Source organism: Cheilinus undulatus, linkage group 21, assembly GCF_018320785.1.
Source record: "Cheilinus undulatus linkage group 21, ASM1832078v1, whole genome shotgun sequence".
In the NCBI taxonomy this organism is placed as follows: Eukaryota; Metazoa; Chordata; class Actinopteri; order Labriformes; family Labridae; genus Cheilinus; species Cheilinus undulatus.
In genome coordinates this window covers 14,324,803-14,432,589 of record NC_054885.1, presented here as the reverse complement: position 1 = coordinate 14,432,589, position 107,787 = coordinate 14,324,803, and the positions used below count along the sequence as shown (strand labels likewise).

General features: G+C 39.0%; 4 protein-coding genes across 5 annotated transcripts; all 4 read right to left on the bottom strand.

Moving 5' to 3' along the window:
- Positions 1-21,383: 21,383 nt before the first annotated feature.
- drg2 (developmentally regulated GTP binding protein 2) lies at positions 21,384-28,194 on the bottom strand. The gene is made up of 13 exons (XM_041816844.1): positions 28,013-28,194; positions 27,461-27,621; positions 27,220-27,309; positions 27,069-27,129; positions 26,829-26,919; positions 26,655-26,727; positions 26,461-26,551; positions 24,944-25,041; positions 24,192-24,268; positions 24,007-24,095; positions 23,837-23,895; positions 22,459-22,512; positions 21,384-21,721 (listed from the first exon to the last, which is right to left on the bottom strand). Exons 1-13 carry the CDS (start codon positions 28,074-28,076, stop codon positions 21,635-21,637), a joined length of 1,095 nt encoding a protein of 364 aa, XP_041672778.1. The 5' UTR covers positions 28,077-28,194; the 3' UTR covers positions 21,384-21,634.
- A 4,957-nt stretch (positions 28,195-33,151) lies between these two features.
- LOC121529642 (calpain-15-like) lies at positions 33,152-52,645 on the bottom strand. Its single transcript, XM_041817599.1, has 12 exons — positions 52,488-52,645; positions 42,825-43,851; positions 39,924-40,132; positions 39,641-39,824; positions 38,055-38,278; positions 37,836-37,961; positions 36,637-36,789; positions 36,252-36,413; positions 35,377-35,597; positions 33,831-33,976; positions 33,572-33,750; positions 33,152-33,329 (listed from the first exon to the last, which is right to left on the bottom strand). Exons 1-12 carry the CDS (start codon positions 52,643-52,645, stop codon positions 33,152-33,154), a joined length of 2,967 nt encoding a protein of 988 aa, XP_041673533.1.
- A 4,623-nt stretch (positions 52,646-57,268) lies between these two features.
- Positions 57,269-68,552, bottom strand: amdhd2 (amidohydrolase domain containing 2). 2 transcript variants are annotated; one of them, XM_041816790.1, is made up of 12 exons: positions 68,204-68,552; positions 66,273-66,431; positions 66,062-66,198; positions 65,823-65,962; positions 64,845-64,899; positions 63,566-63,778; positions 63,383-63,471; positions 61,597-61,741; positions 58,402-58,509; positions 58,155-58,223; positions 57,923-58,024; positions 57,269-57,840 (listed from the first exon to the last, which is right to left on the bottom strand). In XM_041816790.1, the coding sequence occupies exons 2-12, from the start codon at positions 66,353-66,355 to the stop codon at positions 57,761-57,763; spliced, it is 1,221 nt and encodes a 406-aa protein (XP_041672724.1). In that variant the 5' UTR covers positions 66,356-66,431; positions 68,204-68,552; the 3' UTR covers positions 57,269-57,760. The 2 variants fall into 2 exon arrangements, with proteins under 2 accessions (XP_041672724.1, XP_041672725.1); XM_041816791.1 differs by lacking the exon at positions 68,204-68,552 and adding an exon at positions 68,039-68,096.
- A 23,114-nt stretch (positions 68,553-91,666) lies between these two features.
- foxj1a (forkhead box J1a) lies at positions 91,667-97,480 on the bottom strand. Its single transcript, XM_041778392.1, has 3 exons — positions 97,372-97,480; positions 96,031-96,675; positions 91,667-93,039 (listed from the first exon to the last, which is right to left on the bottom strand). The coding sequence occupies exons 2-3, from the start codon at positions 96,592-96,594 to the stop codon at positions 92,176-92,178; spliced, it is 1,428 nt and encodes a 475-aa protein (XP_041634326.1). The 5' UTR covers positions 96,595-96,675; positions 97,372-97,480; the 3' UTR covers positions 91,667-92,175.
- Positions 97,481-107,787: the final 10,307 nt, after the last annotated feature.

Sequence of the window (107,787 nt, the reverse complement as noted above, 5' to 3'; positions counted from 1 at the left end):
CTCCCACATCCACGTCAGCTTGCCTTTGTGACCTCCTGCCACCTTGGGTATCTCTCTCTGGTTACCTCCATCTTCCGTTTGCTTCAGTTTACGTCTACATATCCCCCAGGTCATATGCGCGCACATATGAGTGTCTGTATAGTATGTCTGTGTATCATAGTGACAGTTTTCCTAGTTTTAGATGCAAAGGGCACCTTAATGCACTGGCTGTAGTGGCTCGGGGTAACCCTATCTGCAGGCTCGCTCCTGTATGAATAATGCAGGCTGGCTGAGCTGTTGCTAAACTGTGTCTGAGAGGCAAAGCCATGCAGAGCCAAAATGCGCAGCATTGACTGTGACTGAGAGTGATGCATGCAAAAATTTCCACAACAGCATCAACAGTATAAGCCTGACTACTAACTAGTCCGAGGTGTACTCCACCTTTACCCACAAGACCCAGAATGGAATAGGTGATATACGCAGTGAATGCCAAAATCAACAACAAATATGTGCTCAAATTAAGTGAGTCTACAACATGACTGCACACTGTCATTTTAGACTGATTAACAAAAAAAGAGCTGAAATCAATTGTTCTTTGCTCTACGTAGTATCACCGTAATAATCCATACTGCTAATACTGAAAATATTGATATACACCTACTTTATTCTGAACTGAAACCAAAAACCACCATGAGAATCGACTGATTTTGAGTTAAAATGAGAAAAGAACTGGTAAGTCTTGTAATTCCTTTAACCTGGCACTGCCAGAGAAGATCATCAATCTGTTTCCTGATCTTTTAGCCGCCTTAAAGCATCGGTTTGAGTACCATTATACTTCATTTTCAATCACATGCCTCCTGATTAAAGTTGCTAACAAGCACACAACTGTAAATATCTGCCTTGTCATTAGACATAATTAATGCAACATCTGCTTACAAGGAAAAGTTTGAGGGCATTAAATTAAAGGCTTATATCAATTCATTGATGATGCACTCATGTCAGCCCGTTGATGATGATGATCTGATGTTAATTCATTGATGACGGGCTGATATTCCAGGAGGTCATCTCAGTGGCAATTATGAATGTTTAATGACTGCCCTGTGTTCTGCCTACGCAGCATGGATAAAACATTAATCGCAGGCTGCTCTAAATATATCACAAAGGGTCAACCTCGCCCTGGCCAGCTCAGCAACCAATTTATTATACATACGGGTTAGTGTCAGGGGTTAACAGTCAGACACCATAGATATGACAGAGCAGGAATAGATAGTTGAGCTTGTTTTTATACATGAGAAACAATTATTTTATGATGACATCATATCAAATAACTTCATTTACCTACATGAAAGTGTTTGTGTAAGTGTAAAAATCTTGATTGCTTTTGTTATTTTCAGTTAGCAAGTCCACCTCCAAGTTTTCCTCATGTTGTCTGCAGCTGAAAAGACTAATAGTCTTGACCTAAGATAAGATCTGGGCAGAAATCTGTATCACGTATCCCCAGGGGCAGTGACCATGACAAAACTCTAAAATGTCTGCACGCTGCACAGCAATAACAACAACAGTCGCTGGGATCAGCTAACTAAACTGAGATAAAGGAATAACAGCAGAAAAGTTCCCCATCATCACCTCAAAAACACACATGAACACATAGTGGGAATTTGCCGTTCACCGAACAGGTAAAGAGATACGCAAAGAGATCTATTCGATATGTGTGATATGTATGCTGTCTGGCTGATGTGGTCTGCTGACTAAGTGAGCTGGTAATGAATAGAGTGCAGATGACAGAGATGGAGGAGGTGGAGAGAGAGGAGAGGGAGCTCTGCAAAGTAAAGGAGACAGAGGTACATCAACAAACTGCTGACTAATGCACAGCAGATTACATAAATGCTGAAAAGACCAAGAGCATCAAAAAAGTAGTTCATCAGAGCATCGCTGAGAGGGATTAATCAAATAGAGTATAACAAGGAGATACAGAAGTAAAGTAATGGGCAGAGAGGAAGATGTGGAGAGATGGAGACATGACAGTGAGAGTGATAAATGAAGAGACTCTTCACCTGCGTGCCAATCAATGACAACATGCTTTCATCGAATGCACTCAGCGACACAAGGCTAATAAAGGAGATCACCTGAGCATAGCAGAGCCAACAGGCTCATTTAATGCCTCTGGGCTGGCACGAAAACATACACACCCACACACAGGCAGGCAGGTCTTACAATGAAATTGCATGCAAGCACTAAATATAGGCTTGTCTCTGTTTCCGTATCTCTTTATCAACTCTATGTAGAGTAGATATAGAGAGGGATTAAAGCAGACCACATGGATTCAACATGGCTGCACTCTGCATGATGCCACCTATTGGTTTCTGAAGAGGTATTTGTAAGGCATTTATGGCATTAGCTGTACTGGAAATGCTCTCTTGAGATCTCTTGATCTTTTAATAAGCTGGAGTTACGTGGGGCCTTAAAGGGATACTTCAACATTTTGGCAACTTTGTCCATTGCCATAATCCCTATAGTCTTAGTAATAGGTTAGTTACCTTTAGTTGTCTGTGCAAGCTGTTTTTTGATTGGCTGCTGCCGAGTTCGGACTTGCTGTGCCAATTCAATGTAAGCAGATGGTATTCTGGTTTTCCCTCATCAAACTCATCAAATACACAATCCAACAACTCCAAAACACTCCCGTGGACAAGTTGTGACCTGCCCATTCACCACACTATGAAATAATAACATGTAATTATGTAACATTACAATGCATGAAGCAAATACTCTGAACTATTTCTTGAGTAAACCACTGGGCGGAGTGACACAGTGCAGCAGCCATGCCTGGAGTGTAGTTGCGGCTTTGCATTTAGCTTTAAAACATCTCCGTCTTGTAATGTTCCATGATTATTTCATAGCCCCAAGTCATGTGAATAAGATTTAGGCAGGGATTCATCACGTGGCCTGATGTGTCTTGACCTGGGGGGCAGGGTAAAGCTCGAAACAATCTGACACACGCAGCAAAGATCAAGCTGGGCAGCATTTCTTTTGTCAGGGTCTTTTCACCCCTGTCAACACATCCAACATCCTTAGGACATCCCAGGACACCCAATGGCTCGTGGAAAATGTTGGAATTGTGTAATATTTTTTCATCTGATTATTTTCCAATGCCCCTTTTGATATGCAAGGACATCCAGAGCACAGCCAAGGTTGTGTAAATCCTCCCTCTTGCCTAATGGTGCCCTCAGGTGGCATACTTGCCACATTTATGCCCAAAGCCTGATTTATGCTTCTGCATTGTGTTGACCATTCGAAGTTCTGCATCGAGGGAACGCGTCGCTCTGTAATTCACCGCCATGCCGCTAGGAGGGTGTGGCTGTGTGTGTGTGTGGTTTCAGAGGGGTCACATCCGAATCCTTGTTTATCTTCCAGTCACAGTAAACAATGGCGCTCGAGGTGGAGCGGGTGTGTTTGGAGTCGGAGCTCATCGATATTGACGAATACATTTTTTGTTGCAAATGTTGAAGCGCAGGGAAGACGTTTGCGGAAGTGGTCTGTACGACCACTAAACGAGTCGAGGCAAGTGCCGGAAATTACGTTTTGAGAGGACCAATCACAGCCCTTGCAGTCCGCGTTGCTGCGACGCGTAGTTAGGATTTTTTGGAGGTGTGCGTCAGGATACGGCGTAGGGGTCCGCATCAGAGCAGAGGGCTACATGTCGCTATGCCATCGACACGACACAGAAGTATAAATCAGGCTTTACTTCAGCCTCAATTTTTGGCCCAAACATGCCTAAAAGTTCTGCACAGTAATCTATGTCCCCATCAGTATAATGTTTGCATTGCTTTGATGACCCTGATGAAGACCACAAGCATGTATCGGTCTTTCCACATTGGAAGAAGATTAGAAGATTAACACATTAGAATTACACTTCTGGTTAGCAAAAGCAGCAAAAATGCACCTAGTCTGGCGCGCCGGTAGTCGAGTGGTTAAGGCGCATGCCATATACGCAGGCGACCCGGGTTCGAATCCGGCCCGTGGCACTATTTCCTGCATGTCTCTCCCCGCTCTCTCCCCTGTTTCCGACTCTATCCACTGTCCTATCAAAAAAAGGCCAAAAATAAATCTTTAAAAAAAAAAAAAAAAAAATGCACCTAGTCTGATTGGGCACAACTTCCCTATAGTCTATCTCGACAGTACTCTGCATGATTTGGCTCCAGCAAGTGGCATGCACCGTGGTCCACTGCCTCTGAAACACAGCACAGCTGCTGGAGAACTAGAAAAACCACAGAAAGGAAAGGATGTGTGGTTTTTTAAAAAATCCTGTGGTTTTCTACCCATCAGCTGTTCAAATGGAGAGAGAAGTGTAGCAAATTTTCAAACTGCTGCTCAACTTGAGCTGCAAAGACAGTGTAGCCTTTGCATGTTGAGTTTTTGTTTTTGTTCCAAGAGGCTTTGCATTATGTAAAATGCATAATTCCACCAGGTCAAGACGTGCTGCTGCTGTCTTTTGGTTTCATTCCCCGCTGAACCTGCACAACTTGCTGGTAGACAACAGGTGAATGGTTAAAGTGTCCCACTATTTTTCAACTAGTTTCAACCACATCCAAGAATGCCTTGCACTACTAACTCTGATCAAACTCTGAAAACTTATCTGGAAAGCCAGCGGGAGGATGTGCACAACAGTAACTTGTGAGGCAGCTGCCGTTTTCCCTCACAACAGCACGCACTTTAGATCCGTCTGTGTTATATGTTTGACACACATCTGCAGCTGTCATCTGCCCATGCCATATTTTTGCAGATGAGTGTTCACAGGGCAACCATCAGCTGATGCCAATGTTCCACCGATGCACTGGTGCATCACTAGTCCGAACCAAAGTAAAAAGACCAACCAGCATTGCAACTAGAACTGCTAAAAGTCATGGTTGCAATAATCATACAATCTGCTTCAAGTAACATCACCTTGCCTGTGAAAACCCTTAGATTATGAATAACTCATGGAAAATATGACATTTGAAATGAAAGACTGAGTGACAGAGTTGAGAGAGAGCGTCTTTTCAGACAGAGAAGGTGAGACGGAGGATGAGGAGTCTCGACTCAGGTTTCCTGTAAGCCTTTAAGCCCCATTCAGGTCTTAACCTTCGCTGCAAGATAACTCCGCGTCTTGACAATAGAGAGATGCTCGCAGCTTCAGACTGAAAACCTGCCACCAAGAATCAAACACCAACATTTGGTTTAGCAGACACGCTTTAAATAGATGTGAATATTAGATGCTTTCCCTGACCTTACCTGTGCTTCTAACAAGTGACATACGAAAGTAAGACAGTTTCAAACAAGCAGTGATGGGGGGTCAAGCTGGGAAGAAATACAACAATTTTACCACAAAGTGGCATATATACCTATTATTGAAAAGCAGGTTGGGTTGCATTTTGATTTTAAGTCTTTTAAAAGTAGCAGAAAGAAAATGTTTTCTTCTTCACATCTTTGTAGATGATATCTAGTTTTATTTCTCAATAAAATACTACAGCCTTGAGTCTTAACAACCACTGTTTGACCACTTCTTTCATATCAAGGATTGGTTGTTCCTGAGCTTCCTAATATTTAATGCAAAAAATATAAGTGGGTTGGTTTTGTGCATCAAAATGAACAACCTTTGTGATAAATTTGGTCCACTGACTTTCTCTAAAGATTTCATTTAAAACCTTCTAAGGTTTATATACGAGAAATGTTGTCCGTCTCTTTTTATAGACTTCTCCGGGGCCTATTGATCATCTTGAAGCTACAGGGTTTTCAGAGTATGCTGTTTGATGGTTTGCTAACTATCTTATTGGCAGAACCCAGGCTGTTCAGTGAGAGTGTTCACAAGTGAGAACTACAAGGTTCCACACTTGACCTTCTGTTTTTCACAATCTATATAGATTGCCTTAGACAGAATATTTCCAATTCTTCTTGTCATTTTTATGCTGGCGATCTACTAGTAGTTATTTACTGCTGTGCACCCATGCCTGTACAAGCTTTTGTGTATCTTCAGCATGCATTTTCCATGGCACAAGATCAGCTATTTCTGCTTCAACTTGTTCTAAATGCAGATCAAACTAAACTCATGTTTTAAAGAAAAGCTAAAATGGCATAGTATGTGAAAATTGTTACTACAGATGGGGTCTGATCGAAAAGTCCAAAAAATTGCCTTTTAAGTCCCTTCCTATCCACTTTTCCTTAATCCTTGTGAAAAACGTCACAGGGTCAAGGAAAGGTGGCAGTAAGAGGATAGGAAACGAGAACAGCAATGATTAAGAAATCCGACTGTACTTTCCCTAGGAGGATGTTACGGACCGTTACGGACGTGTGTTATATGGGTAAAAACTACAATTTAATGTTGATGGACAACAGTTGTATCTATCACTCGGCTCGTTCTCCGTGTTTAAAACGTGAAGGTTTTAGTGATAGATATGAGCTCATTAAGATTTTTATAGTCTAATATCTCTTCAGGACGAGGTCATGTGACTGTAAACGTCTAGAACGGACAAAACGTTTCTCTTAATCTGAATTATCTTCAGTAAGACTAGATGAATAAAATTCAAGTCCTTTTATTTTGCAACGGTTTTAAATAAACATAAAACTAAAAGTAAGGGAATTTGTGTTTGGTACATTATTTCTTTGTTGTAACAAATCAGCTGTTTGGCATTGGCAGAGAAGATCTGGCACATTTTTCATGGGCGCAACCCACATACTCAGCTCTGCTGCTCATCCCACAAATGCATGATTCTTACAAATGTGGCATCATTTAAAAGGGTAATAAACAGGCTTTCCAACGGTATAATATTTATTACCAAGAAGCATTGTTACAACAAAGAAATAATGTACCAAACACAAATTTCCTTATTTTTTGTTTTGTTAGTTTCATTTTATCCTCTACCTATCCATTCTTTCTTTAATTCTCTCATTTCTGTTAATTATATGTCAGCTCTAGTCTTTCTTTCAGCTCGGTATGTGAGAAGCTCTATAAATGGCAAATTTTAAAACTTTCATATTTATAATGACAAATATAATAACCACAATTTGGAAAAATGCAAACTTTATCACTTGAAATGGTTGAATTTATAAACTTTTATCATACTAACTTTAACATTTCAAAATAGCAAAACAAATGCCATTTGAAAGACTGATTGATTTAGTGTTGATTGAGGCTTTAGTGTTCATATAAAAAATGGAAAAGAAAAGAAATAGGCTAGTAATATGTGGGGCGATACATTCATGTCTGTAATATTCCTCTTTTCCTCCTTATTTCCTCCCGTTTATCTCATGAATCATCAGTTTGACTGAAAATTATTGTTTGGATCAGTTCTAGTAACGTTACAGCCATATGATCGTTTGTTTTGATGAGCAGTTTACAGGTGTGCCACTGTAATTAAAGCTGACACTGAGAATTGTGGGTCGTCTTTTCATGGCTCCTTTGGTAAAGGATGGTCCAGTGTTTCCAAGGCTAAAGGCGATGATAAAGGAAACAATGAAGCTCCATTACTTATTACTAAGAGAATTCGTACAGCCTTTCAACCTTGCAAAGCAGATGGCACTCGTTTCCGTGTTTCTCACTGGCGAATCCATCTTGCAAAGCTCCTGTCTGAATGGTCTGGTCCCGGTTAGAAAGTGACAGGACCAATCAGCGACTAGGGGCAGTGCTTTTGAGTCATGACATAAGCAAGCAGCAACAAAAGGCCAGTGCAGATATGGCAGAAGACATTAGTTCGGATGCTGCTAAACCACCAGTTTTATCAGAACTTGATGACATTTGTTAGTTAAAAGAAGAACAAAGAACAGCAGTGAGTTGTTTTCTTTTCAAAAATGACAAAAGTCATGTACTGTCATGTCTACAGTCACCATGATTCGCATTATGCAGTTCACTATGAATTTACTCCTCGGTAGCGGCTACGTCACGTGTTTTGTTGTTCTGATTGACCCGTAAAGATGTGACAGACAGAACATTCATCAAATCACCCTCCGAGTTTTTTTTTCAAAGCCTCTGCCCTTTCTCAAAACACAGTATGAGAGGTTTTCTAGCGTGTCAGGTTAACAGCACTAAACACTAAAATACTTCCGGGTCGTTTCACTCAGTAAAGAACCTTCTAAGCAAAATAGACCGTTCGAACAGACTTGTGGTCATGAAATTGAGGGGTATCCCATTTGAAATACTTCGGGTTCTTACTTGACAAAAACTTGTTTTTTAAAGAGCACATTTAGTGTGTTTAAGATGTTGAAGGTTTAACTGTTTTTTGTTGTTTTTTTTTTTCAACAGAAACAAGTCCTGTCTCTTCTTTTACATCAAAAAGAGTTGAGCTGACTCTGTCTTTTAACCCTTTCTTGACTATGGTGATGTTTAGTACATAAATGCCTCAGATCAATCTTCATGTGTTAGACAGTGTCTCTCATGGAGCCCTGAGTTTGATCACGAATTGTGGATTTCTTGGACAGTGGTACGTCTTCCTTTATAAAGCTGAGTTTTGAACTATCTTTGCTCTCTTTTAATCTTGAAGGATGGAGATGACAATCTGCTTTTATTTGACTTTGTGCACTTTGTTGTTCCCAGAGTCCAAACTGAGTTTGGAAAGAAAGCTTTAAGGTTTTCAACAACTTGCAAACTGCATTTAAACTGCAAAACTCTTAAATCCAGATGTTCTAGCAAATGTTATATTATTACTGTATTTACAGAACTGTGAATAGTTCAAGTTTGAGTGCAACTGATTGTTGAAACTGTATGCTGCTACCACTCTTAGTCAGGTCTCCCTTAACCCTTAGAGGTCCACTGACTATTTTGCCATTTTGTTAATTTTCTTTTTACAAAATAAACCACTCAGAAAATGTTTGCCATGCTAATGTTTCATAGGATCTTTTTCGGCACTACCTCAACTTTGATAAATGAAAACTATATTTCTTTAAGTTTAATTTAGATTGAGATATAGGGCCTCCAAAAAAACACAACATCCTACAAAAAATGATATTTAAAAAATGTTATTTAAAACAATATATTGCCATTTTTTAAAAATAAATTACAACATGCTGAAATTATGAAAAAATACTAGTGCCAGTCCTGTACAGCATGGTCCACTGTCCCCCATGTGTAACATTAATTTTTATATCAAATTAAAATGATCATATTTCCTGTTAAAGATCACGCTTTCCACACAAAGTGATTGCAGTGCAAAATGTGGCTTTGTTTTCATGCTGTCATGTGACAAAAGTTGCACATGACGAAATCACACCAGCAGGATCATGCACCCCTAAGAGCAAGAAAAAGAAATCTCAGATCCCAGTGGGACTAACCTGGTTAAGCAAAGGTTAAATACATTTACTGCTGCTGTACTGGTTGTAGATATTGGTAATAATTTACAAATCTTTTAAAATCCATGAACCTTGAAGCTAACATCTGCAGATACCAGTACCATGCAGATAACACTGTGTATCCCTAAATATAACATTAAAATGGTATTTATTTTATTTATGTAGATATTTTAGTTCAAACATTTTACATATTATACATTTAATACTTAATCTTTACGTATGTTTTATTATCTACATTAATTTAAACAAATATTGGAAGTAATATCATGCCTCTTTCATGCTTTTTCCTTGATGCCAAGATGACTACCTTAGCATCTCTGATAGTTTATAACAGCTTCATTTTGTCTTTTGTTTTATCAACACTTAGACGACACATTTAAGACTACAGCCAGGAGATTTAACACATGAGAAGGCCAGCATCATGAAGTCAAATTATTTAAAAAGAAATCTTTACAAATAAAGTCAGAGTGTTGTTCTGGTGCAGCTTACCTCGTATCTGTGCTTCTGATTGACAGATGTTGACTCCTAGATGACCCACAAATTTGACCAGCTCACTTCCCTGTCTGCCTCCTATCCCTCCTCTGGACCCTCCTTAACATTTTATATCCCTGTCAGCCCACTCACACACACAAACACGCACACACACGCAATCCTTTCCTTGAATTACACAGCCCATCTGGAAACACAATGGGCCTTTAGTGGTAAACATACCCTGTGTTGCCTCAGTGAGGCTTCAGTGATTACCTTCAGCGATCACCTGTACATCTACAGTTCAAATGTACAATGGTGAGAGGGGAGAGAGAAAGCACGATCAGGTACAAGACTTCTCTTTACATCAGTCCATGCATGAGTAGAGCAGCGATTAGGTTTCTTGGTCAACAAGCTACACTTGTACGCATGTTAAATGTGTGTGTAGCTCCATCTTGTCTCCAACTGTGGCTGAGTAAACAGTTGTGGAGGTCCATTGTGCCTTAATGGCAGGATTACACAAATAACACACACGTTACGCTATCGTCCTCTCACACTGGCGCCCAACGTCAGAGCTTTTAGAGTGATTTGTTTAAAAAAGCCTGGAGTCTTATCTCACACACGCACACACGACAAATCTCTCACACACATGCACATTTTCCTGGGAATGCTACCCTAAATATTGCCAACAAATGCCCTACATTTTCTTTTTTAAGTTTTTGCCAGTCTTTCCCATACAAGGACTAAACTTGAACAGGTGATTTAGGTATACAGGTAAAGCAGAAGTTTAATTTTTGACCTTTTTATACAGTGCTCTGGAAAGTTTTTGCTCCTATATTTTAGCATATTTGTCACTAATGTTTCAGATAATCAAATAAATATTAACTTTAGACAAAGATAACCCAAATAAGTATGATTGAGTTTTAAACAGTAAGTTCATTAATTAGGGGAAGGGGCCATTAAAACCTACCTGGCCTTATGTGAAGCAAGCAAGCATTTGCAATAACTGGCAATGAGTCTTTCGCATTGCTGTGGAGGAATTTTGTCCCACTTATCTTTGCAGAATTGTTCTAATCAAGCCACACTTGAGGGTTTTCAAGCATGATCGACCTGTTTAAGGTCATGCCAAGGCATCTCAATCACATTTAAGTCTGGACACTGACTAGGCCACTGGAAAAACCTTCATTTTGTTTTTCCAAGCCATTCAGAGGTTGACTTGCTTGTGTGTAACCGATCATTATCCTGCTGTATAACCCAAGTGTGCTTGAGCTTGAGGTCACAAATGAATGGCCGGACATTCTCCTTCAGGATTTTCTAGAGTAGAGAGCAAAAGTCACAGTTCCATCAATTACAGCAAGTCGTCCAGGTCCTGAAGCAGCCCACACTACCACCACCATATTTGACTGTCAGTATCATAGTCATTTATGTAGTGTTACCCCAGATGTAAGGGTACGCACACCTTCCAAAAAGTTAAACTTTTGTCTTGTTAGTCCACAGAATATTTCCCCAAAAGTCTTGGGGATCATCAAGATGTTTTCTGGGGAAAATGCAAGTGGAGCCTTTGTGTTCTTTTTGGTGAGCAGTGGTTTTGGCCTTGGAACTCTCCCATGAATTCCATTTTTGCCCCGTCTCTTTCTTATTGTTGAATCATGAACACTGACCTTAACTGAGTCAAGTGAGGCCTGCAGGTCTTTAGATGTTGATCTGGGTTCTTTTGTAACCTCCTGGATGAGTTGTTGATGCGCTCTTGGAGTCATTTTGGTAGGTTGGCCACTCCTGGAAGGTTCACCATTGTTCCAAGTTTTCTCCATTTGTGGATAATGGCTTTCATCGGGGTTTGCTGGAGTTCCAAAGCCTTAGAAATGGCTTGGAACTCTTTCCAGATTGATAGATACCAAGGACTTTGTTTCTCATCTGTTCTAATTTTTTTTTTTTTTTAGATCATAGCATGATGTGTTCCTTTTTGGCATCTATAAACCTTCTTCACTTTGTCAGACAGCTTCTATTTAAGTGATTTCTTGATCTAGCAGATCTGGCAGTAATCAAGCCTGGTTGTGGCTGGTGAAACTGAACTAGGTCTTCCAAAAAAATTGGGTTAATCACCAATAATTCAGGACTTAAGCAGGGGGTGTTCCTTTTTCACAAAGGGCCAGAGAGGTTTGGATGTCTTTTTCCCTTTCTAAATGAAATCAGCATTAAATTGTGACAAAGGGCAACAAAAGAAATGGGGAAAAAACTTTCTCACAGCACTGTATGAGGTTTCTGATGATATCAGTTGAGCACTTCCAGATCGATCAGCAGCCTAACAGGAACCCACGTGATCACAATGAATTGTAATTTGTTGAGAATTCAGATTCAGAGGATTGTTAACTATTGAGAAAATCAACACAAAATCTTAAATAAATTCATTTTGATCATTTTGCTTTTTCAAGAAAATGAAATCTCTATGTTGTATTTAGCCAGGTTTGTGGGCACTTTACATCAAAGAAACATCTTACTTATTTCATGGTACCATACAATCTCCCTTAGTGATTATTCAGGTCTCCTACTCCTTTTAAATGTTCATCAGGGAGCAGTTTATCCAATAGACAAACATTGCTGCATAAGAGGAACACACATTTGTTGAAGGCCTTAAGAGAGATTAGCTAGACACAAAGGCAGTTAGTCTGTTAGCTTTTAACTTCAACATGAAATGTTTGTTTGCTTATTGAATATTCAGCTCCATAGAGGTCTTTTGTGAAAGACCACAAAACAGCCACTTATTCAGGATCAAATTTGCTGTTTGTCTTATGTAAATGGGGTGTGCAAATAAGTGAAAGTGTTCTTAAAGTCTAAAAAGCAAAACCAATTTGGAAATTTCTTGAACTTGAAATCTTCCTAATGTTGAGCTGGAGAGGGAGCAGACATTAGTATCAAAATCATGTGCACATCCATATCTTATATCTTAGTAAATATTTTCTTGAGGTTTTCAATTTAATCATTATTTTTAAGTGCCATATGATACAGCATGTTCCTTTTAAAAAATTAGTTAAACAAGTGATAAAGTAGTGTGTGCTTAAGGGTGGAGCTTGAGCACAAGACAACCTGTGAGTCAGGATTCAAATTTTTATCTCTCATTCTATCAATATCTCTATCTATCACATGTTTTTTGGACAAAGCTGTGAACAGACCATCTAGAGAGTTGTGATCCACTCTGGTTCATAGATGTACTCAAACTGAGTCTATTATTAGTTTAAGTGAAGTCAGACATGTTCCTCATGTCCATTTAATGAGAGGATTCTTAGCTCAGTTGATACAAGCTGCAATGACCTGGCTGAAGCAGGAGAGGGCAGAAGAAACTAAGTAATTAGAGTCTGGATCCTGGGGTTGGATATGTCTTTAATAAAATCTTTAATTTTAATAGAAGATTATTTTATGTAATATTTTTTCACAACAAACTTGATTTACAATTTGTTTATTTTACTTCCTAAAAATCCAGAAATGACAAGAAAAGACTCAATCCAAGTTTCTGTCTTGAGTTATTTCTGGATATTTATGCCTTTGTTTGATAGGACAGTGAATAAATACCTTTACCAGTCATTTATCAGAAGATCTTGGAAGAAACAGGTGCTTTTTATATTTATGGATTATGTGTTTATATTAGTGCTGTCAAACTATTAAAATGTTTAATCAGATTAATCACAGGGTTGCTGTGGATTAATTTCGATTAATCATGATTAAATATCATTCATTTTTAATCTATATTAATAGCATTTCATTTTGCATAAGCAAACAGACTCAAGAAAGAAGGGACTATATATGCCAGGGCTATTCAATTTCAAATTCAACTGGGCCAAATTTTTAAATCAAGAAATGTAGCCAGGCCAGATATGCTTGGCACCAAGTAAGCAGCTGGTAATTTCAAATTTTGAAACAATACAGATCAATTTGATGAAAAATATTCACTTTTATTCATAGCCTCCCTTTTAAATTTGGCAAAATGACAAAAACACATCAAAAAGTGCATTAAAACACAACAACAGAGCTGTATTTGAACATAACCTGAGGCAGTGGAATTTTTTCACCTGAATAAAAATAAAAAGAATTGAATAAAAAAATAAAACGAAGTTCTGTAAATAATAGTTTTGGTCACATTTCACTCAGGCATATCTTAAAGTGCATAGAAGCTAAATTTACACAGCTGTAGCTACAGTCAAAATGGACATGTTTAATACTTGCTACTTCTGTCAGCATCACAAGCCATGCCTCAAAATTAAACAGTGCATTATAGATTGTTGCTAGGCTACAGGGAGTGTTACATTCACAGTCTGAAATATGGCGGGAATTTATGAAAACTTGCACAACTTTTTTTGTACTCAAATTTCGCACTGAGACAGCCAGTGTGCTGTTTAGCGTCTTTCATATATTGAGTTGGTGGGTCACTACCGGATCAACGGCCCATTTGCGCATGCTCGACGGTAATCCTACTCGGACAGCCTGAAATGCATTGCCAGAGACGTTTCAGGGATTTTGAGTCATTATGCTCTGTAGATTGGTTAATTGCGTTAAAATTAATCAGATTAATCATTATGATGGATTAATCTGCATTAACACATTAATTTTAACAGCCCTTGTTTAAATAATATATATTTATGGCAAGCAGCATTATGTTTATGTGTTATCCATCTGTACATCTGTCCTTACATACACTCACCATCCACTTTATTAGGTACACCTTGCTACTACTGGGCTGGACAACCTGTTGCCTTAAGAATTGCCTTTATTCTACGTGGCATAATTTCAAACATTGTTGGAAATATTGCTCAGAGATTTCATTTGCTGCACATCCATGATGCAAATCTCCCGTTCCACCTCATCCCAAAGGTGATCTATGAGATTGGTGACTGTGGAGGCCATTGGAGTACAGTGAACTCATTGTCATGTTCAAGAAACCAGTTTGACATAATTTGGGCTTTGTGACATGGTGCATTATCTTGCTGCAAGTAGCCATCAGAAGATGGGTACCCTGTGATTATAAAAGGATGGAACTGGTCAGCAACAGTACTAGTAGGCTGTGATGGTTAAAAGATTCTCATTCGGCCCAAAATGTGCCAGAAAATATCCCCCACACCATTTCTCCACCACCACCAGCCTGAACCCTTGATACAAGCCAGGATGGATCCATGCTTTTTTTTTTTGGTAAGCCCATGAAAATGTTGCCTCAGTTTCCTGTTCTTAACTGACAGTAGTGGCACCTGTTGTGGTCTTCTGCTGCCGTCGCCCATCTGCTCCAAGGTTCAACTGTGCAATAAGAGATGGTATTCTGCATACTTTGGTTGTAACGAGTTGTTATTTGAGTTATGGTTGCATTTCTACCATCTTGAACAGTCTGCCCATTCTCCTGTGACCTCTGACATCAACAAGGAATTTCATCCACACAACTGCCATGTGAGTTGATGTCATGTGATTGGCTGACTAGCTATTTAACTGAACAGGTGTACCTAATAAAGTGGTCTGTGAGTGTAGATCCTCCATCCATCCATGCCATTCTTCTGAGCCTGATACCTCAAGAACACGTTGAGTGCTTCTTCAAAGTATGCACGAATGACCGCTCTGACTCAAGGATAAACTAAACACATTTTGGAGATAATAGGCTAAGCTCATTGTGACTTCAAATCTTGTGAGCTCAATATTTCAATAAGCCAGGACTTTAGGGTGAACTGAATACATTTTGGAGGTAAAAAGTCATTGTTTTATGCATTTCTTTGTGGTCTAAAAATGTTTACAAAGCATGAACTGCACTATTAAAGAAATAAGACTCATACCAGTCACACTTAAAGTTTTTCTCCCTGACCCACTATTGTAATTTCACTGCCTTTCACTGTCTCCTGGAGGCATAATGGCCTGGCAGTGGGTCTTGTTTCAAGCGGTTAAGAGCCATAGCTATGGCATGAAGAGCACACAATAGGACACACAGGTTGTTAACTTAAGAGGTTCAGTCTTCCTGTTAAAACTTGTTTTTAGGGCACTGATTTAGCCTGTTTGGTTGAGCAGATGCAAGAGGAAAAGTGCTTTTCACACTAGTCAAGTTCAATTCCCAGCCTGCCATTATTTGTTGTGTGACACCGTCTCTCTGTCTTTAAGGTCTCTATAGAAAAAAGGCAAAAAGCTCTCCAATAAAATAATCATTTTCTCTTTTTTAAACTTTAAAACAAGAGCTTCCTACAAAGGACTTTACTAAATCTGTCGCAGGTTTCAAGAGAAGAAACTGCAAGTTTTCCAGGAAGATGGGTGCCAATTTGTACAGTTTGCACCACATAATGAAACCTAACTTGTAATGATCAAACCAGTGAACAGCAGCTCTTGGGTATCAGTTAATTAAACACAGGATAGTGGCAGCCCTAGCAGTCTAAGTCTTGTGACCTCATTTCATTAACCATTAAGTTCTTATCAAAGACTTTTTTTAAACCACCCAACAGACAATACGATGAACCAGGAGAGAAAAAAAAGTCCTTTATTTGAAAGTTTTGGTACTTCACCTTGATCATGCAAATAATTTGTTAAAGAGGGCAGGATATCTCCAGATGCCTCTAGATGCCCTGCCCATTTAAACAAACGATTTGCCTGATAAAAGTCTAGTACTGAAAGGTTGCAAATAAACTGCTTTTTTAAATTTTATTTTGCAAGTTGGATACTCTAAAGGAGTTTTCTTTCATTTTATTCTCCTACCACTGTTGTCACAGTCTTGCTCATTGGTAGATAAATGTTGGGTGCCTTTATAGAGTTCTGCTTTAAGCGGTCTAAAATGTCAAACTTAAGTGATCTGTAAAGAGTCCTATAGGAGATCTTTTATTGTACTATGGCAAACATTTATCCATTCAAAAGACCAGGATAATGCAATCAAAAATTTCTCTGATAAGACCTGCAGTCCAAAACCACAAATATATTCATTTTACCATGATAACAACAAAAAAGTATATACATATACTTGCATATACATATACTTGCATATACAGGAGACTAAAAAAGCCTTGTCAGGTAGGGTTTCTGCTTAAACGTTATTTGGAAAAGAAGTATTTCCCTGCATTCTTTAAAAAAATGTCTACAACTATGCTCTGCCCACTGATTATTTAAATAATCGGCAGTAACTGCCAGGATAAAACTAATCAATAAAGATATTATTGAGTCTAATGACACATCAACAAAGGATCAGTCTCATAAGCTTAACAATAAGGGTTAAACTTAAACTGATCAAGAGTAAACACAAATGTAAAGTTTTTCACCACATACCTAAAGCAAAAGCTAAATAAGAACACTTCTTATTAAAGGGGCTCAACTGAACACCCAGTGCCTGGTCATTAGCAGTAGTATAACACAAACAGGCACACACTCACACTTAGCTATGCCATATGGAGCCAAGCAGCATCAAGTGTCATGCCTGCTCCACACAATGCACACACACCCCGGTTGACCGTACCTTTGTTGCTTCCTTCTCTCCACAGTGTTATCCTTCCTTCATTCCTCTCCTCTTCAGGTAATCCCAAAGCAAAACCTCTTCATCCTGGTGTCCCTCAGAGCTGACATCTTTAAGGCATCTTTAGGTCCAGCGGTGTCACAGCCCCTCTCTCTCTCTTTCTTTCTTTCCTGGTGTAAAGCCTCCCACTCCGTCCCCCTCTCCTACACAGAAGAGATGCTTGTGAATATTTAATGGTGCTATTGTGCTTGTGTGTGTGCAAGTGAATGGGGAGCATTGGCTGGGAGTCCATACTTTCTGTCCAGCCTGCTTTGGGGCATTGGAGACAGCGACACAAACAGCTGGGTGGCTGGGATGGGGCAGGTGGGGAGGAGTCAGAGGTGAGTGACCCTTAACTGATGTGAAGGACTTCTGTAACTCAAACAATTTAATAATGAGGACAAACAGTGTGCTTATTTATACCTGCTGGTCATTGTTACTTCTAATTATTAAAGAAAACGTCCAAACAGGTTTTCATATTAGCTTGTTAAAGGTTATGTTTGCGGTTCAGACTTTTAAGCAGTGGAGAAAAGGGAGTCAGACCTCTTACTAAAGCTATGCCTAATTAACCTTGCAAAACAGATGGATCCCCCCATTTCCATGACAGGACCAATCAGCGACGAGTGGCAGTAATTTCGGGCGCGGTGGAGTCATGGCGTAAGCAAGCAGCAACAAGAAGCCGGTGCAGTTATGGTGGACGACGTTAGCGTGGATGCTGCTAAAGCGCCAGTTTTATTAGAACTTGACGACATTTCTTTGCTAAAAGAAGAACAAAGAACAGCAGTGAGTTGTTTTCTATTCAAAAATGACGAAAGTCGTGTACTGACATGTCTACAGTTGCCATGGTTCACGTTTTGCTGTTCTATATGGAGTTTATTCCTCGGTAGTGGCTTCGTCACGTGTTTTGTTGCTCTGATTGGCTCGTAAAGATGTGACAGACTGAACGTTCATCCAATCACCCTCCGAGTTTTTTTTTTTTTCAAAGGCACTGCCCTTTCCCAAACGCTGTCTAACAGTGGTTTTCTAGATGGATGTGTGAAACAAATCCCTCTGGCGTGTCAGGTTAATGCCTTATACTGTGGTAATGCTGATGAAATCAAGTTTAAAAAAAAGGTTAAAGGCGTGCCAGTAGTCGAGTGATTAAGGTGCATGCCATATACGCAGGCGACCCGGGCTCGAATCCGGCCCATGGCACTATTTCCTGCATGTCTCTCCCTGTTTCCGACTCTATCCACTGTCATATTCAATAAAGGCCAAAAATAAATCTTTAAAAAAAAAAAAAAAAAAAAAAGGTTAAAAAACAATTTCAAGTAAAAACATGACATGGCAAAAGAATAACTAATTTCAAAACTAGGTCCTGATTATTACATTCATAACTAAAATATAATGGTAGTGTTGTAATTAGAGACGCCATAGTTTTTACATCACTTTAGTGTAACAGCTTGCACAGGTGAAGCTAATCATTGTAACCTTTAATCAAGCAGGATAAATCCATTATTCTTGCTAATTACTATAATTAATTGATTATAACCAATCTCTTCATCGGTTATAATTTGTAGGAACTACAATTTATGGCAAGATAGTTATTAATCCAGATTAACAACACTTGTAATAAGGGGAGTATAAACTCAAATTTCATCTCAAAAGTAGACAAGTAGCGCAACATGAAGAGGCATATTTGGTTTCTTGGCACCACTTTGAGACAAAACCACTCGACGGTTTAGGTCTAAAATGACTAACAAGTTTAAAAAGAAGAACTTAACCCCACCTGCGCACAAACCAAACACTTTCCAATAATAAAAGCATCAAACTAACAAGATAGAATCATTGCTCCTTCTGATAAGCTCACTAAAAACAAAAACAAGCCTTGTGTGAATGCTGCTTAACGCACTTCGACCCCAGAAGTCTTTGGTATCTGAGGCATTTTTATCTATTTTTAGCCCTGTCTTTTGCAGATCTTCCACCTGGATGCCTTCATTTAAAATTTTCTTGGTCTTGTTCTTTGGGAAAAATAGCATATGTCAATAGAAAGAACATTTGTATAATCATTCTCAAATTGCGTTTCTCAATTGAGCCATTATGATAAAATAACTCATCCCAAAGAGCTTATCATTGACAATCAAGATCCAAACACCTGGTGATGACTCTCAGACACCGGTGTATACCACACCTAATCAGGTAACCTGGCTCTTCTTCAACTTTTGAGTCTAGTGATTTCTCAGGGTGTTTTTTGCCTTGTCTGACTGCATTTTGTCCTTTTTTGCAGGCTCTGTCTCTCTACAAGTGCTTCTGCAAAAACCACCAGCCAGTGCACATCATAATCCCACATCAGATAGTCTTACTACTGTACCAGTTGCATTGTGGAGCAGTCAACTACTAATCTAAGGTGGAATGAGTCTGTGGTAACAGGGAGTATTTTGATTATTTCAAATTAAAATATGCCAGATGTACAGTGATTATGATGGTTTTCAGATGGCTTTTATTTTGAAATTGCATATCAGATTGTCTTAATACTGCACCAGTTGTATTGTGGGGTTTCAGTTATCATTCTAAAGTGGAATGTGTTTGTGGTAATAGGGAGTTTTTTCATCATTTCAAATTAAAATAAGTCAGATGCACAGTGATTATGGCATGTTTGAAATGGCTTTTATTTTGAAATCCCACATCAGATTGTCTTTATACTGCACCAATTGTATTGTGGTGTAGTCAACTGCCAATCTAAAGTGGAACGAGCCCCTGGTAACATGAGTTTTTTAATTATTTCAAATAAAATATCAGATCTACAGTGATTATGACAAATTTGAGATGGCTTTTATTTTGAAATTCCACATCAGATTGTCCAGATACGATGCCATTTGCATTGTAGGGTTGTCTTATATCAATCAAAACATGTTTTTTTTTTTTTAATTATTATTATTTTAAATGAAAATATGTCAGATGTATGGTGCGTATATGCTCAGATGGCTGATGCAGTCTGTCGGTCCAGCCCACAAGTTCACAAGCAGTTTGTACATACAGCCAAAACACAACAATTTGTACGGCTGATATACTGGTTGTTAATAGTAGCAGAAATTTTCATATCTGTCAATACCGTTCATTAACATTTGAGCTAATATCTGCAGATACTGATATTATGCCTATAATATTGTGTATCCCTAAACACCATAGTCCTATTTCATATATACAGTGAAAAAATCATTATGAATAAACTGTAATAAATATTTCCTTTATTAGATATGCACAGATGATTGCTGGGTAGTGTCTGTATGTTGTCCAATCTTATGGCTAATTTGATCCTGTGACAAGAAAGCAAGATTCCAGCCAGGTAAACCACAAAATCTGCCAAGACTGACAAACTGAGCACAACTACAAGGCAAGGAAATGAGCAGCCATGCTGTTCAAAGGGAGCTGATACTGCGGCCCTTAGAGGTGTATCCACAAACATGCAGCAGGTAACCTTAGGAGCAAGTTAGATAATGTAGGTCTGAATAATCGTAATGCTATACGCCTAATTGTGTGCATGTATATCATGTATGTGTGTGCATGTGTGCCTTCTAACTAAGGAGCCTAAGGGCCTGTTAAAATAGCCTGCACAGTGGCCCATTATTACTACCTTGTGCCACATATGCTGGTTAAACTGCCATGGGGACATTTCATATTGAAGAGTTCATTTGTTCTTGATTAAAAGCTTGATCCCCCCCCCCCCCAACTCTTTTTGCAATTTTTGATCACACCATCTTCTTCTCCCTAACTTAATTTCTCCCAGTTTCTGAAACTTTTCCTCTCTGCTGATTTTTCTGTAGGTTTCAAGCAGAGCAGCTGCAGTGAGTGATGCACATGGATGGGGTGGTTGGCGCTTGCTTTCTGCTGACTCCAGCTGCCAGGGCTTAATGGCTCGTATCACACACAGAAGCCGAAAAACATCCATTTAATTTTCATTTATGTAAATATAGGATAATAATCAGGAGAAATTATCAATCAGGAGCAAAGGTGGGAGACAGAGCTAAAAATAAGGAGACTCCTGCTCAAATGGGAAGTGTTAGCAGGTCTTAATCCCTTTCACATAAAAAAAGGCCAGTTAAGATCAAATCCAACATTTTTGGGGGAATAAAAACAAAAGGATTCATGATATTTTTATGAACTTTATTCTTTTTTTCCCATTTCTGTCAGAATCAGTTCAACTTTTTTTTTTATCTTGATCCAAAGATAAAATACGGGTTTCAAGCTCACAACCAACTCAAATCTGATCTTAAATGTGTTTTGATGATTTTCATATACAAAATAAGAATGGCTGCTATTTTTCATTGCTGTGTTTCTATTGTACAGAGGGTTCATTTCCATAGTAATTAATTTCTGTCTTTGTCCTGTCAGAAGTTTGCTTTACTTCTTTACAATCTGGATGACGTCCTCGTGCTCCATGATGTGCGTCAGGCCGACCCTCTGAGGACTGTACTTGGTACTGGTACCCTGAAAGACCAACAAACAACACAGATAACACCATTCCCTTTGTTTGTTTCAGTCTAATGAAGTTTGATTAAAAATAAACAAGGTAAAAAAGACATGTGCTATTAGAAAAACTGATAAATAAGGTAGCTTTGTAGTTTAAGAAAAAGACCCCTTATTTTTAATATCTCTTATCCCGCAGAAAAAGCAGTTTGGATGAGTTATTTTAAAAAAATTGTCCTTCATGTGTGCCAATCAAGAAACAAGCTTCACATACAAAATTCCTTTTGACATTTTCTTAGCTGTAAAAATTGCCTTTTTTGATTGGGTATGTGACTTCCAGGGCTTTTGCAGCCAGTCAAACTGCACTACAGGAGCTGCAGTTTTTCAATACCAGAGGTTGCTGATCAACTTTTTAGTGCTGGGTTTTTAAAATAAACCTCTCTTAAAAGGCCACTAGTTAAAGTCAGCAGCCTCTGTATGTCTAAAGTATCCCAGACATGACATCAGAGCCGGTTAACTCAACCTGAGCGCTGGGTTTGATTCCCAGCTTTCCAATTTCCAAAGCAGCTTTCTAAATCAGTGCGTGAACATGGTGTGAATGTAAAAATGACTATGAAAAACACTACAGAAGCTCAAGTCCAGTTACCATTTACAGTGACTTATTTAAAAGACATTTGTTTAACACAGAAACTCAACATGAGAGAAGAGGATTATAAGTTTCAGAAAGATGTTGCCTCTGAAAACTTTAACTTACTCACCCAAACCAGGGCGTATTTAAACTGGCTGGCTAAGGTTCTGTGGATTCGATGGCACTGCAGGTAGAAAACAAAATGATTTGAAAACTTTAACACACACAACTTATTTGGAGCATTGCTCCATTCACTTGTTTCATTAGCAGGCTACTCTTCTCTGCTCTGGTGTAATCACAGGCGAACTGTTTCCTCATTTCCACCAGGTGGTCCGGTTTGATTGATTACAGTTTGGTATGGTTCGGTACGTTAAACACCAAAATAGTTTGACACCAGTACCCTCACTCGGTGGGCGGGCTGTAAAGTCATGCATGTGAGGTCACATGCAGCACAAGTCTACTGGTCTAGTTGCTGAGTTGTAGAAAGGATGAGTGATAGAAATCAGGGAATAAGCAGTAAACAGCTTTATTTCAGCTGAAAGTGCTTTAAAAAAAAATACATCTCTATTATGTGAACAGCTGTCAGTACAGATTCTCAGCTGATGGAATACATGTACAGAAATTAACAGTACAGTAATATGCAAATATATCTAGTCTATAACAGTTCATACCACAAAATATAAACGTTTGGAGCTACACCATGAGAATTCACCACATTGAAAATAAATTAAAGGTTTAACTGGTGTTAAAATCAAACAAGACTAAGTCCTTCAGGCTCTGCTTTGTGTACTTAAAATCAGATCCAGATAAACGTCAGGAAATTTGATTTGTGGTTAGATATCAATATCCACAGACCAGGAAACAGTCTGGATCTCTGTAGGGTCCAAACATTCCAGATTTAATCCCATTTTTGACCGCTCCTCACAGAGCGGAGTTCTGTGATTTGCAGCCTGGAGTGGAGCGGTCGTGTCTCACGCTTACGTGACGTCAGTGCAATCCCCCATTGTTGTGTGTATAGTTCCACGTTTTTGGGCCAGATAGGTAAGATTGGTACCACTACGGAAGGTTGCCAAAAAGTGGGATGAAACGAGTCAGTTTTTTGGGACCCTTTCCAACTTTTGCTCTATGGAAACGCAAAAAAATGTGCACCCTGCCGTACCAAAATGAACCAGACTGCTCGGGGTGGAAACGACCTATTATATGCCCTTAGAGTAATGTGACCTATGAAAGGTACTGTAGCTGATGTAAAGCAGTGGTTGTTGCTGTAATCTGGCTTTCTCTGAAAAATAAAGCCAAAGCTTTGGCTGAAGTAGGTAAAGCTCTGTGTAACGTCTAAAATAGGGCAAACACATAAAGTCTTGTAACACATGTAAAGCATGTAAATTATAGCCTAAAACCACATGTACACACAGTATGATGCACTACACGAATTATGATATCCAATGAGTACTGGAGTGCTGGTACTAATACCTACTCATGACGTATGATTAAGTGTGCATTTAACTTACCACATGTTCTACACTTGCTCCTCTTCTCATAATGATGGGGTCACCAAAGTCTGGCCGCTCTGGAAAACAAAACAACAACAAAACAACAAAAAAAAAACAAGCATGATTTCTCATCTCTATATTCATGTAGCAGTCTAATATGAGAATAATAAAAAGTCTGTGTTGTGTACCTCCTCTTTTCTTAGTATAAATGCAAATCAGTGCCAGGTATTCCCACAGTGTTTCCAGGAGGTAATCCAGGTTCAGCTTCATGCCACAACTGATGCAAAATGAGAACAGAATGAGCACAAAACTGTGACATAAGCATACAACCAAGGCGTGAGAGAAAATTTTCACATGCATTCATATAACAAACCTGATAACGACACTGTTAGGTCTGTGAGCCAGGCGGTCCACTTCCTCGATGGAGATTTGATCCACCTTGTTGTACACCTGTAAAAGACAAAATATGTGAATAGATTAAAAAGAAAAAAACACATAACAGAAAAATGCTAAATCATGTTCCCATAACCCATCACCAGAAAAAAATATTATCCTGCTTTAATTTAGAATAAAGCATTACCATAAAGCAACCATATTGCCATATGTTTTAAATGCTGTTAGATAACATTCAAAAACCTCTGTAGCTATATTAAAAATAAATGCATGTTTATTGCAAGTAAATTTATTATGGACTGACGGTCACTCTAACTTGTTGCAAGCCAAGCAATAAGGTGTGGACCCTACATACATAAACTAGAAAAGCACTCGGAGAGCGCAGACCTCCGCCATTAGCCCAATCTCCCAACAGTACAGGATCCTTTAAAAAATTCCTGGATCCAGACGGTGATCCGGATCACTCCCAAAATGTAATCAGTTCTTCCTTATGCCATTTCTGACATTTCCTGAAAATTTCATCAAAATCCGTCCATAACTTTTTGAGTTATGTTGCTAACAAACAAACAAACCCTGCCGATCACATAACCTCCTTGGAGGAGGTAATGATAAAGTCACATAATAAGATGACAGGCTCTTTATTATGGTGGAATGGCATTCTAACCATAGCTGAGTATTCAGTATGCATGTATAAGTGTTTAGTCGTACGTGAGATACAGAGTACAGACTTACATATAGACAAGGCATGTAGACTCTGTTCCCAACGATGACGTCAATGAACTCGTCTGGCGTGCTGTCCTCCCTGAAGAGAACTTCTGCATTAAAGATTTCTGAGGGGAGTGAGTTAAAGAAGTCAGCACAATGCTACAAGTGAAAGGATGTAACAGGAAGACCAAAAGCCAGAAATGCCTTTTCCATGCAGAGACATACAAAATTGGAATACTCAATTTAATGATAAGCATTTTTCTCGTAGTACAATGGTGACATTGTTATCCCCATGCAATAGTCTACCTGCAATTATGTAATCTATCAATAAAAGGCTTACTGTGCCACTTTCAGAGCAAAATTGCAAACCAAAACAAATCCTCTCTTTGGACACATCTCATGTATCCCTTAGCTTCCTTTCTGCTTCCACACTTCCCCCACCTCTATCATCCTGTTTCATGAGCAAGTGCCAGTGAGATGGAGAGTGGTGCTGATAAACAACTGAAAACAATTTATTGGAATTTTTTGGGGGCCTGAGCACCAAGGGAGAAAGAGCCCTATTGAAACTGGTCAGGTTTGTTTTAATTTCAATCCATCCCCGGTCTTTTTGGGCCCCTTAGCGTGCTCAAAAACAAACATACAAAAACATTGGCACACATATGTGGGGTCTGAAAAATGTGAGGTTAATATACGTTTAAAAAATTTCTCCCAGGAATTGCGTCAATAGTGCCACCTTTCCTGCTTTAAAGGAACACTGTCAAAAAGCAGATTTACTGAAATTAATGAAACTTGGTGTGTAGATGCATCTTGGAGAGATCTACAAAAACCCAGTGGATCCATGTTTCTATCCCAGCCAGCCATTTTGAATAAATTAGCCAAATTGTAGCATTTTGGGCCTGTTCCAGGGGTCACACTTGATAGACCTAGCTTCTTTATTTAGACCAGAAGAAAACATTTTCTTTGTTTTGGAAAGTCTGCTGGTTGTCCTTTAGTCTTAATGACACAACACTCAGTTATTATGCCCCCTAGACAAAAGCGAACATCCCCAAGTAAGTGCGGCCATGTCTCTCTCTTCCCACGATGGTACGCAAAGAGGAAGGGATTAGCGTGAAAATTAGGCGTGAATTGTGTTCAAGCTTCTGAGGTACACAAACAAGCCGATGGAATCACCGCCCAATGTCAACACAGAGCTGAGAACAACAAACCCAGAGCATTAGAGTCATTAAGCATCTGCTATTCCACAACAAGTTTAAATGATAAATGGCATAATTTATGAAATCTTTCAAACTATTTTTGTCTGAAAAATCAATACTGTACTTAATAAATAAAAATGTTGCTGAAGTTGTATCAGTGCTGAATTTTTTGTTAATTTTCTGTGAGTCTGCACTGCATTGTGGGATATTTAATCTGGTTAAGTTTCAATTGCTTGCATAATTTATTCTTGAAATAAAAAGAATCTATTACTTTTGGTTACATACTGTGTCTTTTCTGAATAACTTAAGTTTTACAACTGTATTTTTCTGTTTGCTTGAAGTGAAGGATACTGTATTCATGAAGGATGAGCTGGACGAGTTTCTCTGAGCACTGGGTGAGAGGAACTGTAGAGTTGTAGGAAAGGCCGCCACCTTTCTTTGGCTGCAGAGAGGGATGATAAACATTGGTGCAATTACCTCTTCTGTCACCATTTGATCAAATTAAGAGCTGCATCTCTTCAAAATTGAGACAGAAAACAGTATACCTTGAAATAAATGTTTGGTTTTGTCCTGTTGAGCCTAATGCCTACTGACTCCAACTCTTTTTCTAGAAGTTCTCTGGAAAGACAAAACATGACATGACAGGCAATAATAACATGATAATACTTTATTCTCACGTATAAACTTCAAAGTAAAACATGAACAGTGGGGTTACAAACCTCTGAACGTCTCCTTTGGTGGCGTCCAACATCATGATGACAACATCTGCCGTCCTGGCAACTGCTATGACTTGCCGACCTCTACCCTTACCTTTAAAAAAAACAAAGATACTGTATCACTGCAAAGTCAGATGTTTGCATTAGAAAGAATCCACTTCATTGAGGTCTAAAGATAGATTTTAAGTTTCATCCGTTTGTTAATGTTTAATAACAGTTTTGCTCTATCAACAAAAGGCTTACCTTGGGCAGCACCCTCAATGATTCCCGGCAGATCTAACAATTGGATATTGGCCCCTTTGTACTGAGAAGCAACAGATAATGTTAGTGCACATTGTCCCACAGATTTTTAAGCTGCATGTCATAATGTATGTGCCACTGAAGGTGTGTTTACCTCTATGACACCAGGTATGCAGGTGAGTGTGGTGAACTCGTACGACGCTGCTTCACTGGCTGTTGATGTCATCAAACTGAGGAAGGTGGACTGCAGGACACAACAGATGATTAATACCAGATACAGAATCTTTTGATCCGTTAAACTTCTCTTTGTTTGTTCATTAGTATCTGAGATGTAGTCCAGGAACGAGGAAATATGGTTAAGAAGAAACCAAATACCTATCATGTTGTTTACTTACCTTACCCACGGAAGGGAAACCGATAAGAGCAACACGGGCATCTCCTGATTTCATGACATCGAAGCCCTCACCTTTGGCCCCTGCTGACTTTGAGGGCTCCAGGAGCTGAGCTCTGTATTTGGCTAGCTTTGCCTTCAGCAAACCCAAATGGTACTCAGTGGCTGAAAGAATGAATGGGACACAATTATGACTGGTCTTGTGTCATATTCTGCATCGTTTAATTTATCTAAAGTTTGTTTAAAGTAGGTGTCAAACTCTTAAATGTAGGTAAGAACTACAAAGCCTGCTATAAAACTGTAATATCCACGAAAGCAACTCACTGGAGAGAAGTTATCTCATAATAAAATTTAAAAACAATTTATATATAAATATCTTATGAAGATCACACCTTTAATTGTATCCGTAACTTGAATCAAGCTGTTAATTAGCATGTTTCTTCTCGAATTGCAGTGACATTACAGAGTAACACAACACGGGTGTCACACGTACTCACAGCTGGCTCTAAGTTTAAGATGTAGCTAACAGCTAGCCCTGCAACTATCCCTCCCTTACCTTTGTTTTTCTGTGTCCGGGCAATTTCTTTCTCTATTTCCGCAATTTTCTCCAGGATCCCCATTGTGACAGAACAAGTGGGTCACAGCTACACAGTCAAAAAGAGTAAATAAAACCACACACGTGTCACACCACAGTTGTTAGCACTGATAGCCACCCGGCTAGGCAGCTAACCAGCAGCTTCTTCCTCTTTCTTCTTCGGAGTTTACAGCAGCCGGCATCCAAGTTAGTGCCACACTGCCACCTAACGTATTAAAATGTCCTTATTTTATTTTTATATCAAAATGAAATTCGTTAAGGTTTCTAATAACCTAAATATAGAGCCCGTTTCCCCCACATATGGAAGAAAAAAATTAAAGTTGAATAATTATTCAAACAAACAAACAAACAAACTTAAAACGAAATCATGAGATAAACTTAATCGTTTTTTAATAAATGATAAGATATTTTTTAAAAGTCTTAATCATTTGATAAAAAGAAGAAATAATGGCTTTTCACTTTCATGATTTTGATAATTATCTCATAATTATGATAATCTTATAACTCCGACTTCTTACATCATAATTATGGCTTTTAATATCATAATAATGTTTTTTTTTTTTTGATGACTTTTTTCATACACTTGTTACCTCCTCATATGGACTTTTTATCTTCTAGCTATTAATTTTTATCTCATAATCATGACTATCTCATAATTCTGACCTACTTCCTCAAAATGATGACTTTTCACAGTCTCTGGCTTACTCCCATTATTTCTACGATTTTATCTCATAGTTCTGATTTACTTCTTCATAATTTCGACTTTTAATCTCAGATTTTTGACTTACGTGTATTTATTTCTTTTAAGTGGCACAAACTGGCTTCCATAAGATAGTGAATGATCGAATATATCGAAAATCATGGAGGTTTTCTTTTTCATGGTCAACAGATAAGTAAACGTTTTCTCGTCATTTTCTTCAATATCGTTTTTTTTTTTTTTTTTAAATTTTTCTTTTTTTAGGGCAAATAGATGTTAGTGCATCTTTTTATTTCCTTAAGAAGACGTGTTAGAAGAACATACAGCGAGCATGATATATATTGCATAATTTTTCTGTGATAACCCCATGAAAAATTATTTCACTTAATTTATATCTCAAGCAAAGCACGTAGATTTAAAGTCTTCGTGGCTTTTCTGTTTACAGCAGCGACTTTGTAAAATGTTCGCTTAGATTAATAAAAAAATGAAATAACTATCTGATGTAAAACTTAGATTTAGCACAAATGAGTAGTCTGCATTTTGTGAGCAATTACATTTAAAGTTTATGGCTAGTTTCACTATACTGTAGCCTGTAGCAAGGGCTTTTACTTTGAAAAGTAACACCACAGGTGCTCCTGCCACACTGATGACAGCTTCCTGTTGCAGAAAGAGAGTAATTTATTTTCATTTTTACCTTCAAAGTGATTTTCTATTTGTAATATAAATTGGTGTCTTTTATTGCATGTTCTTTTTTCATGCCCACACAGGCCACATCACAACTGGAAAAGTTTTCTTCTCCTTCTTATCGACTCTCATGTCTTTTGCTATTATGTAACTTAACCATTGATGGGAGATCATGAATAAAAAAATAGATAATTTATTAAGGAAAAATAAAACCACAAATAAATACTCTAATGTACAAATATAGTTACTTTAACATTAAAGTATGAACTTAAGATAAACAAATGTGAAAATACGAATACAGGAGAAGTTTGAAACTATATAATAAACTATAACAAGCTAAACATTTAAATTAACCAATCAAACCACATAAAACTGTACCAGACACACAACATAGCATGAAATAAATAAGCCAAACATAAAGAGCAGTACATGATTTAATTGACAAAAGCATCGTTACAGCTTTCAAACATTTGCATAGTTTATATGTTGTCACTAACAATATACTGATGGGTTTAGGATTACTAAGCTAAAAATGTGTTCAAAAACATTTCCTTTAGAGTAAAACACCAGAATCCAGCATATAGTTTCAAGTTTATAAAGTGCTAAATGCGATCACACAGCGACTCTCCGCTCTAAAACTAAGACTTTAAACATAGTACTTTTTAAATTTTTAATACTGCAGATCGACTGGATAATAAATACTGAGCTCAACGAACACCATGATTATGTGTTAGCCAGTTTGCACAAATAACTAAGCTAACAAATTCATCTAATTTTCTATCACCAGTGCATAAAGATAGTTTGGACCTGAAGACCAGCCTGTGATCTGAAATGTTTTAAAAAAATAAAGTGCATCATGTGTTGTCTGGTAAGATCCGTTCTACATGAGCTTCTGAGGAATGTGCATCTTCCATTTATGGTTTGGTGTTGGCAGGACAGAAAGAAATCAGCTTACATACACGTAGTAAACCCACAAAACAGAACTCTCATTTTCTTCCTCAACAGCAGTGGTATAAAACCAATTTTCATGAATAAATAATCACAATGAATCAGTATAAAAACAGACCCTGTGGCACATTGTTATATCTCCTTTATTGTAAGATAACTACTTGGTTGAGTTTGTATTGCCCAGTAAAGTTTTCTTATTTTTGTGTCTGAGGAGTCTCAATTTTTAAATTGAAAAAGCGCTATAGGCTACTTGTGGCATAGATCTTCCTACTTACTGAATTTGATGTCTCTTTGTAAAACAGTCCAACAGTTATGGGAATTATCTGTTGCCAGTAAAATGAGATTCCCCAGTGGTTTACAACTTTTTGTGATATGTGATATATACCTACAGCCCTAAGGTACCCCTTCAAGGACACACACGTTATATAAAAAATGCTAAACTAGATTTAAAACAAAGTTTTATTTCGTTGTAAACAGAGAAAAAAAATCTATTCATACTATTTAACTATCAGTGTTTAGGTAGGTATAGTCAAGTGTATATCAAGTGCAAGCTACATAAGAACCATTTTCCATTATAGTTTACCGTTAACGTTCTGAAAATATCAATCTACTTATCTGTAAATTTTCAGAAGTTTTTTAATTCTTAACAATTTCAACTCTTTATCCTTAGCTAACCATTTTAGCTATTTTCTCAAAACTGTAAGCTAATTGTTTCAGATTTTGACCCATAAGTCTAAGCTAACTGTTCCAGCAATTAAGCCAAAGCTTTTAGCTAAAAGTTTCAGTTTATTAAGTTTGCAGCCAGTTATCATGTTTATATTCAGCTGTCTATCAACCATTAACTGTTCATCCAAAACTATTTGCTAAAAGTTTCAGAAATTAAACCAAAACTCTAAGCCTTTAAACATTTTTTTAGCTAACTTTATAGCCATTTATCACTCACTGTTCATTAACCATTACCTTTTTACTGTCTGTGCAGAACTCAACTGTTTCAGCCATTTGTCCATAACTTGTCAGGTGTCTATTCTGAACTTTTCGCTAATTTCGGCAAAACCATTTCAGCCAGTTTTAGCAGTTTCTTACGTTTAAGTTTTATTATGTTTATTTTCAGTTGGATACATTGTATCCAAAACTTTTACTTAACTGTTTCATCTGTTTATCTAAGTTTATTGAACATGATTTTTAGTTAACTGTTCAGCTATTTATCAATAACTGTTACTTGTCTGTTAACTGTTTATCCAAAACTTTCAGCCATTTAACATTTAGCTTACTGTCATCCAAAACATTTAGCTTTATGCCATTTATCAAAAATGTAATCAACCGTTACCTCTTACTCTTTATCAAAAACTTTGACCTAACAGTTATCCAACACTCTTAGCTAATCTTTCCAGCCATTTATCATTTCATTTATTTACTGTTACCTGTTTACCATTTAACAAAAACTTTGAGCTAACGGTTATACGGCACTTTAGGTAACCATTTCAGCCAGTTGTCAGTAACTGCTAATTTACTGTAATCCATTGACTGTTTATCCAAAAGCTTGAGCCAACTATTATCCAAAACTTTAAGCTAAAAGTTTTAGCCATTTAATATTCATCTTTCTGTTATCAAAAACTTTTAACCAACTATTTCATCTATTTATCCAAAACTTTTAGCTAACCGTTTCTTCTGTTAATCCAAAACTTTAAGCTAACACTGTGGCCATTTTCTAATTAATTAAATAACTGTTAATTAACTGTTAATCCAAAACTTTCCGCTTACTATTATCTAAAACTTTTCCCTCACTGTTTCAGTCTTTTATCAACTCTTTCCGGGTTTTATCCAAAACTTATAGCTAACTTCTGCAGTTTATCAATAACTGTTAATTAACTGTTTCCGCTGTTTAACAACTTCAAGCTAACTGTGTCAGTCATTTATAATTTGTAACTCATGATCTTAACTTTTCAGCCATAATTTTACACTAACCTATCAGCTGTTTATCCATAATCCTTTGCCTATAAATTGATAGGTCTTCTGTAACTTTTGGCTAACCTGTTAGCTATTTATTCACAACACTTGTCAGCCATATTCCCATAACTTTTTGCTAACCTATCAGCTTTTTATCTAAGACTTTCAGCTATTTATTTTAATTGTTGATTTATAACTTTTAGCTGACCTATCTATCTGAGTTTAAGCTGATAGTTTTAGTTGTTCTTCATCACTTTAGCAAACCATTTTAGCTGTTTATGCATTATTTCTCTTACTGTATCTTTGGCAAATCAATTTCTTCAGTGTTCCTTTCTTCTTCTTTAACTTTTCCACCATGTCAGGTGCTAACTCAGCACTTTACTAACAATTTCAACAACTGATTTATATCTTTTTAGAAAAATTTTATCTTTCATTCTTTTTTGCCATTAGCAAACAATCTAGTAAGTAAATTTGTGCTTGCTTTTTCAACACATTAGTGCAGCTTACAGTTAGCCTTTTCATGTATGACAAAGATTTTTCCATCACATACAGCTAATTTGGTTGGTTGTTTAATATTACTTTTTAAAAATTAATTTCTTCTTTTGCTCTAGCTTTAATCTTCTCATATAAGCCTACCCTTTGGAAATGACAAAGGTGACCCCAGGGTTACAAGTACCTCTTGGTCAGGTATCACAAAGGTAAAAAATAGAGCATTCACTTGAGTCCGTGACTGCTCCTGAAAAAGAAACAGCCGCCATGCTGAGCTCTTATCTCTAGTCATGAAACAGCTCTGCTATCTCCCAGTTTCTCTGATTTATCAGCCATCATAGAGGTCGAGGTTGGTGCAGACCTGCTGTTTCTGGGCTCAGAGCAGGACAGTGTGTTGCCTTTGAGGGACTCCAGTTCCCAAGAGAAGCTTGGACGGCCTTACGATGAGCAAGTCTATGAGTGATAGAGAATCCAGCGTTTCCTTCCAGCTGAGACAAAACCACAAGCACCTGCCTGAGAAAGACAGATAAAGCCTGTTTTACATATAAATCAGACTTGCTTTTTGTATGTTCTTTTTTAGTTTACATCTTCCAGGGACCACATATTTTTGATTTAAAAAAAATTCAAAACAGCGTGGCCAGAGAAAGAGTTTTCTGTTTTGCAGATTTCTTTGAATAACAATTAGTCATCATTAGATGTTTTAGACTAAAGTGTGACTGAGATGTTGTGTGCAGTGGGGTGTTCGTGCAGTAAACCTGTGCAGAGGAGGGATGCTGTCAATGGCTTTGAGGCTGCTACGTGTGGACACCACATTGAAGCTATCACTGCAGTCACAGGACACGTGGAGGTGATGTCTGGGATGTCTGTTTTCTATCATAACGATGAGCCCCGCCCACCCATGGGTCAGGTAGTAGCACGTCATGCCCTCTCGACCCTGAAACCAGACATGGAAAAATCTTATTTCAGGTAAAGAATCTCTGATTTTAAAAAAATGATGTTTAAATACAGTGGTACCTCATGTCTTTCTCCTTTGGTTTCTGTCAATTGGATGATGGCGTCAGCGATGGTGGTGCTGGGGGCCGTTATCTGCTCCACCATCACCAGTCTGGAGCTGTAGACAGCCAGCATGTAGCCAGGATCCTCTGATCTGCTGCAGCTTGCTGGAGACACGAAAACAGTTTGTGGCTTAATAACAGATGTAGATAAGGTTCTGCAAATTCATTTAAGCTCAGTGGTCTGCTAATCGCCCTGCTGCAAAAGACATTTGGGACATTTGATTAGACATAAAAGTAAAAAGTCTTGTTTTCCCCAAATCACAATCATGGTTCAGCGGTTGAATCAGGTGTTAAATATGACAAAATACCTCAAATGAAGAAAAAAACTTTTGGTAGCAACTTGTTTTAATGATTACCTAGAATAAGATGGTAATGATCTAGTAATAAGTTGCATTTTACCAAGTTATAACTCTGAAATATGTTAATATTTAGGAAGTAATTACCAAGAATTAATGTATTCATGATCAATTATCATTCCTTGTTATAATGTGGCAGTTCTTTGGTAATTAGGTGGTATTTCATCCTAATCCCCTAACCCTTAACCCTAACCCTGTACAACTACAGTGTCGTTGGGCATCATTTGGAGGTCAACGTGAGTCAAGATTTCCTCACCCTATAACCCTAACCCTAACCCTTATCCTAACCCTAACCCTTGTAACACTGTGGCTATTCTCTGGTAATGAGGAGGTATTTTACCAAGTCATTTCTTAGAAATAAAATAACTTTTTCTTTATTTTAGCCTACTAAATTAAAGTGAGTCCTTCCTGAATAACTTTCATGTAATTTTTAGGGCTAGGGTTTGGGTAGGGTTAGGTTTAGGGGTTAGGAATAAGAAGGTTTGTGCAAGGGTAAAATACCACCTAATTACCATAGAAATGCCACAGTATCAAAAGGAATTAATTGATAATCAAAACATTATCACTAGGTAAATGCTTCCTTAATATTTACATAATTTGGAGATATTACTTAGTAGGGTTATGAGGTAATTATCGCCTTATTCTTCAGAAAATACTAGATAATTACCACTAATTACAATAAAATTACTAAGTAATTAGGGCCCACTAAAATAAAGTGCTACCACTACTTGCATAGCAAATTGGGGTTGAAATGTCCAGATAAAACCAGAAGTAAAAATTAATTTATTCAACACAATTAAAATAAAGACATTTGATAGACTCAAATAATATTTAACAAACCTAATCAAGTAGTTTTTGTGCCTTAACTGTTTCTCAGCTTTAACCACTTTCATAACTGCTAAAAACAAACTTCTGCACGTGCAAAGACCATTCAGTGAAACAGTATTAATGATTTACTAGTTTTGTTAAAAGCATTTTAATGTTGCGCTGTAATTCAGATGGATTTTCATTTATAGAAGATAACAGTAAGGTCTGGCCTATCATTTTCTGTCAAAATGTGACTTTTTGGGGTATAAACGGCTTGCTGCATTATCTTTATGAAGATTCCTAAAACGTGTTTTATGATAGCCCAGTGTTGGGAGTTCTTACTTGTCTCTTCTGTGTCCGTATTGTTCCAGTGGTTAAAAGCGCAGCATAGCACAGCATATTCGCCTGGCTCCAGCATAACATCACAGCCCACGAACCTCCTCACCGAACGCCGACTGTGAGCTAAAAGACGACCTAGTGACAGGACATCAGAGCTGTCGTAGGAGACCCGAAACACCAGAACACACAAGTCCAAGAGATGGCTCTCTGCTGTGTCCCACCGCCTGAGAAACAGGAATAATTTTAAATAAATTAGTCTAAAAAGATTGCTAATTCATATGTTTTGCAAATGGAATGACAGCACTAAGGGGATAAAAATGTCAACACATAGGACAATATACAATTTGCTGCCATTTTTAAGGATGTAAATTCATAAAGTATAACTGCTTTGGACTGAATGGTTTCACTTTAGATTTATTACATGAATAGCACAAAATAAGTAATATTGCAGTAAAAGGTTACTTTGGTTACATCATTGCCTGTGGGTATAAGAGTTTATTAAGTGGTGTAAACTTGTGTGTCATCGGCATAACGATGAAATAAATTAGGATCAGTAAGTGAAGGAATGTGGGTGGGCCAAGTAAAGAGCCTTGGGGAACACCACAGCAGACTGGGGCTAAACTTTGAGCTGTAGAGTCCCCCAGAAATCAAAGATGAGTTTAAGAGAATGTTTTTCAATTTATCCCTTTAAGGTTGGAGCATTTATTTGAAGAATTCAGACACTCAACAGTATATTTTAAGCAATTTTTTGACAAGGAGGTAAATAAACTTAGTAAATAACTTCCGCCATGCCATAAATTTGTAAGAGAAAACCTATTTTTCCATACCAGACCAATTACAGTTTTGTTTAAAGCTTAGATCACAGGGTGTCTTCCTACCTGCTTCCTTGCTGGAATAAAGCCAGCTCTACCGCTGTTCTCTCCAGTACTGTGATGGACACAACTGTCACTGGGACGTCAGCTCCACGGGGAAAAACGCCAGATACTCGGACCTCCTGCCAGTCTGAATGAATCTTACAGATATCAACTGAGTCAAAGTACCTGCCAGGGTCAAAGACACATACACAGACATGTGAAGGCAGAAAAAAAAACTCCAATAGCAACTGGGACTCTACTTTGCCTGCAGTAGTATTCATCTTTTGAAGGTCAGTGCAGTTTTTCATGCATTTGATTGATTTTTATTATTTGTTTAATGCATTTTAATTACAATGTTAGCCTAGCATTTGAACCAGAATGTAAAATACATTTTCAAAAGCCTTTGTACCTAATAAAATCCCAGAAGTCCATCCAAAACAGGCCATCTTCAGCCCGCTGAGTGCAGAGCTCCCTCTTCAGGTGTGGAGGCCAGTTTGGCCAGCTGTCTGCCCAGGGCCCAGTCCAAGAGAAGCGACCCCATGGGTTTCTCAGCTGCAGTAATCTGAAAGAGGAAGCAGAACTAAGATGCTTGGGAACACTAGCTGAATTTCAAAATATCTTAAAACTGTATTTTAACTTCCACCTATAAATGACAACCATAATATTACCAAGGAGTTGCTGGTCTACCTCTTTCACAATTGATAAGTCTGTATCTAAAGATCTTTTTTTGTAATGTAGGAAACTTGGATTAATAATTTGAACCTTTTGGGAGCAAAATACATTTCTTGGGAAGATACTGCACTTTGACTGGGCACATTTGCCCCAGATATTGCAGCCACTGCAGTCTGTTTTATGACAGAAGGCCAAATTGATCTACAGCAGAGAGTCCAGAATTTTAGAAAATATTAATTATTCAGACCCTGAATATTTCAAGTATTACAAAGCAATTTTCAGAGCAGATAAGGCCATAACAAATGCTCTCTTTGGCCATTCTTTCTTTCTCTTTTCAGATCCCCCTCACCCTCATGCTTCCAACTTTTCCCACCCTTTTTCCTGTTCAGTCCAGCACCTCTCAGTATTCGTGAGATGGAAAGCATCAGACAAGTGCTGATAAATATCCAAAAACAAGATTATGCAATCAATTCCATGCATTTTGTATTTACTCTGGTTATCTTCATCTAATATTAAAATTTGTGTGATGATCTGAAACATTAAAGTGTGAAAAATATGCAAAAAAAAGCACACATAAAACAATTTTGAGCCTCTGACTAGCATAGGTACAGCCTCAAAGAAGTTCATTGTCATTAGTTTGAACACAGAGCTGAGAAAAACAAACCTATAGAAAGTTCAACATCACTCTCTTGTAAGTCATTACTTTTATACAGGCTATATTGCATTTTTGCCAAATCAATAACAAGAATGTCACATATAAAAGCCTTTCAAATCTGGACCATTTGACATTCATGGTCCAAAAATAATACAAAAAATGTTTTAAATTTGGAGGGAAATTTTGGACTAGTACGAAGGAGCAAAGGGCTAAGATTGGGAATCTGTTTCAACAGTCAGGTTAGAACATCCTTACTTGATGGATTCATATCATTTCCTCACCTGTGACCGTCTACATCTCTCACATCAAGGACAGAGTATGCATGGCGTGGTCGTAAACCCAGTGACTCGTACTCTGAGTCGTCCACCTTCATGTTACCACCACCACAAGATGCCCCCATCAAGAATCTAGCGACACACATGAGAAAAAAAAAAACATTAATCACTCATTCTTATGATTATCTAACAGACTGAAATTAAAGACTACCTCCCTACACTCACCCTGCTTCCTTTGAGCTAAGCATTTTTGCCCAGATGAGGTCCGTATCGATTGGCTCTTCTTTGGGGTTGGTGGCACTAACCTGAAGGGCCAACGACTCACAGGGGGCCCCCGTCAGCGTGGACAGGCCCTCAATGGCACGACCTGCCTGCAAAGCAAAGTAGGAACCATGCAGCTTTGCCAGAGCTTTCTCAATCAGGGCCACCCAGAGCTGCTTCCGCTGGGCCTGAGGAATTAAATGAGAAAAGATAAGAGGAATTTATAGGGAAGTGATTATCTCCGGTAGCGCAGCTTTAAAATCCTGTCAGGTGACAGCAGGGAAACACTAGTCTGCATATTTCATATTCATACTTCTACCAATGGCTCTGCTGAAAATATGAAGCCTATTTTTCTATGACGACTTTGGCTAAGAGTCACAAAAACCTTCAGCAGACTTTGCGGAGAGCAGGATAACAATTCCTTTCAAAGGGATGTAGAGCTCAAAGAACTGGCATTCCAGTATAATAATACTGTAGTGATTAGAGTGCAATACAAAAATGCCTTTTCAACAGTACAGATTCATCCAGTTGTGTCCGAATGTTAAATTATTCAAGTTCATAAACAAAAGCAGCAACTTCCACCAATTGTTCTATAAAAACACTAACCATATGTCCATGAAAAAACACATTGATTTATCTTGTAAATTTTAAATGTATTCACTTTGAGATTTGTGATGTAACTTGAAAACTAAAATCATGATTAACTGTAATAAATGTCTTACTGCTGGAAACTGGGAGACAGCAAATGCCACAGAATACAAAATCAAACACTGTTTAACATTACTACACCTATAGACCGTTTGCAAGTGACGTTATAATGTTCATCCCGCCCCAGCTTGGACAGCCAGGAGAGCTAGTTACTGGATGCCAGTGCTAAATATTTGTCTACAAACTCCCTCTGGTAATCTTTGTAGTGCACATCTTGTACTAGGAAAGTTTAGAAAGCTTGAAATGTCAGAACTTGAATTTGAAGCACTAAGTGGGCCAGTGCTAACGCTAGCAATGTTCAAAACGTGACCCTGCTGATGGGAGATCTCAACCAAATGAGATGTTGAAAAAACAGAAAGAATACTCATAAAAGCCTTGTTGTGTGCATCATTTGACAGAGCCACTGAGTCACTAAAATACAAAGTAATGTTGAAAGCTCCAGCATCCACTGTAGTGAGTAACATCATGGTAGCCGCATGTCTGAAAAAGGTCAAAAGTTTGTGTAATATCCCTGTATGCTTAAGTGCTAAACAGAAAGACACACCCTGCAAACAAATGTATACACAAACAGTGAGTCCAGACAGATAAATATAGTGTTCAGTGCAAAGGCTAGAAATAAGAAGTTGTCAGGCGCTTGACTATAGAAAATCTTTCAAAAACACGGTCTGATAGCAAGAAATTTCTAAATTGATTAATTACCTTGATAAACGTTTTCCCAGTGAGATATGGTCTCAGTCACTAAAGTTAAGTCTGTTTTGATACAGAGTGATGCTGAATTTTATAAATCATGGTGTCATTCTTTCAGAACAGTGGTACAGTGATGCAGGCATGCAACAACACACCTGAGAGAAGAGGAGATGTCCGTTTTCGTCACAGGGCAGCATGTCGTCCACCAGCACCGTTGTCCACGAGCCGTCTTTACAAAGACGCACCTGATAGGCTCCTTCAGTACACAGCCAGCGGGTCACCATCACCTTCTCTACCAGCTCAGGACGTTCAGCAAGAACAGCCAAGGCACTCAGAAACCTGCTCTCCAAGACAGCCAGCCAGGAAGAGGTTTCAGTTTTACTGTTTTTTTCCATAGACAGACTGATCTGCTCTGTGTAGATACTTGTGTTGGCTCACCAGCAGTTACCCAGAAGCCCCTGCTGGATGTCTGATGGGCGAAGCGTTCGGAACACAGACCACTTCACTCCACGGTCTCTGAGGTTGCTGCAGTTGATTTCTTGAGGTCGAAGCCACTTTTTGACCCGATGTTGGACGCTGTCGTCGACTGGAAAACCAATAGACTTTGAACCAGGAGGGAAGCTGTCATCCACAAATGTCACAGAATTCTGGGAAAATCACAGAAACAGCCGAACCAGAGGGCATGAAGAAGGTTGAGGGCAAAACAGAAACATCTGTAATCAGGTTTCAAACTTTAGTACAGTACAGACATTTAAAGGGAGGTGGGAAAATACGCAAATTAACTTCATAAAATCTAGAAGTACGTTCTTTATTGGCGGGCCAACTTGCAATCCTTCAGCAACAATCCCAAAACAAAGTCTTATCCTATTTTTCCACATCATTTGTTGTAAAAAACAAAGGCTGATTCACTTGTATGGTTTCCTGTCCTGGAATCTACTAACTTTGGAATAAAACTATTTTTGATCATTTTCTTTGTTTTCATGTTAAATTGTCTCTCTTAGCAATCCCAATGTTAAATCATCTAATTTCTAACGAATCCTAACTCCAGACTAGTGTTGTCAAACTATTTATTTTATAATTGTGGTTAATCCCTGGAATTCTGTTGTTAATTACCACTCACAGTCCACAATGACAATGTAAAGGAATTCTTACCATTTTCTTGTTTTACGAGCTGAACAAATAAAACTACTTTATGTCCATGATGTTTTGTTTTATCATTTAAAGTGAGTGCTTCACCACTACACCAGAGTGGTCTGAAACCATGACACTGAGGTAGGAGATGGCTTAAAGGTGCTTATTTCGGGGTGCAGATGGCCTAGCGGTTCTGTCACACCCCATGCAGAGAAGTTTGCCTTCCAAGCAGATGGCCCAGGTTCGAGTCCAGTCTGTGGCTCCTTTCCCTCACTCTATACCCTGTCCTGTTCTCTCCAAATGTAGGCAAAAGATAAATAAATTACATAAATCTTTAAAAAAGGCTTATTATTTGAACAGGTTTTGATTCTTTAATATGTTAAGAAATAACTAGGAGTGCATGTAAAAAAATGACTTACTATAGTCTAGAGATCCCAGTTGATGTTATAGCATTGATGGGGTCATCAACTACATTTGCACAAGGGCCAGCTTTTTCCTAAACCAGCACTTTAGGGGCCAGACTTTTAAATAAACCAAAAAAAAATTTAATGGTGTTATTATTATTTTAATATTAAACTGACAATGTAGTGAAGACAAGCTTTTATCAATTACTGTACGCCTTCTTGCCAAATGCAAACCTTTTTTGAGCCGTCACGATCTTGAGATTGCTATCCGTGCCTTAATGAGTTCCCGGCTGGACTACCGCACTGCACTTTATGTTGGAATCTCCCAATCCACAGTCAGACACCTTCAACTTATGCAAAATACAGCTGCACGTCTTTTAACAAACACAACCAGACGAGAGCACATTACTCCCATTCTCTTTTCCCTTCCTTGGCTTCTAGGCCATTTTAGAATTGATTTTAAACTTTTAATGTTTGTTTTTAAAGCTCTGAATGGCCTTGCTCTGTCCTATTTATCTGAGATTTTAACAGTTAGGGAACATGCCAGGGCTTTGAGGTCATTCAACCAACTTTTGTTGGAAGTGCCCAAGTCAAAATATAAACACTGGGCTGACCGAGCCTTTTCAGTTGCTGCACCCAGGCTCTGGAATATCTCCCTTCTGATATGCGTGTTATCTCTGATTTGGGCCTCTTCAAATCGAAACTTAAGACTCATTTATTCAGGATGACTTTCAATACCTAGTAGTGTAGTGAGTGTCTTATCCTTTTAGTCTGTATTTATAAATGCTGTTATTTTTCATCTTTATGGATTTGTTTGGTGTTGTGTTTTAATGCTATTTGATTTTTTGTAAAGCACTTTGGTCACCTGTGGGGTGTTGTAAAGGGCTATATAAATAAAGTACATTTACATTCGCATTTTTATTATTTTTTAACAGATTTTTATTTTCTTTTGAATGGATGCAATTCTTAAGCTCTAACGGGGAGATCAGTTGCTATATCGCAACCAACCACGGGGCAGCGATTGAGACATTTTAGCTGTATTTGATAAGTTTAATGCTAACATGTAGTGTAGTGATATATGAAAAACCAAGGCAGGAAAATTGCCCTTCCAAAACGCCTGAAGCAAAAGTTTCCATTGGCCACAGTTTTTTTTTAAATCACGAATGCCCTTGTAAATTTTTGTTCAACATGCATTATATTTATGAAAAATGCCTGGCAGTTGGATTTCTGAAAAATAAAGGCATTCCTAATAGAATTGTTTCGATTCAATTATTTAGGGAGTCATTTCAATAACTGCAGGGATTTGAGAAAATTAAAAAAAAACAAAACTGTTTTCTGTAAGCTTTTAAATGTATAACTTGTGGAAGTTTAAGACACTGGCATAACCAGGGAAAAGAACTTAATACTGATAGAAAGTAAATTGAAACAGCATAAAGAAATGATAGGAAAGTTAAATGTTGGACATCAGAAGGCGGGGATTACTTTTGACTGGTCCATTGAGCCATCTGGGAGCTTTTTAAATTTTAATGAGACATTTAAAAGCACAATGACAACATTTTGGTTCCAAAATATTGTCAACGTATTTGCACAAAGTAGGCTTTGTGAGGGTGTCTTCATGCAATTTTTGGATATGACTGTAGGACATCTGGTATCTGTTCTTTTGACTTTTACTAGTGTGTTATTGAAGGTCAAAGTTCTGCTATAGTGGCAATCCTAGTCAGCAGTCAAGAATGAATGTAAAGAATCAGAAACACAATATAATTTCAAGTAGAGTCTATGACTGACTGAGCTGCATTGTTCAAACCTCTCTGCAGAAGCTGATGATGTTCTCCCACAGCTCCTTGGCTTCTCCTTCATCACTCTGCCGCCGCTCCTCCACCAGCATGCTCTCCTTCCTCTTAGTGGACGGGGCAGGTCTGAGCTGCTGGGGGGTGTGGCAGGCCAGGCAGTGTTTGGCTTTCATCATGTTAATGAGAGTGCATGCTGGGCATGCCCATTCCTCTGTCCTGTTAATATCAGGGGTTGCACATGGAGGGAATGTTGCAGATACATCTGATGCAGGAGACATCTCTTCTGTCAGGACGCTGAGCCGCCTGCTGGACTGCAGCTCTGATGGGGCAGAGAGATGTGAAACAGCAAGTGATGAGGGAGAAGGACTTATGTTGTTGGTGCTGATCTCTGAGGGTGGCACCTCTCTACGGCTGCAGGGGACAGGGTTATTATGACCTGACGTCCCAGCACTGACCCCAGAGGAACCTGAAGCCTCTGGAGGTAAACAGTCTCCTTGAGCGGAGACAGAGAGGGGTAGTGCCCCTGCTGCAGGCTCTGGCTGCTTTAGTCCTTTTTTATCGCTGACTTCAGGCATGAGCAAGGCGTCTGCCGGGATCTGTGGGAGAGACAGTTTGCGTGGTCCACCACAAGCAGAGCAGGACATTGAGGTGGGGGTGTTCTGTAGCGTGCACCTCCGACACTCCCACACAAGGCTGTTTTTGTCTGCATCATCAGTCTGTGAGGGCCTCAGGGGGCCGGAGCAGCTACTGGAGCGCTGTGGCCGTGGAGGCAGGTCTTCAGACGAGCCCCGCGGTCGGTTCAGGGGTCCGGTGTAGCCACAAAGAGAGCAGGCCAGAGTGCCAGGGGGGTTTGTGAGCGTGCAGCTGGGACAGGACCAACGTCTGTCATCTTTGCCAGTTATCTGCCACATCCAGCGGGTGTCCTGTTTCCGCCGGGGGGCTTCACAGATGGAGCAGCGGGGGGCACCTGCTGCGTTGAGGAAAGTACAGCAGCCACAGGCCCATTGGGTCCTCTGCAGGGGCATTGAACCCGAGGAAAAACTGGAGAGAGAAGCAGGATAGCTCACAGTTACAGTTCGAATAGATTTGATTTCATATTTTGTAATATTTGATGAACCTGCATGATCATTTTAAAAACAACAATGGGCTACAGCCTCTTTACCTAGGGCGCATGGACATAACCACCACTGATGGGGAGAATGTGACATTTCAGGGTGTTTTGGAAGTGTGCTTTAAATCACAGTGTCTGACACCTACCCCACAGCAGCAGTTTAAATCATTAGAAATATTAAACACATTAATTTTATTCTGTTTCATAACCAGTTAAAACTCCTCACTATATCTTATGCAGCAGTCTAACATCAGTTTCTGATAAAATAAAATAATAATAAGCATCTCACTCTTTAAACAAAATGTTGGACTCTGTATGGACTTTTGGATTTTTATGGAGCTTTAATTGGGCACCTCCCAAGAATTAATTCGTAGTCATAGTCAATACTACTTTGACCCCAAAATATGTAAAAACAAATGCTGAAATACACTGGTAGAGACCCTTTAGAAAGATGTAATAAGTTCATTTTGAATTTTGTTTTTTCTTTAGTCTGGTCCCTAAAGTCAAGTGTAAAACATCCTATGATACAAACATTTAATGTTTTGATGTTTTTCATTAAAAGTCTTGTGCTTTTTTAGGTGTACTTTTAATTTAATTAATAAAATATTTGCTTTTAGGGTTTCACAAAGTGTTTTGTGTTTCACTGAAAGCTTTTTTGTTAATTCTTTTAAATTTTTTCTTAGATAGTATTTTTTGAATCGTGACGTGCTAGTTTGATGCTCTTACAGTTTCACAAAATGTTTTTGTTTCATTAAATGCCTTTATTGTTTCATGAAATGTTTTGAAGATTCACTAAATGCTTTTTGGGTTTCATGAAGTGTTTAGTATTTCATTAAAACTTTTTTGTAACCTTTTTTTATCTTTATTATCATATTTTATTTTTTCTTATTTTTATTTGATATTCTTATTTTTTATTTTGTTTTTGTTTCATTGCATACTTGTCTATTTCATGAAATGTTTGTTTCATTAAATCCTTTATATCATAAGAAGTTTTTGTTTTTATTTGATTCTCCTTTTTTGTTTAATAAAATGTTTCATTAACTGCTTTTATGCTTCATAGGTGATTTTGTGTTTCATTAAAAGGCTTGTTTTTTCCATGTTTACCTCTTTTATTAAAGGAGACATATGCAAAAATCACTTTTTCAGGCTTTTCTAACACAAATATGTGTCCCTGGTCTGTCCACAATCCCCTCAAATACCAGAAAAATCCATTCCCTCTCCCCCTCTCTTTCTCCACCTTTCAGAAAATGTGTGCTGAAACAAGCTGTTCTCAGATTTAGCTCCTGGTGACCTCACCAGGAGCGTAAGCACCCGTCCCCAGGTTTGGTTGGCCCTCCCCCACTTGGAGGAAAGTTCTGCCCTCCTCTGCTGATCCTCTCAGCTACCAGCTGAGATGCTGGATAGCTCAGTGGGTTACCCTGCTGACTACAGTCTGGGGGGTTGATGGTCCGAATCCCAGTCAAGTTCTAACCTTTGGATAAAAGTGTCTGTAGTACCAGGAGTACTGCATCCATTTCCTGAGAGGGGAGTGGTCAGGGGCGGAGTCAAACAGCTAATTTCCATTTAAAGCCACAAACACAGAAATGGCTCGTTCTGAGAAGGGCTGAAATAGAGCCTGTTTTAAAAGGGTATAATGTGTCTCCTTTAAGTGCGATTTCTTTTTTTAATAAATGTTTTTATTGACATTTAATGCTTGTGTTGTATCACACAAACTTTATCTTTTTGCTGAAAGCCTTTTAGTGTTTTGTTAAATGCTTGAAGTACAATATCTATTTACGAAGTGCTTTTTGTGTTTTATTAAATGCCTTTATTATTTCTTAAAATGTTTAAGTGATTCATTCAAATGAAAAATGTTTTGTGTTTTTACTGAAAGCTTTTTCGTTTCATTTTATTTATTGTGATTTTTGTGTTTCATTACATGCTTTTTTGTTTCATTAAATGATTTTGTGTTTCATAAAATCCTTCCTTGTTTCATCAGATTTTTTTTTGTTTTACTTAATTCTTCATGATATATAAGGCTTTTTGATTCACTGATTGTTTCTGTATTGTTTTGTTACATACTTTACGGTTTCATTTTGTTTTTGTTTTTTTTGCATAAGATCCTTCTCAGTTTCATACAATGTTGCATTTTTTTTTGCTTAATAAAATGTTTCTGTTTCTTTTAATGTGTTTCTGCTTATCATAAAATCTTTCTGTTTCAATAAAAGTTTTTTTTTTGATTCACTGAATGTTTCTGTTTTATCAAAGGCCTTTTTTGTTTAATTCAGTGTTTTTTCTTTTAATGAAATGGTTTTCCATAAAATGTACATTTCTTAAAAATGCTTTGATGGTTAATGAAATCTTTTTGTGTTTTGTGAAATGTTCTTACAGACCTTCAGGGCGACCTTATTTAATTCTGTAACATGATTTAATTCACAGACAAAATATCTCCCGAAGACATTTCACATGAAAGCAGTGATGTAAAAATACCAGAACTTTCTTCGGCTGTTCTAGTGGAGCTCTGAAATCCCAGTGGAGGGAGAGAGGGGAGGAAAAATGCTGAGAAGATGAGGGGAAAAACCCAAATATAAATGGTGCATTTGCAGTTCTTGCATTGTTTTATACCCTGCGGTGGCTGTGAGGAGGAAATTAAAATGCATGAATATGGAAATGAAAGAAGAAGCTGCACCAACATAAAGTGTTCCTTGGCTGCTCCCTCAGAAACTGATTGATTATACAATATTGATGATTCTGACCTTTCCTGTGTAATATTATTCAGTCAGATCAGTTAATGTGTGCAGGGTTCTGTTTTTCTGACACTCTGAATATGGATGATAAACACTGCTATAGCTGTAACACTGGTGTTTGAGCATTACACTCTCAGGGCTGGACTGTAAAACAGACCTAGATTATCTATGTGTTGGCATCTAGGGAGAAATTTAAAGTCCGGGAGCCAGTGGGACATCTGTGTTGAGGCTGTCCCACATTCTCTAAGTAGCTTTGGCATCAAGCCTAAAACTTCCAGCAGAGCACAACCTGGACGGGTTACTGTAGAGCAAACTGTCTTTACAAGAGCTTAGCAACAACCTCTATCAGGAGGGGAAATTAATGAAGCAGTTATTTATTTCTGTTTGTTGTACTCTTCCTGTTTCCTGGACTCATTTTCATGTCCTATGACCTTTTCATTACAGGGCCAAATCCATCCACCACAGAGCCTTGAACTTCTCCTTTGCTTTACTTCACCTGCTGTGTATTGGCTGCTTTTATGTTGTGTTTTATGTTGAATAGTGGCCAAGTCATAAAAAAGCAAAACTTTACAGTATAAATAAATATGTTTGCACCAGGTTTGGTGCCTATCACTCGTTTTTCTGTTCATGACTACTGGAGTGTGTGGTCTGTATTTGGGTCTTAGCCAAGAGCAAGCTTTCATTTTAAAGAATTAAGCCAAACAGGCTGGTTTAGCTCCGCTGCTAGATAAGGTGTCCATACAGAGGCTGCAGTCCTTGATGCACTAGTCTCTATGTGATCTCTGTATCCGCATCTCTATCTTGGTGCATGACCCCCACACCACCCCCACCCCACTATTTCTGTATATCCTCCTAAGACCTTATAGTACATACTCTATGAGGACATTACATGTTGGCTTTCCTAAACAAAGTAATATTTTCTGCTATTAGAATTTCTTAGATAATCATCCAGAATGTCCATTGGAGTTTAAGTAATTTGCTTTAAATGTTGGAAAAAACTGCTATGAAATTTTCATGAGTTTTAGGAAATCTGTTTGGATATTTTTCATGTACTTTCAAGGGAATTTTGAGGGTTTGATTGGGGGTATTGGGGAAAATTGGCTTTGAAATTTATTGCAATTTTCATGGGAAACCTGAAATTGTTTGGATGTTGGGTGGGATCTACTTTGACATTTTCTGGCATTTTCATAGAAATTTGAGAAATTTATTTCAAATTCTTTAAAAAATATTTGTAAATGCTTGGGGAGTGTCCTTTGAATTTTTTTTATAAGTTTCATGGAAATTTCAGGGTATTTTTTGGGAATGACTGGAGGAATTTGTTTTGACATTAAAAGACATTTTCAAAGAATTTGGGAAAATTTATATGTAAATGTTTGGAAATTGTAATGGGAATGGGGGGGGGGGGGGTCCTTTGAAATCTTAAAGAATCTGATGTAAATTTCAGTAAATTTGATTGGAATGTTTGTAGGAAATTGCTTTGAAATGTCAAGGCATTTTAATGGAAATTTAAAAAATCTATTTGCAAACGTTTGGGAATTTGGGTTGGGAAAGGGGAGGGATCCTTTGAAATTTTTTAAGAATTTCATGTAGATTTCAGGGGATTTGCTTGGAGATGTTTAGGCTTTATGATGAACTTTTACAGCTCAGGTCTCAGGAGGCTATATTTCCTCTCTAGTAAATGCAAAAAGACAGAATCTGAAAGACAAACAATCTTTATTAGGCTCTGAATTAATAAAGAAAAAAATAGTATGTTACTGCCTGGTACAAAAATGTTTTTGATCTCCATATTCCTTTTCAATTTTTAACTGTATATAATGTTTTGTCTCCATTAGCTTTAGTTGCTCCAAGTAAAAAAAGCCTAACATTAAAGCCGAAATTGACACATTAACAGCCGGATCCCAAAAAGGGGGTGCTTGTGCAATGCTAATGTTTCTATTTATGGAAACTGTAGGGTGGGTGCATTTTCAGATGACTCATCTCTTTCAAGTATATGAATCAGAAAATCAGGCATTTTTAGGAACATGATGGGGTTGAGATAAAGGGTTCCACTGTTGCCTTTTTGCAAGACATGAACACAGCATTCAAAAGAGAGTTCGACAATTGATACCTTTGTAGTAAAAATCAACCAATGGTGATACAGTTTTCTATACCACAGCAACAACAAAACAGAACTTGGCCCCTGAAATCAGATTGCTCCTTGTTTATTTCTTGTACAGTGCACTTTTTTTGCATATTTGTGGGACATAAATGTTTTCTTATCATCAAAAGTGATCCACTAGCCACACTCAGACATGGTCAATGCCAGACCTGTTGAATCAAGAAATTCCTTTAATAAAACCTGCCTGACAGGGAAGTAGGCTAAAGATCCAAAAAAGCAACACATCGTGCTGCCATCTAAAAAAATTCAAGAAAAGATGAGAAACAAATTCATTGATATCTATCAGTCTAGAAAGGGTTACAAAGAAATTGCTAAGCCTTTGGAACTCCAGCAAAACTTGGTGAGAGGCATTATCCACAAATGGGGAAAACTTGGAAAAGTGGTCAACCTTCCCAGGAGTGGCCAGCCTACCAAAATTACTCCAAGGGTGCATCGACTCATTCAGAAGGTCCTAAAGGACCCAGAACAACATCTAAAGACCTGTAGGCCTCACTTGACTGAAATGGCATCCATGGAAGAGTTCCAAGGCCAAAACCACTGCAGACAAAAAAGAACCCAAAGGCTCGTCACACATTTGCAAAAGTTGAACTTTTAGGAAGGCGTGCATCACATTACAACTGTCATAAAACTAACACAGCTTTTCTTAAAAGAAAATCATACCAATAGTCAAACATGGCGGTGGTAGTGTGGCCGTCTAGGGCTGCTTTGCGACCATTTGCAACTTTTTAACTGCTACGACCAGCTGACCGTTTCTTTGTATTCCAAGGCACTGACTGGCTGTTGAAACACAGGACTTACCTTATGTCTAAAACCAGCCAAATCGAACAAGCTGCAACACTGTCAACCGGCCTAATCCAACCTTCAATGTTCGAAAAAGGTCCCACTGCATTGCGACTTGGTGGTCTGAATTGGGCTTAGTTCTCTCTTGTTTTCTATGTCCACATGTTGTTTTCACCTGGATCATTCAGTGTAGTATACAACTGAGTATAAATCAAAAAAATTCTGAAATATTAAACATCCAAGACAAAGTTACTGATCGGCGAGACTGAGAGATGAAGAGCAACGGCAAATCTAACTGCTGCTAACTTCAGCACCACGGACAGCACCTTAATAAGACCTTGTCAAAGGACAGATTGCACTTCTTCTGAGTTAATGGCATTTTACTATTCTGCTCTAGCTTTAAAAAACAAGCAGGCTCATTTAAGGTACAGAGTTTTCTTTTGTGGCTTGTCCTCCACCTGGATAATACTTAGATAGTTATTCAAAGTGCTGTAGATTCACTGGAACAACTCCAAAAACCACACGACTTTTGAAGTTTCTTGCACAAAGGTTCAAAGCTGGTGACTCTTTCTCACAGGATTGTGACATACTTTACTCATTCTCCATTTTTTAGGTGCCACTGCAGCCCTGTTTCATCCTTAGTCATCAAACAGACAGAGATCCTTGGATTTAAATTCACTCTAGTGAGATCCCAGACTGCCGTCTACGTTTCAGTCATCAGGGCTTTCCCTGGTTGTGTTACACTTCCTGTCAAGGAGTAACTTGATTCTGAGGGAGTTTGGGACAGTGTGGCAGCAGAGGCGTCTCACACCGGGCAGAACGAAGGCAGCACATTAGACAGTAATAATTCATAAGTGGAGATTTGAACTAAACTGGGGAGGCTGTGGTTTACATTATATCGACCGATTCATGAAAAATTCATGGTCACATAGTCCAGCCTGGAAAGTGTAGAATATCAATTTAACAGCTGCTCCATGCAGTCGTCACTTTTAGGGAGAAATGTGTGGTGTAAAGACATTAATCATTAACAAATCAGAGTAATCACAGTTTTAACACAAAGGCTCAGTCTCATCGCTAAATTTTAACCCTACTCCTGGTCTTTGAGTGCACCTTTGACCCTCGAAACAGAGTTGTAGGCAGTAGTGGTGAAGTCTTCCTATGAAATGGGATGACCTTTGAAGACCCTTATCAGAAGCCATCGGGGGCATTTGCGTAAACATATGTGACCACATTACCATATGTTTCCAATATTCTGTCTTCTTCCATTTTTTGTTCAATATAGGATAGCCATGATTCACCGGAAGAACATTAAACTGAGATAATATAATGGTTGTGGTAGCATTAAAGCTTCTTCATGTAGAGACTATATAAGCAGGATACACACTGAAGATAACTGAGAAACCTTTTGGCCTGATCCCCTCCTAACCAAAGTTCACAAAGGCCTAATAATCAGAGGGATATAAAGAACATCTTGCCAGACAGTCCTGTGGTGTGTCAAGAGTAAACATTCCTTTTCTGATCTGCTGGGAAGACAATCGAAGCCACTCCAATGAAAACTGCAAAATTAAACATGTGATAAGTGGAACAGGCCATAGACAATCAGGAAGATGGCTGAAGGAGGAAGCACAGCAAACAGCCATGGCAACATATAGCAGTAAGATAGACGGATGCCAGAAATGAAGGAGCAACACATGTTTACACAACATGTACTAAAAAACTTACCACAAACTGATAAATATAGGAGTAAGGTTTAAATTGCTACCAAATTGATATAGCAAACAGTTAGCTACATTTAGCATGTCTTCTCTATAATTGCATTTGACTGTGAGACATTTTGAATTCTGAGAGTCAAGGCTATAGTTGTTGGTGACAAGCCTTTGTTAATTTGTGGTGTGCTGAATCGGTCATCTACGTTTTTATTAGTTATCATGTGCAGGGTGTCTCAGATTTTCAATATCAATTAAAATCTTTAAAATCTCTAAGTGTGTGCCAGGCTTTACATTTGTACACTTCTTTTATCGCTGGAGCAAACCATCTTCTGCTAATTTGCATGGCAATCGCACGTGCAGATGACCTAGCGGTCTAAGGCGGGACCCATGCACATGGGCTGCCCAGGTTCGAATCCGGCCTGTGGCCCTTTGCCGCATGTCTCTCCCCACTCTCGTCCCATTTCCAAATCTATCCACTGTCCTCCTCTGTCAAAAATAAAGGCATGAAAAGCCCAAAAATAAATCTTAAAAAAAAAGCATTGCATGGAAATCTGGGAGATTTTCCATAACACTCAGTCGAGTGTGGTCTGGCTGCGGATATCAGCTCTAGGACGCCCCTCTTGCAGACCACTTCTGGGAGACCACCACCGTCAGGATAGAGGTGATGCAATTTTCCGGTACAACATAACTACTAAGAAGTAATTATCTAAACAGGGGCTCTGTTAGCTTCGGCTAAATAGCAAAAGCTATCGAAGCTACACTAGCTGCGCAGTTAACATTACTATGTTAGCTAATGTTACAATATTGGCTTTAGCTTTACAAGGTAAGCTGCAGAAATGTTGCTTAAGCTTATAATAACTACGTAGCTTATATAGCTACGATAGTCTTAGCAATGCTAAGCATACATACAATAAACATTAAAGTGAGACAACACATATAGAAAACAATATCTCAGCGATGAAAGGCATTCAACACAGAGTCATGAAAGTGTCTCTACAATGAAAAATTAGAGCAACATTTCACAACAATTAAAAAATACCCTATCAAATTTGCTCACATATGAAAGCTTATAAATCTGACTCCATACTCCTACACATTTCTCTCCAGGCTATCATGGTAATGAAAACTGAGACTTATGTGCATGAACTCAACAGTACTGATTGTTCTACCTTCAGCCCTTCCTCGTCCCTTACCTTCGCTCTCTGTGTCTGCCTGGTCGGGGAAGCTGCCGAGGTAGAGAGATGCTCTGGCTGCTCCTCAGACATCCCATGATGGGGGACGGAGGTAGAGCTGCACCTCTGGGCGTGTCACTTTCAGCCTCATCGACGAGGGAGGAAGTGGAACCTCCCATGATGCTGCTGGCTCAGGGGGCAGAGCCCTAAAAGAGGACGTTTGGAATCAAATTTTGACTTAATGCTACACATTTTTCTTGAAATTTTAGATTTATACTCTTGTCATTTCTAGCATATTCTGCACTGCATTCTCCATACGTTGATTTTACTATGGACACTTTACCTTTATTCTTAACATTTCAACTTTACACTCAACTGCTGTCGGTTATTGTCAGTAAAGGTGGCATATATGGACCAAAAATCATATCTCAATATTTCTTAGCCAATTTGGAATACAAAATATATTGGTATTTCTAGAGGAAACCTTTTTGAAACCACAAAAACAAAAATGTGAGTCCTAAACACCCAATACTGGTTATTTTTTTGTTTTTAATCATCGAAATTTAAAGACAAACTCCTACATACTGTCTACATCATTGCAGAGGCAAGAGGTCAGTTTATTAAGATAACCAGAATTTCCTACACTCTTAAATACCATCTGTTCCAAAATGTTAAAATTTACATTCTTATAATTATCAATGGTATCAAAAATCGATCTTCACAAATATTTTGAACCGAGAAAGAGAGAGAGAGAGCGAGAGGGAGAGAGAGGTCTAAATTGCACAAACGAATGGCAACCTTACTCCTTGCCAGTTCTACAAACTTTTCCTAATAATGTCAACATATTTTACGCAACAGTGTGCAGGAGTCTGCCGAACATTTTTGCTGTGTAAAAACAATAAATTATCTAATATTGGGTGTTTAGGACATTGATATTTTCATTGTTGGTTTCAAACAGGAATCAGTATAATTTGACCTTACTAATAACATAAATGCTCTAAATAAGGCTGTCAGCATGAATGCACTCATTTAAATGTGATTTGGGTGCCTAACTAAAGCAACAGTTCATTGAAATTGCATTATTTGCAACTAGGGCTGTCAAAAGATTTCAATTTTGAATTGCAATTAATCTTAGGATTTCATAGTCAATCGTGATTAATTGCATCCTTTCTATCCACATTTAAAATTCCTCTTTAATTCCTCATTTAAATCTGTTTTTGATTATTTTTCTTGTCTTAAATTGGGGTAACTGACTTTCAATTTGGTCCTGACCTGCTTATATAGGTGGATTGAATATTATAACATGAACTTAACCACAGAAAAAGGAACTTGTTATGTACTGAAAAGGAAATACTTGAACAGTAAAAGTGAATGCCAGATAACACATGGTTTAGGTGACTTCTGACTTGTCCACTCAGCTGTCTCTAAATTTTTTACACTGAAGCAGTGGACTTACGTGGCATCACTGAGGCTGCATGGAGACTTTGCACTGGCTTAACCAAAGTTTGCTGAAGGAAAAAAATAAATTTGAAAATATTAGTGCACTAATGTGCATCGTAGTTAATCTAGATTAATGCAGTTAATCTTACCAACCCAAAGTCCACCACTGTCTTACTTTAAAAACTCACAAACAGCTCAATGTATGAGTCAAAAGTCATCTGCATATTGTGTTATCAAACATTTACCTTTTGAATGTCCCTTATTTCCTTTTCAATCCATAACAAGTTCCTTTTGTCGTGGTTAAATTCATGTCTTAATCTACCCAAAGTTCTGATTCTTTTTTCAAAATAAAAAGCAGGTGTGTATTCAAACAGGTAGCTAGTTTTCCCCTTGTTTAATACAGTATGAAAATCCCCAAACTGTTTTAAATAGTGGAATTCTAAAAAGAGACTGATAGTGATTAGCACTAGAAAATATGAGATTAATCCCAATTTCAGAAAATGAAACCGCTCCTAAATGAAATACCAAAAAAATTAATGACAGCTCCCCGTTTAGACTGACATTTAAAACAGATTATCTTGTGGTCATTCAGCAGATTACTGAAAGTGGTTCTTGTAGTAAACAATCTATTTACTGAGCATTAAGGCCTGACGTCCATGTTTTCCAACATAAAGTCATAAATCCTTCCCTATACCTCTTTTGAAAATGTATAAATCTTATATAAATCTTACATGCTAGATAATATAAATATATATTGCCCAGCCCTAGCCCAGGGTATTTTTTCTTTTTCTTTTCCACACTTTGAGTTCTGACTTTATGCTCTGCATTTAAAACTTTTACTTTGGCCTTGATATTTTCTGTTTTTTATCATTTGTTCTCAACCTTTTAACTCTAAAATCCTCTGATTTATTTCCCGTTTGCTTGTGCTTAAATTGCAACAAATGTCAAAATTTCCTCCTCAATCCTCATATTTTGACTTCAATATACACTTCAGCTTTTCTTTTTACACTTCACCTTCATGTTTCATGACTGATGACATCTCCTTGGTTTTCTCTAAATTTAAAAAAATTAACCCTTTTTTAGATATTTGTCTGATACCTGATTTTTATATCATACCTTTCATTAAGACTCCTCTGAAGTAAGAGACCCTGCTCAGACTGTTAAACTGACTCACAGAGGGTTCAACCAGATGTCATCTCCTGCTTAGTTTGGTGTCTGCTGCTTCAGCTCCCTGCCTGCTCTCTCCATAGTTTGTCCTTGAACAAGGACTGCAGATCTGTGAGCTCCATCCTCACATACAGAGACAGAGATCAATGTGATTAGATGTCCTTGAGTAAAATGTAAAGCACTACCTGTGTCCATAAAATCAATCATATCTCTAAGAGTGTGCCCCCTTCTTTGTCTGGGTATCTTACCTCTGCACGGAAACTGATAAAACAATCAATAAATAACAAATACAAACTTGAAGCACTAAAACTGAATCACTGTTCTGTGTTCGGTTTGCATTCAGAGTGAACACTTGCCTCCTCCGTCCCTCACTGCAGATGCCTCCCTGCTGATACTGAAGTTGACATAGACTTAAGGTAACCTGGTGCACCTGCAGTACAGCTGGTAGCTGACTCACAAACTGCAGAGCAGCGCGAGGACACCGACGCAGACAGCGCGAGCGAGCAGCCGGACTCACCTGACGGCGGAGCGGACACGGAGAGCGAGGAGCCCGGGCTGAGTGTTCCTGACCGCCGGCTGGGAGCTCCATGCAGCCTCTTTCATTGAAGCCCCGATGTGCACCGTCACAAGCGGCAGCTCTCCTCTCACTAAACCGCCAAGCTAGTAAGACTTAAAGTGCACTTCCGGCGAAGACGTTCAAAATAAAAGGGATTTGAAACAACGTGGTCCGAAGCAGACATGAGGATCTCTGGCTAGAGAGCCATAATCATTTTATTCCATGTCAAAGGAACCCATATAGAAAATATTGGACACTCTTAGTTGTTAAATCACATGTATTAAAAAAACAGATAAAGAAACATGTATTTAATCGAATTTATTACAGCAATAGTTTATTTTTAACTGAAATGCAAACAGTAATGCTTACTTAAATGAACAGAAATGATCAAAGCCAGATTTAAAGTAGTTTGCAATGCATTAACAAAACAAAGTCACGTTTTTAAACTATATTTAACTCAAATTTCTATTTTGTCTAATGCATTTATTAATTCCTCATGAAACAATTTAAGAGAAACAATTACAGCCAATTATAATTCGGATTTCTTTTTTGGAAAACAACATATAATCAAAGGTTATTATAAAAAACTTCTATTCATTACAAATTTTGTCATGTTTACAATTGTGTAACATTTTTTGATATTTGTAACTGACACACTGTGTTAGGAGTGAAGCCACATGTGGCCCCCTGGCCATAATTTTCCTGATCTAAGGCAAAATAAAGGTTCCAGAGACCGGGGATCCCAGCTGTACCTGAAGGTGGTTGGAGCATAGTTGAACACAGGATTTTTTAAAAATGTAACATGATTTCAGCATAAAGCTCAAAAAGTGACCATGTTTTTATTTTACATTTAATTGATTTCATGCAGATATTTTTATACAAATTGTTAAAATATACAATTTGAAATCATTTAAAAATATTTGTTTTTTGGAAGGCACCTCTTTGTGTCTCACAGCCCCTAAGAGGGTCCCAACCCCCACGTTGAGAACCCTTGGTCTAAGGGAAAGTAACAATGAATGCTAACAATCACAAAATAAATGGCAAGTATGTTTCCAAATTGCGGCCTCTTAAATAGATGTTAGAAAGGATTTTATTCTTAAAATCTATGTATAGTAATTTGAAAGTGCTTTGTAGATACATTTATAATGTATCAAATTAAATATGGGGATGTGCAGTTGCAGAAGACAGTAACGTAATATCTACTTTTATGACTTCTTTTGATGGTAAGTTGAAAAGAAATAGGAAAGCATGAAAAACAATTACAAAAACAGTTCCTATTCATTTAATAGTCTTGAAAAGTTCTTCCCAAAATATTCATAAAGAATCATGGACACTTCATTCTCAAGATTTTGTTCCCACAGGATGGATTTATTTAATTCTAAACTTCCTTCACTGCTTTGTAGGACTACACTTTCAAGGACCCCTTTGTCCCCCAGACCCACTTTGAAAAGTACTAGACAAAGGATTTTACATCAACCCACATACTTAAGACCTCATAGAGGTCTGGGCTGTGCCCTAATTGGCCCAATAATTGGCTCCTAACCCTATCCCTTATTTTTGCACATTTTAGAAAGTTGAAATTGTAAAATAACAGAATAAACAGGCTAAATTGTAGAGTAAAGAAGAGGAAAATTCATGATTACATTCAGATTTTTATTGAGTTGTATTTCAAAAGGTTTCTTTAAAATGTAATTATAAACCTAAATGAAAAGCATTTAGATACCAGCTTATAAAAACAGCCTCTTACTGAGCAAACTCGTTCATAAAATCACTTTTAATTCAGTATAAAAACTCTTCAGTGTACAAACAGATAGATGTTGAGTCAAAGTTTGAATTAGCCACTGACTTTTGATTTAAAATTATCATAAAAAGATATTATTTCTAAAGAAAACAGAAAAACTGGCTCTGTCCAACAGTTTTTGGTGAAGTGTTGGACAGACTGACTGACATACAGACCGATCCCATACTTTGGTCTTAATTTATGTGTTTTGTGTGGCATAAAGGGGGACTTGAGTTTGCTGAATGAAAATGTTCAACAGATTGGGTGTTCTAAAGTGAACACTGTCCCCCAAAGGCATCAAGAGTCCCAGCTGGAAGAAACATTTCCTTCTGCGGGTTTCCTCTTCCTCCTCTAAGGCCCATTTCTCCAAACCTCCTCTCCAGAAATATAGGTGGCTTTGACATTGAGGGCATCATCGAGCAGCACGAGATCTGCACATGCATAACACAAATTACTATAAATGTGACGGCAGAGACTGAAGGGAAAATAATTGTTTTGGCTGTGAATCCGGACCTGCATCTGAACCGTAGTCCAGGTTTCCCTTTTTGTTGCTGATTCCCAAAAGCTGAGCTGGATGGAGAGAGGCAGCTTCCAGAGCTTCCTCTACACTGCAGCCTGTGAAAACACAGTCACACATTCACATGCACAGTAGCAGACGAAAAATATCATTTTCTGCAGGTTTTTCCAACAACCAGGATCTAGCCACCTTCTGTGTGAGGTATGAACTTAAAACTCAAAAGTTCACCTGAAGCCTGTTTAAAGTGGCGTATGCACATATCCATGGTGGCTATGCTGCCACTGAGCGTTTTTGTTCCTAAAAGACAAAAAGAGAAAAATTTACAGTTAAGTGCAAAACAAGGCTGAGTGGTCTTAAACCATACTACATCCAGATTAAGGACAAATCAGTCAGTCTATAATTGAAACCTTTTGAATAAATCATACTTAGTTCTGCTGCTAGTAGAATATTTTTTAATGTAACTGAAAACACAGACCTGCGACATAAGCATGCAGACCCTGGATCTCTATGACCTGCTGGCCAAGAGTGTGTCGACCGGGAGGAAGACCCATCGCTGTGATTGCATCTGTCACCAACACCAAACCTGTAAGTGCAGACAAACATGACTAAGTTTTACGTCTTGTTCCTGCATTTCATGTTTGACTCTAACACCCATCTCTTTATATGTTTTCATAATTTAGCACACCAGTTCAGAGGATGCAGACTAGGACAGGCAGTAACAGACAATCAGTGAACAGCAAGTTAAGTGGTCTTTTAAAAAGACAAATTCTTTTTGAAGCACATCCTCTTCCAGGTCAGGGGCCTGTAACTATGGCCTGATGGTAACAGAGAGAAGAGTGGATTAAGAGGATGAGTGGGGTCCTGGGCTGTGGTGAGAACTCCTTGTTGGGATCTGAGAGGTTCTGAGTGGGAAGTTAACAGAGTTTTATGTCAATATGTGTGATGTGGATGAGTTGATTCCTGTTTTGCAACTGTTAGGATGGTGAAGAAACATTGAGATCAGTGGAGGCGAAAGAGTGGGATGATGTTTATACGGCAGTACGCGAGGATGAGGTCAGATAGACAGAGCTCTGAGTCTGTGAATGGCTGAAAGTCTTTGCTGGCAGCAGTATTAAATGTCTGTGGTATGTTGGTCAAAACTGAGTGCATTCAGGGTGAGTTCAAGCTGATTGTAAATGCATGTGGGGTTATGAACTGTATGTATTAAACTAGGGTAAACCATTTCTTTTGTCACCATACCGTACAATTAGAGACAAACCATACCATACTATACCAGAACATACCATCCCATTAGACACTAACCAAACTATTCAATGCCAAATGACACCATGCCATACCATAAATTAACACCATAACATACCAGACAACACCAATCATACCATACACCATACCATTAGACACTATACCAAACCATACCTTAATATGCCTAATGCAAACTTAGTGAGCTGAGTAAAAGACGAATGTGAAAAAGGTAGGTCCAATAAGGGCTTTTGTTATTTCTTTTTATCTTTGGGGTTAATGCTGAAATATCATTGAAAATTAAATCTATTTGTTTTACCGTGACCAGTGTGAAAGAGTTTGTACCAGGGCTGAACTATTTGCAAAAATAATCTAATCTTTCTATAGTATAACCTACACTCAGCAGGAACACTATCATCGTACATTTAACAATAATATATATGCAGTTTTACTTGGCAGAGAAGGCTCTACATAAAAGATGCTCCTTAACTTAGGCATGCTTTGACCTTTAAGGGAGTGCATGGCTAGAAACCCCCATATGGATAAATACATTTATGACAATGTGTGTTGAAAACAATTAAATTATTTCAGAATCAATTAATCCATAGTGGCATGAATCTGAATATGAGGGTGCAACAAGCTCTGCGCTATAAAGGAGGGCGCTAGGGTGGGGAAGGTTAAGCTTTGTGGCTCTTAGGGGTCCATGATCATCACGCGCAACTTTTGTGACATGACAACATGAAAAAAAGCAACATTTTGCATTGCAATCACTTCATGTGGAAATTATGATCTTTAGGTTTTCTTTCAGTTTTTGTTTGATGTCAACAGGTCAAGTAAAACAGGAAATATGATCATTTTAGTTTGATATAAAAATCAGTGTTACACATAGGCAACAGTGGACTGTGTTGTACAGGACTGGCACTGGTATTTTGTTTTAAAATAATTTTATCATATTTTAATTTCTTTTTAAAAATGACAATATGTTGTTTTAAGTAACAATTTTTAAAATCCATTTTTGTGGGGTGTTTTGTTTTTTGGAAGCCCTATATCTTATACAGTAAATTAAACTTAAAAAATAAATACTTTTCATTTTATTAAGTCGAGTTAGTGCCAAAAAAGATTATACTGAACATGAGCATGGTATACATTTTCTGAGTGGTTGATTTGGCAAAAGAAAATTCACAAAATGACAAAACAGCCAGTGGGCCTCTAAGGGTGAATGCAAGAAGGGATTAGTGAGAAATACATCATATTTAAATGGACTGCTGTGTTGAGAGAAAGAGCTGTGATTGGCTGTGGGAGTGAGAGGTAATAACTGGTATAAGCTGATCTCAGCTGAGCAAATGACCTCTGTGAACTAACACAAAGCTTCAATATTTGATATAATGAACTACGATTTAAAAAATATCTAACTGCAATTATCTTTGCTCATACTGCAAATTTGACATCAGTTGCTTTATTAAAGGGGATTTTCATTCATTATGTCATTGTCGTTGTAATTAAACACATAAAAGTAGAAAAGGTGGATTTCTGTATACTATTCTAAAAAAAACTGACTGTTGAAAATTTGCTCAATGTGCATATAATTTCTGCTGCAAAAAAGAATATATTAAACTTGTATTTTGACATTTTAAGTTAAAGAAATATTGCAAATTCTGCGATTTTATAAATTGCAGCAGGCCTTATTGCATGGGATCATTGGGATTTCATAATGTCGCTTGGTTTTTGGTAAATAAAAGTATTTGACACACTGAAATGTTAACCTGGTGAGAGCACACGTCTCCCAATGACCACTCATAGGTTCAAAATTGAATCAGTCTTTCAAATCTCATAAAGATGGTTTTGGTGTCAGTTTCATCCTCACTCAGTTCTTTTTTCATGTTTCTCTCAGCTGTTTAAGTAGGAAAGTGTCTGTAGTCAGCTCAAATCCTGCTTCATCATGTTTTATCCAGCAGGGAGAGACACTGAAGGAAGCTGTGAGCTGTGGAGAGAGCGAGAGAAACAGGCTGTTCTATTTTCATGGCCTCCCTTAACACCCACAGAAAATACCAGCTGTTACTCTTAATGATGAGGGCTAACTGGGTGTACTGGACTGTGAAAAAAAGAGCTGGTATTAAGCAGGAAACATCAGCTTTAAACACAACAAAACAAAATAAAATGAAGCATTAAGACTGTATTAACAATCCATCATGATCTAGTGACAAAATAATGAATGTGTTGGAAACCATCAAGGAAAATACAGATCAATATATTTTAGAAAAACGGAATACCCTTACACCAAAGATAGCCTGATGTTGCTTTGATAGAGAGGCTTTTTAACACAAAATTTTTACAGTTAAATCTTAAAACTCTCACAGAAACTAAAGTGTGTTTTGATGCATAAACTTTTGCACTTAAATACTGATACTGAATGTACGTAACCTTCACTGACCTGCAGGGTGAGCTCTGTGAGCGATGCGTAGTGCAGCAGGATTAGTGTGGATCCCATCAGCTATCATTCCATAGTAGACCGTCCTGCCTGCAGGAACCCGATCACTGGTCAGCAGACCAACAATGCCGGGGTCACGATGGTGGAACTGGATCACATTGCAGAGAAGAAAAAAAAAGACAAAAACAAAGTGATGCTACTGAGTGCTCTCTGTAAGACAGTCTAGGAGCCAAAAACAAACAGTGTATTTAATAGACCTTAATAGGCCATAAAGGGGGGTACATCTGGTGTAAAGGCACAGTGGGGGTGGGGTGGGGGGGGCCTAAACAAAACATTAACAAGAGATGAGTAGAGACTCACTGCTAAGCTCTGTCCATTTTCTCCATTTACCAGCTAAAAGCTGATAAATGTGGCTGTTCTTGAGCCACTCACAAACCACTCTAGGATTACAGGCCACTTTTAACAGCTTTTCTCCCCCTTATTATAACATTTACCCATGAAACGAAAATTGTGGCTGACTGTTTTGTAAATACACCTTACAATTTGCAGTTTTTGTCATTAAGACTCCTCAATTCAACGTAATGAGTAAGCTGCGGTGGTTGGCGGGGCTGAGCAGCATGTCTCTAGACAAATTGGAAATGTCTAGTAGGACCACAGTGTTAAGTGGGTAAGGAATGGAGTCACGAGTTATGCAGAGAACTTGGGCAAGAAAATGCCTCATTCATGGGTAAGTGGCACAAAGCATGAAAGAGGCACAGCTGCAGAAAGGCAGCTTCCTCCAGCAGTTCACACTTCCTTATAGCCGTCCTTGTTATGACATCCTACGCGTCTATGGAAATGATAAACATTAAGTGTGCCTCACGGTTCCTCTATCACGGCGGTTGCTATGGCAAGAGAAGTGCTGTTACAGCTATAACACTTAAGAATTTTTTGTTGGGGAAAAAACAGAAAACTGTTGGAAATAAGTGAGGTAATGTGGGTACTCAAGTAAAACCTTACTTCCAAAAACATTGGGACATTGTGTCTGATGTAGGATTCTAGTTGCTTTTATGATCCTTCAAATGTTTTCCATTGGTGAAAGGTCTCCTGCAGCCAGGCCAGTTCACCTGGACTCGTCGACTGCGAAGTCATGCAGTTGTGATGGATGTGGTATGTGGTTTAGTGTTGTCTTGCTGAAATATAGGCCTTCCCTGAAAGAAAAGTTGTCTGAAAGGGAGTATATGTTTCTTTAAAACCTCTATTTACTTTTCAGCATTGATAGTGGCTTTCCAGATGTGTAAGCTGCCAATGCCGTAGACACTAATGCAACCCCATACCATCAGAGATGCAGGCTTTTGAACTGTGCACTGATAAAAGCTGAATGACATCTTTCCTCTTTAATCTGCAGGAAACAGCATATGTGGTTTTCAGAAAGAATTGCAAAGTTGCATAAATCCAACCACAGAACAGTTTTCCATTTTGCCTCAGTCCATTTCAAAGATGATGGCATGAAACATTAAAATGTCCCAGTCTCCGCATCTGATATGTTGTTTATGTTCTATTGTAAATCAAATGTAGGTTTATGAGATTTGCAAACTATTGCATTCTGTTTCACCGCATTCCAACTTTTTTGGAACTGGGGTTATATAGCACCTTCATCCATAAAAGCAAGCAGCCTAGAAACAACAAATGAGGACTAAAATCAGAAACTGACCTATCAATATGGTTTGGGTTTTTATGTTGCAGATCAGCTTGTGTACTAACAAGATCATTGGTTACAAGGTGTAAAAAAGAATCAAGTGGGACTCACAGGCAGCATGGCGTTAAAGAGGTGAGTGATGAAGGATGCCCCGTGCTGAACAGCCTCCTCAGCCTGGGACAGGTTGGCCACAGAGTGACCTACATGGAGAAAACAGGTTTACTCTGTTAGCAGAGTCAGATCAATGACCTTTCTCCAAGTCATCAGGGTCTTTTTGGAGTAAACAATGCTCACCTAATGACACAGTGATCCCCCTCTGGGAGAGCTCCCTCACCACTGATTGGCTATTGGCTAGCTCGGGAGCTAGTGTAACCATGGCAACATTGTCCAGGCTGCCGTAGGCCTCGATCAGGTCCTGGGGTCCATCTGAGTGGAAGGTGCGGAGAAACTGCTCTGGGTGGGCACCTTTTTTCTCGACACTGATGAATGGGCCCTCGAGGTGGAAACCTGCACACAGCAGATCATTTTCATTAGCGCAAAAGCTGGTAGGAATGGGTCAAACCATAATGGTAAACTACATGTTTTTGACCAGTTTGACTAGCAGAACAACAAAAGAAAACTTAGTGAAAACTCACAAAACAGTCATAAAACTTTCCGAAATGTGAGTGTCAAGAAAAGCAAAAATGCACCACCCACATGCATACACAGAAAATTCCTGAAGGCTTTAAAACTACAGTCAATTGACCTATATGATGTTGTGTTGACACATCCTACAGAGTTCAGCTAAATCCATCATTAAGAAATGGAAGGACTATGGCATGTGTAAATCTGCCTAGATCAGGTCGTCCTCACAAACTGAGGGACCGTGCAAGAAGGAGACTAGTGAGAGAGACCATCAAGACACCTATGACTACTCTGAAGGAGTTACAAGCTTCAGCAGCTGAGATGGGAGAGACTCTACAACTGTTGCCCGGGTTTTTCACCAGTCAAAGCTTTATGGGAGAGTGGCAAAGAGAAAGCCACTTTTGAAGGAAACTCATTAAAGTTTGACTTAAGTTTGCCAAAAGGCATGTGGTCAAGTGGAAGACAGTTCTTTGGTCTGATGAGACCAAAATGGTGGTATTTGGCTTTCAGACAAGACGCTATGCTTGATGGATCCCAAACACTGCACATCACCACAAACACACCATCCCCGCTGTGAAGCATGGTGGTGGCAGCATCATGCTGAGGGGATGATTCTCGGCAGCACACCCTGGAAGGCTTGTAGAGGTACAGGGCAAAATGAATGCAATAAAATATTGGAGGACATTCATATTTAGTCTGCAAGAGAATTACTGTGGCTAGTACTGTAAGAGGTAAGTAGTCTCAGGCGGTTGCGTAAGAGTAAATCAGAGCATCTCACTGCAGTTATAGGCCTGAAATGATTACAAATATTAAGATTTATATTATAGGACTAGTGATTCTGGTGCCAAATACCAAGGGACTTGTGTTGACCGCGTTTTCTTTGCAAACAAACTGACACCTTTAGTGCAGACATGCTTTTAGGTGCTTATGGCAGAGTTTTTAATCTTACCAAGAACTCCTGCTCCATGTTTTCCTCCATTGTGAACTTTGACTTGAGGCAGAACCTGAAATATAAAATATGATGACAATGAACAGATCAATTTTTAAAAAACACTTAAACGAGCAAGACAGATGCAAGGAAATACATTCAAACAGTCTAAAATTATCAAAAGAAGCTGGGCTGAAACAGTCAGTAGCTGTTGCATAAAAAAACATTAACATTTTTCTTCATCATTACATTGGTTATAGCTGTTGGTTTAAATCGTGTTGGTCCAAAAACAATGCTTTGTGGAAGGTTTTATAGTTGATATTAAAAACACAGGCTGCCTTCAGCAATTTAGTGAATATTCAACTTAATGTGTGCTTGGTTAATCGTCCAAGTAGTCAATTTTAGCGGCCCATTTTCATTGACAATATTCCTGCATGTGTGCACAATCCATGTTGCCAGATACAGCTGATAGTTTTCACACCAAAGCTGTCCAAAAGCCATCAAAATGCACAAAAACACCCAAAATGTATAAAGTGTTTATGTTTACCTCTGTATCTCTAATTCAACTGCCACCCAATACACAATTAAAGCTGACTGACAACTGATACACACCTAAAATAACCCTCATAAAGAAAAGTCACAGCTGCCAACCATCACAGCATGCAGACTTCAGGTGTTTTATCACCACCTACTGGATTGGATGTTACTCAACAGTCTTCTTCAAGTAAAATCTCCTTCTGCTTTCTTTAACTGGTTATGTGTCACCGTAAATCTGCCACAGAGAAGGTACATAAAGGCTCTGTTGGTCTATGTGTTTGTTGCTTATCAGACAATGTACAGTATATTTTGTAAATACATTTTTTTGTGTGTCCTACATTAGCCCTAATCCTGCTCAGAATCATCTTTGCACAGTTTTTTAATCCCTCTTTTGTTTCTGATTTAAACCAAAGAGGGGGAAAAACTTATAACTTAGAGTCTGATCATAAAGCTTAAGGTCACCTTGTGGTACACAGCAGGGGGAGAGGTAACCAGAGTGGGACAGAAAGACGTCACACCATGCTCCAGGATCTTCTTGGCCACCAAAGAAACTCCACTGCTGACGTCCTCTGAGGCCTGGGAGAAGTCGATGCCGTATCCTCCTGGAAAGGTTGAGAACATGTTCTGAGAAACATCACTGCTAACTGCTAACAAACTACACTATAAAATGCAGTGATAGGCCAAAAGTGAATGTGAGCTACCATTTATTTGGACATCTATAAACCCTGGGGCGATGATGCTGCCTTCACAGTCCACACGTTCATCGGCGTATCCCTGCTCGTCAAAGAACAACTTCTCCGGGTCTAAAATCCTCCCGTCACGCACCCATAGGTCCTCTCTGCACACACAAACACCTCAGCTTAAACTCCGCAACCTCTGATAGTGTCTGTATCTCCCTGTGTCTGTGTTTACCTCTGCAGTTGGTGCTGTCTGAGTATTCTGCAGTTGACAAACTGAGTGATGGGAGCGTCAGACACCGACTTGTTGGACGGCATGTTCCCTCAGAGACAAACTCTGCCTGCTCTGCTTCAGATCATTGGAGGACGTCACAGCTGCATAAATCAAACGCTCCTGTTTGACACAGAAAAACATATAAATCACACACTAAAGTTAGTGTTCAGCATGAGAAAATAGTAAAATATATTTCCTAAAACCTAGAGTTATTGTCTGATATCCAGACACCTATCAATTCAACTGGCTCTAGGTCAGGAAAAAAACAACTCCTTGCGGTCCAAGGGAAGGAATAAGCTGATGTCTGACCTGTTTGTTTAAATTGGCAGCTGAATGCTTACGTAGGGGGCTGGGGATTGGACTGGAATGCACAAATAACCAGGAAGATTGCCATTTGTAAACAACTAAGCTTCAAATTTGACAGCAAGTCAACGGTGCAAAACAAACACGCATATAAAAGCCAAGCAGCAGCAGTGGTCCAAGGAGGGACAAGTAGTTTTGACTTCGAGGAAGGTTTGAGAAGCCAGGAGAAACACTTGGAAAGCTACATGATCCATCGTCTCTGCTGTTGTGCCTGAATTTGGTTCTTGTGGTGCTGGAAAAATTGAGACACGTGCTAATGTTTAAAGTGACGTAATAATGCGGCTGTCTAGCCAGCTCTTATTCTGATCAAACTGCAAATTTGCTCCAGAAACGTCATCAAAACAGCCTCTGATCAGCACCACAGAAAGGGGCCAGAGCAGCACATTTATCCACACAGATCTGACAGGCTGTCTCACATCAGCACATCAGCCTGGTTTCATTACACTTATATCCCAAATTGATCTAATAGTCACTTACAATACATATTGATAAGAATAAGGTTTGAAAGATTTCTTAAATATCTGTGATTAGTTTGAATCTTATTGCAAATTTAATATGAATTGTTATATTAAAGGTAAACATCACTTTTGTCATTAGCTTTTCTTTTACTTAAAGATATATTTTTCAGTCTTTTTAAGCCTCTATTGATAGAAGAGGTCAGTGGATAGAGTCAGAAACAGGAATGAGACAGCCACTAGGCCATATGCGCCCCTTTTATTCTTATATTGATTAAGAAAACATACAAAAAAGGAAAGTGGGATCTTTTGCAAACTATTTAAAAAAAATGACATGCCTGCCTTATGTGTAAAACATACCATCTTTGCCGCTAAAATTGTATAAAACAGGTATTTTGACATACATTTCAGCTTAAAGAAATACTGCACCTTCTGTGATATGAAATTTGCAGAAGGCTAGATTGCAATTTAATCAAAATTTCTATAAATTCCACAGCTTTAATGAGAAGATGTCAACATATGCAACAATCTATAAATTATAATTCAATCCAACTTCATGACAAAGACAAATCCACAGGGGCCTACTTTCTATTTTATGAGGCCTATGATAAAACACAGGACAAATGCTTGCCCTTTTACCTTGACTTTTTAAGATGCTATTGTTCTGAATGTAATATAGGCTTACACATAGTCACAACCCTTTTAAAGAATACATTAAAGGGTGTGAGAAGAACACAAGGAGAGACAATGCCTACTTTCTGTTCTATTTACTACAGGCACTACTAGATATCTGATCCAAAAGGCAGATAATCTGATATCTTATCAGTGAAGGTGCAGCAGCTGACTTTGACCCCTACCCCTCTACCTATCGTTGCGTTTAAAGAATATTTTAAGTAAAATAATGCTTACATTTATCTCTATTCGTCTTGTCTATCAAACAACGTGCACGTGCATTATCACTAGTATATCGTACTTGTAGCGCATGTTTACTCTCGCGTGAAAATGTACAGCGCCAAACTCCACTCGGAAAACAGGCCCTTTACGTTGTTATCCTGTTTTGTTGACTTTACCTACCTTGTAGAAGAAAAAGAACGAAGTCTGTGATGTGTTTAAGTCCCGTCCTCACTTCGGCTTACAGAAAATAAAAAATATGTATCATATCCGAGTTAAATTTGAACGTTTCCCACAGCTATCATGTCGCCTCTCTCCTACATAAACAGCGTTTAACTACGGTATAATTCAAGCGAGTTCGACAGCCGCACATTCCCCTTCTCCCTGGCGTGTCTTTTCACATGCAGTCGTAAAATATGACTTGAAGAGTCTTTAACTAAAAGTATATACTTCTGTAGGGTTGGAAAACAGACCCAGAGAAATTGAGCTGAATCTGTCCAGGAGAAACACGGGAAGCGGATGTCATGTGAGAGAAGCGGAGCTGCAGGTCAGCTGACCAGAGCAGGAAAAACAGCACACCTTACGTTTCATGGTGATGAGTAATAAATAGAAGAATTACAATTTTTATGCTATTGTCTTTATGGTAAAATAGCCTAAATGTTGCTAATGTCGATGAAAAATACTCAAAATAAAAGCCTACCTTGCACATTTGTGTCGCAATAAAATGAATTAATATCCTTACTGCGTTATAAAGTTATTATTGTTAAACAAAGCAGCAATCTCAGTTTTACAGTATGTAGTGAAAAAAAAGCACAGAAAAATCAAATCAGCATACCCTTGTGTGTTTTCTGTAGAAAATTGGAAAATAACCAGTAGAGGGAGCTAAAGGGCAACATTTATCAACAACCTGTTCTGAGCAACTTGGAATTTTGGATCATTACTCCCAAAATGCACAATATGTCTGACCTCAATCCTGACTTTTTAACATTTATATAGTAGAGAAGTACTCTATTTTATTGACGTGTTGATTCAGTGTAGCTTTTTAATTACCTGAACCCGAATTAGACCTGGATTTTATTGCCAAGTACACTTCCACAGACAAAAAATTTGACTTGGTGTTTGGTGCAAAACAGATAACATAGGGGAAGAATGAAAACATTAGAAGGCTAATAAAATATATAGGGGTTAAAATCTTGAATAGATTGTTGTACTAAAACCGAAAATACAGAGTAGATGAAGAGTATAGACATCACAAAAATATTTACAAAGGTGCAAAAGCAGAAAGGGATCAGTGAGAATCTGAGGGGAGGGCCGGAGTACTGTTCATGATGCTGAAAGCAGAGGAGAAGAAACTGTTTTTGTGCCAGGAGGTTTTGGCCCTCATGGACCCTAGCCTCCTGCCAGAAGGGAGGGCCTCCATGTCCAGGGTGAGAGGGGTCGGCTGCAGTTTTACCTGCACGCCTCAGAGTCCTAGAGGCTTACAGGTTGGGGAGAGATGGTAGATTGCAGCCAATAACTCTCTCTGCAGAGTGAATGATATGCTGCAGCCTGTTTCTGTCCCTCGCCGTGGCTTCAGTGCACCAGACGTTAGTCCTCTGTCGGGCTCTCCTTGATGTGGGAGCTGATGTTGAGCACCCACTTGATATCCTGAGTGATGAGGGTCCCCAGGAGGCAGAAGGAGTTCTCAGAGGAAACTGGGGCGTCACAGAAGGCGTTGGCGGCAGTGTCCACCTGGATATCTACAACCATCTCTACTGTCTTTGGAGCATTGATTTCCAGGTTGTTTTGACCTCATAATTCATGCACACCATTGCTTTTGGAGCATGAGGCCCCTGGCAACAACCACTACACTGCTTTAATATTTCTGTTTTTAAACCTTGTACGGTTATTTGTCAAGACTTAAAATGCAGTTATGACACTGGTTCCCAACCTGGGGTCTGGGGCCCCTAGAGAATTTCTGCACCATTCAGGCTGGGACTTATGTTTTTGCACTTGCATGTTTGTTTGATTTTTGATCCCCAGATGTGGCCTGTTAGAATTTAAAAAAAAAAATCGTATCCAGCATAGTATTATATATGTTTGGCACGTGCATGGCTAGATTTCATCATACTTGACTTTTTGTGAACACTAAAAGATGAAGTGAAATCCCTGCTAATGAGATGTTCCCACTACCAGGAAGTCCTGCACCTTCCACCCCCTCCCTCCTCCCCCTTTTTACTCACTTCAGGCCGGACAGCAGCCCCCTCCCCATTCCTGAAAGTCAACAATAAACTACGTTTCCAGTAAGCCGGATACCTCCCCAAGTCCTGCTCATCCCCATGGAGACCACTACGAGACTCTGCAGGCCAGAGTCCTCTGGCCAATCCAGGCCACCCAAGGGGAGCGAGAGCATATATTTTACCCAATATGGATCAAAATGTACATCTCCATGAGACACAGTGCAAATGCTCCTCTCTGTTTCCTCTGTTTGACACAAAGAGAAGACTTGGCAGCCTCTCCGCTGCATGTTTGAGAGCAGAACCAGCCCTCAAACAGAGAAAGATGGTGGAGTACTATATTTCACACCCTCGGTGTCCTCTCTTTTGTGGACCATGACGTCAGCATTCCCCTCAGTGCAGCCTGAGTGACACACTAGCTTTGTTTTGGAGTCGCCACATCTCATTCACGGCCGCTTAACTCCAGAGTCCAAGGCTGGGACGTGGCCTTTCAGGATCCCTGATTCCTTAATCCGCTGGTTTATAAGGCACTGAATAAGCAGCCGTTTGTATGCTCAGTCCTGGGGCGATGGGGTGCTTCTGCTTTATGGGAACTGTTGACTTGCAAAACCCACCCTGAGGATACGAGTGACTGATAGAGGGAGGACTGCCAGCAAGGTCATGGCAAAAGGTCAGTCCTAAGGCTCATAGACGCAAGAAAACCCAGAAAAAAGGAACTTCCAAATTTGTTTTAAGTCAACAAAATTTATTTTTTAAATAACATGATAAAAATACCAGACTGAGCATCACCAAGGTTCACTTTCAGCACTGCTGTTCTAAACTTGCTGGTGTAGATTCCTGCCATGTTTTTGATTGTGTCGGGTTTCTTCTTGGTGCCCCAGTTTCCCACGCCATCTAAAACATGCATGATTGGTTGATACTAATTCCTTTTAGGAATCAGTTCAAGTACTTTTCCTGCATAGCCTTCCTTTCCTTAAGCTCTTTTAGACAAACAATAAGAAACAGGACCATGAGGAAAAAAGAAAAATATATCAACTGGAAGTTTGGGCAACCTTGATGACATATTAACATGCTAAGTAGAAATATTTGGTTATTTTGCACCTTTCAACAAAAATGGCCAAACATTCCTCATTGTGGAGCATGGCACGTCATGTTCTGGATTATTGCTGTGTTTTAAAGTTTGAGAAAACATTTAGAATTGACTTGTTATCACAGGGAAAAAATAAGAAAAAATGCATGAGTGCAATGCCCATGAAGGGCTATCATACACGATGTGGACAAAAGTATCTGGTCACACCTGTTAATTGTTGAATTCAGGCGTTTCAATCAGACCTGTTGCCACAGGTGTATAAGATCAAAAGCCTAGACATGCAGTCTCTGTTTGCAAACATTTGTGATACAAAATAGGTCGATCTGAAGAGCTCAGCAAATTCAAGCGTGGCACTGTGATGGATGCTCCCTTTGCAATAAGACAGTTTGTGAAATTTCTGCCATGCTGGATATTCATCACCCACCTTTGAGTGATAATATTAGGAAGTGGAAGCATTTAGGAACAACAGCAACTCAGCTGCAAAGTGGAAGACCACGTAAAATTACAGAGCGGGGTCAACGACTGCTAAGGTGCATAGCGTGTAAAAGTCGCCGACGCTCTGCTGATTCTGTAGCTTAAGAGATCTGAACTTCCACTGGCGTTAATCATAAAACTGTGTTGTAGGAGTTCATAGAACGAGTTTCCATGGCAAAGCAGCTGCATGCAAGCCTCACATCATAAAATCCAATGCCAAGCGTCAGATGGAGTGGTGTAAAGCACATCAACACTGGGAACATGTTCTCTGGCATGATGAATCCTGCTTCTCTGATGGCAGTCAAATAGGTGAGTCTGGGTTTGGTGGAAGTTTGATGGAGGAGGGATAAGGGTATGGGGCTTTCTCCAGTGAAGGCCAATTTTAATGCGTCTGCATACCAAGACATTTTGGACCATGCTATGCTTCAAACTTTGTGGCAACAGTTTGGGGAAGCTTCTATTCCAACATGACTGTGCCCCAGTGCACAAAGCAAGGGTGATAAAGACATGGTTTGATGAGTTTAGTTTGGAAGAACTTGACTGGCCCACACAGAGACCTCACCTTAAGCACGTCAAGCACCTTTAGGATGGACTGGAATAGGGATTGCGAGCCAGGTCTTCTGGTCCAACACCAGCGCCTGACCTCATAAATTCTCTACAGAATGAATGGGGACAAATTCCCACAAAAACACTCCCAAATCTTGTGGAAGGGATGCAAAAGTGCAGGTATACAGCTGGTTCAGTCACTCACACTTCTTGTATTAAATGAAATATTTCATAAAACATGCTAGGTTTGTGGCAGGCAAACACGTGTAATATTGTTTTTATGTCCCCATTTCCCCAAACACATTTTCTAAAATACCAAATGGCAAAAGAATGGACAAAATTAGCCTTTAGCCATGAGGTTATTCATAAAGAAATGCACATTTCATGAAGGTATCATCTGCATATTTTCAAACTTTAGTCACATATGTGAGTGGGAACAAGTCATAAAACAGGAAAGTCATTTATTACTTACAAATCTAATATTCTGATTCTCACACCAGTGCAGGATTTGCACTTGTAAAAGATGACTTCACCAATGCTTTATTTGTACTTTTCCTTAAGAAAAAGATCAGATTAATTCCTTCCTTCCACTGTCTTGAGGAAAATCTCCTTCACCCTGGTGTGACACGCTCACATACTCGGACATCTGAGAGCTCTGCATCCTTTGTAAACAGATCTCAAGCGTTGGGAAAAGGCAAATCCATTAGCAAACAAAGCCACACTGAGAGCACAAACACCTGACATCCTCTGCCCTCTCATTCCTGCAGTCACTGCTTCAGCTTCACACTCACTAATCTGTTAAATCTGTTGTCATTTGTCCTCATTCACAAAGGCCCACCCTCCTCTTCAGCCCCCTATTGCTCCTCTGGAGTAATCCATGTCTTCCACTTGTTTACATAGAGACTAATTGGATACAGGGCGATAACAGCTAGCCAAATCAAATCAGTTTGCAGTGGTTTTAAAAATACAATTTCTTAATTCCTTGAGAAATAGTTAGTGTTGTAGTCAAGACCACGCTATCCAAGACCAAGACGTGCCCATATGACCACAAGCTGTGGTCAAACTTGCTCATATGATCAATTTGCATGATTATTTTTTGCTGTACAAAATAGATATGACTAAAAATAAACCTGTTGCATCATGGTTGGGAGGTCTTCAACTGTCTGCAGCCCATAAGGTCACTACAAGCCTGCTCCTCCTCTGCCCCAGGATCTGCATTGTTCTGGAAAGCTCTGGAACAATCTCCTGGGTGGGGAGTTTACAAGACGTAAAGGGGAGGAGGGGATGTCTTCGCCTTTTTCTCCTTTCCCTTTCTTCACCCGCACATCCTTACCCCCTCCTCCCACCCTGCACTGTCCTGCGTCTCAGCAGCCTGTTTGCATTCCTCTCAGTTAATAAATGTTTGTCTGATCCTCTGCAGGGGGTGTAAAGGTCCCCTCCCACACAAACACTGCAGCCCGTCCCACTGGCTCACCCAGCTGTAAACATGACAGGAGTGACGCTGTGAGGAACGGACGAGGACGGGGTTAGGGGTGTCGTAAATTTCATAGACACACTGCTCGTCCATTAAGTTTGATCAATAAGGAGCTGGCTGTAGCACATGTTGGAGGTCACTGCAGAAAAAATATACCACGTACAGATTCTTTATGGAAAGGAAGTATAATTGAATAACTTCTATTCTATACCCAATGTTTGAAGTCTTTAACCCTTGTATGAATGTTGGGAGATGAGGCTTTCCAAACAGTCAGTAAGCTGCTGTTTCTCTCCCCGGTGAAGTGAATCATTTGCAGTCTACAGAGGTTATTAGATCACATATTAAGCCCAAACATGAACTGCAGCATTGTTTTTCAGCAGTATTTTTGGACGATCAGGTAAAAGAGGTTGGGCTAATGATGTATTCACTTTTTTTGTCACTTTTTGTGCATGCATTTGTTGAACAATAACATGTCTTATCAAAGCAACAATAATGTATTTTATTTATTTATGCTGTAGTTCAATAGCTTTTTCAAAAATGCAAAGCCATTGTCTTAAACCTCCTTCAAACCATTACCATTATTGGTAATGTTGACAATGTTGATGGGTTCACTGAACTAAACGACTTAGCTAAGTCAGGATGTGCACGTATGTCAGCATACTAGAATATAAATTAGAAGAAAGGGAGACAAATTTTATTGGAAAAGAATTGAATAATTGTGAAAAGAGACCAAAATGGGTTTAAAGTGGCAAAGATTGGAAAAACACAGCAAAAATGGCAAAAGTGGCAAAATAAATAGGAGAATGTTCAAAAAGAAGAGGCAAAATTGGTGACAAGTGGCAAAAACGTGGCAAAATGAGCAAAGAAGGGCAAAAAAATGAGTGAAAAATGGCAAAAATGGGTTAGAAGTGGGAAAAAAAAGTAACACAATTGGAAAAGCCAGAAAACTGGGTTAAAAGTAGAAAGAAAAGAACCTGCAAAAATGGTTGACGAGTGGCAAAAATGGTTAAAAATCTGCAAAAACGGGTTAAAAGTTGCAAAAAGGATGAAATCTGCAAAAATGGGTTAAAAGTAAGGAACAAAAGAACTGGCAAAATAAATAACAAGTAGCATAAAGAATTTGCAAAAATTAGAAAAAGCAGCAAAAAGAAGTGGGAATAATGGTTGACAAGTGGCAAAAATGGCCCAAAAGCAGCAAAAATTGGTAAAGAGTGGCTAAAAGTGGAAAAATTGGTTAATAGTGGCAAAAAGAAGAAGCTAAAATGTGAGACAAGTAACCAAAAAAGGGAAAATTGGGGGAAAAAGGTTCAAAAAGTACCATTGTCACTAAAGGAAAACCTTTAATTTCCAAATTCCCTGAATTTTTGTTACATCATCTTGTCACATTGTTCCATATTGTGTACTTTGTTACCATGGAGGTTGTGTTACAAAGCATCAAAGATGCTTTAAGGCCTTCAACAGCTGTCTCATAGGATAGAACATGTGTGCAAAATTAAGTAGTAAAAGGAATCCTTTTTTTTTAATAATCCAGATCATTCTCACTAAGCTGTTGATGGTGTTCTGTGAAATGTGCTAATTTTTTTCAATAAATAAAAATCAACATATCCAAGTATCCTGTCTCCCCAGAAAGACATGTGGGGAGGATGACACCTGCTCACAAATTAAGTTACCTGTGCAATATGTCAGCTCCAGTAGTGAAGGGGGTTCTGGCTTTGATTCTGTACGTCAGAAAGCATGGTAAAAGTGCCGTCCAGTTAAATATACAGTCAGTGAAACTGACGTGTCAAAACAAAGCAGTGCAAGTCGGTCAAAGTGACGAAGTACTGTGAAACTATGAATCCTGAAAACCTACAAGTAACCCTCAGACTCCACATACTGTCTGAGCAGTTTGAGCATACTGTTAGAGCTCACCCACTTACTCTGCAGCTCTGGTTCTGGAAGTTAACTTTATGCATGTGCCAGGCTAACCATCTACCTGAACGCTCAAGACTATAAAATAATTAATCAGGTGCAAAAGTAGCCTTCGAAAAACATAGAAAGGCAAAGATACAAGACTGTAACACATTTGTCTATGAGACTGAAGGAACTACGTATCCTACAATCTCTTGCGAATCATTTTGTCCGCTGTCTAGGATAGTTTTTTAAGCTTTAAAACCATATTGGCCACTTTAATCTTTATTGTAGTGTTTTCATTTGTAATGAGAGACATCTCCATGGTTACCGGAGACCCAATCAACGTTGTTGTCACACTCTAGGAGTTTAGGTATTGTAGTATTTTGGCTGGGATCGCGAATAAACTATGTTTTTCTTAAAAAGAGGTTGATATCTTACAAACTTTTATCTTGCACAAGAGCATACACCATCGTTTCACACTCAGGTGTGTGTGAAAAAAAACTGAATCCTAAAATAACCTACAACAGATAAAGTTCTCTGCTTTAGCTTTGGGAGTCATGTGGTAATTATTAATATAGCACGGGCAGCAGATGCCCTTAATAATGTTAATATTTGAGTTTTCTGTAGCAACAGCCTAATAAAGTCTTTGTAAGTTAGCTGCTGATTGGTTTCATTATGGTGACGTTCAGCCAAATCCAGACTAAATGCTGGTAGACAGACTTGAAAAACAGATCCCCTTTGGCACCAAATTTCAGCGCTGCTTCAAAGAGAGATAAAAGAAGAGTAACAGCCGTCATCCTGACTCTGAGTCTGTTGTGATGATAAAACCAGGATGCTATTTGAAATCACAAATCCACCAGCTGCCATTAAAAGCTCTCACTGCAGCCGGCTGATAACACAAGGAGAAAGAGCGACAGAGCAGTGCCAGAAACATCCCGACTGTTTGGGAACCATCCTGCAGGGCCGCTCTCTCGCTCTGTCCCACGTCCACTCTGATTAAAGTCACTTTGTGGATGCAGTAAACACAAACACAACAGAGAAGCTGCACCAGTGAATGGGGCGCCTTTAGAGCCATGGAGGGCTGCTGGGGGTAGAAATATCTGGCTGTGCTGAGCAGCAAGGGGGTCCTGGGCTTGGACAGAGCTTTAGCGGGTGTATGCAGAGGAGGCCTTTGTCACCGTTGTCGCCACGGCAGCACTCCAAATGAATTTAGAGTCTAAGATATGTAAAGCAGCAGTGTTTCAAAGCTTTCTCTCTACTATGGAACAAAGAAATAAAGAAATCAAATTAAATTTTGGAAAGGAATGAGTAAAAGTATCCTCTGTGATAAATGCTTCTGCAGCGGGCCAAGCTGTGTGTGTTGGAATCTGATGAGTGATGAGAAATAGAAAAAGAAAGAAGCCATTAGAAAGACGGAGCAAAGTGGAGGGAGCCTACTATGCCCTTGTTTGCTTGCAGTGGTATTTTACTTTCTCATTGATCGGGTCCAAGTCCTGCAGGCGGTTCGGTGAGTCCCCCGCCCTGCATTCAGAGGCAAGTCTGGGCATGCCCGGCCAAGGTCAAACTGTGGCCGCCAAGAACGCACCCACACGACTCAGCCTGCCCCCAGCTGCCACGGCTCTGTTTATGTTTGTTTTTTTCAGCCCTCGGCCTCCTCTGGGATCGCCTCAGCAGCTCGGACTCTCGGGAGACTTAAGCGGCACACGCAGGTAGGATCAGGTGACTCTTTATTCAATGTGACCTGCTGCTGCTGCATGCCTTACCTGGGTCAGTATCACACTATATAGGGCACCAGTGGATGCTATCAAAGTATACAGAGAATCAACACCCATCTCTGCAGACAGCTTAAGTGATCGTAGTTTCTGCTATGTCATTGCTTAAAAGCTGTTTGGGAAGGAAACAATGAACATAGCTAGTGTGAAACATCACAGACAGGAGTGTAAGCTGAGTATATGTTTGGTAATTGACTCAAGTATTTAGAGACCATTGTCCTGTCACTGCGGTGAGTCATGCACCTTCACGTTACCTGGACAGCATAACACTGCAAAGCCGTCAAGGACAACAAGGAGAGAAAAACTCACCTAAGTTTAATGTCAAAGGTGTTTCCTTCATTTACAGCAAGTCACTTCAGCCTGGTCTCTTGATTTGCAGAGTACCAGTCCAGAGCCTCATTTATATGGGCACTGCTGAAAACTTTGAGTGTTTTTCCTGACAGCATCCTTGTGAATTTTCTGTGTGAATTTTCAGGATAATTTACTGCGAGCAAGTGGGAGGGAGTGATGTTTCTATCCTACAACCGGTGTACACCAGTTGACTGTCTAATGAGGCCTTGTCCCAAACTCGAGTCTGCTGCAGCCCAATTTGAGAGCTGAAAATCTTCTGGGGCCCAACAAAGAACCCTTGAACAATCATAACATGAGACTCGAATACTTAATTTTATTTTTTTTCATAAACAGGGGTCTGCTTGGCGCTTCAAATACATTAATAATATCAAAAAATTAATGACCACCACGGTTTGTTTTTGTTTTGGCCAGGCATCAGCAAAATCGTTTGAATAAAAGTAACCAGCAAACTTTGCAGTGATGTGAACGAGCCGGTTCAAAAAGCTGGCTCTTTTACGTGAATGCATTCCACTTGGGAGCTGTTTTATATCATTATAACTATTGATGTTTATATTTATATATGCGTTTGTGTGTTATGTGATTGATAAGAAGGGGTGATCTTTCTCCATACTGCTCTACCACAGCCACACCATCCATTAGGGACTCATGCTTGATGGTGTAACATTGATGTTTTACATCAGGTGTGTCATACAGTCAAGCCAGTAAGCTAGTGATGGGTCATTCATGTATGAGCTGGTTCAAAGAGCCAGCTCTTCTACCTGAACGATAAGAGCCGGATCCCGTTTTAGAGCCGCTTCATACCATTGTTACGATTACCACTTTTACTTTTATATTGATTGTGTATGTCTGTGTGTTATTTGATTAGTAGGAATGATATTTTATCCTCTACCACAGGCCTACCATGCATTAAGGAGTCGTGTTTGTTGGTTTAACATAGATGTTTTATTTCAGGTGTGTCATACAGCCCAGCGAATTGAGCAGATTTCATCTAACCCACAGGGTGTTTCTGGGAGACAGTACATTTTGAAAAATATTTAAATGATATTTTCAGCAATTTAAAAAATTGAGTGTAGTTGGAGTGAAATATCAGCCCGAATATCAATCATATGTTATGATATTGCTAGAATTTGCAGGTCAAATAAAACCATACTGGTACTCGAAAGAAGAGCCTTTTGGGAGCCGAAAGAGCCGGTTCTTTTTGCTGAACCAAGCCAAATGATCCAGATCACTGAAAAGAGCTGTAATTTCCATTACAACAGTGAGCAGACTTCCATTTGATCCACAAGGTGTTTTGGAGAGACAGTATATTTTGAAAAATAATTACATGATGTTTCATCAAATAAAAAAATTGAGCATATGTTATGACATTTGCATACTTGGCAGGTTTCATGAAGCTAAACTGGTACCAAAATGAAAAGCCGTTTGGGAGCAGGCTCTTCTTGCCGAACTAAGCCAAATGATCCAGATCATGGAAAAGAGCCTAAAATCTCATCACTAAAACTCTGTCCTAATAATGTTTATGTTCCTGAATACACTGGTAAATTGTTATATCAGGAAAATGAGTAGCATAGTAGAATAAAATGTTACTTTACAGTTAATTTAACACCAGTCATACTGTGACACTGGTTGCATACATTAGACAAAATAAATGATAAAAAGATGAAATGAGTTAAAACTTTTTACTAATGATGCTTTAAAAAATTACATGTAATCAAGAAGGTTATTATCATTGACAATGCAGTTTTTATCTTTTAAATATAATCTCTATGGGTTTAGTTATTTTAACCCTCTGAGCCTTATATTTTTCAACCATTTTGTCTCACCTGGACTTTTTGCCTTAAAAAACTTGTAAAACATCAACCCTGTATTGCACAGTCAGAATTGCACAGAATATGTGTGCTGCAGTCATGTCACTGGAATTTTAAAAAATGGGACTGTAAAGACAAAAGACAAAACTTTTTATATATTGCACACAGTAAACTATAATGACTAAGAATTTTTTTTGCACACACTTGCTCTCCTGTCACTTGGGGACCAAACCATGAAAAAAACAATGATTCTTTGAAAAAATGTCTTTAAAACACATATTAACAAAAAAATCCTCAGTATCCTCAGTGACACAGAGGGGAACGTCACAGCCTCTCTGTGTCTTTTTCTCCCTATTATGAGTCATTCAGGCTCTCTCCTTCAGTTTCAAAGTGTTTACACATGGCGCTATTTGGCAAAACATGACGTGATGACAATCTGGTGGACAGCATTAGCCCCTAGCTGCAGAAACTGTCAAAAAATTTATTATTAAGTGGATTAAAAAATGTTTAATATCGGATTTACTGGTGAAGATTTAGTCTTTAAACATCCCTGAAAGTCACCCAGGTTCCATGCTCAATAGAAAACCTTCTGAAAGAGCTACAAAGGCATGGACAGCGTTATTAGAACAGCACAGGGAGATAAGTAAGTGGCTATGATTTATGGTTACAAAAGTTATTGGTGTACATGACAATGCCGGACCACCTGTATTATTCAGGTGTGTTTGTCCAAATTCAAGATATTCAAATTTAGTGAGATTTCAGATGGACTAGCATGTTTAAAAGTTCAGTTTTAGCCTAATACAATATTTTGACTGATTTTTACTGCATCTAATCATGCTGTTTACATGCATTGTTTGCAATGTGCAATGTTTACTTGCATTCTGGCAGCAACAATCCTGCCTAAACTGGGGCGAAGTGATTCCTCTGTTTGCATTCACACATGCGCCCTATCTAGACAATGTCTGGATACTTTTAGGGGTGCAGGGCTTAAACTTGCCATTCCCAGTGTTTTTCCTACACTGGTTTCCCGGAATGCTTTGGAAGTTTACTGGTCACTCCAGAATTGGCTTTGTCATGCTGCTCTTCTGATGCCTCATTCAGTCCCCCAAAACACCTACAAAGGAGCGTCCCCCGGCCCCGCGTAATGAATAAAGAGGCCCTCCCACTGTTTCCCTGGGTATTGTTTCCATGTTGTTACACAGAGTGTGTATTGCTCACTAAGCCTGTGATGGATGTCGGATTACCCCTCTGCTGGTGTCTTCCCCGACAAAGAAGACTTCAGCCAGCACTGCAGCAGAGGACACACACAAAAGCAAACGCACACATACACTCATGCATTCCCCAAACACACTGAGGGTCTTGCATACAATGATCTACAGAGCTTTTGTCGTGACCCCGACACCAGGAACACATCGGCATCCATACGGCTCAGACAGGACAGTCATGTTTGTTTTTAATCGTGAAGAGTCCTGATTTACTGCATTTAAAGTGTTGACATTTCTTTAAATAAAGAATATTTGAAGGAATATGAAAGGCACTTTGTATATCCTCTAAAGCAACTTATGCTAAACACTAGTCAGATAACCTTAAATATGTGACTCTGCTAGATAACAACATTCACACACAGCTGCAATGCCAGAGGGATAAAACAGCAACCAAAGGTTAATGTTTAAATCAACAGCGTGATATGATCTTTTAAGTGTCTTGAAAGCTGCTGAACTCACAACCAGACCCTTTTTAACGTGTCTCCTGTTTTCAGAGGTCATTCCAGATCAGAGATAAGTAAACACAGAAACCCTGAAAGCTTGGCTAATGTGTCCTATGGTGTTGATAGTAAAAAAAATGTACTTTTACTTCTAAAGCAAAGGCCACTGATTTTTTTACTATTGTGATATCAATATATTTGTGAATGTACTTGTAATGTGGCTAATACTTTTCACTGGCATTGTTCATTTGCTTGAGCATACCATATGACTGAGAAACTAAATTTCTTCAGATATAGCAGATGTTTCATAGTTAAACTAAACATCTCTGGAGTTCCCCAAGGCCCTTTACTTGGTCCCTACATTTTCTTTCCTTTTAATTATAAAATTCCAACTTTTCAAACTCACAAAATCTTTTTGTGTGTGTGTAAATTAACAACTTTTTCACGTGACTATCTTTTTCTTAATTTCAAACTTTTAAGACCAAAAATGTAAAATGTAAAGTTTTTTTCTTATCTTGTAAATGTATGTCTTTTTAAACAGGAAAATTTAAAGGGGTTTCATGTCAATAAATGATTTTTTAACACCTCAAGTGTTTTCTGATAAATATTGACTTTTAGAAATTGAAAATTTTAAGATTTTTTTCCAGTGAACTTAAGACTTCAAAAACTCAAAAATGTCATTTTTTATTATAAATGACCAACTTCAGAACTTGAAAATGTTGAGTTTTTTTTTTTTTGTAAATTTATGACTTCTTAAAATCAAAAGTTTTGATTTTTTCAGTAAATATAAAGCTTTTTAAACTGGAAAATTCAAATTAATTCATGTCAATTCATGACTTTTTGACTTTAACATTTCAAGATTTTTTCTTGTAAAATGACAACTTCTCATTTTTTCCTTCTTAAAATGTTTGACTTTTTATACTAGAAAATTTCAAGTTTTTCTCATAAATTTATGACTTCTTAAATAAAAAAATGTCAGTTTGTGTGTTTGTGGGGGGTAGGTTAACTGCTTTTAAAACTTGGGGGTGTTTTTGTAAATTTATGATTTTAAACTGGAGAATGTCACGATATTTCATCTCAATTTATTACCTTTTGTAACTTGAAATTTTCAAGGTTTTTTTCCTCCTAAACTTAAAAGTTCTTAAATTTAAAAAAACTAAGGTTTTATGAATAAATAAATAAAATTACAACTCTTAAACGTGAAAATGTTTGGGGTGTTTCTTTTAAATAAATTAACACTTTTTTTCTCAAAAATGTTTGCCAATTTATTCTTGAAAATTTCAAGTTTTTCTTGTAAATCTATTTATCACTATGGCTTATTATTATTTCTAATTTCTCAGATTGACCCTATTATAACAGTTTTTGTTGAAAACAGTACTTATTTTTAAATCCCTAGTAAATTACATAAGTGGGCAGAGCTGAGCAGCACATCTTTGCTCAATCTGAAAATATCTAGTGGAGCCACAATATTACAGGTAGTGAGACAACACACAACCAATGACTGACAATTAAGGATGGTCCATTACAAGTAAGCAGTAAAAAACATGACTGAGATACAGCAACAGAAGAGCAGTTTCCAACATCTAGTTTTTCCAAGGCAGTGATGAACATTTTTTTATATGGCACATGGTTCAGGCTATAAAAGTTGTTTAAGTTTAGTCATTTTATTAAATCAATGTATGCATTTCTACTAAATGATGACATAAAAACACTACATATTGTACAATTAATGATTTGTTTTTCCTCTGTGTATTTAGATAAATTAATGGGGATGAAAAAAAATTGAGGCATTCTGATTTACCTGATTTTGCATACCTACCTTTGCTGGGATAAAAAGACTTTCACAGACCTTTCAGACATTTACCTTCTACATTTACAGAGGAAAAGGCTCATCCTCTGGCGCTGGTTTCAAGTGTTCTAAAGTGGAGAGAACAAATTGTACAATAGTTGAAGTAAAGAGTCTGTTTATGTAACAGGAGGCCGTCAGCGGAGCCTCATTTTGGTAAGGTAAGCTGAACTTTCACAATCACCAACACTGTAATAAATCTGAGGCTCCATCCTGCCTCTCTTTCTGTCTGCTACACCATCCCTCCACAGCCCTAATCAGCCTCGCTACAACCAGTCACAGACCCTCACCCATTCCTGCCCCTCCCAATCCCCCTTCCTGCCCTACATGACAATGGTACCAGCAGTCACCCAGGAAACAGGCCTTTCATTAGCTGTGTGATAAAAAAGATGTATTCCCCGTCTCTTTTCTGTCTACTTTTTTCACATCTTTGTTGTTCTGCGGGAACCTGAAGGTAAGCTTCAGTTGGACTACTGAGGGCTGCAGCAGCTCTTAGTGGAATCCCTCACCATCATTAATGTTCATGCTGTAACACTCTCCAGTTAAACACCAGTGTAAACTTTGGGTGACTGCAGAGAACTGTCCTTTCTACCTGGGCCTCATGACAAATAATACTTTCATTACTTTAAGACCTCCCAGAGTCTATATCTCTGAATTATCCGCCTGAACTTTAACTCAGTATACTGGTCTTCAAAAGTAGGAAGATGCACTCAATACATTTACATGACGTTAAACGCCTAGTTTTATTGTGTAAGTCTGACTAAAAATGGACTGCTAAAATATGTGTAAACACATTAAGTGTGCTTGTCAAAGTTGGACAAACACACCTAGATAAGTAAATGAGGATCCATTTATCCTTGCATTTCCAGTATACAGCTCAATCGACTCCCATTCTATGCATATTCCGTAATTCCTAGTTTGACCTGGAAGTAGTGCAGCATAAAGGAAGCCAGGAAGAAAGATAAAGGTACAAGTTAAAGCTGTACTATGGAAATAAGAAGACATATGTGAACATGATCCAGAAAGGCCGCTGTCTTCTCTGGGCCAGAGCTTGTTCAAAATGGACTGAGGCAAAATGGAAAACTGTTCTGTGGTCAGATGAATAAAAAATTTTCCACAGATAACATTCTTCTTCTGAAACTCCAGCGACTGGTCTCCTCACTTCCCAGATGTTGACTGTTGTTAAATGAAGACTGGATGCTACACGATGGTAAACATGGCAGTGTCCCAACTTTTTTGAGAAGTGTTGCTGTCGTCAAATTCAAAATAAGCCAGTATTTTTCATGAAAATGGAAAATGTCTGTATTTCAACATCTGATATGCTTTTTATGTTCTATTGTGAATAAAACGGACTGAGGCAAAATGGAAAACTGTTCTGTGGTCAGACGGATCAAAATTTGAAATTTTCTGTGAACCAAACTAAGAAGGACCATCCAGCTTGTTATCAGCGCACAGTTCAAAAGCCTGCATCTCTGGTGGTGTGGGGTTACTTTCGGGCCTATGGCGCGATTAGCCTTCACGTCTGGAAAGGAACTATCAATGCCGTATAGTATGTGGAGGTTTTGGAGCGACATATGCTCCCATCCAGACATCACTTTCAGGGAAGACCTTACATATTTCAGGAAGACAATGCTAAACCACATCCATCACAACAGCATGGCTTTCCTATGGAAGAGTCCGGATGCTGAACCAGCTGGCCTACAGTTCAGACCAGGAGTGTCAAATTGAATCACAACAGGGGCTCACTATCTTGAGAGCATAACAGGGTCAACATTCAGCCATAAACTGTCTGTCACCAGTAATGAAACGAAGGAAAAAGTATTGATGATACATGATATTGAGATTAAAAATGTCAAAATTATACATTTAAAGGCTCAAAAACTGAGATAAAAAGTCCAGCTTATTGGTCAAAAAGGTCAAAACATGACATTAATAGTCAAAATAAAGTTTTTAAAGGCAAATATCTGACTTAGAAACTCAAAATCACAAGTTTTTCTCTAGGTTAGAATATAAAAAATAAATAAATTCATGAGTTTAAAAGGCAAAAATAAGAGATAAAATCCGAAATAATGAGTTAAAAAGGCAACAACAAAAAAGAGATTAAAGCCAAAATGATACATTTAAAAGGTCAAAATGTGAGATAACATTCCAAATCATGAGTTTCAAAGGTCAAAATATGACTTAAAATCTAAAAGTGTCAATCTCGAAGGTTAAAATATGAGATACAAAGTTTAAAACTATAAGTTTAAGTCATAATTGTGAGATGCAAAATTAAAAATATGAAGTGAAAACACAAATTAATTTTTTCCCCACATTCTTAACTTTTAATTGAATTATTTTACTCTTTCTTTTTTTCAAATTTTGATGATTTAACAAGGAAATTTAAACAACAAGGTTAAATTTACATTTTTATCTTCGAGGAAATCTACAGACGTCATACCAGCGGGTCATTTATAATAATAATATGACATGATCTTGCGGGCCGGGTATAACTGTACCATGGGCCACATTTGGCCCCCGGGCCTTGAGTTTGACACCCCTAGTCCAGACCTTTCACCAATAGAAAACATTTAAAATGTCTGGCAAAGAAGACCAATAACTGTTGCAAAAAAGGCTAAGAAGAGATCAAACCCAAAATCAATAGATCAATGTTATTTATCACGCTGAAGATGTCTGTCTCTGTTATCAGTCATCCTGAATGTGGTTACCCAAAGACTTTTCCAAAAGGACTTTGTTAAGGTTCTTGAAGACGTTTCACCTCTCCTCTTAAAGACTTTTGGAGGAGAGGGGATCGTCTTCAAGAACCTCAACAAAGTCCAGTTGGCCTATTTGGATCAAGCTTTGAATACATTCAGAAGAGTTCAGATTCCCTGCAGCATATCATTAGCTCGATGGTTTATGTGACAGCAAACGTCAGCCCAGAGGTTTCAGTATCCTCCTTCCAAAACTCACACCCGTTGAAACCTGTGGCTGCATCATCATCCTGGTCACATCAGGCGTTTGTGATTAGCACTTTCAGTTTGCAGCGTTTCTGGGTTGGAACAAGCACTGAGGGTTAGCGTTTCACCGGGAGGCTCCTCTTACCTGCGGCCGTCAGCAGGCCTAGGGAATAATACCTGCTTCAGGTTACCACGGGCCTCTCGTCTAACCTAGCCTGCCACATTATCATCATAAGCCCTGCCATCCAGCTGGAGATCCAAGTCCAGCAGGTAATAGCTGTCCAGGGGGGCTTGTGCTAGGGGGGAGGGGATACGTCAGCTCCTCTTTCCAGGAAAAAAAAACTCTCTGGTTGGGCATGAAGACGCAGCATCCTGCCCTTCCAGCAGAGTGTTGGGTGTCCATTTTGAACAGGTGTACTGTTACAGGCCTTCATTTCCCAGTCATCATTACCTCATAAGTGACCACAGACAGACACGCTCACTGACAGAAAGCCTGTCTATTCACGCACCAGGGGGGACGCAGGCTTCTTAAATTCTATGTATTTGCATTTGATTACTGCGCCTATTCATATGACTCCCTGAACGCGAGCCACAGAGCTAATCTGCAGCAGGGTCAGAGAGAGAGACGGTGTGGTCTGAAGCGGGGCAGACAGGCGGTGATATATGGGGCCGTGGGACACTTGTCCCTGTTAGACCCCACACCGACCCAATGAAGTACCACAGATCCAAGCGCCATGGGGGAACAAGAGTCTGACTGAGCACAGACAAAGCCCTGAAAGAGAAACCCAGCCACCCCCTGCTACTATTACCCATCCACTGCCTGATCACAGCAAGACACCCGAAAGAGATGAGCAGGAAAAGACCAACGTAAATCTCATGTACAGGGACACTAAAGGGGAGGGGGTGGGGACAAAGAAGAAAACAAGACTAGAAGGGCTACTGCAGCTCAATCAGGCTGGAAGCAAAGGCTCTTTGAGTCGAATAAGAACATTAGGAACCACCAGTGTCACTACAATTTAAACCAACACAATTAATGACTTGATGGATGCACAACAGGAAGAGTCAAAGGGTAACCAAAATAATAGGATTTGCACTAAAGGCACCATGAAAATCTGTACTGAATGTCTTTGTAGCTTCTCCAATGGCTGTCAAAATATTTTTCATTCTGAACCACAAATTAGACGGAACCTCTGTCCAATCAACCTCCAAGATTTTTTTTTGTAAGGTTCTGCCCTTCTTAAACCCGATGAATAGGGTGGTGCCCAAATGATACGAAATCCACTGTAAGGGAAATGTATTCAGTCGCCTGACTGTCACACCAACAGGGACTGTAATGGTATTGTATTCAAATACATGCACATGGCCTTCCTTTTGCAGCTACAACAGCCTCTACTCTTCTTGAAATGCTTTCCTCTAGATTTTGAAGTGTTGCCGTGGGAACTTGTACCCATTTATTCTGACAAGAAGGCCTAGTTCACAATTAGTTCATAACAGAGGTGCTCGATGAAGTTGAGGTCAAGGTTCTGTGCAGACAAGTCAAGTTCTTCCACACCAAACTCATCAAACCATATCTTTAAGTCCTTGCTTTGTGCACTGGGACACAGTCATGTTGGAACAGATGAGGGCCTTCCCCAAACTGTTGCCACAAAGTTGAAAGCATAGTATTCTCCAGAATGTGTTGGTACGCCTAAGCATTAAGATTGTCTTTCACTGGTGATAAGGGGCCTGGCCCAAACCCCGAAAATCATCCCCATACCATTACCCCTCCTCCACCAAACTTTACAGTTAGTACAACGCAGTCAGGCAACATTCTTCCAACATCCGTCAAACCCAGACTCCACAGAACACGTTTCCAGTGCTCCACAGTCCAGTGTTGCCATCTGCAATGGCATTGGACTTGGTGATGTGAGGCTTGCATGCAGAAACCCATTCCATGAAGCTGCTGCCTCACAGTTTCTACGTTTACATTACTGCCAGTGGAAGTTCAGCACTCTTCAGCTATGGAATCAGCAGAACATTGGCGATTTTCAAGCTCCTTAGCAGTTGTTGACCCTGCTCTGTGATCTTACGTGGTCTTCGGCTTTATGGCTGGGTTGCTGTTGCTCCTACACGCTTCCACTTTCTAATAATATCACTTAGAGTTGACTGTGGAGGGATGACATTTCATGAACTGTCTTTTTGCAAAGGTGGCAACAGGTTTGATTAAAACTCCTGATTAAATAATTTACAGGTGTGGCCAAATACTTTTTGTCCATATAGTGTAAATCCCATGCCATGGATGTGAGCAACAGTATCTGGTAAAACCTTGAGCACCAATAATGTCATAATTAGGATAGGAATATTCATCCAGTATTTCTGAAATACTCTGAGTCACCAAAACAAACACGATGGTGGTGGGAAAGTCAGAGGATAACTAAAGCCAGCAGTATTAACCCTCAGAGGAAAGTGAATTCCATGGTCTGTTGGTCCATCTATCTTAACCCCTTATTGGACATGAGGCAGGGTACACCCTGGATCACCATATTCACACCTACAGGAAATTTAGTCACCCATTAACCCACTGAGCATGACTTTAGAGTGTGGGAGAAAGCCGGAGTACCTGGAGGGAACCTACAAAGACACCACACAGGAAGGCACCTGTCTGGTCAAACAGTCGAACATGACTATAAATAATTAATCAACATGCAATAATCCTTATTTTTCTTTATTTGTCAAAGAAAATTGAAAACAAAAGCAAAAAAGTAAAAGAATCTGTTCTCTGACATCACAGAAACAATCATGAGGTAAAATGAAAACATTTTAAAGTGTTTATTAGTAAGAGAAGAGCTAATACACAATCATTTCATGGGTTCTTTGTCTTTAAGAAGAGTCCTTTGTCCTAAAAGAGCACGTTAACACCTCGTAATACACAACAGAGTGAAACTGGTCCCTCTAAAGTAAACTGCATGGACAGCCTTCTACAACTGAATGTAATGTACAGGAAGTATCAATGTACACTGATTGCACTATAACACACTTTAGAGAGAGAGAAAAAAAAAAAGGAGCAAAAAATGGGCCTTAATGTGAGCTTGTGTTCATATGAAGTGATTTGGTGAAGTTAGTCAGCTTCCAGTGTAACATATCACAGCTTCATCATCAGTATTTGTACCAATAACATCTCCAAAGGGAAAAATCCAGACATTTCCTCAAAACACAGCCACCCCGTCCAGCCCCAAGTGTTGTTCTTGGCACGTAAAAGGTCAGGTATTCATTTACAAGCTTCCTTAACCAACCATTTTAAGGTGTTACAAGGTCTTACCTGGAGAATTTTGCCTTTAGCTCTTTCATTTCCATACCAACACTAGTTCTCATCTGTGAGCTCTGACCCTAACCCTAACCTTTACCTGATCCCTAACACTGCTGGATCGTGGTATCTCTGTCGAAGTCCAATGTTAACCATCTAAGATGATCTCTGTTTTCTTGGGAACAGGGAGGCTGCATAGTCCTAATAATTCTACTTAAACTGCTCCTACTGGAATATGCATACAGAGAAAAGTTAGTACCAAAACCCAATGGAAAAAAATTCAATCACATGTACACCAAACATCATTTGGCACATATCTTATTTATCATCATAGTGCTGCTGTCACAATATATACAGACATATTTACTCAATTTCAGCAACAAATATCCTGTAAAAGGAAATGCATCTCTGTCAGAGATAGTCCTATCATTAATGCTGTAGATCTTATGCCTTCTTTGATGTAAAAAATCAGCTTGATGGAGCATATCACAAAATATTTTTCATATAGTAAACAGAGGCCATGATATACCATCAACACACCAGTTTATACTGGTATACAAAAACAGATATGCGGTTGTTTAATCAGAGCAAACAAATTACGAGAGAGGTGGCTTAGTCTGAACAGGAGGCCAATTGAGCATATCCCCACTTTCTGTCAGTGTTTAAAGGTATAATATGTGATCGTTCAAACATTTAGGCAAACATATCCCAACTAAATATATCACTGAGTAATGCCTTCATACAGTTTATTAAACTCTCTCTACGTTTGTTTTTCTCAGCTCTGTGTTCACACTGATGGAACGGCACTTCCTTCTGCTTGTTTATGTTTTAGGTTTCACCCAAGGCTCCAACACTTTTCATACTTTCTTTTACCAAACCCTCCCTCCCATTTGCACTATTAGCCCTGCCATCCCCAGTCATGCACTTTATAAAGGGACCATGTATAATGTTAAAGTGAAATGTTGCCGTTTGCTGCATCGTCCCAGAGTTCGCTTAAAGCTAATTCACATCTACAGTCCCTTGCCAGGGCACAGTTAAAACACCACATTTGCTCTGTATGAGCACAGGCCAAAGTGTGAAAGCATATGGTGAAACTCAATCCAGATCCTGTCATAACTGTGGAGTGTAAAAGAATTATAATAATTTATGATCTTGAATGTTCTACCTTGGGATGTGCACGGTTAGCCAGCTATACAGTTACATTCATATCAAATTAGCTGGAGCAGGATTTACGAGTCGGTTAAACTTATTACCCATCATTTTTATCAACACGGGCCTAAATTACCAGTCAAATGCTCTCTAAAACTGTAAAGAAGCCACCACTAGTAGCCGCTGTGGCTTCCGTTAATGGCCACTGCCTTCCTGTCGGAGCTTTCCCCAGCACTTAGCCGGACGTAAACATGAGAAGCCTAGCAGTTAGCATGTCATAAGAACAGTGCTGTATGACTGTTTTTAACTAGAAAATGGAAATAAAGTGGTATGCAGGTTGTCAAGGGTCATTCTCACGTATAACTACTTAACTCAATTAAAAAGAAGCTGCATATCAAAGCATGATATATTCTGAAAAGGGGAACAAAGGCTGGTGGAGCTAGCCGCTAACGTTAGCCACGCTCTATACAGCATACAAGGCTGATAACATACCTGCTGACATAGCAACCCTGTGATGAATATGGCTGTTTGCAAAGTATTTTCTCCTCTTTAGACTACTCGGTTATATGCAATCTAAAAGGACGTTTAGCTGGGAATAGGGAAATAGACACCTGAAAGTTTTAATACCAAATGAACAGCCTCTAGGGTGTAGTAAAAACACAGATCCATAGGGTCTGCTAAGCTGCATCTCCATGCTGTCTCCATCTTTTTAATCTTTGGTGTTTCTGGTGTTATGAAGCTGAAGTTGGAACCCATATACAGCGCCTTCAGTCCTGCACTGGGTGCAGGTTCAAATTCTGATTCCAGTTCTGTTAGTTGCGCATCTTCCTCTACATCCCCATCTTTCCTGTCTCTCTTTAGCTGTCCGATCAAAATAAAGGCAAAATCCTGAATATGGTAAAGAAAAATGTTTGATTTAAAAAAATCCAAAAGACCAAATCAACTTTGGGCTGTATATCTGAGTGGAGATCTGTCCTACAAATTGCTGCACTTGGTTGTTACACTGAGGGAGTGGTGCTAAAGCTCCTGGACATTTACTCTGAAAGTGGCATATTATACCTTTAAACTGCTCCATAACTCAAAGGATTTAAAATAATGGCATCATGCAAATGAAAACTCACAATTTCACTGTTTTTCCTAATGCTAATGCAGTTAAAATACTTGTATTATTTGGACTGGAACCCCAAATCCAAGATGGCGGCCATTAAAGTGAATGATCAGAATGAATGCCTAGTACATAAGCCATTCCAAATTGTCCCGGTTGGGCACTGGGATAGACCAGTAGCTACATGGGAAAGCAGCACAACCCCCAGCTAATTTAATACACCCAAGCTACAAACATGTCACTAGAAAAGCTATTTTGTGATTCCCAAAAATGTCTTCAATGCATTATTGTTTTTAATTTGCTGATGTGCCCTGTTGTTGTACATCATGGCATTTTTGTTCTGCAGGCATTGTAAAAGTACATCCAGCATGAATCAACATAAAATGTCATTTAAAACACTTTCAACATTTTAAAAAGGACAATAAAAGTTGCTTGAGTGTAAAAAGAGTCTGTTAATCCCTTAAAGGGTAGCCAAGAGTTTGCCGTGTGAAAGAAGACACAACCTCAAAGTAGGGTGTCAATCCGAGTGCTTGGGTCTCCACCCAGTGAGGCTCCGAGGTCAAACAGCTGGTCCAGGTTGACGTTGGAGCTACAGAGGAAGTCATTACGGCCTTGCTCTTCTTCCTCTGGCCAGGGGCTTTCGAGGAACGCCGTGGCGAGGAAGGTCTCCTCATCAAAGTCTGACACGTCATTACTCCTTTGCGTTTCAACCAACACGTGGATGTCTGATGTCCCTGGTGGGGCTTCAACAGGGGAGATGTGAGTGCCCCGAACTGTCAGGTCCTCCTCTTTCATGATGGGGCTCAGGGGTTCTCCGCCGTCCAAACTGAGCTCACCACTGAGGGCCGAGTCTAAAAGGGCATCCCAGTCGAAGTCTCCCTTCAGAGGTTCTATCTCTTTTGGGTCGTCTGCGGAGAGCAGAGGGGAGCTGGAACGTCGTGGGGCTTTGGCACCATTTCTGGAGCCCTGTGGCTGTTTCCTCTTCTGCCCACTTCTTCCCCTGACCACAGGCCAGGACCCCAGCATTGTCCCTTCAGCAAGATGAGGATCCCAGTTCTGGTCAGCACCAGTTGCCTCTTCGAACTCCTGGAGTAGCCTGTGGGACTCTGGATTGATTGACAGGCCATTAACACCTTCTGTGGGCCTGCAGAGGCCTCGGACCTGGGGCTGAAGGTTGACTCTGAGCCTGTTCTGAAAGGCTGGGTTGATTTGGACTGGAGGCATTCGCCTCTTCTTGTAGGCACCACTCAGGAGACGCTCGGAATACTGAGGGTCGATCTTCCAGAAACCACCTTTCCCTGGCTCGTCCTTCTGTCGTGGCACCTTGATGAAGCACTTGTTGAGCGACAGGTTGTGTCGGATGGAGTTCTAGAAACATAAAAAGCATGACTTGACACAGGCTTAATCAAACTTACTTTGGAAACAACCCTACAGGAACTGGTCACACTTTGGGAGAGATGCCCATTGGTTCTCTTACTGGAAGTATGGCAAGAACACTGACGTCATTCCAATCTCTATTTGTGAAATTAGATGCTACAGCTGGATGGCATAGCTAATATGCCAATACTGGAAATTGGAGGAACCAGCAAGCCCCTGAACTATCAAAAAGAAAAAACTGATTTTCCTATTGTTGCAAGGCAGTTTGAGGATTTATTTTGTGTCTAAGCAATCAGTTTGGGAACCGACCTGCTTTCTGACACACTGCCTAAAAGAATAAAATGGAGGAATGATGATGAATAAAGAAAATGACTTCAGCTTACGTATGTCTGTTTATCAAGCCTAAAACTTCATTGGCTTATTTGTTCGTACAGCCAATATTTACAGCTGATACAGGCAGAAATTTTCATATCTGTCAATATGATATTTCTCTTTTCAGGCTAATATCTGCCGATACCAATATCATACTAATAATTTCATGCATCCCTATCAAAAACCAGTGGGTTATATCTTTGAGAAAATATCCATGTTTATACAGTTAATACTTTTTGATGCCTCTAGCTGAACACGCTAGAGCATCACAAACATTTAAAATCTGATAACCAATGGTTAATCTCCTGCTTCCCTATCTTATGTACAAACTATTACATATGGATCCAAATAAAAAGATTGGGAAAAATGCAGATCCAGAGAATTCAAAACTGTAGTCCACAAACCAATCGGTGAGGCCATAATGGCTGGTCCATTTCTATAGAAAGTCCAAGGACACAAGACTTGAATAATCTTAATCAAAGTCTCTTAGTATCTTTGCAACATTTGGATTTTCATCCAATCTAGCCCCAAAGAAGAGTAGATCTGCCAGTGACTATGTGACTATGATAAGGTGGCTGCTGCATTATCCCGTACGATGCCAAAGCATGGCAGTCATTTTAACTTAATTTTAATTTTTTTTGCTTAAGTTCAGAAATAAAAGTAGTTCCTAAGCATCGCAAAGGGTGGACAGCCAACCACATCTTTCTTGAAACAATTACATCATACAGAGCATAGCCACTTATGCCGCATGTGCGAAATAAACCAAAACAACAATGGCGGATTACGGGGTTGTGTTCGTGCTGCAGAGGTTATTGGGCTTACTAAGGCTTTTACAGCAAAATGTGATGTTCTGTTGCCACCACGGAGAACAGCAGACACCAGACGTTCTTAAATCCACTGCAGAGAACAACCAGAAGGGCAACCAGGAGAAAGTTTGGGGTGTGTAATCTTTAATCTTGTTCTCTCTTTTGGTGCATTTCCGTGGCAGCATTTCAGTGCCACTTACAGGCTTGATATATATACTACAACGTTTTCAGTGTTTTCAATGGTTTCCAGTGGTTCCATGCTTAGGTGGACAGTTTCTGAAATGATCCTGTGTTTACGGAAAACTTTTTCATGTATCGTTTTTGTCTCCGTGTGGACAAGGCCTAAGTTAGCTTAAGGGCACGAGTGACAGTCGTGCATCCGCAGTCAAGGCCGCCTATAAGGGGGGATAAAGGCGAGAGCTTTCTGGGCCCCAGTCAAACTGGGGGCCCATGGAGGTCAGGAAAATCACGATCTATTGTAAAATTAAGCTGTGACAACCATATTTTATACATAATATTGATGATAATCACTCTTACGAAAACAACAAAAAGAGGTTACAGAGTGGCAAAATGGATTAGAAGTGGCAAAAAATGGGAAAACAGTGGCAAAATAGGTGGGGAAAATGGTGAAAAGTGGTTAAAAAGTGGCAAAATAGGCAAAAAGTGACAAAAATCAGTGAAAAGAGGCAACAGGTTACAGAGTAAAAAAGGCAAAGTGAGGCTGACATGGATTAAAAGCAGCAAAAAAGTGGCAAAATGGATGTCTATATTATGAAAATGGGTTCAAAAGAAGCAAAAGTGTTTTAAAAGTTGTTAAAACTGGTTATAATTAGAAATAAAGTGGAAAAACTGTGGCAAAAATGGGCAGAAAGAGTGCAGGGCCTCCATAAATTCACATTAATGCATTCATTCATTTAACTTCACAGCCTCCCTTCACTGGAGTCTAAATGGAGCTGTAACCCAATGACCTTTGTTAAATATTATCTGCCCCATGCACGGCCTTACAATAACAAAACGCTCTGAAACGTCTGGGCCAGGCGCTGGAACACGGGAGTACAGCTAACAGCTTCATCAATCATTTATCTGGCAAAATTAAACTTTTCTTGAAAATTCCTGCCCCTTCTGAGCGGGAATTCGTCACCCAGCCATCTCTTGTTTTGCTGAAGCAGAAAAACCAGTGAGGTATGTCGTCCAGGGACTGCCACTGAGAGAGTCAATCTGTAGAGACTAGTGCTCGTTTAAACCTGCTTTTTAGGGATTTTTGCCTACAAGGTTTAGTGTTAAGCCTGATTTTACATACATTTTCCCATTTGATATCCTTGTTCTTCCCTATTTTTAGTATTACTCTGATTGAGGGGGCTCAGCTGTGAATCAAACATCTCATTCCTACTTGTTTATTCCTCTTGGCAAGCCCAAATCACTTTCTTGCTCCTTTAATAGCCTTTCACAGGTTCACATGGCTTTCTGCCTCAACAAAAGATTAAAATTGTGGGCTAGTTTAGGTTTTCATTGTGTTTTCTATGAATGTTTGCACTCCTTATGGTCATTACAGTTATTAATCCTTCACAGCTAGCTCAATAATCCTTCTTTTGGCTGTGGCAGCAGGCCCTGGACTCTCTGTATGCTGGATTTTTCTTCTCTGGTAGTAAAAGAAAATCTTGCCTCCAGCTGTGATTTGACCTCAGTGCAGAAAGAGAGCCTGACAAAAACTCATTTTCTAACAATGGAAAGCGTGTTGGCATCCTTTGTGTACATTGTGTGAGCTAATTTGTCTACTTGTGCGTGTGTGTGTGTGGTCTTTTACCTGCCAGGTGGGGTCAGCGTGCCTGTAGTAGCAGAAGTTGTCAGTGATCCACTTGTAGATGCAGGACAGAGTGATTTTGCTCTTCTTGCTTGCCTGCATGGCCATGCAGATGAGCGTGGCGTACGAGTATGGCGGCTTAATGTGCGCGTTGGTCTTGTAGTCCACCTCATCCGGACAGTGACCGTGCGCCACGATACCAGGGAGGGGCTGCAGCCTGCTGTAGGCCGCAGCTGTGGGCTTCCCAGGGGTCAGGGGCATTCCCATGGAGGCGGGGTCCCCAGCCAGCGGGGAGGCCGGGGCGTCGGAGCCGAGCGGATGGTGTCCGAACAGGTGCGGCTGGTGGTGGGACTGATGCGGCACGTTGGCACCGAGGATGGAGAACTCCTGCAGCCACTGCAGGCTGGTGAGGCTGTCGTCCAGGTTGACGGAGCTGCAGCAGCTGCTCGTGCTGGTGTTGTGCTTGGCGTTGTCTCGCTCCTCAGCCTGCGCAGCGGCGGTCACCACCTCCTCCTCCAGCCCCACCGAGCCTTCGGGCCACGGGTCTGCGCAGCTCAGAGACAGCATGGCTCAGTCTATCCAACACTTCTCTCCTCTTTGTCAGCCAGCTCCTTCTCCTCCTCCACCTCCTCCTCCCGCTGCCACCTCCTGACAGGGCCGAAAATATACACCCAGCTTCAACAAAGTGCGAGACTGCAGGACAATGACCTGTGCCCTATTTGAAAACAGAGCCTCTGTGTGCGTAAAGATTCCAGTTTCTCATTGAAATTCTACAGCCAGTCACACTTTGATCTAACGAAACAACGTAGAAAAACAACAGAGTATTCTAAACATTTAAACCCCGACTTTAATGCGCAGAAACCTTTTCTTTCTGCCTTGGAACTTTCCGGAAACTCTCTATTACGCACTTGACGCACAGTGCAGAAAAGAGCGCACGGTTAAACTAGAGGCGTTGAAAATCCATCACGTGTATTTTTTTCAAGAATTGATGAATTGGCACTTTTTTAAATCACTAAAATATATCATTTTTATTGTTTCGACTTCCTGTTTATCTTAAATTCGATGAAATTTGCACATCTTCCATGCGTAAAACTCGCTTATGAGGCAGCTGGAACGTGCTCCTGTTTACTTAAGACCATAAAAGTGAAAAATATCTTACATATAAATTAACCTTTATCCAGAAATAGTAAAAGTTATTAACATAATAGTTGTTTGCTAAATAATGAATAAAGCTCAGGTCTTCTTACGCAAACGCGTTTAAGGCCTTCTCCTGCCGTGACGATCATGCGTAAAACACCCAGAGGATAAATTTTGAATCCTTTGAAAAGAAAAGTTAAAACTTACCTTCTATCTGCTGTAATTTTGAGCAGAAGAACCCTTTAAATCCACAATCTAGCAGCACGTATCGCCCGTTTCTCCTGCGTCTTGACGCGCACCTGTCGTCAGATCGTTGGTGAAATAAAGATGAAAAGAAATTCCTGTGCACTGAGTGTTTGGCGCTGTGCTGGCCGCTTCTTCTCCTCCGTGGAGGTCTTAGTAACGGGTGTCAGCGGGCTGCAGGATCCGTCGGGGAGGCAGTTTAATACCTGGTTGCAGGAGGTTTGTCCAGCAACCATAGAAACGGTACACCCCCCTTGTAAACAGATTCCTGCTCCTCCATTGGCCTCCTGGTTTCTATAGAGCTACATTTTTAATCACCCTCACGTCAACTGTGGCTGCTGCAGTCTGGGTTCTCAAGCTGAGGCCCGGGGACACACCAGGGGACTCTTGGGCTTATTTGACCTATTTCTAAACAGACTGGAAGAATCTTAAATGTGAGGACATGAGACTCAATGATGGTTAAAAATAGGATGTAATAACTTTTTCTTGATGGCCTAACTTTTCCTTCCCCCCAGCACACTAAAACTTTAATTTTATGCAGCTTGCAAGAAATGTATGCTTTTTTTCAGGGTAGGTCTTCAGAGAACATGCAACCAAACTAGGGCTGAACGATTTGAGAAAATAATCTAATTGCTTTTTTTTTTTACCCAATATTGATATTGTGATTTAATATGTGATTACATCTTAAGTTCCTTATTGCATGTATTTTCCAACAAAAGCAAGCTTTAATTCATTCTATACTATAACTAACACAACATTAGATTAAACTAGGGCTGGACAATTTTGAAAAAAATATGTAATTGTGTTGATTTTGATTTATTTGCAAATTGGATATGAACTGTTGTAAGGGAATGAGAAAAACCTAGAAAAATGAAGAAAATAGGATTTTTTTTGTATACTATCTAAAAACATGGCACTAGAGTGATTGCATGATATGTAATGCAAAACATCTCTGCTGCAATAAAAGTTTTAAACTGGTATTTTGACCCAAATTTCAAGTTAAAGAAATATTGCACCCTCTGCAATTTGAAAATTGCACTAGGCCATATTGCAATTTAATCTAATTTGCGACTGATTGCCCAGTCCTAAACCAAACATTTTATTTAACCTGTTTTCCTGTGGCAGTGAGCATGTTTAGCTATTTCTCAAATCATTAACATATTTAACTGATTATTTAAGGATAACATTTATTATCCTTTGTTAACTTTGTTTTGCTCTTTTTTATGAAATCTTGCAAAATTAACTTGTTCTTTGAGGAAACTCCAGCTTAGAAGATGTTCTCTTTTTTCCTCTGCCCCATGCAGCGTACGTTACTGTGGCTGAGGGGATTCTTGAGTCTCACAAAGACAACTGTAAAGCAATAAAGGACTTCCTCATCTCTGCAGTCCTAAGCCTTTTTAAAGACAGACATGGTGCTTTTACAGTTACACAAAACTCCTGAAAACTGGCTAAAATTTCATGGGGTGCTAGATGTGGGACGGCAAATGTTTGAATAGTTAGAATCCTTACTCGTTCACATTCCTGTATATTTTCCAAGTTTGGGTGAGTGGATGCAAAGCATCAGGAAATTAAAGGAAAAATCACTGCATTTGAGCTGGAGAGGGTGGGACATGCAGTGCTGTGAAAAAGTATTACCCCCCTTCCTGATTTGTTATTTTTTGCATATTTGTCACACAATAGTTTCAGTACTTGATATCCAATCCAATCTTGATATTACCTGGCCCTATGTGAAGAAGAAATCGCCCCTAGACCTAAAAACTGGTTGTGCCACTCTTGGTGGCAACAACTGAAAGCAAGCATTTGTGATAACTGGTAATGAGTCTTTCACATCACTGTGAAGGAGTTTTGGCCCACTCCTCTTTGCAGAATCACTTTAACTTGGCCACTAGGGAGGGTTTTCCAGCATGACAACCTGTTAAAGGCCACTCCAAAACCTTCATTTTGTTTTTTTTATCCATTCAGAGGTGAACGTGCTGGTATGTGTCTGATCGTTGTCCTGCTGTATAACTCAAGTGCGCTTAAGCTTGAGGTCACAGACTAGTGGATTATCTGGTAGAGCAGAATTCATGGCAGGTTGTTCAAAGCAGCTGCAGACTATCACACTACCGCCACCATGTTTGACTGTTGGTATGATGCTCTTATGAAATGCTGTGTTAGTTTTATACCACCTTCCAAAAAGTTCAACTTTTTTCTTGTCAGTCCATGGAATATTTTTCCAAAAGTCTTTGGGATCATCAAGATATTTTTGTCAAATTTGAGATTTGTGATCTTCCCAGTCAGCAGTGGTTTTGGCCTTGGAACTCTCCCATGGATGATATTTTTGCTCCGTCTCTTTCTTATTGTTGAATCATGACTTAAACTGAGTCAAGTGAGGCCTGCAGGTCTTTAGATGTTGTTCTGGGTGCTTCTGTGATCTTTTGGATGAGTCCTCGTTGCACCCTTGGAGTAATTTTGACAGGTCAGCAACTCCTGGAGAGGTTCCCCTACCGTTCCAAGTTTTCTCCATTTGTGGATAATGGCTCTCACCGTGGTTGGCTGGAGTCCCATAGCCTTAGAAACGACTCTGTCTGTCATCTGTAGATTTCTGCATGATGCGATGCTTTTTGAGATCTACTTCTCTTTGTCCCACAGGTTCTGCTGAAGGGACTTCTTGATCCAGGTCTGGCAGTAATCAGGGCTGGGGGAAGCTAGTGAAATTGAACTCAGCTTTCCAAAAATGTGGTTTGTCACAAGACAGGAAAAAAGAAAAGAAAAAAGGAATCTCAAATGCTTTTTCACAGCACTGTATGTGCTGTAACTGACCCATGACTAGTGCAGTTTCTGCGCTGTGGTTTCATAACTCATCAGTTTTAATTACAGCAGCTCAGAGTTATGAATAATTATGAGCACGGCTGAACTGATTCACAGGTGGATGAGCTGTATCAGCTTGCCAGGAGGCTTGAGCCTGCCTCAGCTCCACATCTTTGTCTATTTCCTGGTTGACTGAAAGTCAGTTTGAGATTGAATACAGTATGCTTGGATTTCTCTTATTTACATATGTGAGTAATATTCTGTTAATTGAACGTAGATACTCTGTTATTGATTTCTCTCTGTGATGTGCAGATGTTGCTTATAAAGCTATTATCAGACAACATAAAACAGGATCAGAGGATCAGGTCATGGTCTTTCTGTCACATCGTTGCTGTGTCTGCCTCAGTGATCTCTCTTTGTTCACTCACTGAAGACCCAACGCTCCAGACCAGAACAATTCCTTCATGTTCATGGAAGCGTCTTCAGACCCCCTCCTCCTCCTTCTGCACTGGTCCTATCATATCACCTCCAGGAGAGGTCAAAGGTCACAGTGGGAGCAGCCAACCATAGGAACCTCACAGAGAGCCTGTTGACACAGGACTCATAGGAGGAACTTGACTGACAGACAGACGTTCTGTCATTATTGAAAACAAATAATCCTGCAGACATGAAGTACAGAGGCACTGAGCAGTCATGTATCCATTATTTCTGTTTTTCTATCTATAGTGTTTATGGTTATTTTCTCAAGGTATTCACCTGTTTATTTCCATTTAAAGAGCTCAAAAACCACCAAGCAAAGATATTAGTGAGACACACCTCATTGGTCAAAAGGAGCACAGTATACATTTGATTTTTAGATTTCAGTAAAATAAAGGTTTTCACTTGAAAATAAGCTTTTAATTTAAGATGATAAAAAAGATTATTCTGTTATAATGAAAAACCTGGGGCACTGACTTTGGAACTGGTGGAGCCAGCAAAGCCAAGGCGCAACCGTTTGAAAACAAAACAAAACAAAACAAAACAAAACAAAACAAAACAAAACAAAACAAAACAAAAAACAGACAAAAACAACAACAACAACAACAACAAAACAGACAGAAACAACAACAACAACAAAACAGACAGAAACAACAACAACAAAACAGACAGAACTAACAACAAAAAAATAGACAAAAACAAAAATTAAACAAAATGAAAACAAATGACAAAACAAACAAAAAAGAAAAACATCAAAGTAAAACAAAAAACACGAGCAAAACAAAAAAAATGAAACAAACAGAACGAAAGAATTCAAACTAAACAAACAAAAAACAGAAGCAAAAACAACAAAACAATGCAAACAAAAACAAAACACATACATCAAAACAAACAAAAATAAAAACCCAAAATACCTGACAAAAAGAAACAAAACTTGACAAAAAGAAACAAATAATAACAATTAAGCACAACAAAAATTGCACAATGAGAAATTAAAACTAACAAAACAAAATCACTTTAAATACCCAAACATAATAAAAAACAAACAAAAAAAAAAAACTCAAATAAACCAAACAAAACTTTCAAACATGGATGTCAAAAAAGATAAACAAAAACACAAAAACACACAAACAAAAAACTAAAGAAAATAACAGAAAAGAAAAAAAAAACATCAAAATAAAACAATCAAAATCAAACAAAACAAACAATCATAAAAAGACAATCAAAAAGAACAGAACAGGACAACAAAAATCTTTTCATGTTTATAAATAAGTGGTCAGATACATCATACATTGCTGCCATGCGTGCGTCCAACCTTCTTACAGAAAACAGCAAATTCTATTTTGTCTAAAAATTGTATCAACTAATTTTGTAATGCAATGTTTACAGAATTTTCTGACACCATTAGAGCAAATAAGGGATTTTTTTTTAATCCAGCAACAGCTGGAAAGAGTTCTTCTCATACTCTAGCTGACTGTGAGTGTCAGTATTTGAGGAGTGGTGAGTTTGAAATATCATTTTTGAAGCACTCCTACTGAGTCCGTCTGTCTTCAGAGGCCGATGTCCCAAAATAACAAAATAAATGTAGTAAGATCTCAACAGCAGATTAAAACAAACAAACAAAAAAACTTATTTCAAAAAAGAATGGACACATGTCCTTTTAGGATCCCCGTCCTTGAGAAACATAAGAGAAGCAAAACTTTCTTACCTTCATTTTGTCCTTGGCCTGCTCCCCCTCAAGCCTCTGTTCATGGAGAGGAAGTTGTTCAGTTAAGCTTCCTCTTGTTGGCTTTTGAGATGATTTTATTTTCTTCTTCTTCTCATTGTTGTGTTTTCTTTGTCTATCAGAGGAACTGTCACCATAAGAGACAGGAATTTTAAATCTCACTTTGCACTTTAAACACAAAAAAGATTTCCGCTTCAGTTTAGACTGGTGTTGCTTTTTGTCTTCTCCTTTAGAGAGAACTCTTTTCATGGGTCTTAGGCAGCAGTACCTGCTCTTGAACAGATGGGGGCGCCACATACCATTTAATGGGAGAGACAGGCATGAATTAACTTGATGGGCAGACTTTGATCTCTCCCTCAATAAGTTTGATTTTAACACAGTGGGAGTCCTTCAATGAAATCTCTAACACAAAAGAACAAAAAGCTCAGACTTTATTTAAAATGTAGATTATTCAAACAATTCATTTCCCCTCCTTTTTAAAGGTAAACATCAGAAGGTGTAAAAAGACATGTTGTCTCAGCCTTCTTTGATGAGAACACATGCTTCTATTTCTACTTATGTTTATTAACCTCACAGATTTATTTGTGTGGATTTGTTTTTATATTTAAAACTGGATGTTTAATATGAAACATATATCACTATTATTGTCTTTTGTTCAAGTCTTGGAAACTTTCTTGTTGAGTTTTTTTCTTAAACATACTTTGTAGCTGTTTTATTCCTTTCTAATGTGAACAGGACCGTCCACATAAACAGGGGAACCGCCAGCTTCCAGCCTCCATTGGAGCCCAAACATGGTTACCAAATTTAACTTTGTTTATCCTACATCAAAACTTTGCAAACACTTTGGGAAAAAGGGAGAGAGTCATTATCATCTCAGTCTGGAAAGGGTTACATAGCCCTATTTTGAGGCTTTGGGACTCCAGCGAACCACAGTGAGAGCCATTATCTACAAACGGAGAAAACTTTGAACAGTGGCGAATGTGCACATAACCCATAAACTACTAAAGAAAGGCAAACGGAAGCGTTTTCTCTATGAATATGTTTATTGGTCTTTAAAAAAAGGATTCTATAAATGAAGAATTACAAGAAAATAAAATAAGATGATGGGTACCTGGCTGTCAACAGCCAGATCACTGAATGCCATAAGAACATCATGTGGATGTTAAACATTGGGTCTCTCTTCCAGAAAGCTTCATATATGATAGAGAATCAAGCCTATAAGAGAGAGAGAGAGTCATTGGTAAACTCTTTGTGTTTGTATTGCACCCTTAAACAGCCTCCGTGTAACAGCTACACATAAACAACTGTTATCCACAATGCTAATACGTGTTTTGACGTAGTAAAGATTTGTTTCTGTACATCGCTTATCTGCTGTCTAAGGCACTTCCTGGAGAAACTTGTTTTCACTACTTGCTTGGAGTAAAAAGCTGCAGATACATGGCACACATTTAACAAAACAGACACAATTTTTTTTTATCATTAAATACGGACCGTATGACACATTCAAGCGTACACCGTGATCCCCTCATCTACTGCACTTAAACTCATATCTCTACAATGAAGAAGAAAACCAAACAGCCTAAATCTATCTGTAAATCAGTTTCTGATAACTGTAGACACTACAGCATGTTAGAATCAATGACAGACATTTGGAGTTCAGCATAGTGTACAAAAGACATAAAAGACACAACAGGGGCCTCAGACAGGTCCGTCTCATTTTATGTGACACAATGTTCTTAAATTTTTAAAATGCCATCATGTCTTATGTAGGAATACAAATAACAGTAGTTATAATAAAGCAGCAGGTGGAATACACAATTGAACAGTTTAGTACCATAAGTTAACAGTAGTGTTACAACAACCTGCACTATGGAAGCCCTAAGTGGACCTGCATCGTCAGATTTAAGGCGTTTTCTCATTAAGCATGATTGTTTTGTACCATGCTTGAGCATGCTTGCTCTCCCTCCCCCACTGGTCTGCTTTCGCATTAGTAACAGAGTTTCATATCCGAGCACACTTGATAAGGCTGGTGCTATTGTGCAATTGGTTTGCAAATCTGCCATAAAAAGGGGGAATAAGAAGCAACCCCTATAGTCAACATTCGTTTATATTCTGTTTGGACAACGGAGTCCATCCTGCAGGCTCCTTATTTCTGAGATGCCAGAAAAACCCTCGTCCTACTTCCATGCCTATCACCAGAAGATATTTTAGAGAATTTGCTTGGAAGCTATCAAGTTTGTTTTATGGTAGGACAGTATTATTTATTTTGGAGAGTTTTTTTCTTTTTTTTTTTTTTTAATTTTCAGGGGAAAATGAGAAATTTATTACCACATTAAGGGGGAACTGGATTAGGAATTTGGGTTGTGGGATTGTGCTTTGAAATTTTCAGGAATTTTATTAAAAAATTTTCAGAGCTTTTTCTTTTGAATGTTTCCATCATTTTCATGGAATTTTGGAGAATGTTTTTGAACATTTCTAGAATTTGCCAAGAAATTTAAGGGTGAATTTGCTTGAAATTTTCCACGAATTTGCATGGAATTTTTTATTGGAATTTAAGGTTTTATGAGGAAGATTTACTGAAAGATTTTAGGACTATCTAAAGAAATATCTGGGTATATTTTGGGTTTATTTTATGGAATTTGTTTGGGATTTGGAAAGGAAAATCTCCAAGAAATTCCTGTTCAACGACAAGGCTGATGTAATAACTTATCAGACAGTACTTTTGGGCCGTGGGCTCCTTATGTGAACCCCTTAAACTCCATTCATAATGAGCGATATTTCTAATTTATCTCAATTGTAAGACTACTTTATCTTACTATTATTGCATAAAAATGCTGGTTTTCCCAAGATAATTGATCAATTTCAACAATTTTCTCAAGATTGGTTATCTAAGACAAAAATGTATTTCTACTAAAATAATGAAAAAACCCCATACTAAGATTAGGAGATAATATTCAAGATATACAGACAGGAAAAAAAATCTGTGGTTGCAGGTCTGCTAAGGGCTTCCGTACATTGCAAAGATGCTGACACTGTATATTTTCAGCCATGTTTTTATGACGTTAAATTACAATAAGCTGGATGTAGATGTCCCCTGCAGCTAAAATGACTGTTAATCTGAAAAGGTTAGAAGAGATTGCATTGCATGACATAATAAAGATGCATTCCCCCCTCAACGCCTCCTATTTTGTTCCTCCAGCAGAGGGACCCCTCACTCCACTTATCTGCAGCCATGACAAGGTGTTTGCATAGCTCATCTCTGCCGCTATGAGATGTACTTCATACATGTAGGCATGAACAGTGCATGTGGACGAACATGGTAATGCGTTCAAAGCACCTGGATAGCTTCACTGAGGATAAAGTCATGTCAGAAGGTACTGCTTGTGGCTTTGACTATCATATGAAGATGTACATTTTAAAGATACATAGTCAAGTAAGAGGCAAAAATCGGCACTGCAGTGAGGATGAAATATGGAAGAGGTCAACTGAGTATGTTACATTTCATTGAAGGACAGTAGAAAAATTATTTATGGGTTGTCAGAAAGAGGACAAGGATAAACGCTGAATCCCTGGTTCGTATTTTGTACCAGTCTTCTATGCAAAATTTATTTAGGGGAAATAGAAAAAGATAATAAAAAAGATGTTATTGAAAGAGCTGATTTACTAACACTAAGGATAGGAAGCTAAATATTAGCTACTGCTGTGCTAGCAGTATAAATGTGATGCTTATTAACATTATTTTAACTCCTACACTCACCATTAATATGAAACTGAAAATAAATTTTACAGTGAACATCCAAAGGAGCATTTGCACCTTAAGACGGCTAATGTTAGCATTCACGAGCTAACGTAACGTTAGCAAAGAATTTACATTTTCTGTTCTGTATGGTGTGACACCGCCAACGAGAGTTTCACTCTTAGCTTCTTCACAGCTAAAGGCTCTCTTTGCTAGTAGGTGGTTGAATGCTAACATTAGCTGTTGTTTGACTGAGCTAACAGGTCACAAATATGTTTCTCAAACTGCACAAAACATGGATGAGGGCTTAGTGAAGTAATACATTTGTTTTTAAGGCTTAGTCTGAAAGTTAAACAACTACGGTAATATTAGAAATGCGTAGCTAACTTTAAGCTAAACATACAATGAGGTGGAGCAGAGTGGGCATTAAATCTACCCGCACTGTGACAACCATTCAGTCAGAACTGTCAAACCTCTAAATATACACAACTATAGCCTTATTATCATTAAAATGGATGTGCTAGTAAAAAAAATGAACGCCCTGTACAGCGTGTGAAAACAAAGAAATAAACTTGACTGAATAAAGCCCATTTGATACTTGTACACCACCTTAGGACAACAGCCATTGTTAGCATTCAACAAGATACTAGCTAGTGTAATGTTAGCCAGGACCCATGTTTTTCTTGCTGGAAGACCTTTGGATGAAACATTTGATACTCTTTGTCATGATTTTAGTTTGTATGTGCTAACTTTGACAACCTCAGAGAGGGCAAAGCCTAAAATCTTCAGGGCAGTGGTTCTCAGCTGGAACCTTTACCTGGAACTTTTAAGACAGGATCTGAGCTTCCCACACTAAGCATGACAACACAAGAAAACAGCCTGCAGTCAGTGTAAAAACCAAAAGCCTAAAATTCAACATACAAGTTAGAATGGTACTTTACACAGTAAAACTGAAACCACAAGGATTGGTTGTTCTGAGAAGCAGAATTAGGCCCTTTGTCCACAACTGGAGCTTTCTTAATGCAGAGCACTTCTCATTTTTCAAGGAAGGTACCAAATAATCACTTCTATTTTCCTCTGTAGTTTCAAAAAGGTCTGTTTTAATTTGCTCTGTCTGCTGAATACTTTAATTTATTCAGGGAAAATCGCTTAAAAACATGTAAAGAAAATAACTGAATCCCATCCCGGCATTTGGAACATGAGCTAGACTCGTATTTTGCTGCCATTGTTGTTGACCAAGCTGATATCACTACTTGAATTTGACTGGTTGGTGAGGGAGGCATTGGCAAGGCTAGTTCCAAAAGTTGAACTGTTTTCAACTGAGAGTGCTATGGATGCAACAACAAGAAACAGCTGATGCAGAGGGATGCTGAGCACTGGACTTCATTGGTTTTGTATGGAAAATGAGTGCTGCCAGCTAAAAAGGCAGCCTAGGAGACAGGCCCTTATGTAAATTCCTCTCATAATATTTACTAAGAAATGCCCGTGCATGAAGTTTGTCCCCTTTTAGTAGGTTAGTACAGCTGCAGAATAACAGTAAAAGTAAATGAAGTTTTTAAATGTGCATGCATTTTAAATATAAAGTCATTTAAATGAGAGCTGGCAGCAGTGCTGTCTTGCACTGTAAACCAAGACTTGAGTCTCCGCTTGT

What these genes read in the sequence shown, in the direction of transcription:
- drg2 (XM_041816844.1), bottom strand. Translation starts at nt 28,076, where the DNA reads ATGGGGATCCTGGAGAAAATTGCGGAAATAGAGAAAGAAATTGCCCGG. An exon ending in CCGGACACAGAAAAACAAAG is followed by an intron (nt 27,622 to 28,012) that starts GTAAGGGAGGGA and finishes TCATTCTTTCAG; the next exon opens with CCACTGAGTACCATTTGGGT. An exon ending in ACCAAAGGAGACGTTCAGAG is followed by an intron (nt 26,728 to 26,828) that starts GTTTGTAACCCC and finishes TTGTCTTTCCAG; the next exon opens with AGAACTTCTAGAAAAAGAGT.
- LOC121529642 (XM_041817599.1), bottom strand. Translation starts at nt 52,645, where the DNA reads ATGGGAGGTTCCACTTCCTCCCTCGTCGATGAGGCTGAAAGTGACACG. An exon ending in TTATTCCAGCAAGGAAGCAG is followed by an intron (nt 35,598 to 36,251) that starts GTAGGAAGACAC and finishes CCTGTTTCTCAG; the next exon opens with GCGGTGGGACACAGCAGAGA. An exon ending in AGCATCCCTCCTCTGCACAG is followed by an intron (nt 33,330 to 33,571) that starts GTTTACTGCACG and finishes TGTCTTTCTCAG; the next exon opens with GCAGGTGCTTGTGGTTTTGT.
- amdhd2 (XM_041816790.1), bottom strand. Translation starts at nt 66,355, where the DNA reads ATGCCGTCCAACAAGTCGGTGTCTGACGCTCCCATCACTCAGTTTGTC. An exon ending in GGGGATCACTGTGTCATTAG is followed by an intron (nt 63,472 to 63,565) that starts GTGAGCATTGTT and finishes TTCTCCATGTAG; the next exon opens with GTCACTCTGTGGCCAACCTG. An exon ending in GGACTACGGTTCAGATGCAG is followed by an intron (nt 57,841 to 57,922) that starts GTCCGGATTCAC and finishes ATGCATGTGCAG; the next exon opens with ATCTCGTGCTGCTCGATGAT.
- foxj1a (XM_041778392.1), bottom strand. Translation starts at nt 96,594, where the DNA reads ATGCTGTCTCTGAGCTGCGCAGACCCGTGGCCCGAAGGCTCGGTGGGG. An exon ending in ACGCTGACCCCACCTGGCAG is followed by an intron (nt 93,040 to 96,030) that starts GTAAAAGACCAC and finishes TTATGTTTCTAG; the next exon opens with AACTCCATCCGACACAACCT.